Consider the following 122,500-nt stretch of genomic DNA (forward strand, 5'->3'; position numbering starts at 1 on the left):
AGGAGATATGTTTTCAGTGCCGTTTGTCAGGGTTAGGGTTCTGATCCGTTTGTCAGGGTTAGGGTTCTGATCAGTTTGTCAGGGTTAGGGTTCTGATCAGTTTGTCAGGGTTAGGGTTCTGATCAGTTTGTAAGGGTTAGGGTTATGATCAGTTTGTCAGGGTTAGAGTTCTGATCAGTTTGTAAGGGTTAGGGTTCTGATCTGTTTGTCAGGGTCAGGGTTCTGATCAGTTTGTCAGGGTTCAGGGTTCTGATCCGTCATGTCTAGCAGGGATAGTCGGACCTGATTCTACGGTTTTAATCCAGAGTGGCTATATATTATTATTGTGAATGAAATAAAAACTGAATTGAACTGAATTTGGATTGGACAGTCTATGCTTTGGTAAACTCACTCTCTTCGACTGAAGGATAACATGCTAAGTTGAGGTGATTCTCCATACATTCAGTCAACCCTCATGGTTGACTGAATCTTGGGGCTGAACTGTGTGAACTACATTAGCTGAGAGTGCGGAGGAATTTGACACGCGGGGTTAAACTTTAACCGCGTTGAGGAGGAAGTGGCGGTGACCAATGACCACGCAGCAGCAGCACATGACTCCCTGCTCCTTCCTCATTAGCCCCGCTGCCCTTTGACCTCGAGGCCAGAGGAAAAAGCCATCTTCTCCTCTCGTCCCACCTCTGTCGCTCTCCATCTATCCTCTCTCACCCCTCCGTGCTGTCTCTTTCCCCTCATGCATGCGTGCACCTCCCTGGACTTTTGACCCCGGGCGAATGACGGAGCAATATAAAATCAAACAGGGCAGTGGGACCTGCCAAAGGAAAACATCTGCTGGGGGTGACTGCAGAGCAACACACGGTGTCCAATCAATATTTGCCCTGCTCCCCCCCCCCGCCCAGGACCTGCTGGAGGTGGTGGGAAACTTCCCATTTGGTGTGTTGTTGTTGTCATTCAAATCAGCTATCTGATGGTGGCTGCGAACAACATAACCTATTGTTTGTACAGGAGTTAATAGAACTATTGCATTATATGCTGGTGTTTTTTTTTAACCATGTCACTGCTTTGGAGAAGCAATTCATGTTTGAAGGAAGCTGATCATATATTTGTAAGTTGCATGTACAGTAAGTCTTGGCTTGCTGTGGCTCCAGGTGTATTGTAATGCACGCCAACTACTGTAGCATACATAAAATAAGGTGACTTCTGAAATGAAAATCGGGGACATTTCCAGTTCGGCAGTAAATATAGTCCTATAATTATTTAAAATATACAATATTATTATATGAAATAAACAAAAATCTGACAATTCCGGTTTCAAGTATTTTGTGACCATGAAACTGATGTAGCTACTGTAATAAACTATGGTGCAAGCCGACTGACACCAAGACCTTGAGGAGCATTCGAATAATTCATGCTGTGATTTACTATGAAAAACTTTTGACATTTGGAGATTTGTTTTGGTGATTGAGTGGCGAGCACTTCTGTTCTGGAAATTGCTCAGAAACCCCCTTATTGTCAATATACCTTGGAAGACCATACAGCCCCTGAATGCCCTGTAGGTCTCTAGTTTGCGGTTGTAAATTTGCATGATATATAAGCATCTTCACTCCCACTGGAGCATCTGAAAGACAGTAATGTCGGCTGTAGATGAGGAGTAGAAAACCGGGGACATGTTCGGGGGGACAGCTCCAGCCGGGGACAGGTGACCAAAAACGGGGACTGTCCCTGAAAATCCGGGACGTCCGGTCACCTTAACATAAAATGCCGTTTACCGGTAGCTTACTTTTTCCTGATTCAGATGTAAAAAAAAAAATCATTGTTATTGACAAGGAAGCTGTCAGCCGGCTATAGCAGATGTGAAAGATTCATCGCTTCCTCCTTGGCTTTATTATAAGCATCCAATAAGCCTGACATTGTCAGACAGGGCGTTATTAACTCGGAGCTCGCAATTTGACCGCGTTGCCAATCGGCATCTTCAGTCTCTTCAGCCCAATCTGTCGCTCCCCTGCTTCTGCCCTCTGCCATTGGCCAGACATCGCCTATAGGTCAGCTAAGATGCTTATGGGATGACAGAAAAGTGACCTAATCAGCTCAATGAAGACCTCTCAAATAGCTAACAGGATTAGCCCGAGCGAGGCCACTCCCCCTTGCCCATATTTCCCCTCTAAACACCTTATTGCCCTAATCTACTGCTCACAAGCCCCACGAGCTAATTGACCCCATTAGCTTTGTTGCTCTCCAAGGTTCTGTAATCTCAGAGCCCGTCATGATCTGTGCTTTTAGGCGGCACACGCTTCAAAAAGACGCCCAGAGACCATTGTGTAAAAAACACGACATCACAAGTTGGCGCTGTGCACGTGCAGCCTGTGAACTTTGAAGTGTCCCGCGCAGAATCCATTTCAGACTACGACACTGTTTTTCGACCCACTTCGATCTCCTACTATTTCATTGTTGTGGAAAACGTCGTATTTCCCGGCTTTTCCTCAGCTTGACAGAAACGTTTTGCTCCCGTGCCTTTTTAATGTGGCATTTTTGAAAGGGGTTTCATTAAAGCCCCGAAAAGGTCAGGGAAGTTTGGAAGACGTAGTCGTCTGTTTTGCGGGTCATTAAGTGAGTGGGTGAGAGCACAAAGCGGCCGTTTGATTTGAGGTCAAATCTCTTTTTTTTTGGCGCTGTTCTTTAACATCTCATCCTCCTGACCTCTCTCTCTGTGTGTGTACGGCCCGGCCTGCTGTCAGAAGAACGCTCGGGGGAGAGGTGTCAGGTCAGCCTGGCAGCGTCCCAGAGCCCAGGAGAGAATAGAGAGAAGGTCCCAGAGCCCAGGAGAGAATAGAGAGGTATAGAGAGAAGGGGATGAGAAGGTGTGACCGGGCTCTGAGGAAGAAAGGCACGTAGAACGAGGGCACAGGCTGTGATCTCTTTATACAGCTTACCCAGGGACAACTTATTCAAATGAGAAACGGATGCCGGGAGTCAATGAGTTGACCTAAAACCCCAGGGTCACTGCCCCCTGTGAGCATGTGTGTGTGTGTGCGTGTGGGTGTGTGTGTGTGTGTGTGTGTGTGTGTGTGTGTGGGTGTGTGTGTGTGTGTGGGTGGGTGTGCCTGCGTGTGTGTGTGTGTGTGTGTGTGTGTGTGTGTGTGTGTGTGTGTGTGTGTGTGCTGTGTGTCCACCCCCACATTGATTGACAGCCTGTGTCATAGTCTAATAATGGTTTGGGTATTTTTCCCAGGCACTGAAACACTCCCTCAGCCACAGAGGCTTGGGTCTCTGGACTGCTCTGCCCCCACACAGAACAAAGTCACAAACATTAATGTGCTCAACTGTCAACGGATTAGATTGTTCAAGGCTTTCTTTCAAAAATAAAAAGTGACTACTTAAATTCCAATAGCAGCCATTCCTTATATATGCTGTGTTTGACTTTCTTATCTTACTTCTCCATTAGCGCGCCTTTTACAAAGCAACTGTATTTCAATGCATATTTCACCACAAACATATCTGCAATTAGATTAGCATGACCAAGATTAGATTAGACCTTTCCACAAAGACCTTTCCTTTTCAAGGTGCAATTTCATGTTGGATCATCAAGGTTAAAGCAATGTTTTCATGCAATGTTGTTCCAAAATGACTGATTTACCATATATTTTTTTTTTAAACGGACACTCACCCATACTGATTACTGGCATGAACGTTAGAACTGAAGAGACATCTCAAGATGTTTGCTTATACAATTTTTCACTTTTTTATGTTTTTTCAAATATTGCCTGGTGAATCACCCTCCTCCCCCCTCCTCCCCATGGATATATATCGTTTTGGAATGAAACCCTTCAATTCGACATATAACATTTTGAAGTATGGTTGAAGTATAATCATCTCTAGGGAAAGCCATTATAAAAGATAAGATCCTATGGTTCAACGATTTCCCATCATGACCCAGTCGCACTATCAAAACGGCGAAAATGGGTCTAGCTACCAATCACGCATGGACACAAGCCTGGAGCCATAAGTAAAGTGGATGTACACAGAGAGAGCCTCACAAGATAAACTGCAAATACCTTCTGCTTTCTGTGAGACTTTTCCACATGATGAGATGAAGCAGCCTCTCAGATACAGAGAGAGTCCACCAGAGGTTACAACAATCATGTTCCAGTCCTTTGATGAACTAAACACAGGACATGGAAGAAGAGACAGAGAGCAAAAATGGAATGATAATTGTATCATCTGCTCTAATGGCAGCTATTACAACAATAGTGATGGTGACCCTGGAGCGAGGGGAGCGGTAGGGGTGAGGGGGTGTGGGGGGTCAGGCCCAATCTATCTGATGACCTCTGCTCGGGAAAGGGCGAGCCCAGGCGAGAGTCAGGGGCGTCAGGGGCTCACCACCTCGTCTGGCCTCCTGAACCTTCCATTCACACGGCCAACACAACAGCCAGGCATCGCTGTGACCCTGTGGGTGTGACACTCAACCTTTGCCTTAACCTCCTGACCGCTGGTCACAGCTGCAGCTGACCGGGGCTAGGGGAGGTCAGGGCAAAGGGGAGAGGGGGGTGGAGGAGGAGGGAGAAGGGGAGGATGCAGATGATGGAGAGATGAGCGGGGAGAGGAGAAAGGATGGAGAAACGCAGAGGCATGGGGTGGAGAGAGATGGCTACCAGTGGAGCGATGATGACGAGTGATGATCAGGGTTTATGTGGCAGAGAAAGAGAGGTCGAAAGAGGAAGAGCAAGATGGAGGAAACTGCGAAAGGGCAAAGAAGACAAATGGGCTGGCCGTCCGTTTTGTGCGCACATTGGCCATTGTCTCTCGGGCCCATCCCCCTCGTCTGAGCATTGTCACGACAGCGCGTCGCCGGGAACGGCTTTATATGGGTTGTCGTGTACAACGCGGAAAAAAGACGTGCTCTCCGGACGTCGGTCCCGAGGTCCGCAACACGTGCAGTCCTTCAGTCAGCCTATATGTCCACGTCAAAGCATGGCAGCTATTTCACTGAGGGAAATAAGGGGGAAATGTGCACTGCAGTGAGTGGATGCTGTTGAAAGAGTTATGAACAAGTTCCTCTTCTCTGTTCATCACTTCAGGCTCAAACTAAAAGGCAGAATTGTCTTTCGATTCAATTTCAGTACAGCCAGTCAGCCACACTGAACGCCTGCAGAGAAAACCAGTCCTGAGACGACAATCGCTAGTGCTGATGACAGATTTATTGATTTACAGACAGATAGATAGATAGATAGATAGATAGATAGATAGATAGATAGATAGATAGATAGATAGATACATAGATAGATAGATAGATAGATAGATAGATAGATAGATAGATAGATAGATAGATACATACATACATACATACATACATACATACATACAGTACATACATACATGCATACTTTAGGGGTGTCAAACTCAATTTCATCCCGGGCCACATCAGCATTATGGTTGCCCTCAAAGGGCCGGTTGTAAATGTAACACAATATAAATGTATCTAGCCTACGTCTTATCATAATATGAAACCGATAATAATCTAATCAGAGGCAATTATGTAATATTATTACATAATCAGAGGCAATTATGTAATATTATTACACAATTGCCTCTGGGACTCTTGGGTCTTGGGATATGTAATATTATTACATAATTGCCTCTGATTCAATTATTATTGTTTTTCAGTAATAACGTAATAATTAATCACTTGTTCTGAAAGCAGAATTATAGGAAAAATAACGGCAAACAGACAACTAGTAGCCTACAACTATTAGAACTAACTGGAATTAGAATTGTATTGCGCAAATTGTATTCTTTGCTAGCTCTCACGAGCCAAATAAGATGAGGCGTCGGGCCGGATTTGGCCCCCGGGCCTTGAGTTTGACATGTGCGTAGATCATATGAGCCATTTGAAATCAGCATTCAGAGATTGCAGTTGATGGACGTGGATAACATGGTCATCTATTACAGTGGTCCCCAACCACCAGGCTGTGGACCGGTACCGGGCCGCAACGCATTTGGTACCGGGCCGCGAGCCCGGTCCAAAATTTTTATTTTTATTTTTTTATAATTTTTTTATGAACATAGGCTATAATGTTATAGGCTGTGTGTGGTAGTTGAAACATAGTTTCAAGTTGATGTTTATTTATGTTTGTAGTTGAAACAAAAACAGTAGTATACAGTACAACACAAAAGGCTGTTATTTACCCTTTCTCACCACCTGGTGAGTAAATATATATGTAACTAAAACCATTCAAATTGACCATCGTCCATGCCTTTTTTTTCAATGTATCTACCGGTCCTTGGCACAAAAACGGTTGGGAACCCCTGGTCTATTAGACTGACTGAATGTGTGGGTCATAGTCACAGCATCACAGCATCACAGCACAGTCTCTTCCCTCTTCCACTCCAAGGCCTCCAACGTGGCCTTCAGGGCCCCGATCTGGCTCTGGTGGCTCTCTGCCATGGCTGCCACCCTGTGCTCCAGCCTCCACGACTGCTCCCGGTACTTCCGGCGAGCGTTCCTGTACGAGCCCATGGCTTTACTGAATGAAACACAAACACCACCGAGAGATGGTAGTCAACACGGCACTGAGGTGGGAACTCGAGTCACTAGGACTTGCACTCGGGTTAGACTTAATTGACAACTTTAATTACTTGGTTTCTGGTGACTTGGGACTTAATTGACTTTGATGTACGTTGATGACTTGAAATGGAGTAGTGATGAGAGACGAAATTGATGAGATTGTTCCACCAGATTTGTTTTATTAACTTGACTTGCTGTTCTACATTTAGTCTTGAGACCTGATGAATGGACATTGACTTGGTAATCTACATTTGGGACTTGACTTGAGATTTATGCCTCAAGACTTGAGACGGACTTGGGACTCGAGAAAGTTGACTTGAGCACACCTCTGAGAGATACAGATTTTTTGATTTTTTTTTAACCTTTTCACTCCTTTGAAAGATGAACTGAGACAAAGACTGAGACGCAGTCCTTTGAAAACCTTCCTTGAGACACGTACCTGTGAGTTTGGGTGAGCCGAGCGATCCGCTCCCCGCTGTCCCTCCTGCGGGAGGCGCTGTCCGAGAGAGACGTGTCCAACGAGTCACGAACCAAAGACAGTCTCCTCTTCAGACCTTGTTCCCTGAGGAGGAAGAAAAGATACGAGAAGATGAAACACTTATATTAGGCTCCCTGCTCACACGGAGCTGTAAGTGTCCTTGATGTTTCAATAACAGAAAAATGTCATTGGGAACCTATTTATTATGCTGCACGTCTGGGTGAAAAAAAAAGACTTGAGTTGTTTCCCTGCAGAAATTGTACATCTATGTATAGAATCAGTGTTTCTCTGCGTGTCTTCAGGCTATGTCCTTGACTGCTGAATTAACAGCCGTGCTTTTTACTGTCATCTATTCAGTATTTGAGGTCGACGAAGAGGGTGCACTGAAAATAGCAAGAAATAAATGATTATTTCACATTGCCCTCCCCTAGACCTGAAAGACTCTCACAGAGTATTAGCTACAACCCCCACTGCTAATCAGCCATAGAAAGAACTAGATTTTTCATGTGTGTACAAAGTCTGCATCTGTGCTGATAGTGTTCCTAAGCAACAGTCCAAAACCAGGCAACAGACGCCTTCGAGGACACATTTGCTACGTTGCCTGCAATTACCTTGCTTCTGTAAAGACACAGATTTGGCCAGAATACTTTACAACCGACTTCACTCCTTATCAGGGGTTCTACCAGAGATTTGGCTCCTTGTAGTTAACCGAAAAAAGTCTAATTTGCAGACATGCGCCTTTTGGTGGATGCTTTCATTCAAAGCATCTGATAGCAGAGGTTCTCAAATGTTTTTCAACCAAGGACGACCTTACAAGATAGAAAATATACCGGGGACCCCCTCATTCTGATTTGTGATTTTGGGGCTAAGCTTAATTGTTTCCACGGTAACGTGCTAGACTTTTAAATTGATAGGTTTGTTAGATTAGAATGTAATCCATGAACCATTTTAGGTTTAAAGCATAACATATTTTCGTTGAACTATGAAGCTTTTGCAAAAAAATATATATATTTTTTTTTATTTTCCTGAAAACCTTTCGCGGACCCCCTTGCAAAGTGTCACCGACCCCTGGGGGTCCCCGGACCCCCATTTGAGAACCACTGTCTTATAGTATGAGTGCAGATACCCTTTGAGCTCCAGTATACAGGACCGCTGTTATTTGGGGGTTCCAATACTATATAGCCCAAGGGATTGTTTATAGCAGGGGTTCCCAAACTTTTCTGTCCAAGTACCACTACGTACCAAACCAAATTTCCCAGGGACCGCTTCCACTGCGTATACCAACCCCCCTTCCCCCCATAAAATAAATTTGCTGATTTAACCATGCAATAGTAGCAGAAAGGCTAAATAACAATATAAGGCTACTAGCTGGTTCAAAACGGGGACACACACACACACACACACACACACACCGTTTGTGAGCACAGAGTAACTCCTCACCTCTGCAGCACGGCCTGCAGCTCTCTCAGAACGCTCCTCTCCCTTGGCCCGGGGATGATGGCGCCGTCACCAGCAGCCAGCCTAGCTGCATTCTCAGAGAGCCTCTGAAACGTAACATTCAATTAGGATTCACTTCAAAGCTCGAAAGAAAACCTCCCCATCTTACTCCATAGTCATTAAACAACTCGCTATACAAAGTGATTTCAAGGTTGCTTTAAAGTCCGAGCGAGAGAACAGAGCAGAACAGAATGGCATTTATGAAGCCACCTGGGACACTATAGTGATTTGGTTGAAATAGCTGACAGGAATAATAACTCCGTACAGATTTGTGAGTGTGCAAAACATGAGAGGCGCTTGGTCGGACCAGGTGGGTCCAGCCAGGTAAAAGCTACAGTATGATTGCTTAGTGAGTTCACCTATGAAAATCCCCTCCAGTCACGAAAAAGAAGTGCTGATGAACCGAAGAAGACAAGTAATTCAGCATTACCACGGTGTTCCTAATGGCTTGTGTGCACTGACAACAAACCAGAGGTCCACAACGCATTTCAGAAAAAGTTGTGCTAAAAAACCAGGTTTGTCTGCATTGTTTGATGAGGACAGAGGTGCTTAAGAAATGTGTGCTGCGGTTTGCAGAGCAGCCAGGCAAGAAGACCTTGTGGAACCAAAATATCTGCCTTTGACCTGAAGGGATTCTGCTTTGGTAGATGTTTGATTTCCCGTGTGGGACGGCCAGATTTGAATCCAGCCTGCCACACTAGACCAAGCTCCTGCTCCCTCTTGCCTGGTTCACCTTGACTTGAAGACGACGGAGGTCTGTGCCCTCTCCTACCTGTTGTTGAAGCTCCTCTCTGAAGCTTTCAGAGAGGAGCGCTCCAGCTGCGTCCTGGGCCTTCTGGGCCATTAAACTCCAGTCCAGACACCTCCGCTCCTTCTCTGTGAGCCGGATGAGACCCCGCAGCTCTGACATCTCCTCCTGGACACAAATCATTCATTATTATATTATACACAGATCTAAAAGTAAGCTGTGAAAAAAGCACAGAATGTACATACTGTATTTTACCCCAATGTGCAAATGTCATCTCCTTTTTAGATGCTCCTCAAGCACGTGGGACATCTCATTAAGCATTCCAAGATTAGTTTTATTATTATTATTATTATTATTATTATTATTATTATTATTATTTGGGAAATATATATATTTTCTGACCTTCAGGGCAGAGTAATTAATCTGCTAATTAAGAACCAGTTAAGCCATGCTTCACCAGTATTATCTGTTTCAGACCTCTCCCACAAAAGGTCATTGATCACTGATCTCACAGGATATAGGAACATATGGATCTGCCAGCAGCATCTCACACATGGATACAGTCCAAACTGTGTGTACTGGGATAGTGAGCCCAATGTAGCCTTTTCTCTGTTCATTCATCTGCAGTATCATGTGGATTTTGCATCAAACGATGAGCCACAAATAATTCAGTATTTGGTTACAGCTCTTCCTTATCATCCATGCTAAAACAATGAGTATGTTTACACACACACACACACACACACACACACTAATAACCCCAATTACCACAATACGCCGACTATTGTGGAACTATTGCGGGCTTGCCGCACGCAGCTCGGCTGCTGCGTAGCCTCGCCTGCTCTATTGGCCTGTGCAGCGCACAAGTGCTCAACTTCGCATCACTGATGACATCACTGTCACTGATGATGTCACAATGCCTATGGCATCATCAGTGCCTTGTCACACATGCTTTTATTTTAAGTTGTGCTTCTTCCAGATCCCTCAGGTCCTCTGGCACGGGCCTTTTAGTTGTTCTTCCTAAGGTGAGAAGGACAGAGACCTACGGGGAGGCGGCTGTTGTTTTTTTCTATTTTCATTGTATTGTTCTCCACCCTCTGTATTGTTGTATTTTTCATTGCATTGTTAAGCACCCTGTATTGCCTTTTTGCACGAAAGACGCTATATATATAAATAAAGTTTGGTTCGATTTGATTAAATGGGATTTTATTCATTTGGTGGAGTCTTTCATTTTGATCACACAACCAGCTTAAACACGCACTTACAATTCTATTTAAGCATAGATACATTAAAATCTCTCACCCTGACAGTGATGAGTTCATGGAGGAGGGCAGCCTTCTCTTTCTTGGTGTCAGGAGGGTTGGCATGTTTGGGCCCGCGCCCCCCTCTGGGCCCGGCCAGGGTGCCAGTGTCCGGGCTCAGTTTGCCCTCTCCCCCTGGGCCCGGTTTAGGCAGACACACGGCTGCCCGGTCCCTCTTCAGAAGCTCAATTTGCTGACGGAGAGCAGCTTCTCGCCCCACCAACTCAGACGGCCTGCGTGGTGACAGGGAGTTAGCAGACAAAATAGGTGGAAGAAAATGTGGAAGAAAAAGGTGGCCATATTGGAAGTTTATCAGGCAACATCTTTATTATTTCCATACTTATGTTGGTTATTTCAGTATATTCATATTTAGCCAATGTGATATTGATCTTGGAGGTGGAGCAAAATGTTATACAGTCTATGTGTCACTTTTTTCTTTTTCTTTTTACAATTTCAGTTAATCAGTTTATGATGTTCACTAACATTAATACATTTTCCTTGTAAGTCCAATGTATACACTTTATCTCTGTCCACCTGCAGTGCTTGGCTGTATAGTCTGCTTTACATTACCTCTGCCCTATTTGACTCTGGGTTTTGACCTCTTCTGCACCCCCTGCTGTTGAGAAGGAGGTTGACAGCTCTTCACTCCCCAGGTTCCTGAGCTGGGCTGATGGACTGCCAGGCTGCAGCCTGTCACTGACTGGCTCTGAGAAGAGGAAAACTCATTGTGAGTCTATGTTTGGAGAGAGAAAGTGTGTGTGTGTGTGTGTGTGTGTGTGTGTGTGTGTGTGTGTGTGTGTGTGTGTGTGTGTGTGTGTGTGTGAGTGAGTGAGTGAGTGAGTGAGTGTGTGTGTGTGTGCGTGCGTGCATGTGTGTGTGCGTGTGCGTGTGCATGTGAGTGTGTGTTTGTGTGCGTGCGTGCGTTCGTGTGTGTGAGTGTGTGTGTGAGAGTATGTGTGAGTGAGTGTGTGTGTGTGTGTGTGTGTGTGTGTGTGTGTGTGTGTGTGTGTGTGTGTGTGTGTGTGTGTGAGTGTGTGTGCGCTAAACAGTTGTAGATGTGTGTGTGTGTGTGCTAAACAGTTGTAGATGTGTGGTATTTAAACACCTGCTGAGTTGGTCTGGAGTGGAATGCTTTGCTGCTTCTCAGCCTCATGAAGAGACAGCAGCTCACTGTAGGCCTCTTCACACTCCTCGCTGTCAATCAAAACCACAATAACACACCAGAAGATCACAACAAATAGAGATATAGTAATAGATTGTTGTGCTTTTTCTTTTATGAATTTGAAAGTCAAATTAATAGCATGATTGGTGTGCATGGTTGTGTGTGTGTGTGTGTGTGTGTGTGTGTGTGTGTGTGTGTGTGTGTGTGTGTGTGTGTGTGTGTGTGTGTGTGTGTGTGTGTGTTTCTGTGTGTGTACTGTGTATACATGCTTGTGTGTGTGTAGACATGGCTTTGTATGTGTGTGTACCAGTATCTGAGAGCCATCTGCAGGGCCGAGCAATCGGCCTCGTGTCTGCTCAAGGTCATGCTGATGTCCTCCGACTCTCCCTTCCTGCGCTCCAGAGCTGCAGTCAGTCGCTCGTTCCTCGCCTTCAGCCTCTCGATGCACCTGGGACACACGAAGGAGGAGGGGGGGCAAGAGAGAGCAACACATCACATATATAGAATGGTCAACTTAAATGCCCAAGAATTCCCTGGTCTCTCTCTCATTGCACTGACTTATTTTTCATTCACTGATGACACAATATGTGAGTCCATCACACACATACATGCATACATACATACATACATACATACATACATACATACATACATACATACATACATAACATAGCATAGCATAGCATAGACTGTATACCTAGGTTAGCTCATTGACCTTCCAGGATCCAAGAACATCATTCATGTCATGAGTAATCTCTCTTGGAAGGTCAGCGAGCTAACGAGCTAACCTAGGTTAATTGGCTAACTTGCTTTTTTCAGTTAGTATCAAGAGTACTAGGCTTCATAATACTAGCTACCTCATCAAGTTTTATCCTTTGCCTTTTTCACTAGGCCTCAGGTTTACATTGCCAGAAAAAAAAATCGTTTTGCCCCTTGTGGTTTGTTTGAGGCAATTTCTTTCTGTCTGTATATTGTCTGTATAGCAGCTACAGGCAGCCTCTATAGTTCACAATCTTACACTAGTGTGTAGAGAGCATCCAGACATGCTGCTATGATCTTGATGTATGTCTTGATATAAATGACCCCCTTAGGAGTCACCTATAGCCTCCAGTATTTCAGGTTGATTATGCCTTTGTGTGATCACATACCTGGTAAATATCCTGAACTTCAGCCGTACCTGTTCAGTCTTTCAGTCTCACCCTCAAAGCTGATGGGGCTGGGACAGGGGCTGCCCAGGGAGGTGTTGGCTGAGCTGACCGAGGGCGAAGGAGAGACGTCCCCGCCAGAGGACAGAGGTGACAAAGCTCTGCCGGTCCTTCTGAGGAGCAACGGAGAGCAAGGGACAGGAGGAGAGGCCCAGCCTGGACCCAGAGCTGCACCACTGGCAGAGCCTGAGGAAGAGGAGAGGCTGCCTGACCTCCAGGCCTTATGGAGACCTGAGGAAGAGGAGAGGCTGCCTGACCTCCAGGCCTTATGGAGACCCACCAACTGGAACACAGAAGAGTCGCTACATTGATGCTTGACTGGCTGTCTCTTGGCTTTGAACCCATGAATCATGGCACTCATTTGACCAATGTAAATGTATGGGTGAGTTTACTTTCATGCAGAATCAACCATCTATATAATAAAGTTGACTGTCTGTCTCTCTCTGTCTGTCTGTCTGTCTGTCTGTCTGTCTGTCCGTCCGTCCGTCCGTCCGTCCGTGTACCGTATCTAATGCACGCCCACACCCCAGGTATCTTATGTAATTTACTCACACTTCTTAAATCAATTTACCTTTTTACCTTTTATGTTTTGAAACCATGCAGTCATTATGCCCCCCCACCAGTACTAATGACAAAAACAACAGTGGCAGGCTGGCAGCAAAGTAATGAACCCCGTGTCCATCTCACCTTCTCCTGTAGTTTGTCCCTCTCCTCCTCCATCTGGCTGATGGTGCTCTGTGCTCTGTCTACCTCCTGCTGGTGGCTTTGCAAGGTGCCTCTGAGAGCAGAGTTATGCTTGTGCAGATCCAGGACGTCCCTCTGGTACTGTTGACGCTCCTCTGTGGGCAAGCCCGATGGGTACGAAATCCCAAACTCTCTTTCCATCTCCTCCAATATCTGGAACCAGGGTGGACATTTATTATGGCAGGTTGAAGGTAGAGAATGGTGTTTGTACACATTTCTAATAATTCTATCAAAACTATGTCAGATACAGCATTACTTCGCCAGGCCAGGAAGAACATGTATGGTATCCTTGAGGTTTGTAGTATCTTTATTTGAGATCAACTAGGAGTTTGTAGATTAAAAAATGTGAATAGTGATGGAACAAGCAATTACTAATGAAGTCATTGTTTTAAGACCTGCGTGGCCTGAACCCAGCTGTCCTGGGCTGCTGCGAGGTGCTCCCTCTCTTTGTCCTGATCCGAGGCGGTGATGGGGACGGCCCAGGACCTCCTGCAGCTGATGGAGTCCTCCACTGCTGAAAGTACCTGCTGCAGTTCTGACCACACAGCGCCACTGCCCCCTAGAGGGAGAAAAGTAGAGGTGCAACCAGGCTTTCATTTTGACTTGAATTGTAGTTTTTGTTTTGTGCAGGTTATTGCAGTTCAGTATAGCTGAGCACATGCATCATGAAACGTGCAGTTTAATGATATGAGGACGTTTTGCTTACATAATGCGACTTTATGTAGTTCTTATGCAATGTCCTTACATACAGGGAGAAGCAGTTTTATATTCTGCCAACCAGAACAGATTCTTAATCACAAATGAAATGAAGAAACACATAGCCTAGATCAGGGATACTCAACTTGCTTTGCCCGGTGGCCACTTTTGCAAAATGACACGAGGCCAGGGGCCAGTTAATATACAAACATTAATATACTTTTTTCTGTAGCGGGGTTTTTGGGGTTTCAGCCAGGGGTTTTGATAGTTGGTTAGTTAGGTTAAGTTACTGTAAGTGCCTGGGCGGCGAGCAGACGGCCATATTTGACAATTTAGCTGGAGATCAGTCAAACTTTATTTAGCATTAGTTTTCATTGTGAGGGGGGGCCACTCTGCACCCTATCGCGGGCCGCATCTGGCCCCCGGGCCGCGAGTTGAGTATCACTGGCTTAGATATTATGAAACACAGAAGTGAGAGAAGTTGCTTTTTCCATTCTCAGCTTACTGGGCATCTACACATAGCCACACTTATAAATGAGTTACTTGGTTTTTCCTTAAGATTACTTTTTGCCTATGAACAAGTCTTTAAAAATAATACAGTGTTGTTCTTTTTGGAAACAAAATATTGTTTTTGGTTTGGCCTGGTGGGGGAAAATATCCCATCAGCACAATGCCACATATAAGTGCACAGTATCCAGAGATTGATGAGGGACTGCTGTGAAGCCCGTGCCTAACCTCTGTGGGTTACTGGAGGTTTAGATGATGTGCTGCTGGAGGCGCTGCTCCTGTTTGGGCCGCAGCGGAGCAGCCCGGGGGTCAGGAGGGCTGCACCCACAGGTCTGGATGGTCCTGCTGGTTTAAGGTCCACTGGTTCACTGAAGAACAACAGTAGCAACACATTTCTATTTTGTAGGGCTGAAGCGAATATCATTTTTTCCAACATTTGAATGTTCTTTTGAGGTTGTACGTGAATATCCAAAAGTCTGCCGTGACATCATCATGACAACGACAATAAAATCCTCAATTTGAATAAAGTGATTAATCTCATTGAATAAAGTGAGTCATAAATATGAGCTAGTCTTTTTTTCTTAAATCAACGTTCTACGCTGCAGTGAAAATGACACAGTGTTGCACTAGGATGATCTCTGGTTTTCTCAATCAACCATCCATGTGCATGAAGCTCTAACAGTTGATTCATTCACAGTATGCGGGCTATGAGAACAATTCAAGATCAACACAATCACACAAGCCACAGACTAACAGAAGGACACTGCAAACTGCACTGAACTTGCACTGGCACTGACTACTAGACAGTATAGTAAACAGTCTTGCACTTGGACTCAATTTAATGGTCTACCTGCAACGTAGTAAATATATGATGCATAGTAAATGACTTTTGAAAGCTGACTGAAACAAAACAAAAAGTCAAAACAAAAGATATATTCACAGTTTTAAAATTTCAAGTCTACGTGTAAAATAAATAAAATAATAATAATAAAATAAATAGCGTTTGAATGCTGAACTATTCGGTACACCCCTATTGTGAGATACATACTTGACATACTTGAATTCATCTCATCACACACCTCATTATATTACCTTGGTGCCTTTAGTGCCCCCATTTTCTTGTTGAGTTCAGCGATGATGCTGAGCAGGCTGCCCACCTCAGCCTCACACTGGGCCAGCTCTGCTGCTGAGGGCTCAGCAAGGCAGGCTGCAGGGTCAAAGGTCATAAGGTCGTTTGGGGTCATCACCTCCTCGCCACACGCCGACCCAGCATCCAGGCTATCGCATCGGACCAGGTTGGAATCCTGCAGGGAATTGCAGCCGTGTTTGGATCACAAGGTAAGTTAATACTGTAACTTTAGCAGTGGTGTGAAGTTTGTGTGTTTCTGGGACACAACAAAGTTCTAGTAAATTTTTCCTTCACAGTTTTGGTCATTCGTATTTGAATATACTGTATGTATGCAAACCACTTGTGAATAATACTGCTCCAGTGTAGTCAGTTGTGTGACTAAAGTTAGTTAAATCCCTCAATATGTATCCATACACCAGAAAGTGTGTTATGCTCTGGAAACACAGATTGTCGTACTTTTTAACAGCCATTGTTTTGAGAAGCGGAAAAGGAGGAAACTGAAACATCCTGAGACACAACTTCCTGCTCAGAAAGTATTTTGGGCCAAACCATCTTTCGCTGCACATTGACTAAATGCGTCAACTAAATGCTTAAAATGTACAATGGTAACTGCTATAAACTAGATCCATAGCCTGTAATTAGGTCAAAATGATATGTTTGCAACTTTCATATTTTTCTCAAAAGGATTTGTGTCTGTTTTACAGACACGTGATCAAATGATCGGTTACATGTATTAGAATGAGAATGACAAAGACTATAACCGCTATAATTGGCAATATCACACACCAAAAACCCTGCTGGTAATTAATTATGTCCTAACTCACAGCGGTCTAAACATGCAGACTAAAAAACAAACAAACAAAACAAGGTGCTACAATTCCTTATCATTTCTAGATCATTTCTTTAGACATGTTCAGCCAAATGTAACATTTCACTAACTCAAGTGACAATGTGCAGGTTTGCCGAACACCATCAAAACCTCTCAGACTATATTTATTATGGTACTGTATGTCTGCTTTATTCAGTAGACCTGGAATGCCATCCACCAGGTGATGCAACACTCCGAACGTGAAGTCACACATTTCTAAGCTAAACATGAACAAGCAACTTGACAATAACTTACCTCCATACTTGAGATGTATCAACAGCTGTGATTCAGTGTCTAGTTCTGCCGTTCACTGTCTACAATTGAAATTACTGTATGAAGAACTCAAGAACAGTCATTTGAGCTATCATGTTGTTTTGTATAATTATACCCTCCAATAGTTATGCAGTCTCTGCTGTAACCTACTGCCTTTCTGTCAGCCTGAGAGAGACTTGTCCTGGCCCTGCCCCTCTGTCTCTCTCTCTCTCTCTCTCTCTCTATGCCCTCCCCTCGGTTTCTCTCAGTCTCACTACTTCACTGTTTGGAAGAACCTTTGTCTTTGTCCCCCTAACTTCTTGCCCTCAGATGGCATGGGGAGTGAAATGAGATGGAGAAACACTCAATGATCTCCACCCATTCCCCCATCAGAGATGGGAAGTAACTAAGTACAAATACTTCATTACTGTAGGATTTTCAGGTATCTGTACTTTACTGAGTATATTTATTTTTACTGAGAACGTTTTACTTTTACTCCCTACATTTTAACACAAATATCTGTACTTTGTACTCCTTACATTTTCAAAACAGGCTAGTTACTTTAGTTTTAATGCACGGCAGACAGAAACCATGTAATGTTTGTCTGTCTCTCTCATCTGGCGCTCTCCCAGCTTTCACGCATTATGTGTCCCTTTTGTGTGGAAAAACCATATCACACAATCAAGTATAGTCTTGATAGGCTACATCTCAGTTTAACCCTTTGATGTTCCCTCCAAGCAATGTAACAATTATTTTGGGGTATTTTCGATGTTATTAGGGCACTAATAACAATAATTTAAACAAATTACAGACCCCCAAGTTTTTTAAATATAGACCTCTACCAAACGGTTGAGATAGCACTTGTGATGGTAAAAGTACCTATAGGACCAGGCCCAGAGGCGAAAAATTTTAAGCCCAATTTGGGCCGTTTGAAGCCAGATTTGGGCCGTTTGAAGCCCAATTTGGGTCGTTTGAAGCCAGATTTGGGCCGTTTGAAGCCCAATTTGGGCCGAGTCCAATTTTACAATGAGATGCACCCACTTTAACCCTGAATAAAGTAATAAAACCACTAGTAAACCAGTAGGCGGCACTTGGCCTGCTGTTCAGTGAGTGGCCTGACTGCGGGCACAATTTATTTTTTTTATTTTTTTGCAGGTCAGGCCACCGGGCATTTGCCCGACGTGCCCGATTATGCAGTCCGCGCCTGACCAGGCCTACATAATCTTGGCTAAGTGGGTGGTGTCTGTGGATGGCGACGGTGTCTGTCACGATTGTGATGTCATCAGTGATGATGTCATCGGTAAAGTATTCTTGGCATCCTTTATGTTGCATTACCGCCTCCTGGATGTATCCATCCACTGTTTCCCTACATTCTGTCCCCTTGTCCCCTTCAGGGTTGGTTGTGAGTCAGTTCAGAGCGAGTCCTGCAGCTCTATTCTGGACTAACTGTAGTTTTTCTGAGTGTTTATTTGAGGCACTCGACCACACTACTGGACAGTAATCCAAATGAGTCAAAAAACGAATGTTTAAATGTGAGAAATGCATTGTCGTGGTAAAAGTTTAGCACATCTTTTAAAAACTGCAAAACCTCTCCCCATAACTGCAACAGATGTTTTCAATCTGCTTTGAGCACTTCAATCTACTGTCTAATATCACCCCAAGGTGTTTGGTTTCCTCTACCTGTTCGACAGGTCCGTATCTGGAGCTGAGATAGATCAAATAGCCTACTGAGGGACGCATTTGCGCAAACTCAGACAATTGCGTCTGAGTGATAGTATGGATAATAATTACGAATTTGAGCACTTTGGGTGGACACTATTTTTTTTTTTATTATTATTATTTCCCCACTGTAAATAACAGCATTGTGGAAACTACTAAAATTCAGTAGGTGGCGGTAATGCACTGTTTGCCGAACGCCATAAAACTCAAAAGAAGAAGAATACATTCTCCATACCAGTTGGTGGCGGTAATGCACCAATTCGTTGTTTGGTAACCGCCAATAAATCTGAAAGAAGAAGAAGAAATTCAAGGAAGTCGCCTCTTCCTTCAAAACAAATGTTAGCTCGTTCTTGAAATATTTTGCAACTTCAATTAGTGATGCGCTATTTGAAATTATACAACTGTTAGTTATCACGTAAGTCCGCTAACGCTTATTCATTGATTTTAATGTAATTTATGTTAGAAGTTGCTACAGCTAACGTTAACCTGACACTAGTGTGAACCGATTTGATTAGCGTTATCCTAGCTTTATCCAGTCAGAACTTTGGTTTGTTTTGGCTGAGGAAGAAGGCCAAAAACCACCACAGCTAAATGAACTAACTTTAGCTAACAAGTTTATCTGCATTACTCAGCCAACCAGCTCAAAAGCGCTATCTCTCCCTATAGCAACCCGTGTAACGTTATCCATGGAGACCCCAGAGCCTGGCCCCGCAGACGGAGAGGAGCGCCTGGTGGAGCTGCGGCCTCGGACGCGCTCCAACCCTGAAGGCGCGGAAGACCGTCGTAGCAGCACAGGCAGCCTCGGTGGCAACAGCAACCCCAACACCCCTCAGCCTGCGGTGGGCAGCCGCGTCGAGGGGGAGGGCGAAGCCTCCACCAGCGACAGTCCCCTTAGTTCCACAATCACGACCGTATCGTCAACCACGGCCCAGACCGCGGCCGCCGCCCCAGTGCTGGTGACAGCTGCTGCTGCCAACGCCACAGTGCCACTGGCGACCGCTGCTGTTGCACCCAAGGAGAGACCGAAGCCCACTCAGCAGCAGACGCCTCTGACGACCCCCATCTCTCCACCAGTAGAGTACCAGCTCCGAGCCCCCCGTGTCAACTGCCCTGAGAAAGTGGTAAACGTGCATGATAGCGAGCTTTGATGCACGAGATCTTCAGCATCAGAAGACAATCACAGATCCTACTCCATAGGATGTGTGTCTCCATAGCTGTTTCTAAACCTTTTTGAGACGTACTGACAGTAAGCTTCTTCTCTTCCTTATGACAGATCATCTGCTTAGATCTTTCAGAAGAGATGTCTTTGCAGAAGTTGGAGTCTTTTAATGGGTAAGCTGCTGTTAACTTTCATTCCTCGGTGATCACTGGATTTCCTACTTGACGTGAATGTAGTCTGGGCACCTTCCATCCCGCTTTTTGTCATGGGGGCGTAAACCCCGGACCCAGAATTAACACCGGATGGCAATGCGCCTAACAACGTCTTTGTTGCCGTTAGCTTGACGCGGTGATGTTACCTAAACTAGAGTCTGATCAAAACAAAGCTAGCGTTACATAAAACAAAACGTTTATGCAATATGGCATCTCCGCCACCACCGCCTGACACAACGGTCAAAACGGTGAAAGAGGATTCTGATACTTGGGTCAAATTGTCAAGTTAACGTGAAAGTTGACGAGCTAGAAACGCTGCCATCCGGTCTAGGGCGGGCTCTAGGCGGGAACCAGTAGGGTGACAAAATCAATTGTGGGCGGGAGCCAGGCTCTTTCTCGCCGAGAAGAGCCTGGTGACGCGAGGTTAACGTGAATGAAAGAAAATAATCTAGGCGGCAGCTCTTATGTACAGTAGCAAGATGTCTGTCTAATCTTGCGTTTGATTTGCTGGATGCCTAATTTCTCTGTCTTTTTTCCTTCAGGTCTAAAACCAATGCGCTGAACATATCGCAGAAGATGATTGAGATGTTTGTCAGAACAAAACACAAGATTGACAAGCGGCACGAGTTTGCTCTGGTTGTAGTGAATGACGACGCTCTGTGGGTGAGTCCAGTTTTTTTTTTAATCTGGTCCCAGTCTTATGTAAAAATGCACAGTGTCTCGCACTTTACAGGAATATCATCTAATGTTCTCTCTTTCTGTGTGTTTGTGTGTACTTTATGTCTGTGTCTCTCAGCTATCAGGCTTCACCTCTGACCCCAGGGAGCTATGCAGCTGCCTATATGACCTGGACACAAACGTGTGCGAGTCTTTCAGTATCCTTCACTCAAAACTGAAGATTTCCTACCATGAAATCATAAAACAGTAAATAAATTCTTGGTGGCTTTGGGTTTTTCCTTCACTTTCCTCCTTAGACCTGGAAGATCTTCTTAATGTGATGTAAGTACTATCCAATTACAGACTTAAAAAAAACTACAGTATAATGCTACCACATGTGAAAACAGTTGGGTTCAAAAAACACATGAAAGTAACACGAAAACATTTCAACTGAGTCGATCCCTTCCTCTGCTTCCTTTGTAGCCGTCAGAAGATTGAGCTGCCGCTGATGGAGAACGTTCAGACCATCCCTCCTCCATATGTGGTGCGGACTCTGCTCATCTACAGCCGGCACGCAGGACAGCTGCAGTTCAACCCCTCCGAGGCAGATAGTGTAAGGAAGACTGCTGGATATCTGTCTGCCAGCTATACTGTATACCCAGCATGACCAGCACTGTGGCTCAGTGGTTAGCAAGAAGGTCCGGGGTTTGAACCCCAGTCCGTCCCAGGTGTGGAGTTTGCATGTTCTCCCCATGTTTGTGTGGGGTTCCTCTGTATGTTAGGGTTAATACTATTGTCAGTCCCCCTGACCAAGGTACTGGCAATTGGACTGGAGGTGGTCCCTCGGCGCTGCACTGCGGCTGCCTACTGCTCCTAGTTCTAGGGAGGTTCCTAGTTAGGGCTGGGTATTGGTTCAAATTTCAAGAATCGATTAGATTCCGATTCACAAGGTTCCGAATCGATTAATCCCGATTCGATTCGATTCCGATTTGATTAATTTCAATATCGATTTGGTAGTGATACTAAAACATGTTTTTTGAGCTGTAACCTGAATTACATGACTGTCCAGTTATCTAACACAGGGGTTCCCAACCTTTTTTGCGCCAAGGACCGGTAGATACATGGGGAAAAAAGTTGCGGACCGGTTGTCAATTTTAATGGTTTTAGTTACACATATATTTACTCACCAGGTGGTGACAAAGGGTAAATAACAGCATTTTCATATAAAGACACTTTCACAATTATGCACAATGATTTGATTTCAGCCTATATAATTTCTAAAAGTAGATATTAATGATCAAACATTTCCATGTATGTAGCCTACAGTATTTATGTTTTTGTTTAAACTACAAACATAAATAAACGTCAACTTGAAACTATGTTTCAACTACCACACCCAGCCTATAATATTATAGCCTATGTTTATTAAAAAAAAAAAAAAATCTGGACATATGAATCGATATCAAAGGATTAAAATAAAAATCTGATAATCGATTTTTTTAACCCAGCCCTATTCCTAGTAGAGGATGGGTCAAATGCAGAGGATGAATTTCCCCAAGGGGGACAATAAGGATAACTTAACTTAACTTGCTGTATAATGAACTGCAGGCTTCAACTTAAGTGCAAGGTTAGGAACTTAAAGCCTCACTATTCTTTTACAGAAAATGCTGCAGTCTCCATACTTCTTCTTTGATGTGGTCTACCTCCATAACGGGGCAGAGGAGCAGGGGGACGAGAGCAGCTGGAGGGTGAGTGGAGATAAAGGACGTGGGAAGTCATTCTAATCATGTACAGTTACTTAACAGATGCTGTAGTTACAGTTACTTAACAGATGCTGTAGTTACAATTACTTAACATGCTGTAGTTACAGTTACTGAACAGATGCTGTAGTTACAGTTACTTAACATATGCTGTAGTTACAGTTACTTAACAGATGCTGTAGTTACAGTTACTCAACAGATGCTGTAGTTACAGTTACTGAACAGATGTGTAGTTACAGTTACTTAACATATGCTGTAGTTACAGTTACTTAACAGATGCTGTAGTTACAGTTACTGAACAGATGCTGTAGTTACAGTTACTTAACATATGCTGTAGTTACAGTTACTTAACATATGCTGTAGTTACAGTTACTTAACAGATGCTGTAGTTACACTTACTTAACAGATGCTGTAGTTAAGTAAGTAAAGTAAGTAAAAGTTTATTTCTAAAGCACCCCTCCCAGCACGAGTGCACAGAGTGCTGTACAAAATATATCAGTCAAACGTTTAGGCCTATATGGCACTAGGGCATAATAGTAACATATCATATTAGCATGACAGCAAAAGTAGAATAAAAACTTTAAAACAATATACAAACATAAAACCAAGTGCAAGAGGACAGTGACGTGATGAACGGCCTAAGACTGCTCAAACGCCTGCTTAAATAAGTGCGTCTTCAGGTGTCCCTTGAACTAGTTACAGTTACTTAACAGATGCTGTAGTTGGGACAAGTCTGTCTGGTCTGGCCTGGCCTTTAAGTGTGGTGCATGATTAGAGATCTACTGTAGTACCAGAAAACATCAAATAGACTTCTGGTATCAACAACAGCCAGTCTGTTGCTCGCTTGAGAGAGCTTGCAAAAGATTATTATCATTTTTTTAATTACTTCTGGATGTCTCATACTATTCTGAGTAAACATGAGGGGCGGGGAGTGATGATGTCAGGACTGTAGTAACTTTAATATTACAAATTTTCACATGACGTTATTAGATTAGCAGTTGATGTATTCATCCATTATAGTTTTGATAATATATTACGGTAATAGTTTTGGTAAATTCAAAGAAAAGCCAATAGTGTAGTGTAGACACAGTTTGCAAAAGCATTTTTCTCTGAAATGTCACTTCCAGTTCCAGCACCTATCGTAGTGTGTGCTAGCTTCCGATAGTCATTTATCAAATAAAAATACCAAACATTTGCTGGAATGTTGAAAATTGCTTCCTTTCTCTATTTGATATCATAAAATGATTTTCTGTTATTGTTTTTGGCTGCTGGTCAGACTAAATGAGCAATTTTAAAGCATCACTTAAAAAACAAGCATGAAAAATAGCTGTGGCCACATATGCAAATTTCCAAAATGCAGGATGACAGGGGCAGCTGCTGGTCGCAGCTAAAAAATCCTTAGTTGCAGGCAGCCCTCGACAATAATGTAATAAAATAGACAATAATGTAATAAAATAGACAATAATGTAAATGCACTGGGATGTTCCCCAAGTGCTGCATTGCGGCAGTCTCTCCTACACTCAGTGTAAAGGGCAGTTTCATGCTACCCCTGAAGATGATAGACTGTTTACTTTGTGAGTTACACGAAATTGAAAATGAGGTTCACTTCCTATTTTACTGCACTGCTTACGATGACGCAAGGGACGTACTCTTTAATAAAATGTCCTCTATTTATGGTGACTTCTTTGAGTTGGATGACGATGAGAAACTCGAGCTGTGATTCAAAAAAGGAATCTTCCTCACTGCAAATTGTATATGTCAAGCATGGGAACAGAGACAGAACCTCTTATTTAGAAACTGATGTATGTATGTTTTATATTACTGTCCTGTCCATTGCTGTCTTGTGACTTGAATTTGAAATGTTTTTATTTTACATTTTAAATGCTGTAAATATGTGATGTTTCTGTTGTGTATGTGTCTTGTAAACCCATGGGGGTTGGGCACCTTGAGTGCATGACACTTAAATAAATAAATCATTCATATAGTAGAACTATTTATGATACCGTAGTTGCCACCGACCATGACCACCGTCTATCAAGGAATCAAGGAAACGTTATTGTCATCATAGCAAGCTACAATGAAAAGTAAAAGCCCCTGCCCAATAACTTTGCTGATAAAAGACACCATACATTTAGTTTAAAAAAAAAACATGGTAGTACTGTAAAAGTAAACACACTAAAGGAGCATTCTGGTATTTAGACTTCATGCACCGTATGGCTTGTGGGAAGAAGCTCTTCCTCAGCTGCTCAGTCTTTGTTTTGAGGCAGCGGAGACGTCTGCCAGATGGAAGCCACTGAAATAGGACATGACGAGGATGCTGAGTGTCCTTAATGATCCTCTTGGATCTGGAGCTACGCCTCCTCCTGGTGTCAATGTCCTTAAGTGAGGGCAGAGCAGACCCGGTGATGCACTCCGCACACCTCACCACCTCGTGCAGGGCTTTCTCATCCTGGGAGGAGCAGTTTCCGAACCAGGAAGTGATACATCCCGACAGCACCGACTCGATCGTGGCAGTGTAGAAGGACTTTTGCAGCGCCGAGGAGATTTTAAATTTTCTCAGCCGCCTAAGATGTTACATTGGGCCCAATGGCCATTGAAGATAGTCGGTGGCCATGGTAGGTGGCGACTATCATAAATAGTTGTACTATAAACTGCCCCCTCAATTGTGTTTCCTCCAGGACAACTACACCTCATTCTGCAACCTGGACACCAGGGGGCTGTGCTACCGCTTCGAGGTGTCCCTGAGCGGACCTGCCATCGAGCTGCACAACTGCATGGCCAAGCTTCTGTCCCATCCTTTACAGAGGCCTTTCCAGAGCCACGCGTCTTACAGCCTGCTGGAGGGCGACGAGCCCCAGGACGTGGAGGCTACTGTCTAACACCTGGATCACTCACAAAGCCCCAGGACGTGGAGGCTACTGTCTAACACCTGGATCACTCACAAAGCCCTGTTCACATGGGGAATACATGGACACTTTGTCATTGGGTTGGAGTTTCCCAAATGCAGCTTAGCTCTGTGATTTCTTCCCCCATTATCTCACAATGGAGCAAAAATGATCTTTGTGCTAAGCTGACTTGGGGAAAACCAGCAAAGATTCTGAGGAGACAGAAGTTTTCTTCCTGCCAAACACTGACTGAGATGATTGAGTGCTTCATTGGTTGGTTGATCTAGCTTGGGAGCCTGCTGTGTGTTGTAAAACTCCTGGGTTGTCTGTTGGTGACGGGACTTCAGAACTGGATGCCTGAGGACAGGAGTTGCACACATGGGAGAGGAGGAAGAACAATGTTTAAAGATGAGTCTGGGACTTTAAGAGTACTCCTCCTTAACCATATACTTCTTGATCTCTTTGTAAGTCTTAAAGAATGTAATCCATACAAACAAATCTCCAATACCAGTGACCTTTTACCACGGCTGGCTGTTTGAGACCTACTGTATCACAATGGTTGTTGTATGATATATTTTATTGTATGTCTCCACCTTCTATAATACTGTCTTTTCATCATAGTGGGTAATTTCCACCTTTGTTGCCTATTTTAATGTTTATTTTATAAGGAGTTCAGATCTGTCTTTTCTTTAACAATTATTTCTGTCGGGTTGGTGAAATGAATCGTGAAAATGGCACCTAATCCTGCCGATCTGACTGCACTTGAAACACATTGTATAGATGTCCATTTTAAAGCTGTTGAAATTAAAAGATGCACGTTAAATGTATTTTTTCCCCTTTTGCATGTTCATCCATGGGATTTGATGTTGCATTTTGTGTTTGTGCTTTCTACGCTTTGGTCAGATGATGGCAGCAGAAGCGCTCTAGAGATGAGGTTGGTTGGTCAATTTGAAAGTCTGACTGAACTCAAAAAGCCTCATCAGGGACCTGACGTTTTCATAAATGACTTTGTATGTTACAAAGTAACAAGTTGTCATCACTGTCAGGGATCACGATTTCTATGATGAGTTGTGTCTGTCGGTCCTTTGAATTTTCTTTGAAATTTCCACATCTTTAAGTTCCAAGTTCTCAGTACTATATAGTCGCTGCAAACGACATGTTTCAAGTGTCAAACCATTTTTCTTTCATTTTAAAGGTTGCCCAGTTATCTTAATAAGTGTTTTTATCTTGGTCTTAAAGAGATAGGTTTCCTGTTTTTGTTCAGAAGTTTATCAGATCTCTGCCCCCCCCCCCCCCAACGCCTGATACTCACTCTTTCTCTGTCACTTTTAGCATAGGCTTCATAAATTAGGTTTTCCGGTGAGGACAGGTTGTCAGGGAGACAATGGGGAGCAGGAAAACCCCCGAGCTCAGAGGACTCTTGTCCCTTTCACACCCCTCCCAGACGGACCCGGCTGTTCCTCACGTCATGCGGGGGGGGGGGGGAACAGGGGGGGGGGATCAAATGTGTCCCGCCTGTACTGCAGGGAGGATTTGTTATTCCCTCATCCCTAAAGAATGACAGCTCCCTATTGTTGATATTTTTTTCACTCCTCCACTGCCATGCCTCCTTTCCGCACTCGCTCGGGACAGGATATGTGTGGGCTTTTCTTTTTACTCGTACACAATTACATTGTTCATCTGCGTCCAGTGGAATGTGATCAGACAGGAATTCTGTGACATTCCGCAGTAGCTGTATTTGTGTCTGGCACGGAGGAGTGATCTTTCCTGGTTTCGTTATGTATATATTGCATGCAGGGCAGACAGTAAAAAAATAATAATAATAATAATCTTTTTCCATCTGGTCATGTTAACTGATGCCACCCCATGAGGAATGACATGATTGTTCACTATGTCGGCTGCACTGTGCAGCACCCAAAACACAAACATGACATGTTACAGTTGTCCCCTAATTCTTTCTTTCCCAGTCGTGACACGTTCAGTTATCTACGGTTATAACAGCCATTCATGTAATGTTGGGTTTTTGTGTGTGCTAGAAATCTTTCGGTTGTTGCAGCTGGAGCATTGACAGTAAGCTGGAGGCACAGCCAAGTCCCAAGTGAAGTCTGAGTCCCAAGTCATTAATGTTAAGTCTCAAGTCTAAATGTAGAACCCCAAGTCAAGTCAGAACAAATAAAGAGTCCAGTATCAATTGTATATTGGGGGGGGGGTCACCACAAAACAATTACGCTTAGGGCACCCAAATGGCCAGCAACGGCCCTGATTAAAACTGTGACTTTTTTCGAGTCTGACTTCAGGCCAGGTCGGTCATGTGACTGGAGTCCCCACCTAGTGATAACTTAACCAGCAGGAGTCTGTAATTGTGACAGGGGTCGAAGAGGGAGGTTAGGGGAGGAGGGAGAGAGAGAGAGCGAGAGAGGAGGGGAGGGCCAGGATGGACTGGAAGTGTGCCTCCGGCAGCATTTATAAACATGGCCCCTCTGCACACCTAAAGGGTCATTGTTTACATCCATCCATAGATGCCGTTTCTCCCTCTAGTAGGTGTCTGCAGCACTCTGACAGTGGGAGACCAGTAGATGAGAGGAAAACCAACTCTACCTCAGCATCAAACCTCGCGGATCTTAAACGACTGAACCCATTCCAGCAGAGAACATGTACAGCACCAGCTACTCCCGGGCCAAGTTTGGCCTGGAGGCCAGCCAGGCCCTCCGCAGGCCCACAGGCAAGAGCTGCGGCTACTACATGAGACTAGTCTTCCTCTTCTCCTCCCTGATCCAGTCTCTGATCATCGTCAGCCTGGTGCTGTTCCTCATCTACGGACAACCGGAGAAGGCTGCCGAGCAGAAGAGGGTCAAGGTCAGTTCTTTTGTATCTGTATTAATTAACACAGAAAAAATGATGTAAGCCTTTGTTATTATAAAGATCAGACCTCCTCAGTGAAAAAGGATCTTTCATGTGATTTCTTCATGCTCAGAAAGCCTGTGGCAAGATCAACCTGTGCCTTAAAGAGTAAATCCAGTTCTTTTGCGGCAGCGTGAAATCCACATTTGTCAGTTATGACGAGACTTCTTCTGACATCAGGAATGACACAGACTTAGCGTTGGCCTTTGATCTAATCATCAAAATCAGTGTGTGTGAAAGCAACATCAAGCAAGCATCACTCTAGCTTCCCTTCTTTCTTTGTCATCTTACAGCATTTGTAAACCTGTTAACATCTATACACATAGAGTGATGATGATGATGATGATGATGATGGATTATATATTGTGTAGGAGCTGGAGCGGAGCTACAACAGCCTGAGCGGGGACAACATAGATCTGAGGAAGGAGAAGGGGGAGCTGGGAGCTCAGCTTGGAACGTGCACGGCGGCCAACACTGCTCTGAAGAAAGATCTGGACAAGTTCAAGGCTGATGCCAACAGCACGGTCGTCGGGCTCCAGCAGAAACTAGTGAGTCGATTTCACCGGGCTGTCATAACTCATATGAATATTGATTCAGCGTGGACATTTATGGAACGAGTACCAGATGCATTTTATTTTTTATCGCCTCTATAATTATTCTCTAATTCTCTAAATAACTCTTAATTAGACTTTCAAAAAAAAAATATCTTTGTAACAAGAACAAATCATTTGTTTTTAACCATGTGTTTATTTGGCAAATTAAACAAGATGATTATTTCCTGTAAGTATTGTAGTTTTTCAAAGAGTCACCATGGTAGTAAAATATTACCCTCAAATCATCAATTACGGTCTAATGACTTTCAATCATGAATGAATGAAATGCAGTTGACTGCTGCACCATCCTGGAATAGAGATTTTATTAACTCTGTAAATGCTGTTTTTGTGCTTCTACAGATGCAGTGTGAAACAACTAAAAGGCTGGCTCTGACCCGCTCCCCACCTGTGTTAAACTGTCCCACCACCCCCATCCAGCCCCGTGTCGACCCCAATGCAGGTACCTGCTTTTGGGGGGAATTTACCATTTGACCAATACAGTGAAATGACTCTGCATGTTTGATTGCCTCATATCACTAATGAATACGCTAATGTAGATTCAAGTTGAACTGGATAGGAGATCATAGGACACAGCAAAGTCACAATGGGCTTAATAACAGTGCATTATATTCCCTGTTTTCTCCTGATGTCTCCAGGTGAGATGAAGACGCTGCAGAGCCTCAACGCCCAGCAGAAAGCTTTCATAAGCCTCATCGAGGCAAACTTCACCCAGGTGGTGGCTCACCTGAGCCACGAGAGGGACAACGCGCTGAAGGAGCGGGACACGCACCACCAGGACGCCATCGTCCTGCGCAGGGACAATGTCAACCTGAAGGACCAGCTCACCACCTACACCAGGTACTGTGTGTGTGGGGAGGGAGTGGTTCACCTGGCTGTCTATCTGTTTGTATGCGGACAATTTAGAAACAAATGCATGACGTTTTGTGTGATTGATTTTTGTCCAGGAAGTGCAAAGAGGACTTTGTCCACTCTCTGGAGGGCATCCAGACGGTGACCAGCAATTTCCTGCTGAGGATCAACAGCCTGTTCCCCCACCAGCTCACCTTCCACCTCACCTGCGAGAAGCAGCAGGAGCAAATGGAGAAGATCCGAAGCAGCTGCACCAACCTGTCCCGGGACGTGGAGGACAAGTTCCAGAAGTACTTAGACAACGTGGGCAACACGGTGGGTGCATGTGTGTGTGTGGTGTGTGTGTGTGTGTGTGTGGTGTGGTGTGTGTGTGGTGTAGGGTTTCTTCCTACCTTCCACCCAGTGCATGTTGGCCCAGGACATTATGATTGTCATTGTCATTATGATGAGGAGACTCATAGCCTGAACACGAGGGCTAGCGTAGCGAACTTGAAACTAGCCGATCTGAGAAGCAATGTTGGGAGAAGTAGATTCCTCTATACTGGGGGAGAGAAGTGGAACAACGTTTTTTTTTTCTTGCAAAAGCTTCATAGTTCACCAAAACATTTTATCCTTTAAATCTAAAATGGTTCATGGATTACATTCTAATCTAACAAACAGTCTATCAATTTAAAAGTCAAGCACGTTACCGTGGAAACAATTAAGCTTAGCCCAAAATCACAAATCAGAATGAGGGGGTCCCCGGTATATTTTCTATCTTGTAAGGGGTCCTTGGCTGAAAAACATTTGAGAACCTCTGTATTACTTGGTCGCAAGGTGTAGACAAAACCAGACCAAACCTGTTTTTTTTTTTTTTCATTTTACATAATAGGTTTATAGATTTTATTTTCCTCCATCCATCTATCATGGAAAATTGGAAAGTAAAAAAAATATTAAACTTTTATGTGACTCATAAATACCTAAAGTTCTCACAAATAGATAATTCTGATGAAATATTCCAGAGGTTTTATGGATAGTTAGAGGGCACTCCGGGGGGCCCCCAGGTCCTGGCAACTGACCCGGTTGCCCCTCTCTGTCAGCGGGCCTGCATGCTAGGATCGGCTCCAGCACTGCACTAAAAAGGATAAAGACTGAATGAATGAAATACTTTGACTTAAAGGTTTTGCTTATAGGAACTAGACTAGACCATATACAAGGCTGATTAGAGTTCAGCCTATTCTAGTTCCTGTCTGGCTGACCCTTCTTTAAAGTTGATGGAATATTCCAGAGGGCAGACAGCGCTGGGAAACCCGTTTCTCAAGGGAGGAAGTCCACGCTCCACACCGCGCATGATAAATCCAGCTAAAGAGACAGATGACCTCTGAGGCGAAGACAGGGTCAGAGCAGGGGTGACGTGTGTGTGTGTGTGTGTGTGTGTGTGTGTGTGTGTGTGTGTGTGTGTGTGTGTGTGTGTGTGTGTGTGTGTGTGTGTGTGTGTGCTGATGCAGCACAGTGCAGGCCAGGCCACTGCAACACATATCCTCAGCAAGGATATGTGTTTTCATAGTTCATTTTAACACAGCTTGACATTTGAGTACTGTGTATATATAGAGGCAAAGTGACCGCCTACTTCCTGCTTCAGTACTGTACCATAGATTTTTATCCGCTATTTATTTTCCCATAGACATTTCGTAAAAATGCTTATAAAAATAGTTTTACTTCGTCAAACCAAAACAGTTCAGCTATATTTAGAATCGGGAGAGACCATAGAACATTTCACTCGGACCAAAACCTTAAAAAAACGACATAAAAAATATTTTCTTTTGTAAATCCGCAATTTATTTTACGTTTTGGTCCGAGTGAAATGTTGTGTGGTCTCTCCTGTTTCTAAATATATCTGAACCGTTTGGTTTGAACAAGTAAAACTATTTTTTCTACGAAATGTCTATGGGAAAATAAATGGCGGATGAAAATGTCTGGTACAGTGCTGAAGCAGGAAGTGACGTTGAGTGTGTTTTTCAGTCATTTCCAAGCAAGAGAAATTCTGTGGAAATGTCCTCAAGGGGTTTTCCTGGCTCAGAATGGGCCTTTGGGGGATGACTACACACTTTGCACAACATGCATACTGTCGTGCGTACATGTAGCATACATTTGACCATTTGGGTTAGTGTCAGGGTTCCAGCCACTCCAACATACAAATGTGATACTTTAACTTTGAAATGATCTAAATTGATACAGTAAAAAACAAAACTTGATTTTGAGTAGGCTAGTGTGTAGTCAGAGTTGTCCTGATCTCAATTATATCAGACAGTCATTGTCAGAAATTATGGAGCAATGTGTTTTTACAGCACCCCACGTTTTAGAAAGGAATTCAAGTTATAAATGTGGGACTTTGAAATTCTCTAAAACGATAGAGTAAAAAAAAAAAAAAAAAAAAAAAGCTTGATTTTTAGTTAATATGCAGTCAGGGTTGTCCTGAACTCAGATATATCAGGCCTTTGGGGGGGTGGCTAAAACTTTGTTTTGTTTTGGAGGGGGGCCCCTGGCATCACACCAAAAAAGTTCTAACTTAAAGGAACACTCCGCCCATTTTCAACCAGCTTTGTATCATTAGAACATCAGTAGTATATCAGAAAACTACTGATGTTCTAATGATACAAAGCTGGTTGAAAATGGGCGGAGTGTTCCTTTAAATAATTAGAAAACCATTCATCTGCCTATAGCCCCCTGATTCAGCATTATATACAATGAAACATCATTAGCAATTGATCAATGTCACAGGCCTTAGACAAATGATGTAGAACAAAACATTCACAAGATTTACAAGAGACAAACTTTTCTTTTTCTGTCAAATTGCTTCAAGTCACGCGATCCACGTGCATCCTATCATTGACACTGGATCCACGCAGCGCTTCTCTCTTCATTGACTTGTAAAACATGAACCAGTCGCCTCTGACTGTCCCTCAGGGAGCCATTGTCATCTTTGCCATCGACCCTACAGCACAGCACTCCAGTGTGTGACGTTGAGGAAAATGAACATTAACAAACACTTAACATTGTTCTGACATTCTACAGTCAGATAGACAGAAATAGATGCATAGTAAACAAAAAACAGCCACTATTGTCTGAGGGCACCATCTGGAAACACATTTTGGTTCATCCTGGGGAACCTCAGCAGATGATAGTCATTGTAGGTCGAGTCTCTTGTACATTACACGTGTCTCTCTCTCTCTCTCTCTCTCTCCCTCTCTCTCTCTCTCCCTCTCCCATCCTGCCTGTCACATTCCACATTGTCTACAAAAGCAAAAATGACATTTAAAACAAAAGTGGATTTTTTATAGTCTTTTTAACCCATCTTCCATCCAGGTGGCCTCCATCCAAGCCCGGTCCAGTCATCTGGAGGTGGAGACCATCCACCTGACCTCCAACCTGCAGAAGTGTGAAGCGTCCGGCAGCAGTGCGGCCACCGAAGCCAGCAAGCTGCAGCGGCTGACCCAACAGAACCATGACAAACAGGTACGATCATTTACTGTGTGTGTGTGTGTGTGTGTGTGTGTGTGTGTATGTGTGTGTGTGTGTGTGTCTGAACGAAGCCAACAGGGTGCAGAGGCTGACCCAACAGAGCCATGACAAACAGGTTGACACGTGTGTATGGGTGTGTGTCTGAATGCTGAAATGAGAACAGAACATTTTACTCCATTCATTACTTTGGACTTTGGGTTCCTCTTTGCCACTTAGGTCCTTCTGATACAGTACGTGTGTGTGTGTGTGTGTGTGTGTGTGTGTGTGTGTGTGTGTGTGTGTGTGTGTGTGTGTGTGTGTGTGTGTGTGTGTGTGTGTGTGTGTGTGTGTGTGTGCGTGTGTGCGTGCGTGCGTGCGTGCGTGCGTGTGTGTGTCTGTGTGAGTGTGTGTGTGTGTGTGTGTGTGTGTGTGTGTGTGTGTGTGTGTGTGTGTGCGCGCGCACGCGTGCGTGCGTGTGTTGTACTGGACTGCACTTTAGATTTTTTTTGTGATTTTGTCTTTCTGTATTTCTTGTCTTATGACTAATTGATGTGACCGCTACGCTGCATACTCACACTAGGTCCAATTCCTTGTGTGTAATCTGATTACCTATTGTGGCAATAAAAGTCATTCTGGTTTTGATTCTGAAGAGAACTTATGATGCAAGATTTTTTTTTTTTTTTTTTTACACGATTCTCTGTTTAAATGAGATGTCTATGTATTCTGTTCAGATGGAGACTTTGCTGCTTGAGCAGAAGCGGCTGAGAGAGGAGAAGCAGCTGCAGACCGGCCGCCTGAATCTGAGAGAGAGAGAGGTTGAGACCCTGAAGGCCAGCTGCAAGGTAATGCATGTATGGGAGGTCAGGGGAACCTTGGGGGCAGATATAGTAGGTGTTTTTGTTGGGAGTGCACCAGTAAAACATCAACCAAGGCAGGTGAGAATGATGAAATATAGTGGTAACATTCATGATTTTTCATCAAAGGCAGTTGTGGACAGGTGGTTCTTTTATCCTACTAATGGTCGACTGGCTAAAGTGAGGATGTTGCCTCTCAACTTTTAATCCTTATTTTTAAATAATTGATGAAAATGATTCTTATGCATGGCAGTGGGTGTACACTCTCTCCAGTAGGGCAGCTGGTTGTTTACCACCTTGCTCAAAGGCACTTTGGGACACAATGGGAGGAGAGACCCATCTATTCCTCCACCCAGATTTTCCAAGCCAGTCTGGGGATTTAAACCGGCAACCATCTGGCCAAAGCCCCACCTGTTTAACCTTCAGCTTATTGCTGCCCTTATAAGACTGAACGTCTTGCAGCCAGCATATATACGTATATATATATATATATATATATATATATATATATATATTTACGCCCAGACAGTGGTCATAGAGACGACAGTGCAGAAAAGTAGAAGGTGCCTGAGTCAGCAGAAAAGAGGCATTTGAGGACAGGATGCACACAGCAGATAACAGGAGGAAACAGAAGCAGACTTTTTTTTTAAGTTCATAAGTTCACAAAATTCCCCCATTTAAAATGTTTTCTATCGTTTCTAGGAATGAGAGTACACTCATTCCTAGAAACGTGCTTTGTTTGTGTAGGTGTACACACACTGTTTGAGCTAGCTAGCTAGCCAGCAACAGTGTCGGATGTGAAATAATAATGATTGATAGCATCTCATCATGTGTTTCCAGCCTGGTGTCCCGAAACCTGCCGGACTACAGGCGGCCCCATATCAGAGCAAAACTCCAACGGTACACTGACGTTTTTTTTTTATTAGAATAGATACCCGTTAAGATTGCTATATACAGAGTACCGTATGTATGTACAGTATGTATGTATGTATGTATGTATGTATGTATGTATGTATGTATGTATGTATGTACGTACAAAGTATACTGTCAGTTCTATGTGCTGCAATCACAGTGAGTTCACATTATATTGTATTTTTTGTTAACTGTACGGTGCAAGAGATGGAAAAAAAGAGCACCATCTTTTATTGTAGTTCATTGACCGATTGTCAACGTTAATTCCATTGAATATTACGATTCTCAGATATTTAACCTCTTTGCTGCTTCTGATGCTTAATTGTGATGATTATCATTGTTCTCTCTCCCAGCAGGCGAGATGAAATGCACAGAGGAGACACAATAATCCAAGACCTTGGTGGTGAAGTGATCAACATCGTGCGGTTAAACATTTTTCAGTGGACGTTTGTATATATCTCTGTTGTTGGTCTGCGTATGCTTGGCTTAACTCTGACCGGAAATGGATGATTTATTGCTATTTTAATTGATTGCAATTGACTGAAAAAATTTGTTAAGATGTTATAAAGATTTTGCTGTGAAAAGCCTTGGTATAAGTCATACTCAGGGTAATGTAAAAATGTTCATGACACTGGTGTAAATAGTTTCTACTGTAGTGTGTGTGTGTGTGTGTGTGTGTGTGTGTGTGTGTGTGTGTGTGTGTGTGTGTGTGCGCGTGCGCATGTGCACGCGTGTGTGTTGTGAGTATAAAAAACAGAGGAAAAGCTTATTATGATTCATGATTGAATTAAAATGGAGTGAATTTAAATTAATAAACCGTTATCTGTACATCTATTTTGTCTGAGTCTATTTCCTAAATATGAACTAGAATCATACATACATCATACACAAGAATCAGGCATGAGCAGCAGACGCCCGATATAAAGAGAATGCTCTTAAAATAGCAACATTTGTTTCCCAGTGTTGAAGTGTTCAGACAATAGGTGAACTTCCATGGCAGACAAATTCATACAAATATCCCCCCCAAGTCATAAACACGTCATCACACGTTTCTGTATAGAGATCCTAAATATATCACTTCAGTCCTCTCAGCTGTAAGAAGATTTAGATTTTAGACTAAAGAATGTGAGAAATGTGGCAGAAATGCAACTAGAAGCAGGACCTTTTAATGATGTGCGTTGTGTTGTGACTGGAAGCCAAATAAAAAATATATTTTTTTGATTTTTTAATGGGAAATTTTACACATACAGTGACTGTGAAATCAAATGCTCTCTCTTTTTTACAAGCACCAACAAAGAAATGCATAGCAGCAAACCTGGGTTTTTTAGAGTGTAACATTGTGTAACATTTGAGTGGTCGTACCAGAGGGGTTGGACCGGGGTGCGACAGAGCAGCAACAGTGAGGGGGGTCCATACCAGACATGGTGTGCCAAAGCAGACTGCCACAGCTAATCGATATGTTAAGTCACTCTTCTTTGCAACACAAACGGTGATGCTGATTGTTAGTGCTAAGCTCACATGACAGTTCAAACAGTCCAAAATCCACGTTGTTCAATGATTTGTTCACTAACTATGACCAGGCCACAATAGACTCATCGTTTATTAGGAGGGGTCGAGCCTCGGGGATGATGGAGTCGAGGGGAAGGGATGATGGAAAGGATGTATGAGTAATTGTCTCAAGGAAGCAGGGATTGAGACTCTGGGTGGGGGAACTGCCTCGGCGATGGATGTCTTCATGGCTCCATCTTGTCCCCAGTGGTTCCTAAGCTGAGATGGAAGATGAAGGGGTTGGGTGGGAGAGATGAGTTTGGACTGAGACGAGAGCCAGAAAGGATCTTGGTTTGGGGCGTATAAGTAGGTGGAGCGAATGATTGAATCCAGGTGGAGTGAGTGAGGGCTTGAATGATTGAATGAGTAGTTGATTGTGGCCTGGCCTTGTTCCCCGAACTTTAGTTATAAATGGTATTATAACTTCATATAGATCAGAGCAATGGCTGGGGTGATAAATGTCCTCAGACAGATGTACAGACAGACAGACATTCTGTGATATAAGATAGTGAGTGATGTGTTGAAGCTAGCAGAGCTTCTATGTTAAATAATGTACCCCTAGACTACAAACAAAACAAAATTATATTAATGATATTTCCGTATGTTAGATGAACACATTCGAGACCCGAAAGCAGTAACACATCAGCAGTGGGTATGACATCATCAGTAACCACTGGCCACCACTCGACGATGATGACAAAGAAGTCATTCCTCTGGCCACCACTCGACGATTGTGGGGCATGTCATCGTCAGTGGGTATGACATCAGCAATTTGATGGATGGTGGATTGTGATAATCACAATGTCTATGACATCATCAGTGATCTATGACATCACTGATGATGTCACAATTCAGTCTATGACATCATCATAGACATTGTGACATCATCAACATCACCAGTGAATGTTGGTGGTGGTCGGAGGGGCCGTAGGCGCGAAATGGCTGCCACGCTTCCGTCAGTCTTCCCCAGGGCAGCTGTGGCTACATCACCCGTAGCTTACCACCACTGGTACGAATGGTGTGAATGAATAATGATTTCTGTGAAGCGCTTTGGGTGTCTAGAAAAGCGCTATATAAATCCAATCATTATTATTATTATCAGTGATTACCCAGGCTACATCAAATCCTTCCGTGCAGAGGCTTTTAAGTAGGACTGTGTCGAGATATACAAGGATGGTGCGGGTGGTGTTCCTCCATCCAGACCTGGGTATCGGTGGAGCGGAGCGGCTGGTGGTCGATGCTGCTGTGGCTCTGAAGTCTCGGGGATGTAGCGTGCAGATCTGGACAGCCCACCATGACCCCACACACTGCTTCTCTGAGACCCTGGACCCACACCTGCCTGTGGTGTGTGTAGGTGACTGGCTGCCCACCAGTGTGTGTGGCTACCTGCATGCCCCGTGTGCCTACCTGAGGATGATCTATTTGACTCTGTACCTGGTCTTCTTCAGCGGGCTGGAGTATGATGTGATCTTCTGTGATCAGGTGTCGGTGTGTATGCCGGTGTTGAGACTGTCCCGTCACAGGAAGAAGGTTCTGTTCTACTGTCACTTCCCAGACCAGCTGCTGACCCAGAGGAAGTCAGCCCTGAAGAAGCTTTACCGCGCTCCCATCGACTGGCTGGAGGAGCGCACCATTGGCATGGCTGATATGATTTTGGTGAATAGCCAGTTCACTGCAGCGGTCTTCAGGGACACATTTCACAGTCTAGAAGGAGTCCAAACAGATGTCCTCTATCCCTCCCTGAACACCGTTACCTTTGACCGGCCCTCCAGTGAGGTGCAGCTGTTACCTGAGCGAACCTTCTTCCTCTCTCTGAACCGCTTCGAGCGCAAGAAGAACCTGGGCCTGGCCCTGCAGGCCCTGGCCGCACTGCGCGGCCACACAGTGGACGTTTCCCTGGTGGTGGCGGGGGGCTACGACGAGCAAGTGGCCGAGAATGTTCAACACTATACTGAACTGAATGAGCTAGCAGCATGGCTGCACCTGGAGGACTGTGTCGAGTTCGTGCAGTCCCCGTCGGATGCAGAGAAAGTGGCGCTGCTGCGAAAGAGCGTGGCGGTGCTCTACACCCCCAGCAGAGAACATTTCGGGATCGTTCCCGTAGAGGCCATGTACTGTTGCTGCCCCGTTATCGCCGTGAACTCCGGGGGTCCGCTGGAGAGCGTGGTGGACGGAGAGACGGGGTTCCTGTGTGAGCCCACCGCCGAGGCCTTCTCTGAGGCCATGGAGAGGCTCCTCAGGGAGCCCCAACTCCGTAGGGACATGGGACAAGCTGGGAGGAGGAGGGTACAAGAGAAGTTCTCCTTCCAGGCATTCTCAGACCAGCTGCACGGGTACATCCTGAGGCTGATCCAGTGAAACGGAGGCTGGGGCCGAGGCAGGAGACAGTCAGTATAGGTCCAAATCAGTGTAGGAATTTAGCCAAGGTCAAGGACAAAAATGCCCCCAAGAGTGCCCCTCAGGATGCCCCTAAAAATCGTGATCCAGGGGCAAAAATTTGTTTAATTAATTTAATTTCCATTTCCATCATAAATCCCACTGTGACATCATCAGTGATGTCATAAATCCCACTGTGACATCATCCGTGATGTCATAAATCCCACTGTGACATCATCAGTGATGTCATACATCCCTGATCCCACTGTGACATCTTCAGTGATGTCATAAATCTGACATCATCAGTGATGCTGGTCTCATTGGCCACACAGCAGCCGAGTTGCGGGCAAGGCTGCGCAGCGGCCGAGCTGCAAATGTGAGCTGCAGGGGCAGCTTAGCGAGCTGCAGGACGGGCGAGGCCACGAAGCGCCCGAGCCTAGGAATCGAGCGCGCGAGATTCCTAGTATCTATAAAAGGGAGAAAGTGGGCTGTTTGTTTCAATTTTTGTCCCACATTGGATGATGTCATCAGCAATTGTGATGCCACTGATGATGTCACAATGTTTATGACATGCGAAGTTGAGCAATTGAGTGCTGCGTGATGTCACTCGAGCACTCCATGATGTGATCAGTGCTGGTCACTCAAGCATTTGTGATGTCATCAGTGAGTGATGTCATCAGTGATGCAATTGTGCCCATACCATTGGGCGCATACCAATAGATCAGGCGAGGCCACGCCGCAGCCGAGCTGTGGTCAAGGCACTCGATGATGTCATCAGCGATGGTCACTCGAGCAGTTGTGATTTCACTGATGATGTCACAATGTTTTCATGCGTATAGCTGCAGGCGGGCGAGGCCGCACACTTAAAAAATACTGAATCACAATAAAAAAACAAAACTACATTATCCATCTCCTGTGTTTAAAGGACAGAATCTAAGTTGTCATAAAGTCTATACAGCAATGAATGGTAAAACCTGTAAATTTCCTTAAAAAGCTTTCATTAATAATGTATTTCTTATTTCTCTTACTATACATGTACTGTAGCTTGGAGCTCAGCCTGGTTGTGGTCAAACTCTTGGTTTTCACAAGAGTTACCATACTGTACCTATAATAATGAAAGTGAAGCTACATCGTCATTGTGACAGGAAATGCGTTTGAAGCCCTCTTTGTCTGTATTTCATAAGAAAATACATTAGATAAATTACCAGACTTTAAACAAAGGCTCCTCCATTAGTCATTAGTGAATGTCAGAGCTGCAGGTGAGTGAGTCTGCTGCCCCTTGTTCTCAGGAAATCCTGTTAACACACACACACACACACACACGACCCTGCATGGGACAGCTATAAATCAAAACCACAGGAAGACTGCCTGAGTTACCAGGCTAAAAGTACCACTCATCAGTCAGGCATGGACCAAACCGTGACACACCGCACCAAAGCTATTTGAGTCATGTCACAGAATTACATGGAAAATGCAGAGACTCGTGAGAAAAATCCCATATGTTATTTGTAGTCTAAAGTGTCTTTCATGAGAAAAGTCATCAAATGTACAATAGAGGATTTGTCACCATCAAACCAACCATTGTCATCACTACCGAGGAAAGTAGTGATCTGGCGCCAAGCCATGAACTGTGTGGAAAACAAAAATCAACAATCTGATCAATGATCACTGACTGAAAAGATCTGATCAATGATCACTGACTGAAAAAGACCTCAAGAGCTCGTTTGCTCCATTCATCTTTATTCCTCTCATCAGCTCTCCACTACGGGACTGATTTAGACCTGGACTACAACACATTTCCCCTGTCGTTGTAAACACACTGTGATCCGAAAGAGGATGCCCAACCAAACGCTACTTCAAAGATGAATCAGGCTGTAAATTTGACTGTCATTGATTTGTACGGCAGCAAACGGCTTCTACTTTTAGCCTGAGCCTCTCCTGTCTGCTGCCATTAATCAGAGAGGAGATGAAAGAGGGAGAAAAGACTGACCGAGCAGCAAGGAAGGAGGAAAGGTCAGTCAGCTGGAGCCTCTGACACTGAGACAGAGGGAAAGACAGACTGACACTGAGACAGAGGGAAAGACAGACTGACACTGAGACAAGAGACACAACAGAGGGAAAGACAGACTGAGGCAAAGATAGACTGACACTGAGACAGAGGGAAAGACAGACTGACATCAAGACAGAGGGAAAGATAGACTGACACTGAGACAGAGGGAAAGACGGACTGACATCGAGACAGAGGGAAAGACAGACTGACACTGAGACAGAGGGAAAGACGGACTGACATCGAGACTGAGGCAAAGATAGACTGACACTGAGACAGAGACAGAGGGAAAGACAGACTGACACTGAGACAGAGGGAAAGACAGACTGACACTGAGACAGAGAGACAGAGGGAAAGACAGACTGACATCGAGACAGAGGGAAAGATAGACTGACACTGAGACCTAAGACAGAAAGAGACTGGCAGTTGCGCTGGTGTACAGCGGGACCAATGCCGTCAGAGCCTGGGAGAGGAGCAGCCAAGTGGGGAAGACGGGTGAGGAGTTCAACAAGGAAACATAAATATTTGATCAAGGCCAGATTGACAGGGGAACAAAGGGCATAGACAGCATCGCCTCAAAAACTGCGTCTTTCCCACACAGCAGAGCGCTGGGTCACAGTGACTCTACAGCAGAGCGCTGGGTCACAGTGACTCTCTCCAGTGGGAGCTGGACTTACAATGGACCCAAAAAGAGCCTGAACATCACTTCATTCATATGATGGGAGCTTGACGACAGCTGGATCAACTGCTGACTAAACCTGTGTGGCAACCAAAGTAGTGTACTCATTTAATCTGCACAAACTCATATCCTCTTGTGGAAAAACACATGCATACGTGTACATCAGGCATGTCCAAAGTCCGGCCCTCCCTGGGGCCAATTGCGGCCCACGGACTGATTTTAAGTGGCCCTCGTCTTGTCTCTCCTATATGTGGCCCTCCACAGACTATTGGTTAATCAAGCAAGTTTCAATTTGCATTTTTTCCCTTCACCTAACGATGACAGCACTATCATGCAGTTTGTACAAGCACCAAGTAGGAACAGCACAGGCAGAACTAATGTTTTCAGATGGTAAACAAAATCTTTAGAGTATATTTGTATGTGATTTTTTATTTTATTTGATTCATAACCCATATGATGTGAGAAGCACCCATGGCCCCCCCGGCATTTTCACATGATCTAATCTGGCCCCCATTCAAAAAGGTTTGGACACCCCTGGTGGTGTACATCATCATAACACCCTCACATGTGAAACACATAGCATTAGGGCCCATCCACATATAATAATGTGTCTCACAGTGAGGGTATTATATGTGATGTACATATATATAGTATATATATAGTAGGCTACTTTAGGTACACTGTGAAAATTAAATCATGTTTTCACACATGAACATATAATGTGAAGGTATTGAAAACGGTGGTATTACTTTATGTGGAATCATATAAGCACACGGAAAAATTTGACTCTAGTGACCATGTTTGTTTGTTTGTTTGTGAAATTCATGCTGTAAAAAATAAGTATGACAAATACACAAAATGGTGTAACAGTGCTCCATCAAAGAGCATCAACATTGCCATGATATATTAAGTAATAAAAAGAAAATTAAGAATAAGAATAAATAACTATGGATAAGATCTGTACACAAGACACACACACACACACACACACACACACACACAATGTTCTAGAGTAGAAATGATATCGGCTCTTCAAATACAAATTCTTAATCATCCTGCAAGTGAAAATATAAACCGTGAGATGATAACCTTGGACTGTGATCCACAGCTGCTTGTCCTTTTTCCGTTGACTTTTATGTTGTGACCCAAGAGGCCAATATTCACATATCAAAGTGTTTTTTGGCGACAAACTATCTGAGCTACAACTCAAGACTTTCCAAACACTTGTCCAGTGTATATGGGGCCTCTGAGGCACCTGTCATCATTCAGAGGTATTTTGAATCTGTTTCAAAAGCATCATCAAACATGCCTGAGCCATGGGAGCCACTCGCTCTTCGGCCAAACACAAGACAGTTGTTTTCGTTTCACTCTGCTATGCCCCAACGCGTGGCCCCATGCCCAGCATAGAACCCTTTTCCACGTATTTAATGGATACTCTGGGACCAAACTAGAACCACACATTTTCCACAGAACTTCCTCTCTGACCTGGCTTATTATTCAATGCATATCTTCATGTTTTCACTGTTATTCATCTGGACTATTTCCCAATACAGAATTCTTTGAAAATGATATCCAGGATCTCCTCCGCTCCGACCCGTCCGGTGATCCTGCCTAGGCTGGTGAGGGCCAACCGGACCCCCTCGGCCGCCAGAGCCAGGTCGCTGTCCCGGTACCGCTGGTACTGAGCCAGGGCCGCGACGCACTGCTGTAGGTGAGCCCTGTGGCGCGCCTGGGTCAGGCTGGGGGCACCGGACAGCGGGTCGCCACACCTAGGGAGGACGCCACAAATTGATACCGCAGCAATAAAACACATTCGGGCAGGATAGACATGTAAGAAGACAAATGAAAAATGATGCGGATATGACAGCATGACATGTGCGTGAAGTGAAATAGCGCATTGACGTACTGTACGTGTTGTGATGTCACGGATTGTATTGTTTTTGCAGACTTGTTTGTTTCAGACGAGGAAAAGCAATGGATTTGCCAAGAGTCTTTTCTGACAATGGGACAAAGGGGATTTTACTTTTTTTTATGCTTTTGGGAAGTTCTGTGGAATCATGGACACGCCTCCAACACGGCTGTGGACTATTATGCAATTATGGCTTGTATTCATGTCACTTTATGATTGATATGTCTTGAGAAAGCTTGTAACCAAAACACTGACTCTTTTTAGTAAATCAATGCAGAGGTGATAAGTGTGTGTGGGAATTCACTTTTTTAAATGTATTAGCTTTAGCTAAATGGAGTGGCGCAGCCTATCATATACTATCTTTGGGTTAATACTGAATATAGTCCATTAAAAAGTCTCCTATAGACAGCCATCAGTCGTGTGACTTCTACATGTGCTGATCTGGTTAACAGAGCCACATGGAGGCAGGAGTCACAGAGTAGAGGAGACAGACCAGCAGAGTTCAGGTGACTCAATGTGGACAAAATAATCACATTTTGCTCAAAGATGTTGTTGATGCCATAAAAGCGACGCCCATCTCCTAACTGGCACCTGTGTGATAAGGAGCGATGTCAGAGCCATGTGGTTATCTGAAAATGAGCAACACCCCTCCAGGTTAGGGTCATGATCCTAAGTGCACGTTCACACCAGACGCCAAAGCCACGCAGTTTCAATTCAGCGTCCTTGTCAACAGGCGAGTCCGTTCACACGGGCCGCACGCCACGCTGACGCCACGCCAATGCCGCGCTGATCCGATAGTTTGTTCTATTTTCCAAGCGTGCCACGCGCTGATCTCGAGCTGCCAGGCAGGCAGTCAATGCAATTTGTGAGGGGGTGGGAGGGGCCTGTGAGGGGTGGGAGGGGCCTGTGAGGGGTGGGAGGGGCCAGAGCAGCAGCTCGGAGCCGGCCGCTGAGGAAAAGAGACTGTTTCCGGTGCGACCGCTTTGGCGCCAGATCAGCTTGAGTCTGCTTCAAGCTTCAGTTCGGCACGGCTTTGCCGTATGTTGTGTTCGGCCACTTACTTCCTGAAGTCAAGCAGTAGAAGTGAAGTGACAATGTGCAAATACTGCTGAGCCATTTTTGGGTGAACTATTATGCAAGAGAAGCCTTACATGTCCCTGTTTATAACAGGGACATTTATCCTTTGTTTTATTGTTTTATTTATCCTCAGTTGTATATAACTCTTTCCTCAGTTGACTATGCTCCCATAGAATCATTGTGTCAGTGCATTGATCAAATAAATAACTGGATGTGCCAGAATTTCCTACAGCTAAACAAAGACAAAACAGAGGTGATCGTCTTTGGTCCCAAAGAACAAAGGCTTAAAATCACTGCATGCCTTGAGTCTCGATCCCTGAAGCCTAAGGATCAAGTCAAAAATCTTGGCGTTATTATTGATTCCACATTAAGTCAATCAGAAAATCAGCTTTTTATCATCTTAAAAATATAGCAAGAATTAGGGGCTACATGTCCAGACAGGATCTAGAAAAACTAATTCACGCCTTCATCTACAGTAGGTTAGACTACTGCAATAGCCTTTTCTCTGGTCTCTCCAAAAAAGAACTTAGGCAACTTCAGCTCATTCAGAATGCTGCTGCTAGAGTTCTAACGAAGACTAAGAAAGCTGATCATATCACTCCAGTTCTTAAGTCCTTACACTGGTTGCCAGTGTGTCATAGAATAGATTTTAAAATACTGTTATTAGTCTATAAATCACTTAATGGCCTAGGCCCTAAATACATAGCTGAATTGCTCCCACGCTACGAACCGTCTAGAACTCTTAGGTCAGCAGGGTCCAGCTTATTAACTGTCCCTAGGATCAAATCAAATCATGGGAAGGCCACATTTACCCACTATGCTTCTGCTAGCTGGAACAAATTGCCTGAAAATCTCAGATCTGCCCCAACCTTACTTATTTTTAAAAATAGACTAAAGACTTTTATGTTTACCGTCGCTTTTAACTGCTGACAGGTATTTCTCAATCACTATCATATGTGTGTCTAGTCATGTTTCTTATATAGTCTATTCCTCTATAAGTTTTTAGCTCTTTTTGCAACTGCTGCGCCTGTTGCTTAATGCACTTTTTATACCCTTTTAAAAAAAAATTAAGTTTTGTTGTGGTGATGCTTTTAAATGTCCATGTTATTCTCTTCTTCTATTATTTTATTTTCCTGTCAACCATTTTATGTGAAGCACTTTGAATTGCCTCTGTGTATGAAATGTCCTATACAAATAAACTTGACTTGACTTTGCTGGACGCCGGGGCGGCTTAAATAAAGGGCACAAATGAAGAGTATACCCACTTCTCCAGGCACCACGACACCACTGATGGTGCAGCCCATCATCGTGCACTGACGAATGGTAAAGTAACTCACAGAGCCTTGACAGTGCCGTGCAGCGCCGTGAGGAAGTCCTGCAGTCCTGCGTTAGTCTGACACGAGATGAGAAAGACCGGAGGGAGAGCGGAGGAGCATCTGAGCTCCAGCTCCACACTCTGCCTCCGCTCCTCAGGCACCAGGTCTGTCTTATTCAGCACCACCAGACACCGCTCTGAAAATGAGAAACTCGTGGAAATTTGTCCAGAAATGATAGATTCGACTTGATTAGGGATGATGTAAGCTTTTTACTGTCATCATAGTACAAAATAACAATGTTATCTGGGGCAGGTGGAGGAGAAGGTTTGCTGATCAATACCAGTGACTTAACGATGACTTCATCTGACACCGGGCTTTCTGGCTTTCAAAACCAATTCCCCAGCCCATCAGCTATACCAGTGCTTCGCAAACTGGGGTACGTGTACCCCTAGGGGAACGTGGAGCTACAACAGGGGGTACTTGAGAGAAAGGAGAAAATTGAAAAATGTAATCATGAATAAAACATTCAAATAAATCTCCTCAGGAGGCACTAATTGCAACTCTTTCACTCAATTTGTTATTTTGTAATGTTATAGTCTTCAAAGGTTGGTTATTGTTACAGTTATCATTCATTCGTTGCATCATGCTATATAGTTTTCTCTTGCAGTTTTCTAAGCAAAAAGTAGTCAGGTAAAGGGGGTACTTGGATTCAGAAATCAGGGAAAAGGAGCACTGAAGCCAAAAGAAGTTTGAGAATCACTGATCTATATCCACTCCCAACCTATGGGCCACAAAGGTATTGCAAGTGGGCCGCCAAATCATTAGCAAAACATTACGATCCTTGTGGTGATTCTTTAAATTATTATGTAGGAGAATGCATTTCTCCATTGTTGAGTGATACGTTAGTTCATTTTTGAATCAATTATTCTTGAATTAGCCTATTGCAAACAACCCCTCATTTTAGTTTCTGATTTCTGCGTGGTCCTTTTATGGTTAATACATGATTTGATGATTTGGTCTCTGTACTGTATACAGTCAGATGTGGTCACGAAGCCATCACCCCTTGCATTTTGAACTTGAACGGTGGAGGACTAAGCTACGAGCAAGTGACTGGTGGAAAAAGACTCAAATTATATTATGAAAATGTAAAAAAAAAAAAAAAAAAGTGAATAATTGTAGTTAAAGATTTGGCACAACTAGGCAAATGTCAAATCAAGATGAGAAGGAGACCTAAATACAGTACCTCTCTGTGGGTGCTGCAGGGTGGGCAGGATGCTGCTGAGGTGTCCCTGCAGGAAGGCTGGAGCCTGCCGGGCGTCAGGGGGGAGCTCAGCACAGTCCACCACCACCAGAGTCAGGTCCGCCTGCTCCACCCTGCACAAAACACACCACCACCACCACCAGAGTCAGGTCAGCCTGCTCCACCCTGCACAAAACACAGCACCACCACCATAGTCAGGACAGCCTGCTCCACCCTGCACAAAACACAGCACCACCACCATAGTCAGGACAGCCTGCTCCACCCTGCACAAAACACAGCACCACCACCATAGTCAGGACAGCCTGCTCCACCCTGCACAAAACACACCACCACCACCAGAGTCAGGTCAGCCTGCTCCACCCTGCACAAAACACAGCACCACCACCAGAGTCAGGTCAGCCTGCTCCACCCTGCACAAAACACAGCACCACCACCATAGTCAGGACAGCCTGCTCCACCCTGCACAAAACACACCACCACCACCAGAGTCAGGATAGCCTGCTCCACCCTGCACAAAACACACCACCACCACCAGAGTCAGATCAGCCTCCTCCACCCTACACAAAACACACCACCACCACCAGAGTCAGGACAGCCTGCTCCACCCTACACAAAACACACCACCACCACCAGAGTCAGGTCAGCTTGCTCCACCCTGCACAAAACACACCACCACCACCAGAGTCAGGTCAGCCTGCTCCACCCTGCACAAAACACACCACCACCACCAGAGTCAGGTCCGCCTGCTCCACCCTGCCTGCTCCACCCTGCACAAAACACACCACCACCACCAGAGTCAGATCAGCCTCCTCCACCCTACACAAAACACACCACCACCACCAGAGTCAGGTCAGCCTGCTCCACCCTGCACAAAACACACCACCACCAGAGTCAGATCAGCCTCCTCCACCCTGCACAAAACACACCACCACCAGAGTCAGGTCAGCCTGCTCCACCCTGCACAAAATACACCACCACCAGAGTCAGGTCCGCCTGCTCCACCCTGCCTGCTCCACCCTGCACAAAACACACCACCACCAGAGTCAGGACAGCCTGCTCCACCCTGCACAAAACACACCACCACCAGAGTCAGGACAGCCTGCTCCACCCTGCCTGCTCCACCCTGCACAAAACACACCACCACCAGAGTCAGGTCCGCCTGCTCCACCCTGCACAAAACACACCACCACCACCAGAGTCAGGTCAGCCTGCTCCACCCTGCACAAAACAAAGCACAGGTTGCATCCTGAAAGCTTCACCTTTTCATCTCAAAACACAAATAAGATTACAACAGCAAGACTAATGTATATTTTAGTTTATAAAACGGCTCTCTCAAATCAAGCAATCTGATTGGTTCACAGCCGTGGTATATTTAGCGTATACCACAGCTGGTGCCGCATCCCCGAAACACTCCGCCTAATGGTAGCTAGCTAGCCTCGCAAAAGGGAGCACCTAAGCCAACCCGCGTCACCGTAATACTCGCACTCTGCCTTGCGGTAGTGTTTATCGTCATCTCCTGCTAGTGACTAGCTAGCCGGCGATAACAACGTTCACTAGCGGGCGTCCGGGTAGTGTATCGGTAGTTTCCCTGCCTACCAATGCGAGGGGTGCAGGTTCGCTTCCTCGTGTTACCTCCGGCTTCGTCGGGCATCCATACAGGCACGATTGGCTGGTGACTGCGGGAGGGAAGCCAGATTGAGGGTATTTGTCCTGGTCGCTGCACTAGCGCCTCCTCTGGTTGGTCGGGGTCGCCTGTTCGGTGCGGAAGGGAACTGGTGGGAATAGCGTGATCCTCCCACGTTGCTACGTCCTACCGGTGAAGCTCCCCGCTGTCGGGTGAAAAGAAGCGGCTGGCTACTGCGCATGTCTCGGAGGAAGCATGGTGCTAGTCTCGGATCTCCCCAGATCGGCAGAGGGTGGAGCAGTGACCGGGGCAGCAGAGGGAGAATTTGGCCAAGTACAATTGGGGAGAAAATGGGGGTGAAATCAGAAAAACATAAAAAACAACAACAACAACGTTCGCTAGCTGCCTGCCAAAATGGAAACTTTTAAGGTTAACTTCGACCTGCGGGGTGGCTTATCTATGGACGGCTGGATTGAGCCGTGCCTACCGGACACGTTATCTCCAGAAAAAAAGCCACCTAGCCTCGGACCTAACGTTAAACACAAGCATTAGTCAAAGTTAGCTAGCTAGCTAACGTTAGCTGCTTGTCACCAAGCCTGTCTAGCTGACGTCGTTACGTTCAGCAACTGCGTTGGTTGTGTAGGGAGCCAGGAGGGACTATTTTATTACGCGGAAGAGTATGATTTATTAATAACAGCCATTTAAATTGGAATTGTTTATTCCTTTCATATCGCCATACTTGGTAACCGTTGTATAAAAGCAATAGCTCACTTCAGGCCGTGATATATGGTCATTATATCACACCTAAGGGTGTTTTCGAAGCACGACCCTTAGGTGTGATATAATGAGCGTACTTACTGACTTACGTAACTAGAGACTAGAGACAGCTGAATGTCTGAGTGCTTGCATCATCAACCCACAAGTGTTTTACATAATATCACTTGGTAAAAGTGATGGTCCATTGTGCTCGAGCAGCGACTGAGTGTCTCTCTGTGCACGTCCAGTTCGCTTCTCTTAAAGGGGAACCCTACACAGTGTCCGTATTTAAATGTTAAATCTTTTGCCCTAAGACAGTTTGATCTTATTCACGACTGCTCTTCCGGGGCCAGAGAGAAGAGATAAGATGTCCCCGCAAATCCCATTATTAAAGCAAAAGTTCATCTGGATAAAGAATGATTCGCAAAAAGCTGTCGAAGGTGGCACTGAAGGAAACCAGCATGATCTTCTGTTGACTTGGGCACCTTTTCTGCTGCAGAACTAAAATGCACAACATGAAGCTCAATGTTCTGAAAGACGTAGTCTAACTGCAGCAGCTCCAGGCTGTACGTACACAGGTAAGACAGCACAGATCAGAGGGCTTGGCTCCCTCCTCTCAGGCTTTGGCAAAGGACCGTTTGGATTCACAAACTGTATGAATACATTTTCTTTTAATTAATTGATTTTTTAAATTGGTATTCCCCTTTAAATACAGGGCTGCCCCCCCCCGCCCCCAACCCGACGGCAGCAGCAGCAGCAGAAGCAGCGGATGCTTATACTTACCACGTCCTTCCTGCCGTGAGCCGGGTCACGAGCCTCTGACCTGCTCCCTAGACAGAAAGTCCCCTAAGGAACAAGAACTGCCTGCCCTTCCTATAGAGACACCAGCTCTCCCCCGCCCGCCCCGCTGATGATGTCACTGGGAGGACAGATTTGTGGTGTGTGTGTGTCTGTGTCTGTGTGTGTGTGTGTGTGTGTGTGTGTGTGTGTGTGTGTGTGTGTGTGTGTGTGTGTGTGTGTGTGTGTGCATGTGTGTGGGTTTGTTTGTGCATAGGCAGGCATGTTGGATGTTGAGGTGGGTTCATATAAAGATATTTAGTATTTCGCTGTGGAATCACTTAGAATTGTTCACTCGACAACACCCAAATAGTTGTGGAGGCCTAATCCATCAGGTCAATACATTTACAAAGGTTTATGGTATATGAGTTTATTTTATGGCCCCTTTTTTATTACCTGTCCTGTACTTGACTTCCTTTGCATTGTTCTGCCAATTGCTGCTTGGGCACCTGAATTTCCCCCAGGGGATCAACAAAGTGAAATCTGATCTGTTCTTACCTAAATCCTAAACAAATTTCATTAGTATTGGTTTCAATGGGGTTTTTGAGTCCTGTGGTCTAAATGCTCTTTAAAAGATTTGTTTACCCTGATGGGGAAACTGCACATTTCTCATTTTTGCCAATTATAGAGATGATAAAGATAGCGTATGTCGACACAGAATATCGTCTGTCAGGCACTAAAATATCAATATCAACATTCCCCATATGCCCTCATGTTTTCCCTTTGCTACCTACTGGCAAACTCAGGGGTGGTAAGCTGTGCCACTGGCCATCTTTGCGTACGAAGGTCTATTGCAGTGGTTCCCAACCTTAGGGTTGCGACCCTAAGTGGGGTCGCCTGGAATTCAAATAGGGTTGCCTGAAATTTCCAAAGAGTTTTTTTTTAAACCAGACTCAATTTAATACTACCGAAGATGATTAGGGTCACTGTTGATTTTTTTTTATTTTTGTTTAATTTATTTTTGTTCTGAGTTTAAAGTGATAATCTCCAAGATTTCAGCTTTGTTCTCTTGGGTGACACCTATGGCGATGAGTGGTAATTGCAGGTGACATCCAAACAGTGTTACATTATGTGACATTACATAATGTCACATAATGTCACTATATACTGCAAAGGCTTCCATCAATGAACCATAGCCTCAATCAACATTGTGAGTGACTTATATTTTTTTATGAAAATCTTTGAGATTATAACTTTAAATCAGGATTCTGAGAATAAAGGCAGAATTCTGAGATTAAAGGCAGAATTCCGAGTTACTGTCATAATTTTGAGAAAAAGTTACGAGTTTTGAGATTAAAGTCCAAATTTTGAGAAAAAAGTTAGAGTTTTGAGATTAAAGTCAGAATTATCAGATTAAAGTCAGAATTCTGCGGGAGGAAAAAGACGCATACTATGTGACATCACTGACGATGATGTCACCGATGACATTATCGACGGTGTACCGGAATTTGAACGTCGCGGGTCCCTAGATCTTTACGACATCAAAGTAAGGGTCACGAGCCAAAAAAGGTTGGGAACCCCTGGGTCTATTGGGAAGTGTTTGTATGGCAACATGTGCGTTCTTCTGCCCCTCTCTCGCCTGTCCGCATGATGGAGGAGGGAAGACGGGCGTCGACGGCACCGTTGCCATTCTTCCTCGGTGTAAAGTAAACAGTGGAAGCAGCTGTCGGAGAACGCTACAATGTGCTCGTTCTCTACATCGCACTATAAAGCTGTCAGTGCACCTCTTCATGGTACATTCTACAACCTCTTCGTTACGCAACCTCCTGAGGGTGTTTATCCCTCGTATTTATAACTGTGGCTCAGCAGTTGTGTAAACTCTGGATGTTACATAGACGTTTCCAAAATATAACCTGCTGCACGGGGAAGAGGCACTGAATGATTTCTTCCTTCCTTCCTCGTCTTGGCCAATTTGTTATGCGTCGCCCATAAAGACAATCAAACCGTTGAGGTCTGCCATCATGTGCTGTATGTGCAGAGAGAGAGAGAGGAACTGCCATGTGCTGTGTGCTGTATGTGCAGAGAGAGAAAGGAACTGCACATGCATCAGTTTTTCAGAACCGCTGGATATACAGATGATATAGCCATTGTTTCAAGGAGGTGTTTCTGTTTCAATTGGGGGGGGGGGTCTTCCAGAGCACTTCTGATGATTCATTGCTTCCAAATGTGACATAAAGCCTATATACTCATACTCGAGTTCCCACACACATTGTGGGCATCAAATCCACGGGATTTTCAATGACTTTCAATGTGAAATTCAAGGAATCAAAATGGTCATATTTTGGGATAAGACGCGACATCGGTCAGAATTAGGTATCGCCTAGACTCGGTTCTCATGTCTCTATATACGCTTCGCTCAACTAGAGAGACTAGAGAGACTGAGAACTTTCTCCCAGCTTTCGGGACGTCCATTTTCATTTTTTTTTAATAAGTTCTCTCTGTGTTACAAAGTGATTCTCTGTATCTCCGGTTTGTTTCACTACGGAGGAGAATTGGGATAATGGGGAGATTTCCGCTGACGTGACAAAGGGGGCGTAGGTTTGTTAGCGGCACCGTTCCAACAACTATTTTTGATAAGACGTTTCCAGACAATTGGTAGGAGGATATCTTCAACTAAACTGTCTGGGAGCGAGACTAGATATCGCCGAATGGCACGTGTCAATCCTCAGCTGGAGAGCTAATGATGAATTTTGGTGCTATACTGCATTCAAAAGTACTGGTAGTACTTTCAAGGCTATCTATTAATTTTCACAAAATTTATTTTTCACAAATCCACAAAAACAAAGGGACTTTCCAGGCCTGTGGGAATCCGATCACACATAAGGAGAGATCAAGATGTAAAGGACTACTGGTCAAGGAACACCTGCCATTAACTTGGAGGCAAACTGATGTTTCCAATTTGACAGTAGTCCCTGTGTTCTTCTCACCTCTCTCTTGCCCTGCGCACCCCCTCCCTCTCCACCAGGTCAGGACTGTCCCTGAGGCCGGCCGTGTCGCTCAGCACCACGGGGAAGCCGCCGATGTCCAGAGACGTCTCCACCACATCCCTGGTGGTCCCGGCGACGGGGGACACGATGGCTGCTGGCCGCTGGCCTGCGTTTAAAAAGGTTCAACTCAGTAGGACAATCCAGATCAAAAGAAGCTGTGGAAAACTGTCTCTAGAGAATTGATGGTGAACAGGCAAGAACAGGTACACGACAAGAATATCCCTCTTAAAAGCCATTTGGCTTCACTTGTTTCAAATTAAGTTTCATTTGTTTCAGGGATTTTCTAAAAGCAAGTGTCAATATATTGATACAAGGTAGAATAAAGATGGAATTATACCTCCCGCGTGGACTGTCGCACGGAAATGAGAGACACGGAATCTTGACGAGAAAACGTTTGGAGCTTTTATACTCCGATACTGAGCGGGAGTTTTGAAAATTCCACTTTGTCCGTCCAGCCGCGTCCGTGTAGCTACAGAATTTGGGGTGTGTACCGCCAGGTGAAAACGGTCCGCACGGTCGCGGTCCTCGCCGATGAGGGAAACACAATTCCACCTTAAGACAGATCAGTCCACTGCTATGAAGAGAATGACACTCAATTCAAGAAAAATCGCGAAAGAAATTGATTTGCATTGGAAAGTCACTTGCAAAAACAGTTAAATGCCATTCTTAAATTAAAATTAATAAACAACACCTGTTTGATACTCCCTAGAGTGCACACAAAAATAATTATTGAGGTGATTTATGTAAAAATTATCATGTTTTTATTATGATTTATAATAAAAATATACAAAAAATAAAATAATTACAATATAAATACACCAATATATAAAATAAAATTATGAAAAATACGAACGCACCTGAACTCTTCTAGTGTTCAATTATCTCATCTGCATTTTTTCACTTGTTTTGGAAAAAGTACGATTTTAAGAGTTGATTAACCATTAAATAACTTATTTAGAAGGATATTTTTGGCAGTGTACGGAGTCATAGATATCATGTCCATGTAGCTGAATTAAAACTTTCACATCAACATACTGTACATACAATACAGTATGCCCATAAACATTTTGTTCTTGAAAAAAATCACAACGGTTCATAATATTAATATTAGCATTAATATGAATATTAGCATTAGCGTTACGGCTCCCATTTAGAAATATCTACAGCCAATCATTGTGAACCTTCCGAAGGCTACATGAGGTATTTTCAGCCAGGAACTGCGTAGTGTTCATTAGTACTTGGCTGTGCTGACGGGCTGTGCTGGCCAGGCCATGGGAAAGACTAAGCACAAGAGGAAACAATAACAGGATTGTATCTGAAGCCTGATAAATACACCTATTATTCTGATAGGAAGCTGTGAGGAACTCCTGCCAAACCAGCACTCTGTATAGTTTATATAAAATGATACTAAATGATTTTAGGATGCAATATCTCAACCAAATATAACCTCATCTCATAAACAAGAGGGACTTCATTAGCTAGACAACAAATGTGGGGAGACACCTGCGTACACGGTTCGAACTGATTTGGAATAAGAAGATTGGTTGATTCAAAAGATTTATTATTTTTTTCTTTACTGCTATAGCATTCTATGTTCTAGTTTTCAGAAAACTGTGTGTTGAAGGACTGACAAGCTGGATTCATTTTTGAGCTGCACCAGACTCAAATCCTCAGGAAGCAACAAATTCTGTATCGGGAACAACAGACTTCATGTCAACTTTACTGTTCATCCTGGAGCTTATACTGTATAGGAAACTTTTTTTTTTAGATTTATTTTTGGCATTTTCATGCTTAGTGGGAGAGAGAGACAGGAAGGTATGGGGGAGATCGAGGAGGACATGCAGCAAAGGACTTATGGCAACGCAGTTTAGAACACCTAGCCTTGCTCATCAACAACACTGAAGTTCAACAAGTGGACAGCTACAAATTCCTGGGAGTGACAATACCCTCCACTTTGAAATGGGAGGGGGGAACTATTCTCAATGAAGCACACCAGAGACTTTTCTTTTTAAGACAACTGAGAAAATGTGGTCTATCCAGGAATGGTATGGTGGCATTTTGCGTCGGGTTCACTCCTCATCTATCTGTGCTAGATTCGGTCTGACCCAATGAAAAATCCTTCACCGCGTACACTTCACTAAAGTCAGACTCTCTAGTAGGATTTATAACGATGTTGACCCTACGTGTGATCGCCAAGCTCCTGCTACCCTGCCCATACTCATGTTCTGGTCTTGCCCTTCCCTTCAGCTATTGGCTGGACATTTTTAACCCATTGATACCTGATGCAGCATTTGTGTGTGTATCCCTTTAAGACCGCGAACGCGGAACCTGACACGCAAATGCTGCATCAGGTATCAATGGGTTAATTCGATTTCAGAGTGTTTTGGGACTCAATTACAGCTGTTACAGCAGCTATATGTTTGGGGTTCCACCTCTCACTCTGCGGATTCCAAAAAGCCCGACTTTGTAGCCTTTGTAACTATGTTAGCCAGACGTCTGATTTTACTGAGGAGGAAGTCAACCGCACCCCCCTGCCCCTCTCATTCCTCTTGGATGAGGGACTTGTTTTATTGTGTTAAAGTGGAAAAGAGAAGGTGTACTGTAAAGAGAAGGTGTACTGTAAAGAGAAGGTGTAAGCTGTAAATGGCTCGCTTGCCAAATTCAATAAAGCTTGGGGGCGGCCTTTTTTGCACATGCTAAGAGGTTGGAGTTTACTGCTATTCCAGAGTAGCATCTCTCTCTCCTTTTTTTATTATACCCCCTGTGGTGGGTTTGGAATGTATCTCTTTACCATGTAAATTTGTTATTTTATCTTACATTTTTGTCTCTGTGACCGACATGTGATGTTTATGTTTGTTTTTGTTGGGGTTGTTTTTATGTCTCTGTCACGGTACTGTACAAGATTGTGTTCTATAATATATACTATACTTGACACAACATTGAAATGTGATAAGTGACTTCCTAGGCATTTGTATGTCATTGTAAAACTAATAAACAAATCTGAGAAGAAAAACTAGAACGACCGCACCGCGGATATATGCCTCCACCAACAAATGAGCAGTAGACTTGCATGCCTGCTCAGACATTTGAGCCAAATGTGAAGACATTTTGTCAAGGTGTTTGGTGTTACCGAGTTTGAAAATGGCGTTCGAGAGGTCACGGTGACCTTGACCTTTGACCATCAAAATCTAATCAGTTCATCCTTGAGCCCAAGTGGACGTTTGAGGCAAATTCGAAGAAATTCCGTCAAGGCATTCCTGAGATATCACGTTAACGAGCTTGAAAATGGCGTTCGAGAGGTCACAGTGACCTTGACCTTTGATCAGCAAAATCTAATCAGTTCATCCTTGCGTCCAAGTCGACGTTTGAGGCAAATATGATGAAATTCCGTCAAGGCGTTCCTCAGATATCGCGTTAACGAACATCAACAAATTACTCTCCTGTTCTATTTTTGTCGGATCCAGCATGTGCCTGACAGATGACATGAGTGTGGGTCTGTTCGCAGCCGTACTGGAGCTGTACCGCATCTGTTCCGGAGCTGCTGGATATTAGCCCTAACCGTTTGGTTCGGCAACATGTCAGCTGTGGACAGGAGACAGTTGAACAACGTGGTACGTGCTGCATCCAGGGTTATCGGATGCAATCTCAAACCCCTGGTGGACGTCTATAAGGCTAGACTACAAAAGAGCAAGAGGACCACAACAAATATTTTAATCTTCTGCCTTCTCAAAAAAGATTTCGACCTGTTAAAGACTAGAACATTCAGATTCCAGAATAGCATAATATCCTGAAGCTGTCCGCCTCCTTAACACTCTAAACTTAGCAGTGCTGGTCGCTCGGTACGATTAAATAACTGCAATAAGGTAGATGTTTTTTTATTATGCATTTGAAGGCACTTGAAGCACTTTATCTAGTGGGTTGTTTGATGTTGCTGCAAGTGTTTTGTTTTACCCATGTGTGTTGGAGTTTAGTTTATTCTACCCATTGATTTTGTGATGATCTGTTTTATACTTTATTTTTTAATGTAATTTATAATGTATTGCTACCTAACAGCCCTGCTCCTGTACAGCCAACGGGCGTCAGGCATTGCCAGCCATCAGGCATTGCCATCAGCCATCAACTATCGAATGATTCCTTTACCAGCATTGAAAGATGCTCTACTCTGCTTGTGTTGCATTGGCGTTGTGTCTGATGGCGGCTTCCAAGCTACAAGATCGCCAAGGTTGAATTCTCGGTGGCTGACGCACACGTTCTCCTTTGTTGAAATATAGTTGAATTGATTGTTGGAGCAACGCTGATGGCAATGCTGGCAGTGGAGCTCTAACGTAAGACAAATTCCAATCAACTCTGTTGATTTGGCAATAAAGTACTGAATCCGAATCTCGAAAGGAGGAACATGCTTGTTAGAGGTCAAGGTTTGTGGTTCTGGTAAAACCAGAAAAACATGCGCTGAAAACTCGTGTTATGAAAATTCTTCACGAGTTGCAGATTGAACCCGGGTCGCTGGAGTTGAGGGGCAATGTGTCTGCCCATCCACCAATACACCATGACTTTATACCCACTGCACTATTTCAGTGTCTAACTACTGGCTGTTTCCAGCAGCATCTCCTTCACCTCATCCTCTCTCGCTGGGGAAACGGAGCATGTTGTTTGCATGTTCAGATATCGCACTCCTTCCACAACACCAAGCTGCATATGGCATGACAGATAGCTGACAGTAGTTTGATTCAACTCTGACTGACGCCTGCGACTGTGACAAAGGTCAGTTACATTTGAATCTTACTTCCTCTGTGTGTGTGTGTGTGTGTGTGTGTGTGTGTGTGTGTGTGTGTGTGTGCGTGTGTGTGTGTGTGTGTGTGTGTGTGTGCGTGCGTATGTGTGTGTGTGTGCGTGTGTGTGTGTGTTGGAGGTCCTACTAGGTTCTTCTCTTACAGAGTGTGTTCAGCAGGCTACTCTTCCCTGCGTTGGTGGCTCCGGCGATGACCACCTGGACTCCGCTACGCAGCCTCTCGCCCCTCCTCTCATCCTGCAGGTGTCTCTCCAACTCTGCTCGCAGATCACACACTGACGTGTCAACTGTGGGGGGGGGGGGGAGAGAGAGAGAGAGGGGGAGAGAGGGAGAGAGGGAGGGAGGGAGGGAGAGAGGGAGAGGAACAGGACATGACGAAGGTTTTCAGTTCAGTTTCATGCATGACCTTGTAGAAGGAATTTCTGTCCTTTGAAGGGAAAGAATGAAGGCCTGTGATGTCTGGATAAAAACTGGGTCATGGAACTGTTTCTTTCCGCATTATGTCAGATATGTTAATAAAAGTATGCTTTTTAAAGTCGAGCTGAACCCAAAAATTACTTTCTTTTCTTTTAGTTCAAATACCTGGGTATGCAGTGCACCTATTTAATAATGTATGCCAAAGAAATCACAAAAATCTAATTTCTTTCGTTTTTCACACTTTTTCACATCAAAAGTTCATCTTTCAAGATTTCATTGATAACAGCAATGTACAGTTTGCTGACGTCACCTAGTACTATCAAATGTCTACCCCATTTCAACCAATCATATCACGACATGGCAGCTGTCAATCAAATCTTCATTTCAGGATAATTTTCTCTTCCAAATGAAGTAGAAAATGGCGCCTAGTGCCTGTCATCTGGCAGAATTCCTATCCCATAAACTAACTACTAACTTGGCCAATTGTTAGAAACATGAACAAAAAACAAAAACTATAATCTCTAATGCAAAGAAATGTAACTGGCTCGTTAAAACGCGCATTCCAGGGATATCGAGAGCGTGGTAGTCAGGGGTCTGCCCTCGAAGATTCCAGGCGGGCGGGCAGCACCCATGCGTCGGATTGTCCGCTCGCCTCGCATGAAGCAGCTGGCTGTCTGGTACTCCGCGGATCCCACTCGCGTAGCACGACAACACGCTGAATCCCACCCGATTTGGGGGTGGAACACGCCATGATTGACCAATGCCAAAGCCAGTCGACAGAATTGTCAAATCAAATCATCGACATGATACTATGACCCGCCTCTCAACTTGTCATCTCAGACAAATTATGTTTTCAGTCTGAAACGGACTGCGACGCACATGACGAACGGGTTCAGTTCGACTTTAAATGTTGTTAAGACTTAAGGCTGATAAACATAGTCAAGAGGAAACTTTCAGAACATTGTGGATGTATCGGGCAATGCATTTAATTGGTGATGACGACTCGTAACGTTACATTTGTGTTGCCCTTAAACTCTGGTTGGACTATTTATGGCAGGTTTTCTATTTTTGGATGCGAGTCTATTATTATTATTTTCTGCTCGCCCTCTTGAGGCGTGAGCCAACATTCCATGCCACCAAAACAAACATGGCTTCTGTGAGAGTATCACTATTACACTTCCCAGGCTTTATTGTGTTTGAAACTTCCCAACATGGGAGACTTCTGAGCAGCGCTGTCAACGCCAGACAGCAGGCGACAGACTCCAGGGACGCCCCTTCCCTGCACACACACACACACACACACACAAGTGGATAATGGTCACGTGCGCATATATAAACACACTCACATACACACACACACACACACACACACACACAGACATGCTCCCTCATGCACAGACACTTCCAAGTTGACATTCTCATGCGCACACATTTACACACAAATCCATACACGCAAACAGGATCACAACACACACACACACACACACACACTCACTCAAAAACTGACATGCTGTCACACACACACACACACACACACACACTCAAAAACTGACATGCTGTCACAACACACACACACACACACACATTGCTGTGTTGCACATGCTCTTTCAGACACGGTGGATCAGTGGTTAGCACTGTCGCCTCACAGCAAGAAAGTTGTGGGTTTGAATCTGCACCCCAGTTTTTCCTGTATGGAGTTTGCATGTTCTCCCCGTGTGTGCATGGGTTTCCTCTCACAGTGCAAAGACATGCTGTGTTGGTGTAGTATCTTCATTGTAATCTAGTCTAATGTGTAGTATGTATATGATGTATGTAACCTATGTTGTGTGTAGATATATGATGTAGTTCAGGCGTGGCCAACCCGAGGCTCTCAAGCCTGTAACACACTGCCTGTTACAGGCCATGCTTATGTACATTATACCACTGCTTCAGTGTGAGAGACAGCCATTTCAAACCAATCATATACCTCCTTAGAAACCATTTCAAACCAATCATATACCTCCTTAGAAAACAATTTCAAACCAATCATATACCTCCTTGGAAACAGACTCAGTTGTTCCGGAAATTTGCCAAGCTCTCAGACACAGTAACACTTGTATCATATCAAGTGGCATGCTACATTGTTGTGCTCAAAAGACGTTATGGTTTGCGACGTTAAGGTTAAATAGCAAAGAAAATGTGACTTCCGGTTGACTTTGAACATGCCGGGACGTGAACAGCGGTCTCCCATGGGAAAGGTGATTGTTTTACGCCACCTAGTACGAACAGTGTGACAAATAAAGACTGATTTGTCTGTCCAGTTCTCTCTCTCTCTCTCTGATACATGATGTGGCTCTTTGCACTACCACAGCTATTTTCATGGCTCTAGCCTCTGACTGGTTGGCCACCTCTGATGTAGTATATACAGTATATGACTGTGATGATGCTATGTAAAACCCTTTGATGTAGTATACGACTGTGATGATGCGATGTAAAACCCTTTGATGTAGTATATATGACTGTGATGATGCTATGTAAAACCCTTTGATGTAGTATATATGACTGTGATGATGAGATGTAAAACCCTTTGATGTAGTTAGTATATGACTGTGATGATGCTATGTAAAACCCTTTGATGTAGTATATGACTGTGATGATGCTATGTAAAACCCTTTGATGTAGTATATGACTGTGATGATGCTATGTAAAACCCTTTGATGTAGTATATGACTGTGATGATGCTATGTAAAACCCTTTGATGTAGTATATGACTGTGATGATGCTATGTAAAACCCTTTGATGTAGTATATGACTGTGATGATGCTATGTAAAACCCTTTGATGTAGTATATGACTGTGATGATGCTATGTAAAACCCTTTGATGTAGTATATGACTGTGATGATGCTATGTAAAACCCTTTGATGTAGTATATGACTGTGATGATGCTATGTAAAACCCTTTGATGTAGTATATGACTGTGATGATGCTATGTAAAACCCTTTGATGTAGTATATGACTGTGATGATGCTATGTAAAACCCTTTGATGTAGTATATGACTGTGATGATGCGATGTAAAACCCTTTGATGTAGTATATGACTGTGATGATGCTATGTAAAACCCTTTGATGTAGTATATGACTGTGATGATGCTATGTAAAACCCTTTGATGTAGTATATGACTGTGATGATGCTATGTAAAACCCTTTGATGTAGTATATGACTGTGATGATGCTATGTAAAACCCTTTGATGTAGTATATGACTGTGATGATGCTATGTAAAACCCTTTGATGTAGTATATGACTGTGATGATGCGATGTAAAACCCTTTGATGTAGTATATGACTGTGATGATGCTATGTAAAACCCTTTGATGTAGTATATGACTGTGATGATGCGATGTAAAACCCTTTGATGTAGTATATGACTATGATGATGCTATGTAAAACCCTTTGATGTAGTATATGACTGTGATGATGCGATGTAAAACCCTTTGATGTAGTATATGACTGTGATGATGCGATGTAAAATCCTTTGATGTAGTATATGACTGTGATGATGCTATGTAAAACCCTTTGATGTAGTATATGACTGTGATGATGCTATGTAAAACCCTTTGATGTAGTATATGACTGTGATGATGCGATGTAAAACCCTTTGATGTAGTATATGACTGTGATGATGCTATGTAAAACCCTTTGATGTAGTATATGACTGTGATGATGCTATGTAAAACCCTTTGATGTAGTATATGACTGTGATGATGCTATGTAAAACCCTTTGATGTAGTATATGACTGTGATGATGCGATGTAAAACCCTTTGATGTAGTATATGACTGTGATGATGCTATCTAAAACCCTTTGATGTAGTATATGACTGTGATGATGCTATGTAAAACCCTTTGATGTAGTATATGACTGTGATGATGCTATGTAAAACCCTTTGATGTAGTATATGACTGTGATGATGCGATGTAAAACCCTTTGATGTAGTATATGACTGTGATGATGCTATCTAAAACCCTTTGATGTAGTATATGACTGTGATGATGCTATGTAAAACCCTTTGATGTAGTATATCACTATGATGATGCTATGTAAAACCCTTTGATGTAGTATATGACTGTGATGATGCTATGTAAAACCCTTTGATGTAGTATATGACTGTGATGATGCTATGTAAAACCCTTTGATGTAGTATATCACTATGATGATGCTATGTAAAACCCTTTGATGTAGTATATGACTGTGATGATGCTATGTAAAACCCTTTGATGTAGTATATGACTGTGATGATGCTATGTAAAACCCTTTGATGTAGTATATGACTGTGATGATGCTACTGTATGTAAAACCATTTGACACATGCTTGTGATAAGGGGCTATAAACACAACTTACTGAGCTGAAACATAACTGAACACACAAGCACACACACCGTTGTGCTCTCACACACACTCACAAGCTGACATGCTCATACGCATACACTTGCGCACACGCAAACATACACACGACGATACGCTCACGTCACACACACACATGAAGTCATACACACCAACAGAATTGCACACACACACACACACACACACACACACACACACACACACACACACACACACACGGCAGCAGGAGAGAGCACTGGTGCTGCTGACAGCAGGATTCCTGCCCACGGCGCAGCAGGTCGGCTTTGAAGGCAAGACGAATGCCTCCAGTGTCCCCGCGGCCTTCTCCCCACCACACTTCCTGAAGGAAACTGTCCTCTGAGCAGTTTGATGTCTCTGGCCTCTGCCTACAGTGAGATCCAAACTGAAGATCCAAACAGGAAAAGGCGGGCGGACTCCTCTCCTGAGAGAGAAACAGAGCCGTCGGACCCCTCCCCGGGTCCCGGCCCCCCAGGGATGGCTGTGTTGTTATTTTTCCCTCCCGACCTAGAGGACAAAGTGCATACGCACCTTGATTTAAGACCCCGTCCTCGATGAGCTCATCCTCACTGAAGTCTATGAAGGCCTCCACGTGGGCCAGGCACTGAGAGACACAGCAGAACAGAGGGGAGAGGCAGTCGTCAAAAACTCAACCGACACCCACGCAAAGAAATAAACACAAGTTCATCTTTGGATTTTGGTTTACACTTTACTACAGACAATCTTCTCCATAGGCTAACTGCTTTAGGTTTCAGGATATCATTTACTTACACACTTTCACACTATCAGATGCTCCAATTTAAAGTTTCGAATGTATTCGCATTTCTTGTTGCCAGTTTTAGGTCTTTGCGTCAACTTTGAGATCCATTTGAATCTACAACAATATTTACACCAGCGCACTGATCAGTATCTTGAGTGACACTGCGGAACATACACAATACACACAATAGTACTATAGCCGCACGAAAACAGGAAGCCCGAGACTCCCATACTGATCCATTCACAACAGTGGGAAGCCGACTGTACGAGGGGAAAAAAACCTGCATTGTTTGGGTGTCAAATGAGCAAAGGGTTTGACCTGCAGCATACAGAAGGTATCATTCCAAAGGAACGACTGGATTCGTAGAAATCTCCGTCACTTCTAGAAACTTTCCCATGTAAGGTTTCCCCAGGGGAGAAGACCTGGAGCGCTGTGTTCAGTCCGGTGCCAAGGCGTTGCAACATCCCACAAATCAGTGCGGTCTGTATTCCCCAAAGCAGTTCACAGCAGAGGAGGGCTACTGGCTGGCATCCATCAAGTTGGATGGAGTGTTCATCTGGGGTTCTCATCCCGATGCCCTCGTGTGAAGGGCGGACTGCAAATCTCTGTTCATTTCTTTTCGAGCACCAGAGAAGTGACATTTTGAGCGCTGGTGGTTCTTCATTAGAGACAGATCGATCCCCTATCGGGATCCTACTTTGAGTTTGAGACACTTGATCAATATTATTGCATCTCGGAGGCCATTTACACCTGGCGTTAACATGCGTTTTCTGTCATCAGATTGGAATCTGATTGTACTTGACCACATTAGCCTGATTCCATTTACACATGGCGTTAACATGCGTTTTCTGTCATCAGATTGCAATCTGATGGCAGATCTCAATCCGCATACAGTTGCTGTATCCAGATTGAGACGACACATTAATGAGGCCATTTACACCTGGCATTAACATGCATTTTCTGTCATCAGATTGCAATCAGATTGTGCTTGACCACTTGAAAGTACAGGTGTAAACGCCCCCAAGACACATTGAAGAAGGATTGCAATCTGATCGGCCAAACCACCTCCGGAGGTGGTCGATGCATTGTGTACACATTGAACACAAGAATAAATGCAATGTGTCCTCTCAATCTGGATACAGCAATTGTATGCGGATTGAGAGGACAACCATTTCTGCCATCAGACTGCAATCAGACTGCAATCTGCTGACAGAAAACGCATGTTAACGCCAGGTGTAAATGGAATCATTCAAATGTGGTCAAGTACAATCTGATTGCAATCTGATGGCAGAAAACACATGTTAACGCCGTTAATATCACAGCCGTATCACAGCCGTACTTAAATCCAGTATAACAGCATGACCTCAAGTGTGATATTGCAGTTCTATAACCAATGCTATTTATCAAGTAGTAGTATTTATCAAGTACTATGTATCAGGTACTTTGAAACAACAGTTTTGTCTTTTATTCGTCTCCGCCAACAAAACACAGAACATCTGCAAAGCGAAGTGAAGTGATACATATAATAAAACGCCCCACTGCTGTTATAAGCACTCATGGAATGCCTCTGGTCCAATCAAATGAATCAACCGGAACTAATTGTTGTATGAATGTATTTGATCCAATTTGAATGTGGAATGTAAATAAGAGCGATATAAGAAAACACATCAGCATATTGATTAACACACAGTGGAAATGACATAATGCCATACCCTTCATCAGAGATGATGAATCAGCTTCCCATCACTTGTCTGGAAGTCTCATTAATGGAGGCGAAACTACAGCACAAAATCATGTGTATTTCACAAACACCTTGTTGGTAGAAAGTCTGCCAAAATAAAAAATTAAATTGAGATGGGTCTTTGGATGGCTGCCAGGTGAAGGTGTTGCTACTTTCTTCTCCCTCAAGAAGATCCAAGCTAACAGCTCAGCTGGATAACGTTTCTCAACAGAGAACTTTCTGGAGAGTTGACTTGGCTCAGGTGCCAGGGTGGTGCAGGACTACATTTAAAGATTCATTGCTTGATGAGATCCATGTAAATACTGAATATTAGGGCTGGGTATTGGCAAGGATCTCACGATACGATAGGTATCATGATACTTGGGTCACAATACCATTGTATCACGATATATTGCGATGGGATACATATTGCGATATATTGCGATATTCTACAGAATTTACTCAAAATTAAATAATAGAGCTAAAGATACAACACACTGTGTACCACCCAGGTAGTGTAATAATATGTACATCACTTTATACTGATAAGTTAGTGGACAAATTTAGTCAAAACTACTGAGTGTTGAGTGTTACTGAACGCATCGATATGGGAAATATCAATACAGTATCGATTAGGGGTGGGAATCACCAGATGCAGAGGCCTGGCATGGCATGGCCTGCAAAAAAAAGAAAATAATAATAATATCGCGATACTTGGCGTCCAAGTATCGATACAGTATCGGGAAATAAAATATTGCGATATATTGCCGTATCGATTATATTGCCCAGCCCTACTGAATATAGATGAGGAAATACTGGCACAGTGTTGACTGACACAGTAACAGACAGACAGCACTGCTACAGCCAGGCCGAGTCTCCAATGATAAGCCACAACAGAGAAAGAAGCATTGTTTGGGTGTCGCACATGTGAGGGTGGGAACTAGAGCACATTATATTACATGTATATATAGCACATTATAGTAGGGTAGATTACTTTCCAAAACACCTTCTTCATAGAAAGTCTAAAATAGAGCCCGGGCCCGGCCTTCCTCAGGAAGGTCCAAATTAACAGCTCAACAAGGTTTCTCAGTTAAGAGCTCCGGTGCCAAGGCAGTGCCGAATTACACACAACACTTGTTTGTAAGCTCTTCTAAACAGTAAGAGAGCTGGACAGAGTCCATCTAGTGGGAGTGTTTGTTGGCCTGACGCCGTCAACTGCCTACAGTCTTCACATAACAACTAATAATAATTGAGGAAAACTAAGCAAATTTGATCCATATCAGTACTACGATTCAGAGGCATGAGCCTAATAAATTAGGCGTTTTAAGTTTATGTTTCAGATATTACGGCCCTAGAAAGATTTGCTCAATTTTTTAAGATTTACTGGAATGGATCTATACAAACGTTTTTGTTTTTTTTTACTTTTCACGTTGTCATGTATTATGATGATGATTATTATGATTATTATTATGATTAGTATTATGCTATTTACTATTATTATATGCACGGTTAGTAATCCCAATGGAGTAGAAACCAGTGTAAATCGGTTGGTAGCACTTTTCACAAAATATAATTGGTGTTACTTAAGCCTGTTACTCCTGGATGGAGAGCATCGGCCACTGACGATATTTCTCCACGTCGTCCTGTTCTGTGCCAGCCTCTCCAGATCTTGCCATCTATACCCCTCTCTTTCCATCTCAGCTGTAACACTGCTTCTCCAGGTGCTTCTAGGCCTCCCTCTACACAACGTTTACCCTGTGGGTTCTCCAGGTGCTTCTAGGCCTCCCTCTACACAACGTTTACCCTGTGGGTTCTCCAGGTGCTTCTAGGCCTCCCTCTACACAACGTTTACCCTGTGGGTTCTCCAGGTACTTATAGGCCTCCCTCTACACAACGTTTACCCTGTGGGTTCTCCAGGTGCTTCTAGGCCTCCCTCTACACAACATTTACCCTGTGGGTTCTCCAGGTGCTTCTAGGCCTCCCTCTACACAACGTTCACCCTGTGGGTTCTCCAGCTGCTTCTAGGCCTCCCTCTACACAACGTTCACCCTGTGGGTTCTCCAGCTGCTTCTAGGCCTCCCTCTACACAACGTTTACCCTGTGGGTTCTCCAGGTGTTTCTAGGCCTTCCTCTACACGTTCACCCTGTGGGTTCTCCAGGTGCTTCTAGGCCTTCCTCTACACAACGTTTACCCTGTGGGTTCTCCAGGTGCTTCTAGGCCTTCCTCTACACGTTTACCCTGTGGGTTCTCCAGCTGCTTCTAGGCCTCCCTCTACACAACGTTTACCCTGTGGGTTCTCCAGGTGCTTCTAGGCCTTCCTCTACACAACGTTTACCCTGTGGGTTCTCCAGCTGCTTCTAGGCCTCCCTCTACACAACGTTTACCCTGTGGGTTCTCCAGCTGCTTCTAGGCCTCCCTCTACACAACGTTTACCCTGTGGGTTCTCCAGGTACTTATAGGCCTCCCTCTACACAACGGTCATCCTGTGGGTTCTCCAGGTGCTTCTGGACCTCCCTCTACACAACATTCACCCTGTGGGTTCTCCAGGTGAATATAGGCCTTCCTCTACACAACATTCACCCTGTGGGTTCTCCAGGTGCTTCTAGGCCTCCCTCTACACAACGGTCATCCTGTGGGTTCTCCAGGTGCTTCTAGGCCTCCCTCTACACAACATTCACCCTGTGGGTTCTCCAGGTGAATCTAGTCCTCCCTCTACACAACGTTCACAAAGTGCTGCTGAATAGGCATACTTTTTTTTTTTTCTTGGCCGTGATGTTGTGGTGCTCTTCAGGTGGTCCTCATCATGCCAAATGCAGTTCTTGCTTTGGCTATTCTCATCTTTACGGCTCTTTGTTTCTTTCATAATTGGTGTTGAGGGGAAAAATATCATCGATCAGAATCAGAATATTCTAGGAATGATCATTTGTGCATACAGTATCACCCTGTCTGACCTGGACCAGTACAGCAGTCTCCAGGATGGGTTTCCCCCTGGGGTATGTTGTTTTTTCCAATACTGGGATAGGATGCAATCAGTATTTTGATTCATCAAATAGACAAACACAATGGTACAGTACTACAGCAACACAAAAGCAGGAATTCCCATACAATTCCCCAGATTCCCATAACTTGATCTATTGACAGCTCTCGAGAGCTCGGTGCAAAGCCAACTGTGTGGATAAAAACACACCATTGTCCGGGGTCAAATTAGTGAGGTTTCGAACTAAAGCACAGTACAGATGGGTTTCTTTCCAAAACACCGTGTTGTAGAAGTCACACAGACCTTGACAACGAACTGGATAAAGTCTCCCGAGGGAAACATCCTGGAGCTCTGGCTGAGGTCTGGTGCCAAAGCACTGCAGAATTTGCGGAAATTAAAATCGGCAACCTTCCAGTTACACATTATTTTATTATTTGAGCGCTGCTGCTGCCAGGATCGTAGTCCAAGACCGTAATCAAGTTCCAGTCAATTTCAACACATGGCCCAGTTCAGTTCAAGTCAAGTCAAGTCACGACCAAGACCAGAGCAATCAAGTCATATTCAAGTCCTATTTAAGACCAAGACCAAAACATATTCATCCAGTGTACATGTCTTGAATTATTAGGTAGTCTCTGAAGGATGAACAGAGATACAGGGTACTACTATTCCTTCCAACATCCAACTAATCATTGCATAGGAATTGACTAATCAATGCATTCAAGTTTGAGGACTGCAGTCCTGGTGGAAACATCTGTCTGTACGTCTAGCTGCTTGTTATGCTCTCTCTGAGCAGCCATTCGACCTACAAAGCAGTCTAGACCCTCTACACAGAACCCCGTCATTCCCCTCTGTAGGACAGGCCTACAGTACCTACCCGTTTCAGTCTGTGGCTCCATTCCTGGTAGAGGTAGCCCAGCTCCCCAGACATCTGCCTGAGAGCCTGCCTCCTCTGTGCCTCCGTCTCAGCGTGGATCAGATCCCCCAAGCCTTCCACCTGGTGCATAAATGACAATACAGTGGAAACATTTATACTCACCGATTATAAGATTATATAGATTATAAGATTGTAAGATGTGTTAATAATGTGTTATTAATGGTTGTAGTTTTTTTTTGTAAACACATGATGCTGGGTGTACAATGTATGATGCAGCATAAGACAGAATCTTATGCTGCTGTTTATTGTTGTTTTCATAAAATCGTTGCATAAAAAATGTGCTTGGTGCCACAGCTTTGATGTGCAATACAATTTCCCTGCAACGACGATTAGGTTGATCTGATCTCATATCATAATCATTAGCCGGGTGAGACATTCACTCTTTTTCTTCCAGATGGCGGGGGGCAATTTTACTGAACTATGAAAAGATCAGATCTGACCCTGTTTATTACAAGTCTACACTATAAAAAAAACCTGCTGTCAATATGAAGTAACAGTGCTGTAAAATATGCATACAAATGCTAAGGTTCATTAAGTAATTTTTATGTGATAAATGTGTCACCATGCTGTGATTTCATTTGCACTGTGTGCAGGCAGTCTCACACTGAGAAAACACTGCAGAGAGCTAATGTCATATGTAAAATTGTCAGCCTCATGAGTATGAGAGTTGTTTGGTAATTACATCTTGAAGTTTCAAAGAAAACACATCTGTCATTCTGTATTATTCTGTGGTGTTTGCTCATGTTCATATGTACTGTACATAGTGTGCAAAGGTCTTACTGTATGCACGTGTAACTTTACTGTATGCACGTGTAACTTTACTGTATGCACATGTAACTAGAACAACCGCACCAGGGATATATGCCTCCGCCAACAAGTCAGCAGTCGACATCCATGTCTGTCCAAACTTTGACGTTTGTGAAGAAATTCCGTCTGAGATATCGCGTTAACAAGCTAGAAATTGACGTTCGTGAGGTCTGATGTCACTATGACATCATTGATCAGTCTTGTCAGTCACAATGCCTCCTTGAGTGTATGTGACATCACTGACCGGTCTTGTCACAATGCCTCCTTGTGTGTGTGTGTGTGTGTGTGTGGCGTGCGCCCTTATGACATCACTTTTGACATCATCACTGATGACATTACATCATTAGCTAATTAGCTTAATAATTTAAAAATACGGCTCAGGTCAGGTCACCCGCACTGGTGCCCTTTACACCCCCTAAAGGTTTCAGCCCGATCGCACTTGAAACGGCGTAGCTGTGGCTGCACACATAATTGAAACATACAAACAAACATCGCCCACATACTCAATTTTATAGATCGATTCCGTCAAGGCGTTCCTCAGATATCACGTTAACGAACATCGGATGGACGTACGTATGGACAGACAACCCAAAACCATAATGCTTCCATAATAATAATAAAAGAAAACTGAGTCTACAGTACTGACACACAAATGCAGGGAACAAATTAATAAACATCTAAGACAATGTTAATCAAACAAATCTGCCTATTGACTTTTGCACAGTACTGTATGTTTTTGTGTTTTCCAAATGTATGTGCTATTAGTGCTGTCGGTGTGTCTCTGTGTGTTTCCATGTGCTCCTCCTGTCCCACCTCTGTCAGGCCAAGTTTCCCCGCATGAAAGGCCCTCCGCGTGAACTCCCCAGCTTCAGCCGGTCTCATGCCAGGCAGGCTTCCTGAAAACACGCACACACGTACAAACATGAACAAACATGCAACAAACACGTGTGTGCACGCATGCACATGCACGCACAGTCGCACACACACAAACACGCGCGCGAATGCACACACACACACACACATACGTGCGCGCGCACGCACATACACACACAGAACAAAATGAGGGGGGTTAAATGCAAGGTCAATGGGTCACTCCGGGTTCACTTGGAATAACAAAAACAGCGCTAATGTGCAGGTTAACAGGTTATGTTTTCATTGTTTTCAAAACCATTTTTCAAATCCAATCAGGAGGACAGTACTAAGCACAATACAATTTTTTTTGCATGCAGGTGATGGACTGTTAACTGGAGCAAAAATAATAGATTTTTACCAAAACTGTACTAGCTGCCATCTTGCCAATATTGCAACTAACTACCATTAGTTACCATAGTTTTTATTACATTAACAAAAATTATCCAGAAATGTGCCAGCAATGTAATGTAGTTGTTGCTACCTTTTAGCCTGGGTAAACCCAGCCGCCACGTGACCTGCTCTCAGACCTGCTCTCAGTCACTACCTTGTGACTCGTGAGCAGGGTTAAACCTGAGGGCAGGTCACTGGGGGCTGGGTTTACCCAGGCTAGCTACCTTTTCCAATTCAACTACTGCTGAGCAGTGCTGACTAGTCAATGGCTTTAATAAACATCCCCTCATTTATACAATGCTGCCCTCTAGCAGTCTAATGTGGCGACTACATCAAATATAAGATGGTATGATTATCATGCTTGCCAAGGCCCATAATAAAAACGGTCTCCGAGCAAGAATGCAAATGTCCATTTTACATTTTTCCATTTTAAGTCACAGTGATGGATAAATAGTCATGTGACTTGAGCAGATACTATGCTTAGAGGCTTTATGCAGATCAAGGCTCAAAGTTTGGTGGTCGAGAGTGTGGAAGTATGATCATATCTGTGGTGTGAACGCACACACTGGGGATTCATGGCCAAACCCTCCCTTCAATGTGGAAATCACAGTAAAAGTAAAGTAAAATCACAAACCAAACGATAGGGGAACCTCAGATTTTGTTGGGAAACCACAGTCTACAACACTGAGGCAAAGAACTGTTACCCAAAAGTAAACGTGATTTTTTTTGTTTCACTATTGTCATTTTGTACAGTACATTGTGTATTGTTAATGTTTTGTAAAGCTTTGTACAAAAGAAAAATCCATGTACAGATAGTGTTGTATCGTACAAAATTCTAACTGTACATACTTACCTAGGGCCTGTAAGACAGCAGTAATGACAGCGGGTCCGCCGTGGATATGAAACTCAGCACTGTCCTCTCCTGTGAAACTGTTTGGACCTGATAAGACCAGCACAATTCAAACAACAACAGATTCTTCAGTCATGTAAATATGCATATTTAATGAGGCGCAACATCTTATAGAGACACTGCATGAAATAGGCCACACCCATCATGGGGGAAAGCTCTTCATTCACTCCCATACACCAGCGTCATTTTCCTTGAATTAAACATAGCTAAAAGCTGTTGTGCTGCGCAGACAACAAATGTAAAAAAAATCGCCAATTGTTGTTCAATTCTGTCTGCAAAAAAGGGAGAATGATGGAACTTCACACATTCACAAGCCTCAAAAATGTGATGACATGAACAGATCAGTGCAACTCTGCACGTCAGCGGCTCCAAATGGAGAGTTACGCGTTTGACAAATTTGAACTTCAATACGAGAAGTCATGTGACACAACATGTCAAGTAAACTGTACACAGCACGCCATGTTTATGAACCTGGCTGGTCTGTGATGCTTAGTTTATAACAAAGGATACCAAAGACACAAGAGAGGAAAAATATCTAATATTTGTGAGTCCAGCTTTCTATTGCACTCACTCACTGCTGCTAAGGAGACTTAGCTACTTCATTTTTCAAATGACTTTCTGTGGGAGGAGAAACGTCTATATACCCAAAACCAGAATTAATTTGGGGAAATAGGAGGAGCCTACAGTCTCAAAAAGTGGGGATGCGATGCTCTTCTTTGTTGCAGCCCCCCACTTTGTGAATTAGGCTGATAAAAACAGGTGCATTTTGACCTAAATATCTTGCCTAGAGCACCTTTTTAAAAGGAGCAATCAGTAATAAGGAACTAATTACACTTCCTGAGTAACTTGCCCAACACTGAGCAGGGACACACCTGGGAACCAGAGGACGAGGCCGCGGTCCAGCACCTCTCTGGAGCGGGGGTCAGTGATGTGACGTAGCAGGGCGGTGCGGGCTGGAGGCAGGCCGCGTGTGAGCCCGGCCATACGCCTCAGCGCCGCGGCCGAGGCGGGACCACTGACCCTCACCACAGCCACCCCACACCTGCCGTGTCCCGATGACAGCGCGAACACTGTCTGGGCGTCGCACAGCCCACCTGGGACGGCGTCGCGGGTACTCAGGCTTCTCCTAACTGCAACTAGCCTGCTGGGGAGGGAGAAGGAAACTGCTGTCAACACACTGTCCAGTGGTCCTCAACCTGGGCTCCGGGGAGCACCAGGGGTTGTTGGGGTGTGTGTGTGTGTGTGTGTGTGTGTGTGTGTGTGTGGGTTCCTCTTTGCTTTGTTTTCTCCTTCACTTGCGCCCCTCCCCTCACTCTCTCCCTCTGCTTCCCCCCCCCCCCCCCACACACACACACACACACACACACACACAAACACAAACACACATATCCCAACACACTACCACATCCACTACAGTAGCATACTCATACAAAGGTAAACATACCCAATAGAAACACAACACCTGTCTCACACCTGTCCAACAAGAATCCCTCCCCCCGCCCCCAAATATCTGCATGTCTACCCAATCACTAGACCCTGTCTCTGCCTTTGTACAGTAGTATGTCTTGTATTTTATTGTTGTTAGTTTGTTTTGTCTAAAGTCTGTCTTGGTTATTTGTACCGTTATGTTGGCACAGTTTATGTCTTTGACTTATTTGTATTGTTATTTGTTTGCACATGAAAAAAAGTGAACACAGTTAATGAATGGAGAGGAATGTTTTGATCCTAGTTTCACTGTTATCTCTCTACCTAGGCTACAATACAGTCATGGAATTCTGGACAAAATCATGCTTAGAATTAATTACGGGTCCTTGATCAAATAGGCTGAGAAGCATTGACTTAGACCCACATGTTATAAACACATACAATGTATAATAAATATTGTGTGCATGTAGTAGTAGGCTACTGTAAAATGATGTTTGGAATCAGGGATGTCAACTATGGAAAAGAGATAGGATAGTTAATGAAAATAGTTCCTATGACCAGAAATCACAAACACAACAAACCTTGTCCTAGGTGTGTGGACAACCCCTCTCCATATCGCAGCAGAGACGGACGGGGGCAGCATGGTTTTCAATCACTATTGAGATTCATAATAACTCGTGTGTGAGTGATTTCAGATACTGACGTTACAAAATATCCCCTGTCCTTCCTTGACCAAAACGTGATTACCCTCTTCCCTCGAGGCTACTAGCTGGCAGGTAACGTGCGAATGTTTACATGTATGCATTTACCACACGACGAGTTTGTTTGCTGCCCCTGGTGATTGTGATTGGTCGGGATTTTCAACCATGACGTAATCTCTGGAGTGTCATTTGCTCAGTACCTGTCACTCTACGGTAAGACCCACCCACTTTGCGTCGTTAAATTCGGTCCGTGTGGCTCCCGTTTCCCTTCAATGCATGGGTCCAACCATATGGGTCCTATGGGTCCAACACCACTTTTTTTTTTACATCACTTATCATAGGATGAGAATAATAACAACAACCACAATAATCATAATGATCATAATAATCATAATAATCATAACAATCATAATAATCATAATCATAATCATAATCATAATCATATCATAATCATAATCATAATAATCATAATAATAATCTATATATATACAATTTTGTATGTGGGCAATGTTTGTTTGTTTCAAGTTCTGTGTTCGGCCACAGCTCTGCCGTTTTACGTGCGATCGGGCTGAAGCCTTCAGGGTGTGTAAAGGGCACCTGTGCGGGCATAGGCGGATCATGAAATGACGGGCCCGCTGGGCCTGGATGCATAAAGGGCCCCCCTCACAGCGCACATAGGCACAATTAAGGCCAGAATAATAACTAAGACATACCCTCACCTGCATCTCAACAGGCTTTACAGCACAGCCACCTGAACACTCAAAGCCAACACAGCACAATAACAAGAAATAAACTCACCTGTATCTAACACAGGATTTACAGTGCAGGTACACTCAATTAAAGCCAAAAGCACAATAGAGACAGTCTGCATGTCTGGGAATGCCCATACAGGCTCTAGGAACGCTCACAATAGACGCTGGGTTAGCCTGGGGCCGGGGTCAGGGTGGGGTAAATTCCCCCATTCTATCCATTCAGCAAAGTTAGAATTTAGCTGATAACCCAGCCCAGGCAGACACGATCGGGGATTTAACCACCGCAGTAAATGCACATCTGAGCAGACGTCTAGAACCCCAAAACCTGTAGTTTAGAGTCGCAGCACCGTCTTTTGGTGAGTCAGCCCATGAGATATATCGGCGGTTTTACCCCACTCGCGCGCCAGCCGTTTGACATTTTGTGGGCGTTCCCAGACATGCGGACTGTCTATGATGAGACGTGGCCTCAACCTATAGCCCTCTAATTGTCCATAAACTTATGGAACATTTTGTCAAAAATATAGGGTTGGGGCCCTAAATACTGTAACATCCCCACACATCCCCCACCAGTTGAAAAAACTGGTGCTGGACTAAAAGAGACTCAAAGTAAAGAAAGGAATGTCCGCATCAGTATATTGAATAACTAAGTAGCCTATTTAGTGTTTTGTAGCATACAGTATTATTAAGTGTTTATGAAAAATATTGTTTCTCAATAGTAAGGCTGGCACTAGTGAGAAATACACCAATGAGTGAAACGTGTGACCACATGCCCTGCTCTCCCCTAGCCTGGTAAACCAGCTGGTCACATGAACTCACATTTCATTTAGTTCTACCAGACCATCAGAGCCAATCAGCGACCCGCCTCGTAGTTGACATTGTAACCGGCCAATCAAGAACGTCACTAGCAAAAGAGTAATGGCCGCCTCCTTGCCTGTCAGCCCCGAGGAGTAATGTCAGCGTTCGTCTAGTATAAACAGCCGTAAAGTGCAGTTATTGCAGAAATAGAAATGTGAGTTAACGTGACTGGCTGGTTTACCAGGGTAGCTCTCCCCTACATAAAGCAATCTTATTTAACCATTCAACTTCCTGTGTAATTCCTTGTCACTACTGTATACAAGGTGACCATTAAGACACAGTCAGACATACATTTTCTGGGTTGATTTGTCTTACTGCCTGGTTGTGTGCCAGGGTGAGACCTAACCAACTGAAATTACGATATGGAGACTCTTGAGACTGAGTGTGTGTGTGTGTCCATGTGCTATCTGTGCTCGCAGGCAGGCAGTGTGTGTCATAATATCCTGAGGATGATGTAAAGCAGATAGAGGAAAGAGAAGAGGCCCCAGAGTGTCACAACTCATTTAGCAAACAAGCTTCTTTCTTTGTTACTTCTTTTCATCCACCCTTCCTCTTTTTAAATTCAACTCTTCTGCTTGAAACTCTCCCCCGTCCATTCATACTTGCCTTTGCTACCACCCTCCCCTTCATACCTCCTCTCACATTTTCTTTTGCACCACAAGTTTAAAAAATGTATTAAACATGGGTAATTTACAGCAGGGCGATGTGGGAACTTAGGACTTTAATCATGAGCGAGATAACGAGGAAAAGAGTGGAAGAGAGATACAAAGCATGGAGACAAGATAGGTGGGTTTTTATCCTCATCTAGACTTGGACAACTATTTTGTATACCATATCACTTGTGAGGGATCAGTTTGTCCCAGGCCTGGGCAAGAGATACGGTGGCCCTGTGAAGAGGCTCTTGGTTCCCCTGGGCCTGGGCCCGGTAGGTCCGCTCGGTAATACATCCCTGGCCATGGGTAGGACTCTACATAAAAGGTTAAAATACTGTAGGTTGGAAAAATACAGAACAGAACTCTAACTATAGTTGAGTGTCGCCTTATAGGCTATTCTTTAAGACTAGTAGGCCATATATTATTTAATGTTTCAATGATCACTCAGAAAGAATATGACATAGGCCTAGTTTGAGTTGTTCTGCAACAGATCATGAAACAAGGGCAATCTGTTTGAAGAAATACAGATGGCCTATATTTCCTTTCTGCCTAAATGGAGAATGACAACTGAGAGTAATGCAATGTGGAAAATAGTGGGCAAAAACCCGCATACCAAATATCAATCCCAGTGTTGATATTTCAGTGACAATTATTTTGATTTGGCAGCAGGTGTTGATTGGAGATGTCCGTTCACTCATGGCTCTGGGGCGGCCGTTCAAAACCATAATGCAGCCTAAAAGTGTTCAATGAAGTGTGTGGACTTATATGGACACAATACAGGCTAGTGTCGATTTTTTTAATCTTCTCAGAGTTAACACAGATGATTTTGTTGTGCATTGCCTGGACTGCAGACAGTCTCAGGTCTTTTACTAAACATCATTGGTCGTGGGCAGTCATTCAGCTTACATATACTGCACCTCCCTTAGGATAAACACAAAGACTAGACTACATGTGCGCCGGTGTGTGTGTGTGTGTGTGTGTGTGTGGTGTGTGTGTGTGTGTGTGTGTGTGTGTGCATGCGCGCGCGCGTGTGTGTGTGTGTGTGTGCATGTGTGTGTGTGTGTGTGTGCATCCCACTGCAGATCTTTGCAGCTGTCAGCCCAGAGGGTGGTGAGTAAGCAGAATTTATGCTCATAGACGACAAGGTACTTCTGAGCTGTGAGCCGTGCAGAGGGGGAGGGCCTCCTGCCTGCCCTGCCTGTTGGCTGCCTGCCTGCCTGCCTGCTTGGCTAGCTACACAGTGGAAGACGGGCATCCGGAGAATAGATCGTGTACACGTCGTCGAAGAGGCAGGGCCCCGAAGCCATAGGAGCAATCTTTAACCTGGCATCTTAATAATTGATGGGCTCCTCACTGTGTGCACAAAGCATGGCAGTACAGAAACATTTTTGTCTCTTCTTCTGACCAATTTGGAAAGACTGTTGATCAGGTCGAGGGTCTGATAAATAAGAGATGATGGCATTGTCATTGTTAGAACATTTTGTTTTGCAGGGTGTGAGTTTGTTCTGAAGGGTGTACTTTTACTTCTGTAAAGGTTGACCGGACCTACGATTGTTTGTCCTTTTCAAATAGACATGTTTATACAGCAGACAGGAACATAATTTGCCACGTAGGCTAATATAATTGTTTTAAAGTCTGATTGTGTGGGTTATTTTGATGAAATTAAGCCATGGCCCAAACAAACCACTCCGTGCATGCAATAAAAATGAATTTCACTGTATAGTTCAGCATAATGCCCATTATGGAGTCACTGTGTGTCCAGATGACTGTGCAGCAGACACATGACCTGGCTGTCCCTGGGTCTCACTAAAAAATTAATGTATGAAGATATTTTTTGCATGAATAAATAAATCATCATGTATTGAATCTTCCAGGACAGGACAGCACATTCTCACAGTCACAGAGGCGACCTGCTGGACTGCAGCAGAACCACCTGCCTGCTGCTGCTGAAACAGACAGGATTCCTCTTGTGTCTTTAATTTACACGGTAAGTGCTACATAAATCTTTGTCTGATGATGAAAAGATACAAAAAAATCATATTACAGTTGTGCTCTCATGGGGCATGTTGCCATGCAGAGTGCAATTCAAAGTAATAAGTAATAATAATGAACTAACTATGGGTCTATTATCAGTGTATGCATGTGTAGTGCTTAATGTGGCCATGCGGATTCTATTTCTGGAAACATTTGAACTCTGGCTGCTGACAGAGGTCAATGTAGGTCGATATAGACTATATAGGCTAATATTTATCATGGAGGCCGAGGAGTCAGGGGTGGCTTCTCTTCTGCAACATGCATAGGAAAATCAAATCACTATCATGTTCATGTATATTCCTCTTTGGTCTGAGCACAAAGTGGGTTTATATAGTAGTGACCCTATGTTAGGTCTAGGATGGTAAGCTATTTATAGCTCCCATGACATCACTGAAGACTTCTTATATTATTCGTTAGTTCTGCTGGGATGCCAGCAGCCTACTGTATACATTTGAAATTTATTATGGAATTACTAGATTGGTTTTGTCGTAAAGTGTGTGTGTGTGTTTGGTTTTGTCGTAAAGTGTGTGTGTGTGTATGTGTGTGTGCGCGTGTGTGCCCCAGTCAGCGCCCCCCCCCCCCCTCCCTCCTCCCTACTCTCTTTGTCCCTCCTCTAGTGTGAGAGTCTCGCTCTCTCTATCTAGCCGCGCGCATCCTGCTCCAAAACCACCACCAAGGATGATACTCTGCCGCCGCACCGACACCGACAACCTTCACGTTGTTACTTTCACACTCATTTAACCCTTTATAACTCGGCCGGCCCGACCCCATGCTTTGCCTCATCCCTGAGATGCGATACCGCTGCACAGTTTCCCGGAGAATATCTTCGTTTTCCGTCGCTCCTCGCTGATACAGAGAGAGCATGCCCGGGGACACGGCGGCGGCAGGAGCTGCTGCGGACACCGGCGGCGGCTCCGAAAGCTCCCGGCACAGCAGACACCGGGCGCAGGGAGGAGACGGCGAGAAGGCAGAGCAGAGCGCTGCTGCTGCTGCTGCTGCCCCGCCACCGCAGACCTCCGGTGGGGTACTGGGTGAGTCTGCTCTGCTCCCCTCTCTCTCTCTCTCCTTCTCTCTCTCTCTCTCCTCTCTCTCTGGCACAGACTCGGCGCGGTGGTGGTTTCCCGTGGCGGAGCGGATGTGAAAGGAAGGAGAGGCAGGACAGGTGAACGTGATGGAGGCAGACACCCCGCCGCATGCACCGGTTCTTTTGTCTCTTCGAGGGCCCCTGGAAATTACTTACCCATTGATTATAATAGTAGCCTACTACAGGCCTATACAGGAGTAGGCTAAATAATGGCCTTTCTTGTCTTGTAATGTATTCTCGCATGGCGCTTAATTCCAAAATCATCGATGTTGTAAACGTTCCTAAACGGAAAATTATCATAATAATATTCATATAGGGACCTTATATCGTAGGGTTGGCTACTTGTGGTAGCAGTCTATTTTATCTGTTATGGTATCACTATTATATTCCTATACTATAATAGCCTTCTGCTGTGATATTACTAGCATCCCTCTAAAAAGTAGCCAATCATAATTAGGAATATTATTTTTCTTGAACGGGTTTTCCTGTGTGGCAGAGTCTGATGATCAGTCAACCTTTCGTCCGGCTGGTAGACTAATGATGTTTGACACATTTAACTTCATGATGTCATAAAGGGATTTAGCATAGTCTCGGCTAGTCTGTGTAGTAGTTTGTTTTCGCCTCGCTAGACTACATACAACAGTCTTGATTTGGACCAGGCTGCTTAATAAAAAACACTAGGCTACAATTTCAATAGCTGCGCCGTCTCCTATTGGAGAACAGGGCAGGTGCATGTTGTAAGAGCCATTATTGCTCTTGGTGGGCTCTTCCCATGAACAGTTCTCCACCTAAAGAGAAATCACTATTCATATTCACAAGAACTTGCCGTAGCCCTATGGTTGAGTGTATACTTATGGTTGTAGGCTACTTTGTATTTGTATTTTCCTTTCCACTGTTATCCCTCACATTCCTAGGGACTTTGACAGCGGGGCTACTTTCTTTCTATTCAGGCTAAGAGGAGCCAATGCTTCATGTTTACACTGTCTGACACTGACAGTGGATTTGAATAGGCCATACGGTACCTTGGAGGAATTGTAAGTGAGGCTATTTTTGGACCGTGTCTATAATGTTAGAAGCCTGTGTAGAGAGAGCCTCAGCTAGCTACCGAGCCAGGCTTGTTTTGCTGCAGCCTCTCTGCTCCCCACGAGCGGCCCGGTGCTGCAGAGCCATGCCTGCAGATCTGATCAGCGTGGTCCGTTTCCACGCTGAGTCTGTAGGTAACCTGAGAAGGCTGCTACTGACTGCCTGCCTGACTGCCTGCCAGGGGGCGCTGGGAGAGCAGCCTGATGTCATCCTGTCACAATGGGAGGGTGTCTAACCCCAGTGGCTCTCAAACTGGGGTCCCACTTTCTTTGGAGGGGCATGGCAGCGGTCCCCCTGCGAAGAAGCGAGGATGAGTTAATGTCACTGTTATTTCACGAGCTAGATGTTTGCACTGTAGGAGAGCATAGAGAGGAGGGACGTCTATTCTGCTCAGTTCACTCGCCTCACAGTAGAGACAGACACCAAACGACAGACAGCAGATAGGAGTTCCCTATGTACAGTACCTGGTACCTGCGTGGGAGAATATACTCTGACTTGCAAATGCATAAACTACAAGTTTAGCTTAAAGGAAAACTCCAGTGATTTTCAACCAGCTTTGTATCATTACAAAATCAGCAGTATATCCGAAAACTGTCAACAGTTTAACAGGCATTCATTGAGTTTGACAGTTATTGAGAGTTGATTTGATTTAAGTTGTGGACCAGTGATGTCATTTGTGCACAAATTACATCACTGGTCCACAACTTAAAGTCAAACTCAATGAAAAACGGTTGACAGTTTTCTGATATACTGCTGATTTTGTAATGATACAAAGCTGGTTGAAAATCGACAGTGTTCCTGTCGGGAATTTAAAGTCAAACACTGTTCACATGTAACAAAAACATTTGTCAAAGAAGAAGTATAGTTATTTGTTTATATAAAACCGGCTGTATGTTTTAAGAGTTAGGAACAGTGACAGGGGCCGTCTTTGCCTGTTCTTGAAGCTCCCTCTCCCCCCCTTCTTCTGTATGTTCCCTGCCTGGTTGATGAGAGAGAAGGATTGGGTTTGGGGACTTCAGTGGGATTAGCAGCATGATATCACATGAGCGCGCCCTCACACATGTCAGTGTCAGTCAGTCAGCTCAGCGGGCGCAGCAGCAGCAGCAGCAGCAGCAGCAGCAGCAGCAGCAGCAGCAGCAGCAGCAGCAGCAGCAGCAGCAGCAGCAGCAGCAGCAGCAGCGTGATTTCTCCAGCTGAGAAATTTCCCTTCCAGCTGGGAAGGATTTTGCTCACTGCAGCCTGGGATGCTCCACCATCATCGTCTCCATGCCTCCACCAACCATATCTTCATAATCCCTTCAGTAGACTGCAATGACTTTGATCCTCTCAGCCATCTTCCTTTTGTAGCTCCAACCCTCCCAGTCCCTCGTTTCAAAGATGAAAGTATTAAAGGAACACTCCGCCCATTTTCAACCAGCTTTGTATCATTAGAACATCAGTAGTATATGAGAAAACTGTAAACGGTTTTGAAGTCTGTCATTTAATTTGACAGTTATTGAGTGTTAAAGTGTGGACCAGTGACATCACTGGTCCACACTAACTCAAATTAATAACTCATTAACTCAAATCAACTCTCAATAACTGTCAAACTATTCATCATTCATCTAGTTTGACAGTTATTGACAGTTGATTTGAGTTAATGAGTTATTAATTTGAGTTAACACTCAATAACTGTCAAATTAAATGACAGACTTCAAAACCGTTTACAGTTTTCTGATATACTACTGATGTTCTAATGATACAAAGCTGGTTGAAAATGGGCGAGTGTTCCTTTAAGCAGCAGCCATCGTTGGAAAAGAGCAGCGTAAAAGCCTCACCAATTAGCTTGTGTCCCTCTGAGGCTCGTGTTGATAAGATACGGCGTTATGGAAATCGGGCCGTGTCGTTTGTGATTGCTCAACAACCCACCCAGCAGCACATGGGTTCATTTGAGGTACTCTCGGGGTTCATTCCTATCCTGTAAATACGTTCCAGCCTGGACCAGCACAAACACATGGGGCCCATGCAGAGGGTGTGTGGAGATGACAAGCCAAATAGTCTCATCAGGCGAGTGTCCAAAATCTGTCAGTGATTAAGACACTGTAGCCTGTAGCATGGGGATTCTTCACAGCAGCTGTGCCAAAGTGAAAACATCACATTTTTGATTTCAGGAGGACCTCTGCCATGTCCTCCCCTCTCTCTCTCTCTCTCTCTCTCTCTCTCTCTCTCTCTCTCTTTGTCTCTGTCTCTAGGTTCCTACACACCGCCGACGAGTCTAAGCGATAAACTCGCAGGCACTCGCATGTACTCGCAACTCGCCCTGCAGCTTGGTTGGCTGCCTTGCTGTATTCCCGTCTTCAATTGGTCTATTTCGGTTTTGGCCCCTCCTCTCGTCTTGTCGCCTGCGATGTCCACTCGCCAGGTATCCCAGCATGCTTTGCAAGCTGGTGAGCGACAAGATGGCGCGGGGGAAGGAGGGGCATTTCGAAATCGACCAATTGAAGACGGAAATACCGCAAGGCAGCCAACCACGCTGCAGGGCGAGTGCGAGTGCCTGCGAGTTTCTCGCTTAGACTCGTCGGTGGTGTGTAGGAACCTTCTGTCTGTCTCTCTCTCTCTCTTTGTCGCTGTCTCTCTCTCTTCTCTCTCTTCCTTGTATCTGCTACACTGCACAGATTAGGCATAGCCCCCTTGACATGTATAAGGGTGAGCAGGGTCAGCAAGTAAACCTGATCTAAAATGTTAGCATGAAACCCTTTCTTCACTCTGGCGCTGTTCTGAGGCAGCTTGGCAGTGCGAGCTGAAGGGCCCATTTTCACTCTATGGAAACTTGTATAACTTTGAGTCTATATATTCCATGCAGAGCTTTAATACATGATGCACTTCACCCTCTGCACAATGCATGAGAAAAGTGTATTAAGCAGGGATTTGCACTCATCCATAGACACTTGGCCAGCCCCAGGCCTGTACTCTCAATCACGCATACTGTACTCTCTCTCCCCCTACCTCCCTCTCTCTCTCTCTCCCTGCCTCTCTCTCTCTCTCCCTGCCTCTCTCCCCCTCTCTCTCTCCCTGCCTCTCCCTCTCTCTCCCTCCCTCTCTCTCCCCTGCCTCTCTCTCTCCCCCTCTATCCCTCTCTATCTCTCCCTCTCTCTTTCTCCCTGCCTCTCTCTCTCCCTCCCTCTCTCCCTGCCTCTCTCCCTCCCTCTCTCTCTCTCTCTCTCCCTGCCTCTCTCTCCCTCCCTCTCTCTCTCTCTCTCTCTCTCTCTCTCTCCCTGTGTCTCTCTCTCTCTCTCCCTGCCTCTCTCCCTCCCTCTCTCTCTCCCTGCCTCTCTCCCTCCCTCTCTCTCTCCCTGCCTCTCTCTCCCTCTCTCTCTCTCTCCCTCCCTCTCTCTCTCTCTCTCTCTCCCTGTGTCTCTCTCTCCCTCTCTCTCCCTGCCTCTCTCCCTCCCTCTCTCTCTCCCTGCCTCTCTCTCTCCCTGCCTCTCTCTCCCTCTCTCTCTCTCTCTCTCCCTCCCTCTCTCTCTCTCTCTCTCTCCCTGTGTCTCTCTCTCCCTCTCTCTCCCTGCCTCTCTCTCTCCCTCTCTCTCTCCCTGCCTCTCTCCCTCCCTCTCTCTCTCCCTGCCTCTCTCTGCCTCTCTCTCTCTCTCTCCCTGCCTCTCTCCCTCCCTGCCTCTCTCTCTCCCTCCCTCCCTCTCTCTCTCCCTGCCTCTCTCTCTCCCTGCCTCTCTCTCTCTCTCTCTCTCTCCCTGCCTCTCTCCCTCCCTGCCTCTCTCTCTCTCTCTCTCTCTCTCCCTCCCTCTCTCTCTCTCTCTCTCCCTGCCTCCTGAGCAAGTTAGAATTCCTCCGCTTTGCTTCAGACAGATTTAGTCAGGTTCACTGTCACACAGGTTGCTTTAAATACTGCAGTGGGATGCAGGGCGATGTCGAGTGGCGAGGAGGGGTGTACCGTGCACCAATACGTTCTGAACTGATTAGGTACCAGGCTTTATAGGTTCAATACACATTGCAAGCCGAAAAGCTAAACAAAGCTCTCACCGCTGAACAGTGCAAGTCTTCTATGATATTATGGATATCATGGTAAACTCGAACGAAAAAGATGAAAGGTGTTTATTTAAAAAAAAATGGTCGGAAATTGAAAAAGAGACTAGACTGTGAAAATAATAAAATAAGTAAAATGAAGAAGAAAAGAATCTCTCTGGCATTTCAACTTTTTTTTTTCGAAAACATACTGAACCAGAACTGTTCCACCCCTAGAGACCCGAGTGTCAAACTGAACTTCCCACAGATCCGTTCTTCACAGCAGCAGACAGATCATGCAGCCATGGGTTTAGTGTCCTCCCACGTCTTCATAAATGTCAGGGGTGATGAATCTGATGCAGCATGGCATAATGACAGCAGTGTGGTGTCTAATGGAGCCTAATGTCTCTCTCTCTGTATCTCTCTGTATCTGTCTGTATCTCTCTGTCTGTCTGTCTGTCTGTCTGTCTGTTGCATGTTCCAGCGAGACATCTTGCCTGTCTTCCCTCTCATATCTGCTTCCAGAATAAGTGCTGAGCTGCACATTAGCTGCATTAGTGATCATGGAGAATGGTCTCTGTGTGGGTTGACCTTGCTGCCAGTAATAAGATCGTTGTGTCAGGTGCTAATATATGAGCAGTATTGTGCAGGGTCTCCTCCCCCCACAGTGCTTCTCTTAACCTCACCTGATGGGTCAAACACACAGCTGATTGGATTTATAGGTGAGCTGGCACGGGACGAGGGAGGACGCCATTTGGTGCTAGAATTAAGCAGTCCATCAAGATAAGTATAAAATTGATGGGCCAGGCCTTTATTGTAATAACAGTTCTGATGAGCAGCTCAGAAATTCCCTTGTAAAATAGTGACGGTAAAACTAACTTGCAGATCAAATTGTTAAACTGGTAATCTGTCCCCTCTTTTTTGGGGGTCGGCGGGTTCCTCCATCGTTGGGGCTCATCACTCGTTGCTGTGGTGTTTCAGCAGCACTGCATTTCCCCAGAGATCACCTGTCAATCAAACTGTGTTGTTGTTCAGTACTATGATGTTTTTTCCTTGGATTTGTTTTTGTTCAGGATGTTTGGGTTTCTGTAGGTAGGTGGCACTCTTTTCTGTGTCTGTTGCCATGGTGGCTATGCTCACTGCTCATGCTAAGTACCCAATTCTTATTCTATTTATTCCAAACAAACTGTGGAAACACCAAACGCATCACTTCCCCTGCGCCAGAGAGGTTTTTTCTCAGGAAAGACTGACCAGACACTGCTGTTGAGAACAGCTAATGTAAAAGGCTAGTAGGTGTAGGTGCAAAGCCGGGTGATAGAGTAGCAAAGCAGATCTTTTTTATTTATATGATAGTGTTACAGATGATTACTTTAATGAGGATATACTGTAGGACATCCTCTCCAGCATAGAAACACCTCTAGCAGGCCTTAGTCTCCAGCTGTTGGGTTTCCAAAATGTTAGTCCAGACAATGGAACTGCAGAGAAAAACCTGTTTTACACCTTCAGTACTGCGATATAGATCCCTATTCCCTAACCAGAGCAATTTAGAGTGAGAGTGGCGTCAGCAGAGGACCAAAATGCGTGACTCATTAGCCAATGAACAGCCAGGAAGGGGTCTCGCGCTACTTTTGAATGCTAAAATAAAGCTGACAATGCACAATTTGATTCTAAAAAAACAAACAAAAAACAAACATTCAAAGTACAACACAAACTGTCCATTTTGCTGCAACTCGACAGTGCTGCTTAATCCAGGACCTTACTTCCTGGAACTCTTGAGAGTAAAAAAAACTGCTCCATTGGAGTGAATGGAGATGTCGCGACTCTTCTATATTCATACATTCATACAAGTTTTTTTTTTGACCGCCAGGTGGGCGTTCCCGGCAGCGCGTAACGCCCCTTGAAAGCTATGAATACACGGCTCTGGCACCAACCATTAGATGGTATCATTTAGGAAGCTCCTTCCCTGAGTTGGGTTAATCCATCCGTCCTGGCTGCCAGTGGTGATTCACTTGGCCTAGATTCTCAAGGTTTTTTTTAATGGTTTAATGATATCACCCATAATGACTCTTTGCTTCCAATCTCTATTTCTAAATCCTCATTCATGCCCTCTGGAAGTTGACCATTTTCCATTTATAGCCATGAAGATGATCATCACACTGTAAGCAGAGATTGTGAATGCACACTCCTCCAGAGCCCTGCTGTGCTGCTGTGTCCTTAGCGAGAGAAAGTGCCCAGGCAAAGTACTAACTGTCTGCTGCGTTGTGCTCGCTCAGTCAGACCCCACCCCGGTGACATGTAGCAGAGACACCCTATCGCTGTCTTTACCATGCCATTGTGTGTTGTGTGTGTGATCACAGCTGGGTCAATAAGCAGCGTTCCTGCTGTGCGTAACTGATATCACAGGCCTGAGGGAAACGGAAGGATTCTTCAAGTGCATTCGGACGCCCTGTCCTTTTATCCTGTGTTTTTTTTTGTCGTCTCGTTGCTAAGCAGAGCCAAGATAAGTACAATGACCACGCTGAGGAATGCTGTTTTTAGCGTGGATCATGGCGTGGGGAATTGCTCCACATTAGCTCCACTCTCCAACATCTAGAGTAGGCTAAAGAGTAGGCTAAAGGGCTCTGAAAGTATCACAGGCAAATGCTGCAGCCCCACACAGAAGCTTCCTCTCTCTCTTCCTGCTAATTCACAGTAGGGTGGTTGTCAAAAGTGTCGATAGTATCGCTAAAAATCAATATTAAAAATGTGAAACGGATACAATATTCATTTGCAACATGTGTCGATAGTATCGATAAGTATCGATACAAGACATTTGAAACGGATACAATACTCGTTTGCAACAGTATGGATACCAGTCCAGCAGTGCTTTCTCTTAATGAAAAATCAAACATAATACTGATTTCTCCCTCCCTGTCATTGGTGGGTATCTGTCGCTTCAACAAGCTCAACGTGTTCTGATAGGCTGATGACTAGAGCAGGTGTAATCTGCTGCGTTGTGATAGGCTGATGACTAGAGCAGGGCTAATCTGTTGTGTAAGTGCAAAGTTTTTAATGAGTTTTATCAGGTCTAGATTATGGAGAAGTGTACGTCTGTCCGTCCATCTGTCTTTGTTTATATTTGATGCCTCTTGATGTGTTGTTCCATCCCGCCGCGTGGTATCGAAAATGGTATCGAGTATTGATATTTTCCTGGGTATCGGTATCGAAGTAGAAATTTTGGTATTGTGACATCCCTAATTCACAGCATGTCTCTATCATCTATGTCAGCGTGAGCACAGAGCCAGTCAGTGATACTTGAGAGAATTTGACAGCACATTTGATCTTGATGATCAGTATGTCTGTAGCAAGTAGATACCTCTTTATCGCTCTTTATCAATCTCTTGTTTGTTGTTTATTTGTTTAGTGGATGGTGTCATCATTACCCGCTATAGCAGGCTGAATGGCCTCAGCGAGTCCAAGCTACGCCCCAGTGCAAAGCAACACTGCATCCTGTTCAGGGAATGCAGTGATGCTGCCTCTGATGGCCACTGCAGATCTAGTCACTCTACCTCTATCACTTAAGAGTATTTTCTCCCTCTGTGTCTGGTGCGGCTCTGTCTTTTGGTGTCTCTGTGTTTTGGTGTCTCTGTGTTTTGGTGTCTCTGTGTTTTGGTGTCTGGTGTCTTTGTGTCTGGTGTCTGTCTGGTGCGGCTCTGTGTCTGGTGCGGCTCTGTGTTTTGGTGTCTCTGTGTCTGGTGTCTGTGTCTGGTGTCTCTGTGTTTTGGTGTCTCTGTGTTTTGGTGTCTCTGTGTTTTGGTGTCTCTGTGTCTGGTGTCTCTGTGTCTGGTGTCTCTGTGTCTGGTGTCTCTGTGTTTTGGTGTCTCTGTGTTTTGGTGTCTCTGTGTCTGGTGTCTCTGTGTCTGGTGTCTCTGTGTCTGGTGTCTCTGTTTTGGTGTCTCTGTGTCTGGTGTCTCTGTGTCTGGTGTCTCTGTGTCTGGTGTCTCTGTGTCTGGTGTCTCTGTGTTTTGGTGTCTCTGTGTTTTGGTGTCTCTGTGTCTGGTGTCTCTGTGTCTGGTGTCTCTGTGTCTGGTGGCTCTGTGTTTTGGTGTCTCTGTGTCTGGTGTCTCTGTGTTTTGGTGTCTCTGTGTCTGGTGTCTCTGTGTCTGGTGTCTCTGTGTTTTGGTGTCTCTGTGTCTGGTGTCTCTGTGTCTGGTGTCTCTGTGTCTGGTGTCTCTGTGTCTGGTGTCTCTGTGTCTGGTGTCTCTGTGTCTGGCGTCTCTGTGTCTGGTGTCTCTGTGTTTTGGTGTCTCTGTGTCTGGTGTCTCTGTGTCTGGTGTCTCTGTGTTTTGGTGTCTCTGTGTCTGGTGTCTCTGTGTTTTGGTGTCTCTGTGTCTGGTGTCTCTGTGTCTGGTGTCTCTGTGTCTGGTGTCTCTGTGTTTTGGTGTCTCTGTGTCTGGTGTCTCTGTGTTTTGGTGTCTCTGTGTCTGGTGTCTCTGTGTCTGGTGTCTCTGTGTTTTGGTGTCTCTGTGTCTGGTGTCTCTGTGTCTGGTGTCTCTGTGTTTTGGTGTCTCTGTGTCTGGTGTCTTTGTGTCTGGTGTATCTGTGTCTGGTGTGTCTGGTGTCTGTCTGGTGTCTCTGTGTCTGGTGTCTCTCACTGTCTGGTGTCTCTGTGTCTGGTGTCTCTTTGTCTGGTGTCTGTGTTTTGGTGTCTCTGTGTCTGGTGTCTCTGTGTTTTGGTGTCTCTGTGTCTGGTGTCTCTGTGTCTGGTGTCTTTGTGTCTGGTGTCTCTGTGTCTGGTGTCTCTGTGTCTGGTGTCTGTCTGGTGTCTCTGTGTCTGGTGTCTCTGTGTCTGGTGTCTGTCTGGTGTCTCTGTGTCTGGTGTCTCTCACTGTCTGTTGTCTCTGTGTCTGGTGTCTCTCTGTCTGGTGTCTCTGTGTCTGGTGTCTCTGTGTCTGGTGTCTCTGTGTTTTGGTGTCTCTGTGTCTGGTGTCTCTGTGTTTTGTCTTGTTAAGTACAGCGCAGGAGGGCAGCTTGTTTAGAGGACATGATGAGAAACAGAATCATTCGTCTCATCAGCTGAGCTGAAGGGCTTTAACAGAGTAACTAGCGTAGCGGGGAAAACAACAGGTTTGGGTTCCAGCTAATACATTAGCATAGGGCCTCTGTCATTGATGACAGATGAGTGCATGGCTGAGGTCCTTCCCCTGAAGACTTAACCACAAGAATGCTCTCACTCCTTTTAACTTCCATGTTTCTCCTTACTTGGCCCCTTTTTCAATCTGTTCCTTGCTCGTTTAGAAGATGGCGCCGGGGGAATCACTTCTCCTTCACGTCCCTTTTTTTATGCTGCCCTGAAGTGCCAGCATCTGTCACCATGACATCCATACGTCCTTGTAGAATATGCATGTCTAACATGCCTGTGCTACTGCTAGTGACCTTCAGGCTAGCTCGTTCAGGTGCAGCCATCCTGTAGGGAAAAATCATGTATTGCGAGGTATCAACAAGTTGCACGCAAATAGATATAAGAAGTATGCGCGTGTAATAAATGAATATTGTCAGAGTAACCTCATCAAAGTTGTGGTGTTGCTGAGCTGTAATTCATGACACAAATCCTTTATAAGTCTATAACATCCCTTAAGTTTGCATGTTAATAATGACAGTAGAGGCCATTAGCTGTCAATATCCTTGTCAGTTATGTCGTACTAACAGAAATACCGCACATCACAAAGTGTTTTCTGGTAGGCAATGCTTAGATAACTCCTCTCACCTTTTGTGTGGATGTGCTCCTGACCTGGAGACACCTAATGTAGCGGGAACTAGTCTACCACAGAATCAGTTTGGAGTATTTTGCCGTGCGTTTTCTATGTCTGTGTGGACCAAGAAAAATCAACATGATAGCATCACAACTCACAACTGTGCAAGATGCAGTCACGAAACTTTACACGTGTGTACCGTAAATTCCGGACTATAAGCCGCACCTTTTTTCCCGTTTTTTGGGCTTTTTGGCCCCTGCGGCTTATATAACGGTGCGGCTTATCTATGGATTTTTTCAAAAAAAAAAAAAAAATCTCTCTTTTTTAGCACTCTTTCTAACTATAAATCCTATATAACTATAATAAGTTTTAATTTCCTCTCTTGCCCTCTTTTCACCACACTGTATGACACTGTATGACACTGTGTGCACTGTAAAAAACAACACAGGTGGTGTTGTGTTATGTTGTTTTGTTGAAATGTTAATAAATGGGAGCTTCCTCAAACAGCCATCTCTTTCCCGACAATCCCCTCTGTGCATGAACCCTTACATATGGTAATTAAACATTAACACATTAAGTGCCAGAGACGACCTAACTCGTCTTACATAATCCAGCGCTTAAGTGCCAAGGACGAGCTAACTCGTCTTACATAAACATTTTTTTTTTTTGACGGTGGGACATCAATCAACCCCTTTTACATCTTCGAGATAACTATTTGGAGCAAGAGCATGTGTGTAATCTATTTTACCGACCACTAAGTGGCGACAGAGACCGAGAGAAGTCACAGCCACGGGACCCAAAAGCAGCCGCCTCCCGCGGAAATGGCTTGGCGATTTTACAGTCAGAAGCCCGGACACACACACAGAACGGACAGAGATCTCTTCCCCCCAGAGCCGCGGGGGCAACGCGCGAACACACACACACACACACACACACACACACACACACACACACACACACACACACACACACACACACACACACCGCGGGAGCAAGCCATTCAAGGAAATGGCTTGGCGATTTTACAGTAATCCATTTCAGACTCGTCCCCGCACGCAGGCAAGCAGGCAGGCAGGCACGCAGACAGACAGGCAGGCAGCACAACGCGCTTCTGACACGCCCGCTGTTAGGAGGAAGGAGGAGAAGACACACGGAGGGAGGAGTTTGAATGAGAGGGGTGTTTCCTGTTGTTATGGAGGAAATTACTGTTCAAAACTATTGTTTAGAATGTCTGACGGTCTTACTGATGCCAAAAATGAATGGTTAAAGTGACTGTTTCACAAAAAGCCATTTATCTCTGAATAAATTTCCAGACGCTGAAACCATGCTGTACTCAACGGCTAATATCTACATAACTACTAACTCTGCAAACTAACTCTTTTAGACAGAGAAAGCACACATTCTATTAGTTATTTTTAGATGATTGGTGTTCATGAATTCATAACAGAAAAGAATCCTCGGCTGTTCTAAAATGAGCCAGAATCGTCAAAAACACCCCTGGCACAACTTACCTACAGGAATGAAAACATGGCTGGCATTCAATGTGTTAAAACACAAAAAAAAAAAAAAAAAAAAAAAAAAAATACCATTAAAACACCCGCGGCTTATAGTCCGGTGCGGCTTATATAAGAAAAAAATAGTCAACTTTGCAGGTGCGGCTTATACACCGGTGCGGCTTACGGTGGGGACATACCAGAGGCGAAAATTGCGCGCATGCGCCGCGCAGCGCACCTCCGCGCAGAAGTCGCTTAAAGTGTCCACACAGAGAGCGCAGCTCTCTTTGCGCGCTCTGCTCGTCCGCTATATATTTTGCCCCAGATCTCCTGTCTTCCTTATCATGGCCAAGTAAATGATGACATAAATATCTAAAGTAATATGTTTGGGATAACAGTTAATGGCTACCTTCGTTATAAAATGCAATTGCATCATTTGTCTGTTCTCCTCCCGTTTTCCCAGTGCGTGCTGTTGTAGAGAGAAGGGAGTCCTAGCTCTCTACTTGTTGCTCCGCAGGCAACGAGCCCCTAGAAGCCGCTCCCCCTCTCCCACTGCTCTTTCTCTCTTTTCACACTTCCAAAGGAGCAATCAACAACGTAAATAAACATTTCACTTTGAAATTGGTTTTATTTGACGAATGTCCGGTTTCGGAGTTCCTGTCTGCCCTTATCTGATCTGTTCAACTTGACAGAGTCGCTCACAGGCGCAGACGGCCGCGCAGGAAAATAGAACTCCAGGCTGAGCTGAGCGGCCCTGAGCGTCCGCGGAGCTGAGCTGAGCGGCGCGCTGCGCGCTGCGCGCAATTCGGTGTGGACTGACAGATCTGTTAACATGGTGTCCTAATGAAAACTGGCTGCGCACAAGGTCGCAAATGGTCGCGCCGCGCAGCTTACGGGCAGGAGACGCGTGCGGTGTGTTTTCACCGTTATAGTCCGGAATTTACGGTAGTTCAGAATGAAGGCAGAGTTCGGAGATGGGTGTGGTCCAAGCAAGGGGGCCTGAAGTGTGTGTGTGTGTGTGTGTGTGGGGGGGGGGGGGGGGTGTAGGAAGCAGGGAAGAGCCCTCCCCCCCAACACACACACACACACACACACACACACACACACACTTTACGCCCCTGCCCACATTCATTTTAAGTCACGGTGTGATCCCATGATTCCATCATAAGATGCTCTCTAGTTTTCATTTGTTTATTTCTTTCTTTCTTACATTTCTTTCATTTGTTCTGTTTCTTGTTTGCTTGAAAAACAGAATTTTTCTTTTCGTTTCTGTGCTCTTTAGAAGGACGTGGATTTCGGCTAAAAGTATCACTACAAGTAAAGGAACATTGTGTTCCAGGCAGCTCATATATTTGCACACCGTCAGTCAATGTTGACTGATGAAAGCCGAGGACAGTAAAGTAAAGCCCTCCTTTATTGCTCTTCTCTGTCACCCATTTTCTCTGCCTTCATCACTTTCTCTGATCTTTTCTCCAGTTTGATAAGATACTGTTTAGATAACGCTGTGTCTCACTAGATGAGCTGCACATCTGTCATGAGTTATGACTGTAACCAGTGTAAGAAATAAAAACATATATTTGGGGGGCAACTTTTGCCCCTCTGTCTAAAGAAATTGGGACATTTACAGAATTTCGGGGGCACTTAAAAAAGTAATTAGTGCATAAAGTTCAGGGTTGCCACGGGTCTGGAAAGTACTTATCAAGGACTTAAAAATGTTTGGATTTATATTAAGAGGTCCTTAAATGTGTTTGGATTGAGCCTACCAGAAAGAGGAGTTTAAGCCTTGTGCACTCTGTCATCTCAAAATTCACCTATGATAGCGTTTTTATATGTCACCAGTAGGGTTGGAACAAGCTTGATACACTTTCTTCCTATCTACAGTATCACTCCCCACGTAGGCTACAAGTAACAAGTATACAGCGATTTGTTGATCGCTGAGCTGTCATTGGCTGTTGTGCTCTCCCCTAGGTGTTCTTAGCTCAAATATGCGGCTGGTCACGTAGCTAGGTACCCTGAGATGGATACATTTCTGTTTTCATCTCTTTTCTTCCCAGGCTTTATTGCTCGAAAAGTCCTTGAAATGTATCACTAGAAAAACAGTGGCAACCCTGAAGTTGTGTGTGTGTGTGTGTGTGTGTGTGTGTGTGTGTGTGTGTGTGTGTGTGTGTGTGTGTGTGTGTGTGAGAACAACAGTGCTGTGTTTGTGTGTGTGTGTGTGTGTGTGTGTGTGTGTGTGTGTGTGTGTGTGTGTGTGAGTGTGTCCTTCATTACCTTCTTCTGGCAAACAGTTTGCAGGTGCTGAGTGTGTGTTCGAGATGGACATGGAAATTAAATTAATTGAATATAAATACAATGATCCTGAGAGTGCACACACATCTTTACTTGGACAAATCGGCTGTCAAGGAAATTAAACCACGTCACTGTTGCTCCAACATCCTGATTTCCATTTGAGAGAGAAACATCTCCGGTATTTCATCACTCTTGTCTCCTCCTCATCCTTGTTTACTGAAGCACAAGTGTCATCAGTCTGTTGTCTGTGTGAAGGTCCTTGAGCTCGACTGTCTCAGTTCACTCACAGACAAGACAAGATTAACTCAATTGCTTCAATAATGGAGGAGGCTTCACCAACTCAAAGACGCACGTTTCTTTGAATGAAGATGCATCCATTTGGGTGAATTTACTCAATGCTGCGTTAACCTTGGCCTCGGACCAAATAGCCATTGTACGCTTTAATGAAAGAGAACTAGGCAAGGAAACAAGACTACAGCACTACCAAAGCTTTTATACATCCTAATTAGTTTTTCATCTCATTTCCATTTTGATGCGTGATGATGAAATGCAGCTATAATGGTGTCACTGACATCCTTAATTGCAGAATGTGAAGTGTAGAGCCAAAGAAGTCAGGATATAATGTTGTATAGATGTTGGCTTTTACAAAGGCAGCAGAAACCAAAGCCACAGCTCGGCTTGAGTGGGAGAGAAGGAGGGAGGAATGGTGTATATTAGCAGGGATACTCAACTTGCTTTGCCCGGGCGCCACTTTCGTGAAATGATAGGAGGCCAGGGACCAGTTAATAAACAAACAATATACATTTTTCTGTAGCGGATTGTAGGTTTTCGGGGAGTTTAGTCTGACAATGTTGTGCACACCGGATAGTTAGTTAATTTAGTTTAGGTTAAGTACATACATAAGTGCCTGGGTACCGAGCAGACGGCGGTATTTGATCATTTAGCTGGAGCTCAGTCAAACATTATTTCACGTTAGTTTTTATTGTGGCTTAGATTCTAATTCACAATGAAAAGGAGGGAGGAATGGTGTATAGTAATGTACAGTAGGAGGCAGGAATGGTGTATAGTAATGTACAGTAGGAGGTAGGAATGGTGTATAGTAATGTACAGTAGGAGGCAGGAATGGTGTATAGTAATGTAGAGTAGGAGGCAGGAATGGTGTATAGTAATGTACAGTAGGAGGCAGGAATGGTGTATAGTAATGTACAGTAGGAGGTAGGAATGGTGTATAGTAATGTACAGTAGGAGGGAGGAATGGTGTATAGTAATGTACAGTAGGAGGTAGGAATGGTGTATAGTAATGTACAGTAGGAGGCAGGAATGGTGTATAGTAATGTACAGTAGGAGGTAGGAATGGTGTATAGTAATGTAGAGTAGGAGGCAGGAATGGTGTATAGTAATGTACAGTAGGAGGTAGGAATGGTGTATAGTAATGTACAGTAGGAGGGAGGAATGGTGTATAGTAATGTACAGTAGGAGGCAGGAATGGTGTATAGTAATGTACAGTAGGAGGCAGGAATGGTGTATAGTAATGTACAGTAGGAGGCAGGAATGGTGTATAGTAATGTACAGTAGGAGGCAGGAATGGTGTATAGTAATGTACAGTAGGAGGTAGGAATGGTGTATAGTAATGTACAGTAGGAGGGAGGAATGGTGTATAGTAATGTACAGTAGGAGGCAGGAATGGTGTATAGTAATGTACAGTAGGAGGCAGGAATGGTGTATAGTAATGTAGAGTAGGAGGCAGGAATGGTGTATAGTAATGTACAGTAGGAGGCAGGAATGGTGTATAGTAATGTACAGTAGGAGGTAGGAATGGTGTATAGTAATGTACAGTAGGAGGCAGGAATGGTGTATAGTAATGTACAGTAGGAGGCAGGAATGGTGTATAGTAATGTACAGTAGGAGGGAGGAATGGTGTATAGTAATGTACAGTAGGAGGCAGGAATGGTGTATAGTAATGTACAGTAGGAGGCAGGAATGGTGTATAGTAATGTAGAGTAGGAGGCAGGAATGGTGTATAGTAATGTACAGTAGGAGGCAGGAATGGTGTATAGTAATGTACAGTAGGAGGTAGGAATGGTGTATAGTAATGTACAGTAGGAGGCAGGAATGGTGTATAGTAATGTACAGTAGGAGGTAGGAATGGTGTATAGTAATGTACAGTAGGAGGCAGGAATGGTGTATAGTAATGTAGAGTAGGAGGCAGGAATGGTGTATAGTAATGTAAAGTAGGAGGGAGGAATGGTGTATAGTAATGTACAGTAGGAGGGAGGAATGGTGTATAGTAATGTACAGTAGGAGGCAGGAATGGTGTATAGTAATGTACAGTAGGAGGCAGGAATGGTGTATAGTAATGTACAGTAGGAGGTAGGAATGGTGTATAGTAATGTACAGTAGGAGGTAGGAATGGTGTATAGTAATGTACAGTAGGAGGGAGGAATGGTGTATAGTAATGTACAGTAGGAGGGAGGAATGGTGTATAGTAATGTACAGTAGGAGGTAGGAATGGTGTATAGTAATGTACAGTAGGAGGTAGGAATGGTGTATAGTAATGTACAGTAGGAGGGAGGAATGGTGTATAGTAATGTACAGTAGGAGGCAGGAATGGTGTATAGTAATGTACAGTAGGAGGCAGGAATGGTGTATAGTAATGTAGAGTAGGAGGGAGGAATGGTGTATAGTAATGTACAGTAGGAGGTAGGAATGGTGTATAGTAATGTACAGTAGGAGGTAGGAATGGTGTATAGTAATGTACAGTAGGAGGCAGGAATGGTGTATAGTAATGTACAGTAGGAGGCAGGAATGGTGTATAGTAATGTACAGTAGGAGGTAGGAATGGTGTATAGTAATGTACAGTAGGAGGCAGGAATGGTGTATAGTAATGTACAGTAGGAGGGAGGAATGGTGTATAGTAATGTACAGTAGGAGGGAGGAATGGTGTATAGTAATGTACAGTAGGAGGTAGGAATGGTGTATAGTAATGTACAGTAGGAGGTAGGAATGGTGTATAGTAATGTACAGTAGGAGGTAGGAATGGTGTATAGTAATGTACAGTAGGAGGTAGGAATGGTGTATAGTAATGTACAGTAGGAGGGAGGAATGGTGTATAGTAATGTACAGTAGGAGGTAGGAATGGTGTATAGTAATGTACAGTAGGAGGTAGGAATGGTGTATAGTAATGTACAGTAGGAAGCAGGAATGGTGTATAGTAATGTACAATAGGAGGTAGGAATGGTGTAGTAATGTACAGTAGGAGGCAGGAATGGTGTATAGTAATGTACAGTAGGAGGCAGGAATGGTGTATAGTAATGTACAGTAGGAGGTAGGAATGGTGTATAGTAATGTACAGTAGGAGGTAGGAATGGTGTATAGTAATGTACAGTAGGAGGCAGGAATGGTGTATAGTAATGTACAGTAGGAGGCAGGAATGGTGTATAGTAATGTACAGTAGGAGGTAGGAATGGTGTATATTAATGTACAGTAGGAGGTAGGAATGGTGTATAGTAATGTACAGTAGGAGGTAGGAATGGTGTATAGTAATGTACAGTAGGAGGTAGGAATGGTGTATAGTAATGTACAGTAGGAGGTAGGAATGGTGTATAGTAATGTACAGTAGGAAGCAGGAATGGTGTATAGTAATGTACAATAGGAGGGAGGAATGGTGTATAGTAATGTACAGTAGGAGGTAGGAATGGTGTATAGTAATGTACAGTAGGAGGTAGGAATGGTGTATAGTAATGTACAGTAGGAGGCAGGAATGGTGTATAGTAATGTACAATAGGAGGGAGGAATGGTGTATAGTAATGTACAGTAGGAGGCAGGAATGGTGTATAGTAATGTACAATAGGAGGGAGGAATGGTGTATAGTAATGTACAGTAGGAGGCAGGAATGGTGTATAGTAATGTACAGTAGGAGGCAGGAATGGTGTATAGTAATGTACAGTAGGAGGGAGGAATGGTGTATAGTAATGTACAGTAGGAGGCAGGAATGGTGTATAGTAATGTACAGTAGGAGGGAGGAATGGTGTATAGTAATGTACAGTAGGAGGCAGGAATGGTGTATAGTAATGTACAATAGGAGGGAGGAATGGTGTATAGTAATGTACAGTAGGAGGCAGGAATGGTGTATAGTAATGTACAGTAGGAGGCAGGAATGGTGTATAGTAATGTACAGTAGGAGGGAGGAATGGTGTATAGTAATGTACAGTAGGAGGCAGGAATGGTGTATAGTAATGTACAGTAGGAGGTAGGAATGGTGTATAGTAATGTACAATAGGAGGGAGGAATGGTGTATAGTAATGTACAGTAGGAGGCAGGAATGGTGTATAGTAATGTACAGTAGGAGGCAGGAATGGTGTATAGTAATGTACAGTAGGAGGGAGGAATGGTGTATAGTAATGTACAGTAGGAGGCAGGAATGGTGTATAGTAATGTACAGTAGGAGGTAGGAATGGTGTATAGTAATGTACAGTAGGAGGGAGGAATGGTGTATAGTAATGTACAGTAGGAGGCAGGAATGGTGTATAGTAATGTACAGTAGGAGGCAGGAATGGTGTATAGTAATGTACAGTAGGAGGCAGGAATGGTGTATAGTAATGTACAATAGGAGGTAGGAATGGTGTATAGTAATGTACAGTAGGAGGGAGGAATGGTGTATAGTAATGTACAGTAGAAGGTAGGAATGGTGTATAGTAATGTACAGTAGGAGGCAGGAATGGTGTATAGTAATGTACAGTAGGAGGCAGGAATGGTGTATAGTAATGTACAGTAGGAGGCAGGAATGGTGTATAGTAATGTACAGTAGGAGGCAGGAATGGTGTATAGTAATGTACAGTAGGAGGGAGGAATGGTGTATAGTAATGTACAGTAGGAGGCAGGAATGGTGTATAGTAATGTACAGTAATCACCGGGTCCTCTTGGTATTGATCTGAACCCATCTTTCCTGTGCAGGAATAGAATAGCACCATGGCGTCATCCAGAGCTGTTGGTCCTCAGCCATCACCCTGATTCACTGACTGACTGCTTCTATCCTTTTACCATTACTGTTACAATTCACTCTGATACTGTATTATTACCCTTTCTTCTTCTATTCAGAATCAGAATCAGAATCAGAATCAGAATACACGGCTATGGTGTGACTGTGAGTAGAACTACCCTCTGATCTGTGTCAGTTACAGTAGAAAAGACAAGATTGCTTGAGTATGCTTGAGTATTGGTATGTCTGTCACTACAGTAGGGTCAGGGTGCCCGTCTTATAGTGAGACGTGTTTGTCATTATGAATGAGAGGGTTTCATAACTTTCATATGCCGCCCAGGGCGCCCTCATCATGAGCCACTGACCTGAATCCCCTCTGCTTTGACGATACCAATCTATCACTCCCGTAACATTTACCCCTGTGATATATTAAGTGCACGTTTCCTAGACAACGCTCTGACTCTCACATGACCCCTCGAACCAGTCAGTGAGTCTTTTCTTCATCCCTCAAATTCTATTTTTCCCCCTGAAACAGCTGCTAATTTCAAGGCCAGTAAAACCATTCAGAAGTACAGAACCAGGCCTGACTTACACAGTAAAACCATTCAGAAGTACAGCACCAGGCCTGACTTACACAGTAAAACCATTCAGAAGTACAGCACCAGCCCAGGCCTGACTTACACAGTAAAACCATTCAGAAGTACAGCACCAGGCCTGACTTACACAGTAAAACCATTCAGAACAGAAGTACAGCACCAGGCCTGACTTACACAGTAAAACCATTCAGAAGTACAGTACCAGGCCTGACCTACACAGTAAAACCATTCAGTAGTACAGAACCAGGCCTGACTTACACAGTAAAACCATTCAGAAGTACAGCACCAGGCCTGACTTACACAGTAAAACCATTCAGAAGTACAGCACCAGGCCTGACTTACACAGTAACACCATTCAGTAGTACAGAACCAGGCCTGACTTACACAGTAAAACCATTCAGAAGTACAGCACCAGGCCTGACCTACACAGTAAAACCATTCAGAAGCACAGCACCAGGCCTGACTTACACAGTAAAACCATTCAGAAGTACAGCACCAGGCCTGACCTACACAGTAAAACCATTCAGAAGCACAGCACCAGGCCTGACTTACACAGTAAAACCATTCAGAAGTACAGCACCAGGCCTGACTTACACAGTAAAACCATTCAGAAGTACAGCACCAGGCCTGACTTACACAGTAAAACCATTCAGAAGTACAGCACCAGGCCTGACCTACACAGTAAAACCATTCAGAAGTACAGAACCAGGCCTGACTTACACAGTAAAACCATTCAGAAGCACAGCACCAGGCCTGACCTACACAGTAATGCATTCTCTCTGTTCATTAGGAAAGCCTCCGTGCACGTTGAGTCTGTCTGTGTCCGCCGCTCAACAACCAGGGGCCGGTTGCACCAACTGGTCTTACACTGGTCTTAAGCTAAGTTGGTCGTAACTTTACGACCTAACAGCTACGCCGGTTGCACCAAGACGACTTAAGCCTTATTTTCACTAAGACCAGGCGTAACTCCTACGCCTCGTCAGGAGGAGGCGTAGCAGAGATCTCCGCGGAGACCTTTTTGACCGTCATCGTCGTAACACCGCCAGTTCGCCGTCTTTGAAAGCACGACGTTAGATTATAACTAACTAGTTGTGTGGCTTAGCCTTCCCAAATGTTGCCGTTACTTTTTTAGAATGTAATACATAGAATTGGGAACGTTACATTCAATTTCATTCAGACTCCCTGACACTAATCGCCGCCGCCATTTTCCCCCGGGGCTTCCACAGGAGGAGGGGGGTGGGAGGAGGGAGGGTGTAGTGACGCACATACAGTAGTGGGTGACGGCGCGAGGCACATGTGGGCCAATCAGAGGGCATTCCCCGACAATTCACATGAACGCGCATTGCTACGACCAGCGTAGTTAAGACCAGAGTAAGCCGTGTTGGTGCAACAGGCGTAAATCCATGGTCTTAACTAAGACCGACGTAGGAGTTACGACCAGGCATAGTTAAGACCAGTTGGTGCAACCGGCCCCTGGTCTGTTGGCCCCACATGGCTGACTGTTACCTGGCTTTCATGACTGTTACCTGGCCGACTGTTACCTGGCTTTCATGACTGTTACCTGGCCGACTATTACCTGGCTTCCATGACTGTTACCTGGCTGACTGTTACCTGGCTTTCATGACTGTTACCTGGCTGACTGTTACCTGGCCTTCATGACTGTTACCTGGCTGACTGTTACCTGGCTTTCATGACTGTTACCTGGCTGACTGACTGTTACCTGGCTTTCATGACTGTTACCATGGCTGACTGTTACCTGGCTTTCATGACTGTTACCTGGCTTTCATAACTGTTTCCTGGCTGACTCTTACCTGGCTTTCATGACTGTTACCTGACTGACTGTTACCTGGCTGACTGTTACCTGGCTTTCATGACTGTTACCTGGCTGACTGTTACCTGGCTTTCATGACTGTTACCTGGCTGACTGTTACCTGGCTTTCATGACTGTTACCTGGCTGACTGTTACCTGGCTTTCATGACTGTTACCTGGCTGACTGTTACCTGGCTTTCATGACTGTTACCTGGCTGAATAAGAGACGGCCTTGTACTCCGGCCCTTTTTCCTCATTTAGCCCCCAGACATGACAGGTGTATCCCTAACCCCTTGGGTGAGGCAGCTCACCCAAGTTCACCAGCTAACCGGGAGTGCACCACCTCTTAGCCTGTTTGGCAGAGAGAAAGAGAGAGAGAGAGAGTGGGAGAGAGAGAGAGAGAGAGTGAGTGGGGGAGAGAGAGTGGGAGAGAGAGAGAGAGAGAGAGAGTGGGAGACAAGGAGTGAGAGGACGTGTGGAGCGGAGTGAGAAAGCCAGGGAGAGGAGATGGACGAGGGAGAGCATTGCTTCAGATGTTGGGCTGTGGGAGGACTGGGGATCTCTGGTCCTACATGGTCTCGCCCTTCGCCCTCCTCTGGCTCTGGGCCACGGGCTGCTCCAGTGTCGCATGTAATCATTATGTCGGAGCAAAGGACCAGTCTCCATTATCCCCCTTGTGCCTGTTAATGAGGAAACCAGAGTTCTGACATCCACCAGCGCTGAAACATCTTCATCCCATTCATCACGCAGACGCCTCCTCCTCTCCCTGACAATCTGAATTACATTGCTCATCTCCGCCGCGCTCGTCTCTATTAGTGTCTCTCCTCTCTCTTCTACTGCACTAAAGAGAGAAACCCGGGTTCCTTTGGAGGACTGCACTGACGCTGCTGCACCCAGTGTCTGTGTCTAATACCCGGGATGAATACAATGCTAAGGTTATCTCTGGAGCATTTATTAGTGGCTGGAAAAAGAGAGAGGCAGGCAGTGGAGATTGCAGTATTACTTGGAAGCTTCACTTTTTTCTACTTTATTTTATTTATTTATTTGGTCAGGACAGTACACATTGATGAACAGTTACCTATACAGAGTCATCTATATGATAACAGTAAATATGTTGCATTTAGCTAAAAGCTAATTTGCATCCGTAGTCGTCAGGACATAAAAACATACAAGACATCAAAACAGAATACAGTAGAAAGAAGATAAAAAGCCACTAGAAACCACAACAATGTGGCCAAATGTAATATAATAATGGTGCGTTAAAGTCGACGTGAACGGGAACGGAATGCACTAGACGGAGACTGAAAACAAATTCAGAGGCGGACCATATACGGTGTCGATTATTTGATTTGACAATTCTGAGGACTGGCTTTGGCATTGGCCAATCCTGGCGTGTTCCACCCCCAAATCGGGTGGGATTCAGCGTGTTGTCGTGCTATGCGAGTGGGATCCGCGGAGTACCAGACAGCCACTTGCTTCGTGCGGAGCGAGCGGACAATCCGATGCATGGGTGCTGCCCGCCCGCCTGGAATCTCCGAGGGGCGACCCCTGACAGCCACGCTCTCGGAGGCGCGCGCCATTATCGTTATAAATGTAAATAATATTCCTGGAATGCGTGTTTTAACGAGCCAGTTACATTTCTTTGCATTCTTAGACATTATTGTTTTTGTTTTTTGTTCATGTTTCATACAATTGGCCAAGTTAGTAGTTAGTTTATGGGATAGGAATTCTGCCAGATGACAGGCACTAGGCGCCATTTTCTACTTCATTTGGAAGAGAAAATTATCCTGAAATGAAGATTTGATTGACAGCTGCATGTCGTGAAATGATTGGTTGAAATGGGGTAGAAATTTTATAGTACTAGCTACTAGGTGACGTCAGCAAACTGTAGATTGCTGTTATCAATGACGTCTTGAAAAATGAACTTTTGATGTGAAAAAGTGTGAAAAACTAAAGAAATTAGATTTTTGTGATTTTTTTTGCATACATTATTAAATAGGTGCACTGCATACCCAGGTATTTGAACTAAAAGAAAAGAAAAGTCATTTTTGGGTTCAGCTCGACTTTAAAGCTAAAGTGCACGGGATAAAAGTGCAAACTTACAAAAGAATAAAGTGCAAGGGTAGACTAGACTACTAGCTTAGCATCTTGGCGCCGATATTGTGCAAATGCCTATTGAGTAGTTGGTCATGACCTTTTTGACACGGTAGTTACAATGTTATTTATGTCCCCTTCGTCCCTTCTCATGTTGCTGTTAATGAGGGTGTTAAGTTGAGTTGAGTGTTGAGTTGGTGTTAATGAGGCTTTGCAGGCCGTGTAAACGAACCGGAGCAGCTCTAATGCCACTGCTAATGCCTGGAATGAAGCTTTTACAGCGGACACTAATTTACTTTGATAGGACTCGGCCACTGGAGCAACAGCACTGTGTGACCCGTCGTGTATACGTGTCTGTCTGTATATACGGTAGTCTGCTAGCTTATCCATGTCTGCCAGGGGGTTTATTTGTGTCCTTAAAGACATTTTGGAGGGCTTGCTCCGAGAGCTGCACAATACTGTTTGCAAAAAACAAACAAACAAACAAACAAACAAGCAAACAAAAATTATATTGGCAGATATTGCGATTGCGATATGAGTCACAATTTTAGTAGGAATGCTAATTTTTGCATTTCATTTTCACTTTTTATGCCTGTCGGGTTGTCCGTCCGTCCGTCCGATGTTCGTTAACATGATATCTGAGAAACGCCTTGATGGAATTTCTTCGAATTTGCCTCAAACGTCCACTTGGACTCAAGGATGAACTGATTAGACTTTGGTGGTTAAAAGTCAAAGTTCAAGGTCACTGTGACCTCACGAACCCCATTTCCATCTCTTTAACGTGATATCTCAGGAACTCCTTGACGGAATTTCTTCCAATTTGGCTCAAACGTTGACTTGCACTCAAGGATGAACTAATTCGATTTTGGTGGTCAAAGTTCAAGGTTACTGTGACATCAAGACCACTCGTTTCATGCTCATTAACATGATACCTCAGGAACGCCTTGACGGAATTTCATCTAATTTGCCTCAAACGTCCATTTGGACTCGAGGATGCAGACATTTTGGTCAAGGTCACTGTGACCTCATGAATTCCATTTTCAAGCACGGTAACGCCATATCTCAGTAACACCTTGACCAAATCTCTTCACCTTTGGCTCAAACATCAAATTCTGGACAGACATGCATGTCGACTGCTCACTTGTTGGCGGAGGCATATATCCACAGTGTGGTCGTTCTAGTTTGATGATCATGTGATTCTATTGGGGTCTGTACTGTACCAAACAAACGTATTCCCTTACGTCTGGATAATATGATTTTTTAAGCATCTCTGTAGCACGACAATGCATATACAGTAGCATTGTCCATATTGCGATTTCTAGGCCCATTGATTCCTTTAATTGTGCAGCCCTTTTGCTAAAAAAAATGTCTGATCCTGTAAGCGTTCAGTGCGAGGGCATCATCCACACGAGCACCCTGGCCTGGACACAGTGGCACGATGACGCATAACTGATGAGACAGACTGGGTGAGAGAGGGAGGGTGGGGCGAGGAGAGCTGAGAGAGAGAGAGAGAGAGAGAGAGAGAGAGAGAGAGAGAGAGAGAGAGACACACACATCACACACACACACACAGAGAGAGAGAGAGGCCAAATATATAGAGGAGAGAAGAGTCATGGGGTGGAAGAGAGGGAACAGAGAGATGGAGGAAAAGTGCCCTGCTAGGAGAGGGAGACAGACAGAGTGCCCTGCTAGGAGAGGGAGAGGGGCGCTCCTATCAGCCCGCAGCTGCCAGTGGAAAAAGAAAGAGCCAATGTGGAATCGAGAAGTGTGTGCGTGTGTGTGTGTGTGTGTGCGTGTGCGTGTGTGTGTGTGTGCGTGTGCGTGTGTGTGTGTGTGTACTGATGCGGTGTCTGTAAACGCACGCAGAATGCTTACGCACATGGCTCATTTTGTGCTAGCATGCGCTGCCTGGGAGGGGGGCGGGGGGGGGGGGCTGTGAGGTGGCCATTGCGACAAGCAATACAGCGAGTCAGTGTTTGGGAGTCGGAGAAAGAGGGAGGGAGCGAGGAAGAAGACAGAGAGAGAGAGAGAGAGAAAGAGAGGGAGAGAGAGAAGAAGACAGAACAGAGAAGGTTTGGATGTTTTTCTCCCCTCAAGGCATGCAGGCTGCAGAACACATTCCACTACTTTGGCTTCACAGTATCTTCATTAGATGGAGGGGTTTGGTTGAGCAAACAGCAGGTTCCCCTCTCTGGCTTGTGTACATTACTGTGTGGCTGAGGCTGCAGGATTTGCTCCGCGCACTTGGCTCTGTATGCGGGACAGGTGCATGTCAGTTCCTATGCTTTTAGAAGTGTGTGCGTTTGTGTGTGTGTGTGTGTATATACTGTCTGTGTGTGCAGTGATGTTATGTTAGACTAGTGTGTTTTAATTTGTGTGTGTGCATGTGCACATGTGTGTGTGCGTGTGCATGTGTGTGTGTGTGAAGACAAGTGCTGGTAGTTGGCAGCAGGTTGGAAGGTGCACTGACTCACTGTGATGGCTCATCTGTGCAGGACAGAGACCATTCTACTGAAGGAAGGAGATCATTGGATTGTTTTGAATCTGATTAGATTCTCTGTCCGTCTGTACTGATGCAATCCTTCTATTGGAGACATTTGTTTAATTCACACACACTCAGTCGTGACGATAGAAATGTTTGTTTTTCTGTGTCTAGCTAGCCGATTGACTGTGTCTGCTTTGACTTACAGTCTCTCTGTAGGTCTGACTCTGTCTCTACGTTCATCTGAATGGCTGAATGGCTGAATGACAGCTGCTTTGTAAAATTACCAATTCTTGGCTGCTGATGACAGTCAAATCCTGCTCTAGGCACTGGTCTCTAAGGAAATTCGCTCTGTTGCCAGGCAGATTAGGAACGGAGGCGACTTTGTCTAGAGGGGCAAAATGAAAATGACATTCATTGATTGATTGACTGATTGATTGATTGATTGATTGATTCATTTATCACATTGTATACATTACGCCTGTGCTACAGGCCTTAAAAGGACATGTTGTCACATTTTGTGTCCCTAAATGAATGTTTACTGCTGTATGTGAGCTAGGGATGTTCATTTTGAACAATTTCCATAATCGAAATTCGGGAAAATTAACGATCAATTATCGATTATCGATAGCGTAACAATAATAATAATAATAATAATAATTGTTTTTTTACTCTGGTCTGGTAATAACGTTGCGCGTTCTCGGCCAGCTATAATGGCGATGCCGCTGTGTAGTAAGAATATCAGACACTAGCGCTGTGACCAGGTAAACAAACATGTTACATGTCAGGTTACATGATGTAAGGCAATCGGCGTCTTCCAGCCATAGACTGCTTCCAGCTTAGCTGACAGCACAAGAGTCAAATCAACAGGCCTGAGCTCGTCCTTATAACGTCATAAGTGCCCGCGGTAACGTTGACAACCACAGTCACACAGCCTTACACTAGCTAGCTAGGCTACTGCACTAGGGCTGTGAATCTTCACTGGCCTCACGATTCGATTCGATTACGATTCAGAGGGCTACGATTCGATTCGATTACGATTATCGATGCATCTCGATGCATCTTAAATCGACGCATCACTTTTTTTCCCCAATACATGATTTATTTTTTCTCACTTTCTTTTTTCTCACTGTGTGGCTACTTTTAAAATAAAAGTGCATTTAGAAATGCATTGTATTATGATCCATAATTAAAATAAACAACTTGCATGTACTTCCATTATATTTTATTTGATTATTTAAAAAAAAGAAAAAAAAAATTAATAATCGATTTTTGACATTTGTGAATTGATGCAGAATCGTGCAGGTCCGCATCCCGATGCATCTTATAATGGATTATTTTTGACACCCCTATACTGTACTCACATTTTGAAAGTAGGACTCAGCTCACCGGCCGCGGCTTCCAGGCTTATAAACTCGTGACAAAAACCTCATCTGTCCTGATGGTCGAGTTCCATCCAGCTGCTCTCAGTCCGACGCGTGGATATTATTTGCTACAAGATGGCCCCTATCGTTGCATCGGCGCTGTTTCTAGGCCGAGCGCCTGGCGCAGCGCAAATCAGTGGGCGTGGACCAGCGCACTTGATATCTTGGTCTTGGCGCTAGACGCAGCCTCAACCATTACAACCACGCCTTTTAAGCGTAAAATTATGCACCGTCAGTTCATTGGATAAGTGCAATAAACGAATAGCATGCTTGCCTTTTAAGCTCCATTCCAGTGGTCCAACAAAACCAGACGAAAGCCAAGCGCTCTGCCCCCCCCCCTCCCTTCATCCAGTCTGTCTGTCTCCATATTATAGGATATTATTCCATATTATTATGCTTCTCAAACCAATCTAACTGCAGTTTAAATACTGCAAGCATGTAAATACGCTACACTATAGCAAGATCAAAGTGAAAAGAATGTTCTAAATGCATCAGCTAGAAAAATATAGCCTATCCCTATATGATGAGATTCATTTTATATTGGTGAAAGTTTGTCCAGAAAGATATCGTTTTCTCTCCCCTGCTGCAGGTAGAATGATGCACATAAATATACCCTACATTATGTAAAGTCATTGCATAAATGTGTTTTTATTGTAAAACTAAATGTGAAGTAGGGCCAAGTTATTGGAGCGGACATCACAGTATAGTAGGGGTGGGGGAAAAAATCGATTCACCTAAGTATCGCGATTTTTAATGTCACGATTTTTTGGATCGATCTTTTATTCCAGAATCGATAATCGCAAAAAAAAAAAAATCTTTTTTTTTTTTTTTTTTTTTTTTTGGGTGCTTGCAGTCAGGCCACTCACTGAACAGCAGGCCAGGCTGGCCAGGCAGCAGGCCAGGCTGGCTACTGGTTTACTAGTGGTTTTATTACTTTATTAGTTAGTCTGAAGTAATAATTACACTTCAGGGTTAAAGTGGGTGCATCTCATTGTAAAATTGGACTTCAAACGGCCCAAATCTGGCTTCAAACGGCCCAAATTTCACGCGCGTTGGCCCATATCGGCCTGGCCTGCTTGGTATCTAATGCCCGGCCTGAATTATGATCCCAGTCCGCCCGTGTTTTTAACTATATCGCCCAGCCCTACTCATGATATATAATATACAGTCTCTAGTGTATGATTCAACTTTTCCCATGTTCTAATCTAGTGTAAAAAAGCAAACAAACTGAAAAAATAAAAGAAAAAAATAAACAAAAATCGCAATAAATCGTAATATCGAATCGCAATAATCGTAGAATCGCAATACTTAAGAATCGCAATATAAATCGAATCGGCACCCAAGAATCGTGATAGTATCGAATCGGGAGATAAGTGAATCGCCACAGCCCTACAGTATAGCACATGACAGAAGCGCGTTCCGCTGTCACTTATCTAAATCACGTTAAATCCACAAAGGGTATATATAGGCTCAAGAGGACATATATGTTTCACATAGGGTGGTGTTTCATTTCGATGTTTTATTTGGTCCAATATTGAAATGTTCTACAATTGCAGGTTGTCTTACCATTACACATTATTTTAGATCTACCTTTTATATCTATTTCGGCTCATTTGGTTGCTATTTAGTAGCGAAATGGAGGACCCAATTGCATGCTGGGACATTCACAGGCAGTAAACTTACAACTGCTATTTCCTATGGGAAGCTGGGTGCTGCTATGTGTTGTGTCTGTCTGAGCGAGGGAGTCAGAGAGAGAGAGAGAAGGGTGACAGAGAAGAGGCAGAAGAGCACTGGCGCACTGAATAGGCCTGGTTTCAGAGAGAGACAGAGAAGGGTGACAGGGGAGAGGCAGAAGAGCACTCCTTGACACTGGCGCACTGAATAGGCCTGCTTTTCAAAGGCGCAAAGCGCTAAATGTACGCCAGGTCGGAAGATATCACTAGGCCGGTATTTAGCGCCGACACGCCCACTTTGGCCCATTCTGGGACTGCGCCACGCCCATTCGGCCTAAAGCGCATTTGGCAGCGTAAAGCCATATTGATATCGTCCCAAAACAGGCGCAAGGCACGTTTTTTTGCGTTTAAGGCCCGTTTTAGCGCCGAAGGCCTGTGGGAGAATAGGGGCCGATGTGTGTGAAATTGATTCAGGTGGGCGTTAACAGCTAAAGGCTAGCTGAGGGCTGACTGCTGCTACTACTTCATAGTTAATGACGTTATAAACAAATAAAACGACTTGAATAGTATGTACCGTTACTCACACTATGTTGAAAATTAGGAGAGAAGTGTACGAAGTGTCATGGTTTTAACAGCCTCACTGAGGTCCACAGACCGCTGGGTGCGTTTGTTTGTGTCGCCGGCGCATGCCGGTGTGAATTCCCCATGTTTAAAACAGTTTTGTTGGCACAAAGGCCCCCGCCCAGCCAGAAAACTAGAGACTATGGGCTCTATTCTCCCACAGGCCATCGGCGCTATTACGGGCTTTAACCGCAAAAAAACGTGCCTTGCGCCTGTTTCGGCAAGATAGCAATAGGCTTTAGGCTGCCAAATGCGCTTTAGGCCGAATGGGCGTGGCGCAGTCCCAAAGTGGGCGTGTCGGCGCTAAATACCAGCCTAGTGATATCTTGGGACCTGGCGTACATTTAGCGCTTTGCGCTTTTGAAAAGCAGGCCTATTCTGTGCCTTCACTGCCTCTTCTCTGTCACCCTTCTCTCTCTCTCTCTCTGAGTTCCCAGCATGCATTGTGTTTCTCCATTTCGCTACTAAATAGCAACCAAATGAGCCAAAATAGATATAAAAGGTAGTTCTAAATTAATGTGTAATGGTAACACAGCCTGCCATTGTCAACATTTCAATATTGGACCAAATAAAACATCGAAATGAAAACACCACCCTATGTGAAACATATATGTCCTCCTGGGCCTATATATACCCCTTGTCGAGTTAACGTGATTTAGAGAAGTAACAGCGGACGCGCTTCGGAACGCGCTTCTAATGGCATCTGCTATACTGTGATGTCCCTCCAATAACTTGGCCCTATTTCACATTTAGTTTTACAATAAAAACACATTTATGCAATGACTTGACATAATGTAGGCTATATTTATGTGCATCATCCTTCCTGCAGCAGGCGAGAGAAAATGATATCTTTCTGGACAAACTTTCACCAATCTAATAGGCTATATTTTTCTAGCTGATGCATAGAACATTATTTTCACTTTGATATTGCTATAGTGTAGCGTATTTACATGCTTGCAGTATTTAAACTGCAGTTAGATTGGTTTGAGAAGCATCATAATATGGAATAATAGCCGATATATGGAGACAGACGGGATGAAGGGAGGTGGGGGGGGGGGGGGATCAGAGGCTTGGGTTTCCTCTGGTTTTGCGGGACCAGTGGAATTGGAGCTAAAAAGGCAAGCGTGCCATTCGTTTATTGCACTTATCCAATGAGCATGACAGTGCATAATTTTACGCCTAAAAGGCGTGGTTGTAATGCTTTGGGCTGCATCTAGCGCCAGCACAACGATATCAAGTGCGCCTGTCCACGCCCACTGCTTTGATCTGCGCCTGCCGCTCGGCCTAGAAACTGCGCCGATGCAACGATAGGGCCCATTATGAAGCTCCACCTCACGTTAGTCGGCTGTGCAATGGAGTGGGGCGAGAAGGAACGAATTCCACCCAAACCTAGTCCGCAAAAAATAAATAAAAAATAAAAAAATAATAATAATCGATAAAAATTCCACGTGATCGAATTCATTCCTCAACGATCAATTATGGATTATCGATTATTGATGAACATCCCTAATGTGAGCAGACAAATGCAAGCGTGACAGTTTGAAAGCACATGATAAAGAGCAGGAAACGGTATTAAATCATTAGTATTCCCCTATCCTTAGTATTTTGTATAAAGCTGAAGTGAAGCCTAAGTTAATGGACACATACAGTACTGCTCTTCTGTAAAGTGCAATACAATAGATCGGCAATTAGGCCACACCCCCTTTTAGAGGGAAAACACGAGCCACTCGCCGTTGACTTCAATGTAAAAAAAAATAGCAGTATGAAAAAAAAGAAGAAAAATAACAGAATTAATTTTGTTTATTAATGATGCAAAAACACCATAACATGACAATATATTACAACTCGGTCGGCTATAGAATGCTCAAGATACATGGGAAATTTGAAACATCTGAAGTCATGTGACTCATCATGTCCCTTCTGTGACTTGACTTGGTTACAGAGCGCGCTGTCCGCCGTCCGGGGCTGGTTTTAAGGTTTGTAAATTATGTTCTGGCGGAAATTAAATTTTCCGATAGGCAGGGCCACGCTTTTCCTATGGTGGTTTTTCCCCTAAAATGGGTGCGGGCATACGAGAGATGATTTTAGATGAATCATACGAGAGATGATTTTAGATGAATCATACGAGAGATGATTTTAGATGGGTCAAAGTCATATTTCCGATGTATCTTGCGCATTCGGTTACCAGCCGAGTTGTAATATATTGTCATGTCATGGTGTCTTTATCTCATTAATAAACGAGATTGATTGTTATTTTTCTATATATTTTTTGGGGTGCTGCTATTTTACATTACAAGTCGCGAGGGGGTTGTGTTTTCCCCCTAAAAGGGGGCGGGACCATGTGCCGCCTACAAAATGACATATCGCCGATCTATCATATACTGTGTACTCTCGGTGTGGCCACTAGGGCTGCCACTAACGATTATTTTCATAATCGATTAATCTGTCGATTATTTTCTCGATTAATCGATTAGTTGTTTGGTCTCTAAAATGTCGGAAAATGGTAGCAAAGTGTTTCTCAAAGTCCAAGATGACGCCCTCAAATGTCTTGTTTTATCCACAACTCAAAGATCAGTTTACTGTCATACAGGAGTAAAGAAACCAGAAAATATTCACATTTAAGAAGCTGGAATCAGAGAATTTAGACCTTTTCTCTTAAAATTGTACTCAAAACGATTAATCGATTATCAAAATAGTTGTCGATTAATTTTCTGTCGATCGATTAATCGATTAATCGTGGCAGCTCTAGTGGCCACAACTCTGGACTTTTTCCATACAGTAGTTTGAGGAATGTGGTTCCTAATCTGAAACTAGCCTAGGTCTTTCTAGAGTTCTGCTGTGGCACAGTGGCAGCAGCCATCACTTGCATTATGTGGTGTGATTTACTGTCATAATTTAATGTATAGCTCACGCACCTCGTGCTCTGGATATACCGTAAATTCCGGACCATAAGGCGCACCGGTGTATAAGCCGCAGCAGCAAAATTGCCTGTTTGTTACATATATAAGCCGCACCGGTCTATAAGCCGCGGGTGTTTTAATGTTTTTTTTTTTTTTTTTTTTTTTTTTTTTATTTATTGTGTTTTAATGTTTAATTACCATATGTAAGGGTTCGTGCACAGAGGGGATTGTCGGGAAAGAGATGGCTGTTTGGGGAAGCTCCCATTTATTAACATTTCAACAAAACAAAACAAAAGTCAGGTCACTAATCCCCAGACAAAATCACACAACAATAGGCTATATCACACAGGATAAGGTGCAGTCACGGCTGTAAACAAAATAACTGTAAAACAATAATAAAACAATCAGTCAACAGTAGTGAGCCTACCAGAAAAGTCATTAATCCTTGTCTTCATCTTTTAGGTGAAGGTGCAGCAAACGGCTGTAACCAGAGAAGTCAAGTCACTAATCCTCGTCTTCCTCTTCTTCCTGCGTACTGAAACCACCAAAGTCCTCATCTTCAGTGTCGGAAACGAACAGGTTCAGGGTGGCTTCGTCAACCACTCTCCTCTCTCCTTCATTGTCACTCTCAAAACCAACGAACTCCTCTTCGTCACTGTCGGTGTCGGCATCGAACAGCCTCTGAAGCCTCTGACGGCCCTCAGCGCCAGCTGTGGCGGCGTCATCCTCTTCATCCCGCAGCAGTCCAGCCTTTCGGAACCCGTTGGTGATTGTGGATGTTTTCACACTCCTATAATATTCCGTGATCTTCCTTTGTGTGAATTCGCCGAAGTTTGTGATTTTCTCCTGGTAGTCGGGAGGGAGTTGCTGGCACACTGCAGTAGTCCTCGCCCTGACGGACAGTCCCTTTCGTCTCATGAATCGGAAGCACCAAGATGGGCCACCTCTGAAATGTTCAATTTTCATTTCGGTGGCGACTGTTTTGGCCTTCAGTCGGATCTGAACGGTGGAAACACCTCGGCCGTCTGCTCTCTGGGTCAACACCCAATCTTCAAGGCAATCTTCAAGTTCGGGCCATCTGCTTTTATGACCTCTGAAGGACTTTTTGGTCTTTTTGCACTGAGACAGTTCCTCCTGCTGCCCCTTCCAACGCCTCACCATTGACTCGTTGATGCCAAGGTTTCGTGCTGCTGCTCGATTTCCGTCTTTTAATGCGAGATTGACTGCTTTCAACTTGAAAGCTGCGTCGTGTGAATTTCTGCGTTTCTTCCCCATGGTGAGTGAGAGAGAGTTACCGGTAGTGCACGACCCTTTGCTGCTACTGCTCCTCTTGTTGTGATTCCGGTCTGCTACTATAATGAACTTTGAACCGGTAGGAGTAACCGGTTGATTTCCGCCAAATGATGTCAAGTCAAGTCAAATTTTATTTATATAGCACCTTTCATACACAAAGGCAATTCAAGGTGCTTTACAAAAAAATAATCGAAAAAACAAGCAGCAAAGCAATGCACATAAAATGTGCTGATGAAGCTGTGTAACCTGTAAAATCCATCGATTTTGGAGGTCACCGAGTGGCCCTTTGCTTACCGTAATTACCATATGTAAGGGTTCATGCACAGAGGGGATTGTCGGGAAAGAGATGGCTGTTTGAGGAAGCTCCCATTTACCGTATTAACTAGGGATGCACCGATCGATCGGCACGTGACCGGAAATGGCCGATTTTCACGTGATCGGCCTCGATCGGTGATCTGTTCCGGTCACTCTAAATAGCCGATTCTGTGAGCCGATTTTCACATGACGTGCGCGCACCCCAAAGCACCGAGACAGGCACCCAGCCACCACACCACACACGCCAGCATACCTTCCTCGTTGTGGATTTTTTTCACCGTCAGTGAAGTAGACAAAGCTCGCAGTTTGTCACACATGCAAGTCGAAAATAAGCCGTGGAGACAGAGGTGCGGCCGTGTCCCGCTCGGCTGGAGTCCAGTCAGAGCGGCTCGCTTCACCTCACTGGCCCCTCTCTCTCTGCTCTCTCTCCCCGGGAAGCGGTGCTCCAGCAACCCGCCACCGCGCACAGCCGGCTTGGCGAGGTGAACGCGAGCATCCAGTATAACCATTCCCCGACCTGCTTTTCCATTCCACATCAGCGCTGCTGCCTCAGTCTGTCAAGTCATGTTGTAACGTGACGTGGATACAGGAGAGACTATTTGTTTCGTATTGCAAATAGAACGACATGAGAACGACGGACATAATAATAAAAATGCATCGGACTCACAAGTGTGCAACGTTTTCTGTGCGTGACGATATTTTTTCGGATGGCAGATAAAAATACGCATACCAAACTTCGGACTGTGTGTAAACTCCGCCTGATATTCAGACTGAAGATCGTTACTGTAACTCATAAACTCATTTCCCCTCTACTCAAGAGGACTGGTCTGGAGCCAGTCTATAAACTCCTTGTCCATGGATCATTTTGATGTTCTGTTGCACCTGTTTTGTTTTGGAAAAGTAAATGCATGATAGCTGTGGGATATAGGCTATTGGATTTAATTTAATTTTTGTATTCATTGTATTTGCACAAAAAAGCTCTGTCCAGTAGCCTAACCTGGAACACTTTTATTTTGAGATGTGTTTGAGTGAGAAGGTCCTACTTCATGCAAATGATAAGAATTGTTTATTTGTTTATTTGGATCCCCATTAGATGTAAGAATTGTTCTATGAATCTTAATTTTTAAACAAAGTTACAAAAACGTTTGTGTAAGCTGTCAATTGTTGTTTAAAAAAAAAAAAACGGAATCGGCAAAAATCGGTATCGTCAAGTCAGACTATTCAAAAATCGGAAATCGGAATCGGCCAAGAAAATGGCAATCGGTGCATCCCTAGTATTAACATTTCAACAAAACAACATAACACAACACCACCTTTGTTTTTTTTTACAGTGCACACAGTGTCCGCGGTGTGGTGAAAAGAGGGCAAGAGAGGAAATTAAAACAGAAGTGGATTTATAGTTAGAAAGAGTGCTAAAGAAGAGAGATTTTTATTTATTATTATTTTTTTTTTCTGAAAAAATCCATAGATAAGCCGCACCGTTATATAAGCCGCAGGGCCAAAAAACGGGGGAAAAGCCGCGGCTTATAGTCCGGAATTTACGGTACATAAGACTGACCCCAAGCACTGTCCACCTTCCATTGAAACATGTTAAATATGGCCCACATTTAAAGTGTTTTTTGTCAGAACTGTTCAACCCAAAAATGAAAACAAACCCTTCCCTGGCCAATCAGAATCACCCCATAGCTGCTCCAACCAAGCATAAATGCCAAACTCCCACAGCCAGCGAAGCCCCTGAATGCATCGTCAACTAGTCCTCACTCAAGTATCTGTGACCTTCATTTTAGAACTCAACAGGACTTCCATTACTAGAGTTACACCCTGTCAAAGGGCTATTTCCTATATCAATCTCACATGCACATAGACAAATCCCTGCACACACACACACACACACACACACACACACACACACACACACACACACACACACACACACACACACACTCTCTCTCTCTCTCTCTCTCTCTCTCTCTCTCTCTCTCTCTCTCTCTCTCTCTCTCTCTCACACACACACACACTCTCTCTCTCTCTCTCTCTCTCTCTCTCTCACACACACACACACACCCACACACACACACACACACACACCCCAGAGAAATGCTTCGGGACGATCACAGAAAGGCACCCTGCTTCTTCTGGCTGCCTGGCTGCTGTCTGATAACATGGTCTCACTGTGAAGACCTTGAGTAAAGTACAGGCTCTATCTGTATCACCCCTCATCATAAAATAAAGTCGGTTGCACAAAACACCCTCAAATATTCTCCTTAACCCATTGATACCTGATGCAGCATTTGTGTGTATATCCCACATTTGTGTGTGCGTTGACGCGCTTCGCGGTCTACACACACAAATGCTGCATCAGGTATCAATGGGTTAGGGAAGACGTAAGGAAAACATAAGCACAAGATTTAAGGGTGTTTTGTGCAACCGAGTTTATTTTATGGACACCTTAACTTGGACTCCAAGGGAAATCTTAACTTAAGGTGCTTTGTGCAACCGGTCCTAGGCTCCTGCAAGGCAGGGCCAGGAGAGTGGGATGGTCGTCACAAAAGTTCAAATCTTCATTAAAAGGATATTTATTAAATAATCTGCAACTTTTTCATACAGACAAAGACTACTTTATAATTGGCTGATTGACACAGCAGTGATTGAACCCATATCCTCATACACATAAAGTGTATGAGGGGCTTTGCTCCCTCTTTCCTCTGCTGCACAGGAACTGATGTTTCATGTTTATGGAAGGAACAGTAGTGCAGAGTGTATTGGCGTCAATAAACGGAACATTGGGTGTGTTTATTTTTACAGGAGGTTGGACCAGTGCCTACATTGAGGGCAAAACACCAAAGCAATGATTACTTATCACGATGACCACCAAAATGAAGAAAAAAGTCAATTTCTAAGTAACTTTTAACTTTCTGGCAGAACAGTCAGCATACTGGACTCTTTTTTGGCCGACAGCAGCAGCTCCTCTCACTCAAATGAGGTCCAGCTGCTGAGTGGAGACTTTCCACTTCAAATTTCTGTAAACATCCCTGATTGGAAGGATTTTAGTATGGTTTAGTATTATTGTCTGTTCCCGGGAGTTATTCCAAAACTGCCATAAAAAGTACACTGTGAGGTGAATTCATCTAAAACCATGATACCTTATTGATTTTCCTTATTAAATCTATAAGCATGCATATGCTGCGATTGCATATCAGGAAAATGTCCCTACTATTTTGTACATCCAGTTTTATAAAAAGAGGAAACATTGAAATCTTATAATAGGGGCCCCTTAACTATAGATTTGAGATGAAACAGGAGGAAACTGCTCAACTCTCCTTCACCCGTTTGTTTAATTTGACCAGTGGTTGTAGAAGTCTGGATTAATGGTGGCCCTGGTCCTCCTGGTGCAGAACTCTCCACGGCTGGACTCTCATACACACACACATACACACACACACACACACACACACACACACACACACACACACACACACACACACACACACACACACACACACCTGTCACGCTGGCCTGGCATGGGCAGCAAGGGCTGGACGATATAGTTGAAATCAATACAGTATCAGGATAATCACAAGGATTTTTCTCAATCAATATATATCACAATATGGGTCATATAGACCTTATTCGATTGACGTAACTCACGTACGGGCACGCCCACCGCCGCCATGTTGTTGACATAGCGCTGCAGCGCTCAAGTGACAGCCTATGTAAGAGCAGCGTTTATAGGAAGCTAGCCGCCGTTAGCGTTACCTGTATCGTTCCTGTTGTGTTCAGATGGTGACCTGCATTAGGCATGGCTGTAGTAATGACAGCAATAAAGTCCCCGTGGTTTGTTTCTATCTCTACCGTCCACAGACCTGAAGGGAGCGAGACCGAGGATACGTCAGCACACAGGAGATGTGTGGATAGTTAGGAGAGACAGGTGAAACTTTCTGACAGCTCCTCACAGCAAAGTCTGTTCACCTCGTTTTTTCTTTTGTTTATTATTACAGGCATTAACGGCAGCATACAAACAACAACTCTGTTTTTTTTTGCTCTCATATCGCTATTTTATAATAGAACAGAAACGACAATAAGGCTGTTACTAGTTGTCAGCTGCAGCTGCGCTGTGTGCACGCAGGACGGTATGTCAACAATATGGCGCCGTCCAGGGTTAGCGAATAAGGTCTATATGCAAATTCACATTAAATATTAATCAAATGAATGTTCCAGTAGTTGGGAGGTTAAACAAAACTGAAATTTCCAAGTAATATCCCTACCATACCTCATTTTATCAGAGTTTTTAAATAAAATGTGCTTGTCATTATCAATTTAGACAGCAGAAATGTGTGTCATGAATCACACCATTAAAATTAAAGTGAAAGACCATAAACGATCATATTGAATTATCGCCCAGCCCTAAGTCAAGCCTTGACGGACAACATACGACATGAGACACCCTCACCCGAGTAACACACACACACACACACACACACACGCACACACACACACACACACACACACACACACGAGCCATCTGAACACATGCTCGGAGATGAGGCTCATAAATTGAGGCAGTGTAGAAGTGTTGAAACCAATCTGCTGGCTGTCCCAGGACTGTGTGTGTGTGTGTGTGTGCGTGTGTGTGTGTGTGTGTGTGTGTGTGTGCGTGTGTGTGTGTGTGCATGTGTGTGTGCTTAGTGATGAATACAGGGCTCATTAGAATGCGTGTCATGTCCTTGGCGCTGCTTGCTTGCTGCGTCTCACAGTCAAGCGGTGGGCCAGATTTCAGTATCTGGGAGCAGCACTCGAGACGAAAAAGTCAAACTTCTACCCTTGTTCCCTTTTTCCCCCCGTTCGGTCTGTCGTGATGTTCCAACATGTTCTTCAGAAGGGAAGAGCAGCATGGAGCCAGATAAAGTCACAGCCTCTTTGTAAGTACCGCAGATAGATCGTTGAATAAATAACGCTTGCTCCTAGTCAAATATCTAGGTACGATTTTGTAACTCCGACATGTTTCGTTTTGGCATGGCAGAAAACATTACCTTGGCTTTCACACAGAATATGCCAAGTTGAATTTGATCCAAAGGCAGATGAGGAGGCCTCAGATTTGAGTAAAGCTTGTATTTGGGTTAGCATCACTTCTCTTAAGTCAGTGTACTTACATGCTACTTGTGGTTAGCATCACTTCTCTGTAAGTCTAAGGGCTCTATCTTCCCGACGGCGGTCATTTTGCGTCAGTGCCCGTTTTGCGCTGGAATAGCGCCGTGCAAAGCCCTAATTGTGGGCGTGTCGGCCCGCTGCGCTTCACGTCATCTCGGCGCACATCTCCGTATAGGCGTGTTTATGCCCAAAAGCATTGTGGAGGTGTGGTCATGCCCATAAAACCACAGCGTCACATCAGCAGCTTCCTCCTTCACTGAGAGGGAGAAAGAGGGAGAGAAAAGATAGCCTAGATGGGGAGAGGGAGGGAGAGAGAGAGATGTGAGAATGTCATGCATAGAAATCAAATAACGTGCTCATGCCCACCTGTGAATCACCTGTGTATTATTGCCATTTCACACACTGAAAAAGGGCTGCTGCCCAAACGTCTGTATGCTTATTCCTTTTCGGGCTCTCTTCTATCTCCGCTGCGGTAATATACTGCATGCGTAATTACGCAGCGTATGAGTGATGCTGCTCTATTTGAAGAAGTTGAATTTCGTTCCACCAGCACACATTTTATTAATCAGCTATTTTCTATTTGTTTCTATTAATATATATACATCCAATCCCACCAATTTCATTATCATTTTCCCCTTGGCGCACATAAAGACACATGCTTCCGTCACTGTCTGCTTGATGGCGAGAGGGATGTGGAGAAGCTGCGGTCTTACAATTGCAGGGAAAGAGGTTACTGTACTGGCCGGACACAGGTGTTGTGCGAAAAAATGATGCATTTTGAATTGGATTAGGGAAACGAAACGAGGGTCTGGCGGGGCGGGAGTCTGTGTGCACTGTGCGCCAGGTGCTGGAGGGGGATCTTCCCCGAGAAGGTGGGAGCTAGACGGGTATGCAGGCTTGGTGGTGGGGTGGGTGTGGGTCGGTGCCCTGGGTGTTTTGGGCCGGCCAGGGTGGGGAGAGGCAGCTTGGCACAACACCGTCACAACTTTCTCAAAAGCAATCTATTGTTACCTCACACCACAAACCTGTATGGTCGGGAATTATGTAGCCTAATAAAACCATGACAAACGAATTCTCATTTTTAAATCAAGGTGTGTTTTTTCTGCAATGTAGGCTATAGTTGAAAATCAACGTGGCATTCCGAGGAGAGAAGAGTGTGTGCAGGCGCGAGTGGAGAGTGACATCCATGCCGTGCGTAAATGGATCCAAGCAAGGATTTCCTGCACTGCACGGAGATGTGGAGACTGTCTGCGCTCAGGCGTACGTCTGCGTTTGCGCTAAGACCAGCTATTTCCTGGCATTAAAATTGAGAGCACCCAAGGCGATTTTTTTCCTAAGACTTTGCGCTGGAACGCCTATTTTGGAACGGGCAACTCCCAAACCTCTCTTTGCGCTCGGCACATACCGACGGTATCTTCCCCACAGCGCTAAATGACACTTGCGCGAGACACATGATAGGCTAGAGGCCCACCGACACGCCTGGGCCACGCCTACACCTGTGTCATCCCAGCTCAAAACTGGACGGTGGAGGCAGACGATAGCCTAGACGCTGGGAAGATAGCAATAAGAGGCGCGCAAACGCAGCGCAAAGGCAGCGCAAACGATAGCGCCGTAAGTGTTCTTACATGCTACTTGTGGTTAGCATCACTTCTCTCGAAGTCTAGTGTTCCTACATGCTACTTGTGGTAACTTAGCAAGTGTGCTTGCCCACTGGCACATGTATTTATTCATGGAAAGAGCCCCTGTGTTGTTTCTAGGAAGCCTCCCTCCTGTCTGATTAGCCTGTTCCAGGAAGTAGAGGGACACACTGAGCAACAGAACAATGATGTGTTTGTGGCAGGTGTTTGTTGGATCGTGCAGAGAGCTGAGGTACAGATACAGCATCATCACAGTGGTGCCGATATCATGGTTAATATTATGGCCTGCTGTGATGCTGTGTGTGTGTGTGTGTGTGTGTGTGTGTGTGTGTGTGTGTGTGTGTGTGTGTGTGTGTGTGTGTGTGCGTGTGCATCTCAAGATGCAATCCTATGTTCGTTTTTATTTTATTTTGTCATTTTATTGTATATATTTTAAGTCTAACTCTAAAGTAAAGATCATTTTACATATATATGAGCATTGTATTATCCAGTATCTATGAGATTCTTTGGCTCAATAAAAAACATTTGAAATGAGAATAATACATACTGTGTGTTATTTTCTTTCTGACTGCTGCACTGAGGGTGACCATGTTATAATGTGATATATTACTGGATGGCTACAGTGACCATGTTATAATGTGATATTACTGGATGGCTACAGTGACCATGTTATAATGTGATATATTACTGGATGGCTACAGTGACCATGTTATAATGTGATATATTACTGGATGGCTACAGTGACCATGTTATAATGTGATATATTACTGGATGGCTACAGTGACCATGTTATAATGTGATATTACTGGATGGCTACAGTGACCATGTTATAATGTGATATTACTGGA

At 44.4% G+C, this 122,500-nt stretch overlaps 5 protein-coding genes and 1 pseudogene across 7 annotated transcripts in view; 4 read left to right on the top strand and 2 right to left on the bottom strand.

Moving 5' to 3' along the window:
* Positions 1–6,352: 6,352 nt before the first annotated feature.
* ushbp1 (Usher syndrome 1C binding protein 1) lies at positions 6,353–17,155 on the bottom strand (the record flags this gene model as incomplete). The annotated part of the gene is made up of 14 exons (XM_083648336.1): positions 6,353–6,518; positions 6,999–7,121; positions 8,478–8,581; positions 9,259–9,450; positions 10,585–10,816; positions 11,154–11,289; positions 11,689–11,777; positions 12,053–12,193; positions 12,923–13,233; positions 13,638–13,847; positions 14,090–14,253; positions 15,126–15,265; positions 15,990–16,201; positions 17,150–17,155. The coding sequence occupies 14 exons, from the start codon at positions 17,153–17,155 to the stop codon at positions 6,353–6,355; spliced, it is 2,226 nt and encodes a 741-aa protein (XP_083504462.1).
* Positions 17,156–19,164: 2,009 nt separating this feature from the next.
* babam1 (BRISC and BRCA1 A complex member 1) lies at positions 19,165–25,590 on the top strand. Its single transcript, XM_083647939.1, has 9 exons — positions 19,165–19,280; positions 19,532–19,986; positions 20,139–20,197; positions 20,779–20,899; positions 21,033–21,111; positions 21,211–21,235; positions 21,377–21,506; positions 22,555–22,641; positions 25,332–25,590. The coding sequence occupies exons 2-9, from the start codon at positions 19,552–19,554 to the stop codon at positions 25,530–25,532; spliced, it is 1,137 nt and encodes a 378-aa protein (XP_083504065.1). The 5' UTR covers positions 19,165–19,280; positions 19,532–19,551; the 3' UTR covers positions 25,533–25,590.
* A 2,543-nt stretch (positions 25,591–28,133) lies between these two features.
* plvapb (plasmalemma vesicle associated protein b) lies at positions 28,134–35,898 on the top strand. Of its 2 annotated transcripts, none has more exons than XM_083647934.1 (9): positions 28,134–28,394; positions 28,811–28,987; positions 29,393–29,492; positions 29,689–29,890; positions 29,998–30,217; positions 33,248–33,397; positions 34,114–34,224; positions 35,077–35,136; positions 35,502–35,898. In XM_083647934.1, the coding sequence occupies exons 1-9, from the start codon at positions 28,191–28,193 to the stop codon at positions 35,511–35,513; spliced, it is 1,236 nt and encodes a 411-aa protein (XP_083504060.1). In that variant the 5' UTR covers positions 28,134–28,190; the 3' UTR covers positions 35,514–35,898. The 2 variants fall into 2 exon arrangements, with proteins under 2 accessions (XP_083504060.1, XP_083504061.1); XM_083647935.1 differs by having other exon boundaries at positions 35,505–35,898.
* Positions 35,899–37,869: 1,971 nt separating this feature from the next.
* Positions 37,870–39,054, top strand: LOC310786677 (alpha-1,3/1,6-mannosyltransferase ALG2 pseudogene; annotated as a pseudogene). The gene has a single exon. The product of its transcript is annotated as an alpha-1,3/1,6-mannosyltransferase ALG2 pseudogene (transcript).
* Positions 39,055–42,211: 3,157 nt separating this feature from the next.
* Positions 42,212–74,688, bottom strand: gtpbp3 (GTP binding protein 3, mitochondrial). The gene is made up of 11 exons (XM_083647933.1): positions 74,588–74,688; positions 73,454–73,725; positions 72,525–72,611; positions 71,183–71,265; positions 69,503–69,622; positions 63,702–63,774; positions 58,498–58,641; positions 53,506–53,671; positions 47,344–47,474; positions 46,122–46,296; positions 42,212–43,567 (listed from the first exon to the last, which is right to left on the bottom strand). Exons 1-11 carry the CDS (start codon positions 74,647–74,649, stop codon positions 43,336–43,338), a joined length of 1,545 nt encoding a protein of 514 aa, XP_083504059.1. The 5' UTR covers positions 74,650–74,688; the 3' UTR covers positions 42,212–43,335.
* Positions 74,689–119,722: 45,034 nt separating this feature from the next.
* The window catches only part of ano8b (anoctamin 8b), a gene marked incomplete at its 5' end in the record, with an annotated part of 30,501 nt that continues 27,723 nt past the window's right edge, over positions 119,723–122,500 (top strand). The window contains one exon of the mRNA XM_083647931.1: positions 119,723–119,786. Coding sequence (XP_083504057.1) covers positions 119,723–119,786 — 64 coding nt within the window. The remainder of the gene's footprint in view (positions 119,787–122,500) is intronic.

This window comes from Poromitra crassiceps, assembly GCF_964638095.1.
Source record: "Poromitra crassiceps genome assembly, chromosome: 12".
NCBI lineage: Eukaryota > Metazoa > Chordata > Actinopteri > Beryciformes > Melamphaidae > Poromitra > Poromitra crassiceps.

Excerpts from the sequence above, each read along its gene's own strand:
- plvapb (XM_083647934.1), top strand. The coding sequence starts at position 28,191 with ATGTACAGCACCAGCTACTCCCGGGCCAAGTTTGGCCTGGAGGCCAGC. Across the intron at positions 28,395-28,810 it reads CCGAGCAGAAGAGGGTCAAG|GAGCTGGAGCGGAGCTACAA; the intron begins GTCAGTTCTTTT and ends TATATTGTGTAG. Across the intron at positions 30,218-33,247 it reads TAGACAACGTGGGCAACACG|GTGGCCTCCATCCAAGCCCG; the intron begins GTGGGTGCATGT and ends TCTTCCATCCAG.
- gtpbp3 (XM_083647933.1), bottom strand. The coding sequence starts at position 74,649 with ATGCTGCCCCCGTCCGTCTCTGCTGCGATATGGAGAGGGGTTGTCCAC. Across the intron at positions 73,726-74,587 it reads GTCCACACACCTAGGACAAG|CAGGCTAGTTGCAGTTAGGA; the intron begins GTTTGTTGTGTT and ends CTCCCTCCCCAG. Across the intron at positions 46,297-47,343 it reads CCTGCAGCACCCACAGAGAG|AGCGGTGTCTGGTGGTGCTG; the intron begins GTACTGTATTTA and ends TCTCATTTTCAG.
- babam1 (XM_083647939.1), top strand. The coding sequence starts at position 19,552 with ATGGAGACCCCAGAGCCTGGCCCCGCAGACGGAGAGGAGCGCCTGGTG. Across the intron at positions 21,236-21,376 it reads GAAGATCTTCTTAATGTGAT|CCGTCAGAAGATTGAGCTGC; the intron begins GTAAGTACTATC and ends CTTCCTTTGTAG. Across the intron at positions 21,507-22,554 it reads ACCCCTCCGAGGCAGATAGT|AAAATGCTGCAGTCTCCATA; the intron begins GTAAGGAAGACT and ends ATTCTTTTACAG.